Source organism: Thamnophis elegans, chromosome 1, assembly GCF_009769535.1.
Source record: "Thamnophis elegans isolate rThaEle1 chromosome 1, rThaEle1.pri, whole genome shotgun sequence".
Classification (NCBI taxonomy): domain Eukaryota; kingdom Metazoa; phylum Chordata; class Lepidosauria; order Squamata; family Colubridae; genus Thamnophis; species Thamnophis elegans.
Window position 1 is genome coordinate 147150500 of NC_045541.1, and position 144179 is coordinate 147294678.

General features: G+C 37.9%; 2 protein-coding genes across 6 annotated transcripts; both read left to right on the forward strand.

Moving 5' to 3' along the window:
* Positions 1 to 1404: 1404 nt before the first annotated feature.
* On the forward strand, positions 1405 to 64722 carry PPP2R5C (protein phosphatase 2 regulatory subunit B'gamma). Of its 5 annotated transcripts, XM_032234384.1 has the most exons (16): positions 1407 to 1791; positions 3477 to 3542; positions 13010 to 13169; positions 32507 to 32706; positions 34794 to 34904; positions 37211 to 37303; positions 37390 to 37520; positions 42580 to 42639; positions 45944 to 46052; positions 49072 to 49125; positions 50406 to 50576; positions 51422 to 51549; positions 54996 to 55097; positions 56972 to 57044; positions 57698 to 57814; positions 61539 to 64722. In XM_032234384.1, the coding sequence occupies exons 1-16, from the start codon at positions 1759 to 1761 to the stop codon at positions 61668 to 61670; spliced, it is 1740 nt and encodes a 579-aa protein (XP_032090275.1). In that variant the 5' UTR covers positions 1407 to 1758; the 3' UTR covers positions 61671 to 64722. The 5 variants fall into 5 exon arrangements, with proteins under 5 accessions (XP_032090292.1, XP_032090275.1, XP_032090284.1 ...); XM_032234401.1 differs by lacking the exon at positions 57698 to 57814 and having other exon boundaries at positions 1405 to 1791; XM_032234393.1 differs by lacking the exon at positions 37211 to 37303.
* A 10495-nt stretch (positions 64723 to 75217) lies between these two features.
* Positions 75218 to 141110, forward strand: DYNC1H1 (dynein cytoplasmic 1 heavy chain 1). The gene is given in 79 exon segments (XM_032234430.1): positions 75218 to 75580; positions 79946 to 80033; positions 81546 to 81719; positions 82154 to 82176; positions 82179 to 82408; positions 83114 to 83300; positions 83462 to 83733; positions 85401 to 85628; positions 86013 to 87089; positions 87811 to 87990; positions 89222 to 89371; positions 90482 to 90628; positions 90756 to 90896; positions 91142 to 91318; positions 91572 to 91682; positions 91983 to 92102; positions 92315 to 92554; positions 92943 to 93098; positions 93288 to 93401; positions 94780 to 94890; positions 94980 to 95189; positions 95362 to 95508; positions 96167 to 96333; positions 97452 to 97625; positions 97818 to 97983; positions 98065 to 98253; positions 98366 to 98560; positions 98687 to 98969; positions 99058 to 99158; positions 100397 to 100556; positions 101298 to 101541; positions 101864 to 102047; positions 102653 to 102865; positions 103011 to 103249; positions 103363 to 103519; positions 105591 to 105818; positions 105933 to 106163; positions 106307 to 106447; positions 107593 to 107826; positions 108428 to 108634; positions 108896 to 109017; positions 109826 to 109991; positions 110093 to 110256; positions 110666 to 110795; positions 111776 to 111909; positions 112197 to 112311; positions 112418 to 112579; positions 112846 to 113060; positions 113145 to 113349; positions 113496 to 113669; positions 113880 to 113999; positions 114088 to 114208; positions 114836 to 115031; positions 115749 to 115866; positions 116551 to 116766; positions 117613 to 117825; positions 118242 to 118369; positions 119665 to 119818; positions 120776 to 120922; positions 121017 to 121167; positions 121991 to 122244; positions 122363 to 122497; positions 122596 to 122690; positions 123176 to 123350; positions 123710 to 123785; positions 125083 to 125243; positions 125599 to 125710; positions 125794 to 125854; positions 125966 to 126089; positions 126573 to 126686; positions 133096 to 133266; positions 133766 to 133983; positions 134094 to 134197; positions 134670 to 134881; positions 135782 to 135935; positions 136919 to 137061; positions 138286 to 138454; positions 140272 to 140399; positions 140507 to 141110. Coding segments are annotated over 79 exon segments (13941 nt in total). The 5' UTR covers positions 75218 to 75321; the 3' UTR covers positions 140636 to 141110.
* The last annotated feature ends 3069 nt before the right edge of the window (positions 141111 to 144179 follow it).

Genomic DNA, 144179 nt, shown 5'->3' on the forward strand with positions numbered 1-144179 from the left:
CGATCTTAAAGGCATCCAGAACTGGGGAAAAACAGTATTTGCTTATGTTGAAATTGGTAAGCAGAATATATGTAATTTTTACTGAATTCCATTAGTGCCAACCTGTTACATGGAAAATTGCAAGAGTCCTGTGATACCTTAAAACATTTACTACACATATCCAGGTAGTCTTCGACTTACAACCACAACTGAGGCCAATGTTTCTGTTATTAGTGAAACATTTGTTAAGTGAGTTTTGCCCCATTTTATGACTTTTCTTGCAACAGTTAAGTGAATCACCAAAGCTGTTAAGTTAGTAACATGGTTGTTAAGTGAATCTAGCTCCCCCATTGACTTTGCTGGTCAGGTCCCAAAAGGTGCTCTTCTAACGCCGGGACATTGCAACCGTCATAAATATGAATCAGCTGCCAAGTGTCTGAATTTTGGTCATGTGACCATAGGAATGTTGCAATGGTCATAAGTATGAAAATCAGTCATAAATCAGTTTTTTCAATCCCATTGTAACTTCAAACCGTCACTAAATGAACTGTTATAAATCAAGAAGTACCTGTAATCCGATTAGATGATTACATGCAGATTGCAAGCCAGAGGACCAGCTGTTGGGTAACAATCAAATATACCCATAAATTGTATTTTCCACATATTTCCTGCTGCAGCATCCTCCTGTAAAGTATAAGTGTCTGTTTTCAAGGACTACTGTACCCGGGCCAGGGCTTCACAACAAAATTAAGGTTTTTAAAATCATTTTTAAAAACCTAACGAATTTCTCTTCGGGTAAATTTCCCAGACTCCACAGGCAGATATGGCAGGCAGTGAAAGAGAAGCATTTACATCCACATCCCAGTTTCATAAGTACTGTTTTTTGGAAGCTAAGATGCCTTTTTATTTTGCTCTGAGAAAGAAGGGAGAGAAAGAAGTCTGGAAGGACAATGCAGGAAAATGCTCAGAAATGAGGGGACAATTCATAGTAAGGACAATTAACCAGTGGAAACAGCTTTGCCTTCAGAAGTTGTAGGTGCTTCATCACTGGAGGTTTTTAAGAAAAAACTGGACAGCCACCTATCTGAAATTGTACAAGGTCTCCTGCTTGAGCAGGGGGTTGGGATAGAAGACCTCCCAGGTCCTTTTCAGCTCTATTCTGACTAAGAGCGGGAATCCGGCCGACCGGCAACCACTCGCCTCACGCTGGAAACCAAACGTCAACGTCAGTATTTAAACCACGCCCTCCAGAAGTGGTGGGGTGCGGGTGAGGCGGGGAGAAAGGTGTGAGTGGGAGGAGGAAAAAGAACGTTAGAGCCACGTGACGCGGTCAAGCCAATGGAGAGGCAGCCTGCTAGCCCCGCCGTGAAGCAGGCAGGCTAAGAGGACTCTTGGCGGCGGCTACATTCTCCTCCTCCTCCTCTTCCTCCTCCTCTTTCTGCCAGCGCTCCCGGTAGTCGGAGCAGGGGGCGGGGGGAGAGAGAGAGGGAGAGAGAGACGAGTTCCGCGCGGGGTCTGAAGGAGGGAGCCAGCCAGCCAGCTAGCAAGCAAGTGCGGGAGGCGGGCGGGAAGGCGAGCCGGCTGGCTGGCTGGCCGGCCAGCCGGAGGAGTAGAAACAGCTGAAGAAGAAGGGAGAAGGGGAAGGGGAAGGAAAGAAGGCAGAGGCAACGGGGCCGGCACCACTGCCACCATCACGCCTCCTCCTCCTCAGCTACCGTCCTTCCCGGGAGGCTGCGACTCCTCGGCCTGGCGGGCCCCCAGACATCCAATCGGTCGGCCATGCCGAATAAAAACAAGAAGGAGAAGAGTCAGGTCAGGCCCGAGAGAGGCAGCGTCGGCCGCGGAGTAGTCCCAGGCAGGAACAGGCCCTGGGGCTGGGGGGGGGAGGGGGCTGGGGGTTTCTATCTAACTGGTTGGGTGGAGGCAGACTGGTGGGCCTGGGGAGCTTGGGGAGGGGGCGCCCGAAGTGAGGGCTGCAATGCTTGCTCTGTCTGTGTGTGTGTATGTGTGTGTATGTCCCGATTTACTGGAAATTGGGCGAGGTTTGAAAAGGTTTGACACTCCCCTGCACATGAGTGGAAGGTATTACTTGGAAAGGAGTCCTTCCCATCTGTAGTACTTTATAGGGCACTATTCATGTTATGCATATACTCACACACACGAATTTCTTGTGTAAACTCACCGCCCCCCCCCATTCCAGACTTGATTGGAATGAGTGGGGGGAGCACGAAGCACGTGTTTGTACCCCGAGGGAGAATGTCTTGCATTTTAGAAAGGAAAAGCCTTAGCACCTCATAAGCTTTAAATCTGACAGTCCTTTTAACCCCAAGACTCTTTGCTGCAACAAACACTAACACGGCTGCCAAGTTTTTTTGCAAGTGTTGTTTTGGGATGGTTTCTGGATGTCCTAAGTGTTCACTGACCAAAGAGGATGGGCTTATTTTGGAAAGTGACTTAAACTATAAATGCTTAGATTGGGGGGGGGGGTGGTGTTCTTGCAACAGACTGGCAAACTGGAAAGTGTGGAAAGCACTAACAAAGGTTGATGTAGGGAAATCAGTCTTGTTATAATAATAAACTCACTTCAAGATTCACTTGTTATTTTTCGGTTTCATTTTGGCTTGTTTATGAAAGTGTCATTAAGCAAGATTTAAGGTGCTGTTTTCCTACTGGAGCAGTGTGCAAGTATCATTCTATCGAGGCAGTGGTGCAATCCTATACTTGTATACTTTGGAATAAACTTTATTGCTTAGTGAGGCTCATTAATTCAAGTATGCATACCAACAGGCTGTATATGTATTATACACATGTATATGCATACTTTGTCTGCTAACTGGCAAATAAAAATCTGGTATCCTATTATTTATTATTGAGTGAAACAGGGAGGTTCTCTTGTTAATTAACCCTATAGTGTTGAATTCTATGGTAGCATCTCCATATATGCTCATAAATGCAAATGTTTATTACATGTATTTTATTACTTTTATTAGAGTACTTTATATGCAACAGGGCCTTAACTGGTTTCCTACAATTCTACTTGCCCTTATAAATATCAAGAATAAATATATAGGAAAATTTGTCTTTTGGCTGAGGGCCTAGGGTTCTTGTTGGCACTTGCATTCTGAAGTGTTTTAAATACACATATATGAGTTCAACTCATCATTTGGTATAACTTTTTAAATCCTACACGTGGAAGCTCCTTGGTAGGATACCTGAACTCATGTGACCTTTCCATATTACAAATTTAATTAGGCCTAACAGAACTTACTCTCTTAGACCTAAGAGAACTAGTCTACTGCCTTTGCTTTTTTTAAACGATTTCATGTTTTATATCAATGAACAGTGGTTTCAAAACTCTAGTGCTTGTTTAAAAGTAAATGCAGGCCACATATTCTGTTTGATGTAATGCCCATTTTTAAAGTTTACTAAATAATGACTTTCTAAACAAAATTATATTCTAAGTGCGCTTGAAATTTTCTTATCTCTATCAATTTTAGGAACCTCCAAAAGCAGGCAAAAGTGGCAAAAGCAGCAAAGATGTACAAGATAATCTGGATATTGAGGTGAGTTTTTAAATACTGGAAAAGTATGCTATATTCTATAAGATTTGAAAGATTTACAAGTCTTTTCTTTTGTGACATCTCAATCTGAAGTATCTGAGTAACTTTAAACCATTTCTCACATTTCCTTAATCTAATATATGGATTCTAGGAATGATTATATTGGTTTACTTAATTGAAAGAATTATTACAATAATATACTATAAGTGTTTTATAAGTTTAAGAAAAATTACTGTATAAAAGCCAAGTTTATTATTTAATGATGTATTGACAGATATATTCATGCCCACCCCTATTCCAAAGCAGCTTTTCTGCTTCAGATTCAAGTGCTATGCATACCTAGGAGGATGAACACCATACATAAGTTTCTTCTCAGTGTTTTCCTTTGTTAAGTTTTCTTGCATTAAATATCTCTGTGGGTTTGATAATATTTTCCCTGTTGTTCTACAACTCATATAGAAAAATATTCTCTTTTGCTGGGGAGAGTAGAACTAAGAAGATAGAAGCATATACAGAGATCCTATTGAATGTATATTTAGATTAGCTTCCATAGCTGCAATTCTTAAATTCTTAAAAAAACCACAGAATGGTTAAGAATTGTACGTCATTTAGTATTGCAGGGCATTGTACATGCTGAATTGTGAGAAGCTGATAAAGTGATGGTTTAACATTCTAACACAAGCATTTTAAACATGGTGCATATTTTATCTTTTGTAAAAGTACAGTAGAACCTCTGTTCACGAATGCGACCAAATCGGGTTCCAACCAAAAAATTCACAATTTCCCCTTCTGCGTAAATTTTTTTGTAAATGCCAAATTTCCAAAATTAGGTTCAGGTAATAACCAAATTGGTTTGTGACCAAAATTATGGAGTGAGTTATGGTCATGACTAGAGGTTCTACTGTACATTGTACATATGTATATGGGAATACTAATGCTCAGTTTGAAATTAAAGTTCTATGAAAATAGAGAACTTGTATATTCAAATGCAGCATGCAGATAGATAGATAGATAGATAGATAGATAGATAGATAGATAGATAGATAGATAGATAGATAGATACATAGATACATAGATACATAGATACATAGATATATAGATAGATGGATGATTGATAGGGAGGGAGGGAGGGAGGAAGAGAGGGTGGAGGGATATAATGGGGGAGGGGAAGAGGGAGAGGGTGTGTGGGGGAGAGAGAGAGAGATGAGTGAAGAATAATAGAATTAATTGAATGTATGCATAGATGTGCTTCAGACAGTAGAACTAATTGGGGTAATGATAGGAGAGCTTCTGCTGGATCCAACAAAGGGGTCATTTACTGTATTGTGGGAACCTTGTGATCAGTCAGAAGCATTTGGGAAGCAATAAAGGCACAGCCCAGAAGTTGTCAACAGGTATAACAAAGGTACCTTCATTGAATCCAAAATTCTTGCCTGCTTCATATCTAAATGCCACACATTTCTAACTGCAAGCAATATTTTATAGTTGTTCACTAGAAGTTATAATTAGAGATACTGTAGGTTGTAGTATATAAGAATTGTTATTACCAGCAGTGTCATTTAATTTGTTCAGCCTTTTTTTTAAAAAAAAACATGTAATTCAGGGGTCCTCAAAAATTCCAGGGAGGCATCACAGGCAATTTAGAATACGGTTGTTTTTTTAAACTCATCAAGGTCATACAGGCTTATCTCTTTCACTGGGCAACCTGGAGCACACTTACGTAGGTAAGCTGTTTTCGCCCTCCCTAGGTTTCAGGAAAGCCTCTGGAGCCTGGGGAGAGTGAAAACAGGCCCAACAGCCCAACCTGCAGTTCGGGAACGAACTTCCGGTTGGGCCTGTTTTTCGCCCTCTATAGGTTCCAGAGGCTTTCCTGAAGCATGGGGAGGGCGAAAAAGGCTTCCCCCGCCCTCCAGAAGGCCGAAAATCAGCTGGCCGGCTCACACATGCGCGCCAGAACTGAGGACTGCTGTGCTGGCAAATATGGCTCTGCATGCCACCTGTGAAACACATGCCATAAGTTCACCATCAGGGCAATAGGAGTTCAGTTGTTCCATGATCCATTTAACTTGCCCCCAGTGCTGCCACCAACATCTCTCTACAGTCTCTATTTTATATAAAAAGTCTCCCTTGACTCCTTGTGATTATATGGATATAATCACAAGGAGTATATTCAAGGAATATATATAGTTTTTCATAGATCAGTATGAAAAAAGAGTTTGGCAACTCCCCGGGATCCCTTTTTCTAATTTCCCTATCGTTTAGATCTCTGAGATCTCCTCAGGTGTTCCATTCAATTACTAACCCGGGGCTGATCCTGCTTAGTTTCTTCAGAATCAGCTTAAAAGTAACCGGGTGCTATTATGTGCTATACTTCTGCCTTGTTAATTTTGTCTAATTTTTGTAAATGCAATCTGAAACTTTCCTGCCTGAAAATGTACTAGTATATGTTATTTTCTTCCAAATGTTAGTTAAAAAAATGCCAGATTGTAAAGTCTAAAGATTGTCCGCAAATCAAAGGACAGAAAAAACAAGTAATAGTAACTTACACATATTTTATTTATAATATCTATATAAATGATCACTGTTTCAATTTACATATCACTTTCTAAAAATATTTGTGCACTAGTGAAGTAAACTATTTCAGACATCATGCACAGTTATATAAACATTAAAATGTGAGGTGTCTAAGACCAAAAGAAAAGTAGATTTAATAGCCAAACTTGCAACTCAATTGGGTGGTGGGACAAGGGTTGAAACTACATATGATGACGTGTAATCCCAATAGTAGTAAACCTGGTATCATCTTCATTTTCTCAACAGTATCTAATAAAACATAATACAAGGCATCATATATGATGGTTTCTAATACTTAGTCAGCACTAATCAAGTAAGGGTGAATTGGGTTAAACATCTATAATACACTATTTTGTCAGATGCGATACAGGACTGCAATTTTTGGTAGCAGTTCAGCAGCTACCTCTGCCCTGGTTTCAGGAAAATTTCTGCGTGCTTCATGAAGTGAGGATTGTCATCACATTCTTTTTTGCATACTCTGATATCTAAAGCTAAATGTTCCTGTTATAATGGATACTGTTTTATTTTATTTAGCATGGTAGTCTCTTAAAACTAGTATATTTTGGGGGAGTTTTGATAAACTTTTAGAAATATAGGTTAACTTCCTTTTTCTCTGCAACTATTATTGTGTCATAAACGTGGATCTCCATATAGCACCATTTATTGCCTTGCTTTGGACTAATTGAGATCATTTTACCATTTTGGCACTTGTGCACAAGCACTGACTTCAACTGCTCCATTTCTTCTTTGTCTCGTCCAAAGAAAATCTTGTGTTTCTCTGATGTGAATTGACCCATTCCAAGCCTTTTACTTTATTTATTTATTTATTTATTTATTTATTTATTTATTTATTTATTTATTTATTTATTTATTTATTTGTTTGTCTTGTATGCCGCCCACTCCCGGAGGACTCCGGGCGGCTCACAAAAGACAAGGGAAAGGGGGGAATGAGACAAAGACAACATATTAAAAACAAAACCAGCATTCACAATTTCCGTGGAGGTAGATGCTTCTCAGCTCCCTCCAGCCTGCTGGAACAGCCAGGACTTGGTGGCTTTGCGGAAGGCCGGGAGGGTAGTAAGGGTCCGGATCGCAACATGGAGCTCGTTCCAGAGGGCCGGAGCTGCAACAGAGAAGGCCCTCCCCCGGGGAGTCGCCAGCCGACATTGGCTGGCAGATGGAATCCGGAGGAGACCCAACCTGTGCGATCTAATTGGTCTGAGGGAGGTAATCGGCAGGAGGCGGTCTCTCAGGTACCCAGAATGCCAATGTTCAGCCATTACATTTTTGCTCTGACAGCATCAAGCTTGCTTTGGGTCATATCCTGATATTCCACAGACTAAGAACATATATACCTTGGCAGATCTATCTTTTCTTTTGCCTGTGGATATATCAACAGGTGGACATCTTTTCAGCCAGGCAGCTACCTGGAAATTCTAGATGCCCAATATTAGCTTACACAAAATATAAAAAGTGCTATTTTTTTCTGGCATAGCTGAGAAATTACTTAGGTCTTTTTCTCTGCAATCTTACTTCTCTTGCAGTAGATTTATTAAGAAGATGCTAGTAATAAGGAAGAGATTAATTCATACATAAGATGTGAATGCCTAATTATTTATGATAGATTACTTTACATAATGTGCCTTTGCAAAATACTTTCACATCCAAACTGCCAAAGACGCCATTGAGCTCTTGTGCAGAATGAAGAATATTGGCAGACTTCATATTTGGGAGATATTTAGCATTTACAATAAAGCATTTAATGTAGGGTTCTATAGGTTACATCTGGAGATGTTATCTGCATTCTGGCATTTGCAAGCATTAAACCATAAACTTCTGCCTTATAATTGCCATATTTTACATATGCATTAGACAAGATCCTAAAAATCTAATATTACATTAATCATTTTTTTTTATTTCCTTTTCCAGACAAGCAAAGGAGAAAGAAATTTGTGATCATGTACTAAGACTTCAATATTAGAATTGGAATTTCTATTAACATGGATATTAGTATGACATTATGTCAGGGATAAATTATGATAGGGAAATAGTTTTCATCTGGAGTTTCAGGTTGCCTCCTGCAGCATCTAGCAGGGACTGCAAATTACAAATCTGAATATTTAAATTGTTCATAACTTACAGTATAGTTATCTAGCTTGTTCTTAAAATCCTCCAGTGATGGAGAACCCACAACCTCCCTAGAGAGATTGTTCCTCTGTAGTACAGATCTTATAGAAAATGTTTTACTCACATTTCAACAAATTATCATCATACTCCCTGAAATTCTACCCCCATACTGAATAGCAATCTGAGAACAGAACAAAAAACTCTGTTTTTCTTCTATTTCCACAATATTGTTTTATATGTTCAGAGAAAAATTCTGCCCTTTCTCTGTACTGTATTCAAAATAATTCAGCAATCCTGTGGTAGAGAAAACAAAGTTTTTACATTTATATTCTGGTTGCTATTTTTTTGAGGATACTTATTAAATTACTTTTTAGCTCCTGTAATCTCTTACTATTCAAGAGCTGATAGATGTTTATTTTTGAAGAACTTTTATTCACACCATCTCCAGTTCATTTTGAAGTAATATAATGTATGTTTCATACAGGATAATATTACTTCTGGTGTTTGTCTAGGCTGATATGGCAAACATACCTTTTTTTTCTGGAAAGCTTTGGTTAACTAGGAAATATTTAAAATTGTGAATATTTTTACCATATTTTATATGCTCTGAACCAGCATACATTTCACTTTTTATACTGAAATGCTTTTTCAACTCTTTTATCCATATTTATAGCATTACTTTATTCAATTATTTAGTGTAAGTGTATTTTTTCACAACAAATTGGTCAGAGTTAAGTGTGGTATAAAATTATAACATGATTATTTATTTTGTCCAACTTAATTAGTAATCAGGTCTTTTTTAATGTTGATTATCAAGAATGGGGAAAAAGTGTTATCTTCAAGTCCGGGGCGGAAGTTTATATTTTAAATAATCCCTTCTATTAAAACTATGTTTTTGCAGAATACTATGCAGAATACTATGTAATGTTTTCCATTATGAAAGAAGTGGTGGGGAGGGATTGAATTTTCTGAAACCAGTGTTGTGATCTTTAATTTGCATTATTTCCTGGGCAGCATATATCAGTTTTGACCTTGATAGAGGCAGAGTTGCACCTTTTTCTTATTTTTTTATAAATAATTTCTCATTGTTATTCTCCAAATTATTCAATATTTGGAATCTTGTCTATTAATTTTTTAAATTTAGTAACTAGCACAGTTGAGAAGACAATTAGATCAGGGCCATCTTGGAATCTTCACTTTTGCTAAAATGAAGCTGACTTTCCCCCCCTTATTTTTGCTACCAAGTTCTTACACGTTTCACCCAATTCAAATCCAGAATTGAAATTATGACCTTGTGTATTCAAAAATAGAGGGGTTATTGTTTCTTCATCCCAGAATGCAAGAAGAAAATTGCAAATATTATTACAACTTACTACATCTTTAACATGTCAAAGCAGTAGCAATGCCTAGCCATCCTTGGCTGATGTCAAGAATATGAAAAGGGTCAGATCTAGTCAGAACCTGGGTGAGAGACTACCAGAGATTTTCAGAATAAGCTATAGATTAAAGTAGGATATGTGAAAAGAAAATCTGAAATAAGGAAATGGTAAAAAAAAAAACCCAACCCTTCTATATTGTTGCAAAAAATGCTGTTCCTGGAATTCAAACTTGATTTGAAAAGAGATTTTATTGACTGTTTATTCTAAAATACTATGGCTATGTGTAATTTCTTGTATCATCTTAGTACTGTTTTTAATAATGTTCACTGTCCATTGTAGAAGTTTTCTCAAGATTCTCATGATACCCTTCTTTTGGATGTACATTACATATTGGCAGCTAACCATGAAGTGTATTTGAAAAATATACTATGTTAAATAATGGTACAGTTTTTGTGAGCATTAAGTGTTTCTGTACATGCTGTTTTGGAAGCCTTTTGTGATATTTTAGGAGACTATAATACAAGGTGAAAAGTTGCTTTTTTTTTGCTTTTTGAGTGTTTGATGGTAGATTTATAGGAGTAATGAATGATTATTCAAACCAATCTTGTATAATGAAAACAAATGATCAAGAATGTAGAATCTTGACTAAGATGAGTTCAAATTCATCATTGTCATATTTGCTTTGGTATAGTTACATTTTTGTATCCATAGTTGTGAGTTTAATTCCACAGTTATGGAAATTAATATTTTAAAGAATTAGACTGAATGATCAGGACCTGTAATTTATTTCTTATAAATAAACACACATCCTCAGTCTTTAAATTAGAATTTAAGTAGTGATAAACTTAAGTATCTCTAAGTAGTTTATCCCTATTAAATTTAAGTTATAAGGTGTTTGGCATGGGTTTAAGTTATAAACCCATGCCAAACACCTTTCCTCAAATGGCTGAAGATTAGGAAAAAAGAAATACTTTGGGGAATAAATAATTTTTCTCAGAATTTTCCTCAAAGTATTCCTTTCTTGAGCACATATAAAAAGTCAACTTTGAAACACCCCGTTTCCCTGAAAATAAGACCTCCCTGTATAATAAGCCCAATCGGGCTTTTGAGCGCATGTGCTAAAATAACCCCTGAAAATAAATCCTTCCCGAAAATATTGCAACAGCAGCCATGATGTGGCCATGCTCACTGCCTCCTGCACCTCAAAATAAGACCTCCCCGAAAATAAGGCCAAGCACTTATTTTGGGCATCAAAAGAAAATAAGACCCTGTCTTACTTCAGGGAAACACGGGTAATAATATTATTTCAGTACTTTGCTCTATAGTTTGCAATAATATTGCATATAAAATTAGAAAAATTCCCATTTTCAAATATAAAATTCATTGTTTACACAACAATTATAAACAGTTGTATATGCCAGAATTTAATATATTGTAAATCTAGTTTCCTCCATTGGAGGTTATTCAGTTTTTATGACCAGAGGATATCTAGGTTTATTGTGAAAATAAAGTCATAGTTTTGAAATAGGTACCCTAATGCAGGGATCCCTATCTTCTTTGAATCACTGGTGCTTTTGAGAATGTGTTCTGGGCATTCTCCCAAAAAGTTCACCTTGGAAGATAAGTTGATTTGATTTAAAGAGAATATGAAACAAAAAATTAAATCAAAAGGCAGAGATGAAATCTGAATGATAAAATAGAAACTTATGGTTTGTGATCTCCATAACATTTTGTTCAAGGCTTAAGGATAATACTAAGAATAAAGATGATTCTAGAGCTGGTTAACAGCAAGACACGGCACAAATTTCAGCACTTATGACTTACTAATGAAAAAGTAACATATATATAGAAAGAAAAATTGTTCAATTTAAATAGCACATTGAAAGGCTTCCATGAAAGTTAACACTTTTAAAATACATTTTTCCAAGGAACCCATGAAGGCAAAAGAGCTTTCATTTTTGAAAGCTTTGAAGCATTTTATTTCTAATATGAGGATGGGTAACAGTAACCATCCCTGTATTAGAAATAAAGGCTTGAATATGATTATTATCATGAATTTCAAGATAGCCGAAAAAAATATTATTCTCGCTGGAAATGGAGTGTATGTGTTATTGACTTAATGCTATAAGATATGTAGCTCAGGGTTAAACTCTGGGGTCATTGGTGCTATTTGAACTTGGTGGCTTTCTTGCAGATGTTTTGTTATCAACTAGGTCAGTGATGGCAAACCTATGGCACGCGTGCCACAGATGGCATGCAAAGCCATTTGTCAGATGAGTTCACCCTTGTTTAAAGCCATTTTTCGCCCTCCCCGCCTGGTTAGGGCGAAAAGAGCCTCCCCCCCCCCCCCGGAGGTCCTCCGGAGGCTTCATGATCTTCCCTGAAGCCTCTGGAGCGCAAAAAAACGGCCCTACGGGCAAACCAGAAGTTCAGGAATGGACTTCCGGTTTGCTCGGAGGGTCGTTTTGACTGCTCACTAGGCTTCAGGGAAGCCTCCTGAAGGTCCCTGAAGCCTTTGGAGAGCTCAAAACGACCCTCCGAGCAAACTGGAAGTGGCTTCCCCACTTATGGCTCATAAGCCAAAAAAAGGTTCGCCATCACTGATTAGGTAATATCAGTGCTACTCATGATGTTACCTAGTTTGGTAATGAAACAGCTTCAAGAAAACAATCAAGCTCAGAACACCAAGAATCCCAGAGCTATAAGGTTTATTTCTATACAAAAAGCTTGGGAAAATTGAATCTTGTTGGAATTTTGCATGAGGAGCAAACCAAGTTCTTGTAGCTTCTGTGCAACCATAATTTTCATCTTCCTCTAAAGTTGTAACTTTTTTTGAAACCGTAAACCAGCTACTATAGATATTAAACACTTCCAGTAACTTTAGTTACTTTGCCTGTTTTTAAAAAAATATGAATAAAAGAGAAAAAGAAATCAAAATATATTAAAAGCCGTTTGCACAAATTTAATCTCCAAAATTGTGTGATGGTTTATTTTGTAATCCTGAATAGAGAAAACTTAAAGAAAACCAAACATAGGATCAGTATAAAAAATACTTCTTTTCTAAAGAAAAATGAACAGTAGACATCATCATCTTTCTCAAGAACTTTTATCTTGTGGATTTTGACGATAATATGGCATTTGTTCATTTACATCAAAGTTTCCTAACTCTGCTTCCTATCACTGTGTGCCATTTCCTTTTAGGCTTGGGCACAAAAGCCAGCTGGGTGATCTTGGGCCAGTCTCTCTTTCTCTCATCTCTAGGAAGATGGCAAACCACTTCTGAAAAACATTGTTAACAACATTAAGTGAAGTTTGCATCAATAAAATCTGTTGCTGCCTAATTAACATTCTTTTTAAGAAGTCTCATGATGTTTTGCTTTTTAAAAACAGGTCTCGTGCAAAAAATCGAATACTGTATCACCTGCAACACAGTTATCTAAAATCAAAGTAACTTCTACACAAGCTACAGCAAAGAAAGAAAAACGGCAGAGTTCTTCAAAATTTAGTATTACGAGTAATAGAGAACTACAAAAACTGCCAGCTTTAAAAGGTATTTGTACTTTTTCACACAAATCATATGCAGGTGGAGATCCCAATGGATTGGGATCACAGTTAATTCAGCCTGTGAGATATTAATTTATTGTGGATTATTTTTTCCTTAGTTTTCTTTTTTTCATTTTGATTTCTTATTTGTGTTATGTTTATATATCTATTTTTCATTACTTCTCTAATGTTTTTTACTTGTTTACCACTCAGCATCACTTTGGCATAAGGGGCAGACATAAAAATTGAAATAAGTAAATGTTGGTTGTAAAATGGCAATATAATGTATTATTGTGGATTCCTTTAAGTTTTATAGCAGAGCTTCTGACCTTTTTCCTTCAAAGATCAGATCTTCACACTGCATCACAGAGCATTAACCAAGTTGTTCATAAACTAAGGAAGTATAGCAAGATTATTGCTTTAGGGCAGAAGCAGCAGAGTATGGTCCAAAATTCATATAACCTTATGCTGTGATAATGTCCAGAAAAAAATAGCTGAGAATTTATGCTGATCAAGGGGTTAGATTTAAAGTAACAAATTCATACAAGCAATTTAGTCTGAGGCTGTAGAATTTTAAAGCATAATATATGCAGATGTTGAACTTGAGACCAGAATGTATGATCACACTTTTGATATGGAGAACACCTATGAATGCATTTTTGATTGACTGCCATCAAATTGTTTTAATAGGAATATTGTAGAATATGCAAAACTCTCAAATTTCCAAAAATTCTTACCTAGAGGAAAGCATTTGCTATATCGATATCTATGAATAATTTTATGACTATGAATTACAAAATTAAAATTTCTTGAAGTTTTAATTTTACATTTCTAAAAAGCATGTTCTCTTTCTGCACAGCATCTTATTTTAAATAAGCTAAAAATTGATTCTGTAATTCTTCAGAAAAAGAGGCACTGCTCTTCCATGAAGCGGCCAGGTTTTTAAACATAAGACTAGCAGTAAATAAACAGGACATAACACTTGACTAGAAATAGCATAGGTTCTAATGATATTATAACCTATTTTTTAATTAATTATTTTAGAAAGGCTTGACGGTACATGCTAAGAGACTTGTCACTTACAATTTCATGCACAGAATTATGCTTTTTGAATCTCTTTACTATGCTGACATAATGCAAATACACAGATGCCATTATTAGGAGTAAAAAGCTTTTATATATTGGGCTGATAATCATGGGATCCTTCCAAACAATGAGAAAAAGAGAATTAAATAAGATCTAGTGAAGGCAGTTTGTGTAGTTTGTAAGGCATTAATTTCTACAACATGCCAAAGTGGAAAGCAAACATTTGATAATGCATTATAGTAATTGTCTGATTTCTAAATTACTAAGATAAAATCTGGATTTCTTTATTTTTCATATACTTGTAATAATGAGATCTTATCTTGAATGAACCTAAAGTGCTGTAATATTTACTTGCTTTGTGAGATACCTTCTATACCAGTACTATACATTGCAAGTTCCCTTTTTGACAAGGCACCAGCAAATTCCATTGTAAGTTACACCAAACTTTATTCAGGTCAACTTTTGCTGCTCACACAAGAATTCCCCTGCTTGCTTTTCCCTATGTCATACAGTATGTTCATAACTGCTTTTGTGATTTTGAAAGTGGACATCATCATATTACTGATATAATGACTGAACTGTGGTGCTGCTTCTTGATCACGATAAACTTCAGTGTGCTGTCTAATGTGTATTTATTTATAAAATATATTCACCCTTGTCATATTTGCTCACTAAAAATCATCATGGTTTCTGGGTATGATTGTTGATTTTCCTTTAAAAAAAAACAAGCTTTGATCAGAAAATTAAAAATGGGAGAAGAAAGTAAAACAACTTCATAGGAACAGTGAGGTAATCACAATGTATCATTATTCTACAGTGTGTTTTCTCTGTATAAGTTTAATACTTTCAAATTTTGTGCTTGTTCAGTTAAAATAAAAAATAGGTTTGATTTCTCGCCTGAGGCTGTAATTAATATTATCTTGTGAGATAATATTGGTCTGTTGAAGCTAAAAACAGTTTTCATTTCTTCATGTTTCAGTAATGCTTGACAAGTGACATGTGGCCTTTAGGTTTAATGATATAACATGAATATCTTAGATAGTTTATCTGAAAGAGATAGAGAACAGTGAATAACAAAGGAAGAAAATGTATGGAAAATATTTTTATAAATATTTATTGTTTATTTTGCAAAAATCCTAGATCTGGATTATCATTAACCTTACTCTGTTTTGGAAAATGGGCACAGAGAATGTAATTTGCTCAAAGTTACACCATCTTAGCAATATTAAGTCTTAAATGCTATCCATTAGACTGTATGTATTGGGATTTTATAGAATGTATTACATGATAAATGCAGATGTCCTACATTTATTTCAAAACCTGAATTATAGTCATATAACTTTTCTCCAGTCCAGTTGTAAAAACAAAATATTCATATTTAAATGAAATGAACTGGAGAAACTTTCTTCTAATTGCTAGTATTTTAGACAATCCAAAAATGTACTATGCATTTTTTTCATACAGTCTGATGGAATTGCTGCCATTTAACACCAATTTTGCATGTTACATAATGAACATATATCTCCTACAATATAAACCCTTATTAAATCATTTTTAATGTTTTAATTATTAGAGTCTGTTTTAGGACTGATTTTGCCTTAAAAAATAAAGATAATCACCTGGCTCTAAAATGTATGTTATATATCCTTCAAAGTCCAGCTCACTTTTGTTTCAATTCAGGACTTGAAAATTGGATGCACCTTTCATAGAGGTCAATTTTAAGGTAGGCAGCCATTAAATTGTGCCTCATGGACATGAGCCCGTATGTTGATTTTAACTCTGTATTTTAGCCTTTTTAAGTATAGGCTAACAACAGTGTTGAGCTGAGTTATCTGTTGTGTTTTGATTCGAATGGCTGCATGTGACATGCAAATGACTGATAGCCTATTTAATTTTTTAGAAAGCCAGCATTGCATGTGCATCAACTCTCTTTTTAATCTGGATGAAAAAACTAATTGGGAAGTGGTAGAGACAAAATGGATATGCACATTCTAAATTTTGACAAAATGTTCAGTGTACATGATACTGAGATGCTGAGTTTCTTATTTCTATGTGCCTTCTTAGAGTTTTATTATTGCTCAGTTATATGCTATTATCTGGAAGAATATATAAAACTTGAACCACATTCCAAAAAACTTCTAATTTGACAATTTGTGTGTGTGTGTTGTACATTTTTGGTTCTGTGTGGCTTTTGAAACTACTACTATCTTGACAGTACTAGCTTTGCTTGGTTATGTTTTTAAACAGTGAACTCTCTTTAAGAGTCATTGGTATTTTATTTCACTTCAGAAGTTTGATAAACAACTAAATTTAATTTGCAATGTAGCATACTTAGGAAGATAACTCATATTTACTATAAATTGTTTACTAGAAAATAAACTGAAATATAAGGGATATTATTTTAAGTTGCTGTCCATTTTCAAGAAGCCTAAGCATAATTTAATTTTTGACCACTGAAAGGCAGATAATGGTTGGATTTTTATATCATGCTATGCTGTAATAGTGCTAGGGCTTAGCATAATGTGGTTTCAATGTGTGACCCAGATTGCTATAGTTTATTCAATAAACTGTGATTCAAAAATCTGTCTTAACACCGATAGGTAATGTTAAATTTAAGTTACAGCATTCGTTTTCATTACTCAGATTGTATGAAGTTCCATGTGGTTTGGTTTTAGAAAAAAAATGTCCTATAATGTGCAACTCCTACACTGTAGAAACATTTGGACCACATATCTTGACCAGGGCAATAGATGCAGTTTACATGGACTTCAGTAAAGGCTTTGATTCAGTGGTACATGACAAACTACTATTGAAACTAAGTTCTTACGGCATCTCCGGATCCCTGCACAAGTGGATAGCCACGTTCTTGTCCAACAGACAACAAATAGTCAAAATAGGGAGGGCCCAATCAAATCCAGCACCAGTTAACAGTGGTGTCTCCCACCAAATACAAGTTGGGCACAAACAATCTTGTAGATGACACTCACTTTTTCAGGGACCTAGGAATACTAATCTCAAATTATCTAAACCCCAGAGCTCATTGAAACATCATTGCCAAAAAGGCATTAAGAGTTGTTAACTTAATCTTGCAAAGTTTCTTCTCTGTTAACATTGTATTGCTAACTAGGGCATACAAAACCTTTGCCAAACCAATTCTTGAATACAGCTCATCCACCTGGAATCCACACTGTATATCGGACATTAACACAATTGAGCAGGTCCAGAGGTATTTCATGAGAAGAGTGCTCCACTCCTCTATTCACAATAGAATCCCTTATGCCACCAGGCTTGAAATTCTGGGCTTGGACAATCTGGAACTGCGCCACCTGTGGTCCGATCTAAGCATAGCACACAAAATTGTCTGCTACAACATCTTACCTGTCAACAACAATAATACACGGGCAAACAAACTCAAGCTACACACTCAAGGTAAATTACTCCAAACTCGATTGCAGAAAATACGACTTCAGCAACAATGGTCAATGCCTGGAATAATCTACCCAACTCTGTTGTTACAGCCTCAAACCCTCACAGCTTCAACCTCAAACTGTCTACCGTGGACCTCACTCCATTCCTAAGAGGTCCGTAAAGGGGGGGGTGCATAAGCGCACGAGTGTGCCTACCATCCCTGTCTTACTGTCCCCATTTATCTGTACTTACTTCCTTTGTTTTATGTTTATACCTGTACCTCCTATCTTGTACATGCTTGACAAACAAATAAATAAAATAAATAAGAATGCATATCTTGAATGTAATTAGTTTTACACATTTTTAACCTCATTATGGTTATAAACTTCCTTGCTTCGAAAAAGTAATGTAATGCAAGCCAGGACACTAGCTCTCTTAGCTAGTCCCATAGCTAGGAGAGCCTTTACACAATTTCACACTGCATCCTTTCTAAAGGGGCTGTGTGTAATCACTCATGCCCTGGTCATCTCTTGATTGGATTGCTGTAACACGCTGTATGTGGGGCTATCCTTGAAGAATATTTCGAAGCTACAACACATACAGAACACACTGATATGGATAGTTCTTGAGGCTCCTAAGGTGGCAAATGTAACATCCTTGTTGCTCAAGTTGCACTAGTTGCCAGGTGGCCTATCCCACTCACAACAAGAGAATAGGCTTTTCATGGATCTCATCTGTCAAGTAATTTCGACTGGTGGAATCCAGGATAAGAGCCTTTTCTGTTGTGCTTTCCACCCTTTAGAATATTCTGCTACCAGGATGAGGTGAAATCTAGACCCATGCTCTTGGTCTTCCAGAAGAGGGCAGTGCCAGGGTAAGCATGGCAAATGACAGGGGGTGGGGGTGGGAGGAAGGTTTGCTCTGGAAACCTTCCCTGCTATTTCGGCTCATCTGGCTGTGGTTATATCCTTCTGATATATTCAGGAATGATTTGTCAAGATTTACTATCTTCTGGCATCTCCCTTAGTGTTTTTCTTTGGTATCTGTCCTGCAAATTTTAAATTGTCAATGCACAAATTAATGGCAATATATGTTTAACTGCTGTTACTTTGACTTGCTTATTTACCTCATATCAAGGGAGGGAGAGAGAAAAAAACCCAGTTTCCTTCATCTGAAGGCAGTAGCAAAAAGTAAAGAAAGGTGAAGTAAAATTGTAAACAGTCGCAGTCATGTGATTTTCAGTTAGCAACCACTTTGTTGAACAACCAAGTTGCCAGACACAATTGTGATGGCTGAGGAAGATTACTCATACAGTCTGATTTGCACATTTTGAAAATGATTTTAAAAACTGCTTCAGAATGCAAGTGAATGCAGTATTTCTCTGCTATTTACAGATAGTCATGCAAGCGACCAATGCTTGCGCTCCTGCGTGGCCCAGTTCCAAACGGAACCATGTACTACCAAATATGTAATCTAGAGGTATGATAGGTAAACAAAATATTACCTCAGGCTAATAACATTGTGAGCAGCTTTGCAGTAATACTTATAACAATCTTATTTTCTCAATCATATACATACTATCTTATCCATCTGCCCATATTCAGGAAAAGAGAGCCCATTTGTACATAAATTATTTTTTCTTCTGCTCTCTTTTTAAATTCTGTTTCCTGAGATTTGCATTATTAAAGAAAAAAAAATCTCAAATTCAGTTAATGAATTGAGTCTTAGTTGCTTTTAAATGCTTGAGTATACTAGTCAACTGTAAAATCAATTGCTCTGTAATAGATAAACAGAAGACCAACAGCAGAAAGGCAAATGTGATAAAGAAACAGAATATTTTTTTCTCCATGTCCAGAAAAAAAATCAGATAAAGGTTTCTGCAAGCAAACTTCATGTGCTCTCCATGCCATAATTGTTTTTTAAAGATGTATGGATAAATTCAATGTAACTGTTGCTTTCAGACTTTTCAAAGAAATTTACATATGTATCATATGTGTATTTTGGAGATGGCAGAAAAATTACATTTTCTCTGAACAGGGTTATAGAAAATTGTGTAAAGCCCTAAAAGTATAGGCATAGTGTTTGTATATTTGATGTAAGTTCATTAGAGAGGAAAGAGAAATGTTGACTATTTATGTCAAATGCAACTAAAGTATGAACATATTAATCTTTTGAATGCATAATAATTCTTTTTCATTCCTACTATACTTAAATATATTTATCATGTTATGCTGCTATACTCTGCCTTTTTTACTAGTATTCTGAAAGAGTGGTTTAGATTTTAATTTACTAATGATGAATAGAAGTAAGCACAAGCTGACAATATACATGCTGAATGCACAGTGACAGTCACACAGAAAGCTCTTTTCATTTGCGGCTTTCTAGAGTCATTTTAAGTTAATGTAGATAGCCAATCAGGTTTCTCATCTCTGCTGACATCACTAACTAGCCAGTTCCCTCCAGCTGCAGAGAGCTTCAGTTTCTTTTTTTTTTTAAACTAAAATGGAGGCTGGTTTCTTGCCTTAAGGAGTACACCGCTTTCTCTGCTGAAGCCTAAATGTTGACATGTAATAAAGCTGGCAACAGAATGGTGGTAGAAGCAGCCAATTCAAATGGGCCGTTCCAGCCTGTGGCCCTTTTACATATTCGAGGTAAGTTATTTGTGTTTGAATGAATTGTAACCTTCTGTGACTAGCTATTGTGATTCTCGGGTAAGGAAAGCAGGAAGTCTTTTGTGGAAGAATCCATTTTTGTTTTGATGCAGATTTATTAAAGTTGCAAAATTAGATAGCAGGTTTATACTTTATTTTTAAGCGATTGAACAATTGGGTGAGCTGCTTGCAATGTTAAACAGGTTTTACTGCTTTCGACCCTGGTGCTCCCCTCCCCTCTTTCAAGCTATGCTGATGTCAAAGGATGTGAAGTCACTATCCCAGAAAGCTGTTTGTGAGGAGTGGATGAAAGAGAAGCCAGCACTCTTTAAGTTACATTACAGATTTTCCAGAAAATTGCAGTTTTTTAGGACACAAATAAACCATAACATGCATAATAAAAATGATTTTTGTGCGTGCAATGACACTTTCTTTATAACCAGTAATAGAGTTGTCAAAGTGCTGAAAGACACTATCCATTACATTTATAAAAGATATGTAAAATACATCCAAAGAAATCTGTTATTTGTGCAATTTGTCATTGATGGTGATTTTGCGTTCCTGTCTATTATGCTGATTAGTAAAGGATGTGGATACATGTTGCTATTTTGGAATCTTAGCTACAGAATGCTTAATGTGGCAGAGAGTTACTAAATTTTCTTGGAATTATTTCCCATTTATTCCATTTAAAATACTTACGAGACTGGTGGTAACTTTTGAAGATATGAGACATTATAATAATAGTTCTCTGTTATAAATATATACACTTACAGCATTGTTTATACATTATACTTTGAATTGATTAGAAAAATGTTGTAATTACAGACTGCTACATTTTTGTTCCTTATATTTTTGATGTATTCTGAAAAGGGAAGCTTTTAAAATGTTGGATATAAGGCTTATACTGTGGAGTTTTCAAGAAGTAAATTTACAATTTGAGTTCTGGATATTTTGATCCTATATTAAATTTTCTGTGCTCATAATATGGAATGCAAAGGCAGTAATATTTCTGAAGCTCTGATCTTCAGAGTTTAGTTTTTATAATTCATTTTCATGGAAGAATATATGTGATACTACTGAAGAAAAGTAGTTATTTATGGTTACTTATTAACAAAGTTAATTCCAAATTTTAATGTGATAGATATTTTTAAAAAGCTTTGATGTAGGATTTTTATTTTAAAATCTATTTAAAAGCTATACAGTATAAAACATTTTTCTAGAAGATAAAGTGAATGTTTGTGCCCCTTTCCTAATAAGTTTCAAATACTTAATTTGAATTTCTTTCATAAACCTATTCACTTAATTCTAAAACCACTAAAATACGTACATGTTATAATATGATTCTACAATTGTAGTTAGCTTACTAAATAATTTTCAATATGTAGAATAGAATTATTGTTGCTGAACAAGTAGACCCACCCTCTTCTACCTGCAGCACAGGGTATGACCTCAGATTCTACTCTTTAGTGAGTTTGGGAAGATAGGATGGCTACATAACAATCAGAGGGAGCATGGGCACTGCTTGTAGGTAACACTTTGCAGCAAGTGAATACAATTGGATTTCATCCACAGGTTGAAGTTACCAAAATTCCGATGATATGAGATTAAAAAGATGATCAAATTGTTGCCCAAGGAAAAGGCTTCATTTTTATTACCCAAGAATATGCAACTGCAGAGAAATTACTTTCTTTAAAGCAAATAAGCTAAAAATTTAGGTATTAGAAATATGGTTTGTTGACTCAAAAAAACTTTATTATTTCCTGTTTCTATCGTACCATGTATTATGTAAATAAAATGTTTAACATAGGAAAATATCTTGTTACAAGGTTGTAACTTGTCACTAACAATTTTGTTCTGTAGTAACAGAATGTTTAACAGACGGATAAAAACATATTAAAAAATAAGGAATCTTGTAGAATTTTGTGAATTGCTTGAAATGAGTGCCTTACAATGGTATGTTTTAAGATTGGTAACTTTAGAAACAAATCTGCTCTGGATCTATTCTAGATAAATCCAATCCTCGTGTAGATTTTCAGTTTGTGTATGGGGATAGAGGGAGAAAACAAAATAATTGAAAATGCTGTTCTTTTAGGAGATAAACTTCACTGGTACATTTTGTATGATTTCTCCTGTTGTTTCTGCCATATTACGATAATATAAGTAATGTCTACTGCTAATTAAGATTAATGGGATTTAATATATTACAAGGATACTTTGGTTATACGCAGATAGGCATAGTTTAGAGAGCTATCAAGCCACTATTGTTATTGCTTGAAAGAAGGAGGAAAAGCTTTGCTCCTACACTTCCTACTTTGGGGGGAAAAGTCCTGTAAAAGAAATGTTTATTCACTCTGGGGAAAAAAAAGTACTTATTATTAGGCTGGCATTTAAAGTAGACTTGGCGTAATTCTAGCTACTGAGAATCAAGCTGCTTTCATATTCAATGTAGTTTTTTTTAATTCTTCCTCATCAAATGTTTATTTTTTATTCCAGAAAAGCTTTTTCGTGATTGATTTCAAGTTCACTAAGATTATCTTTTTATTTTATATAAAATTCAGTACATTCAGACTCCATACACAAACTATTCATAAGTATTCCTATGCTTAATGTTTCTGATTTCTGTCAAGCTGTGTCTGTCCTATGCCTCTTTCCATTCCAAAGTAACACAACTTTTAAAAAAAATATTTTTGAAAGAATGGAACTATATAAAATAAATACAAAAATAAGCATCTGAAATCCATAGTTGACAATAGGTTATATTAGAAAAAATACAAATGTCACAAAAAAAGGTACAGATTATCAAGTTTCTTAGAATGCCTCATGAAATAAAAGAGTATTGGTAGCTTTATCTCTGTGTAGAGTAAGACACACTGGAAGTAAAATGCATGCAAGATACACAGACACACATAGTCACATTCAACAATTGAAATGTAAACACATAGTTCAAATGTATCTTTAACAAGATTAATGAAGATTACTATATGTGTAAGAATACTGGGAAAAATACCTTATTCCTAGTTGCACAGAGGATTGATATCAGTTAAACTACTGGTCATTTATCAGTTTGTGGTAACTTCGGCTGTAGAATAGTCTGTTATCAATGAGCTTGCTGAACTATATTGAGAAGGAGTTTCATAAGCAATGTATATGATGTAATATTAATTGGGGAGTAAAGATGAAATTGCGTCCTTACAGTGAATGGCAGTTTAAAAGTGAAAGACTATGTTACATAAAAAGCATTAACCTGACATTGGAAAACAAGGGATTTAAGTATTGCTTAAATGCTTCTAAAATTGTTATAGGATGTTAAAATTTATTTACTGTAAATTACAATTTGGTGTTTTTATAAAATATTGTACAATACAAGAATTCTTAATAGATTCAATTTTTGGTTTAAATATCAGGTGTTAAGTTCCATGCGTGTTTTAATAAAACAATTTATCATGCGCTTTTGAAAATGTCTATTATGAAATGGGAAATAAATCATCTTTAGGTGGTCAGTTTTTATTAGGTATACTAGTTTTTGTATATGTTCAAGTAAGGAGTGAGTAGTGCAAGAGTGAAATTTGCTAACAAAACCTATTTACATAGGATGGTACATTCAGAAAGTAATTGCAAACAGTTTGCACTGCAGTTAAAGATGTTCCATTAATTTTGAGAGAGAGAGGAAAGGAGGTGGTAGATGGTTTTGGTTGTGTACGTGTTTGGCCTTGGCCAGAAAATCATTACCTTGTAGGATGCTTAAAAAAGATCATACATATTCTCTCTCTCTCCCTCCCTCCTGTTCATGATAACCAAGAAAAAATTAAGACAGATATCATTCGATGATTGATCATTAGGCCAATTCTTTTGAAGGTAGGATAGTAAAGTGGCAACAAGTGCAGCTCACAGAACAGAGATATGACATAGGCATACCAAGACCAGTTGAAGCTTCCAGGTGACCTTCAAGGGCAGAGCTATGTAGAGTGCATTGTAGTAGTCAAGTCATTAAGTGACCTCCAGAATCTTATCTATCTAGAACTTCCTCAATATAGGAGAGGGTGCAGCTGGTGTACAAGATGAAACTGGCCACCGCTGACCTCTGCTCATTGAGCAGAACTGTTAGTTCAGTAAGACACCTAGATAATGCTCTACTCTTGAATGCGGAAGTTGTAAAGGATTAAAGATGGAATATCCCAAATATGGGTGGCTCAAACACCCATAAGCTACTCACTCAGTCTTAGGAAAACTAAGTCGGAGAAGAGTCCTGCCCATCTACACCCTCTTACAGGCTTAAGGTATTGAGACAGAAAACTTCATGGTCTCACACTCTCTCCCCCTATTCTTTCAGGCAATTGATAATATTAATTTTAAAGATTATTGCTAAAATATATTTTCTTGGGCTTTTTAGATTTTTCTTTAGACTTATGTTTTTTTAAACTATTTTTATAACTTGGTTTGTGCCCTAATAAGTAGGTTAAGAAGAAAGAAAAGGAAATAATAATAGAAAGGGGATGAATAAATAACTGTTACAAGTAGAATGCTATTTAATTATAGATGAGATGAGTACTAGATGTATATATCGAAAGATAAATAGTAATCTTGTTCAAATAGGGAGGCAAACAGTTCAGGGATTTAAGGAAAGGTACTGTATGAGGGGGGGAATATTTTTCAACAATGCACAAATAAATTTAAAAGACAGATATGAAACTAAGAAAAGACCAGGAAAGGAAATATTTTAATTAGCAAATGAAAGCCAATGTAGCAGTAATTTTAATATTTATTATACTGTTGTAGGGAAGAACCATGATTTTTAATGGACGATTATTACTTATTATTAGCATATAGCATTGTTACAGAAGTCAGGAGACCAAAATGCTATTGAAAAGTAGTAGTTTGGCTTGCCTAGGCACCAGTTCTGTTGTAGGACATGCTTGTATGGTTCCCAAGGTGCACCGCAGGAGGGCAACCTGGCTTTGCACCAGAGGGAAAGAAAAGTGGCTCTTCCTGCAGCGTCATGCAAGACCCCTCTCTTCCCACAGCTGCCTCATAAATAGGAAGGGTCAGAGTCATCAGGAATCTGATTGCCTGCACAGAGCACCATTTACCTCCCTACTGAAGTGGTACCTAATTATCTACTTACATAGAACATGCTTTTAAACTATTAGGTAGACAGAAGCTGAGGCGGGTGACAGGAGCTCACCTGCCACATAGCCCTAGGGCTCGAACCACCAGAGCTGAGACCTTCTTCAGCAGCATTAAGCCACTAAGCCACCATGCCTCTTTTAATGGGAAATGGCAAAAATAATCAAAGATATAAGGCTGATGCATGAGAATAAAAGAAAGAAGGATACGTGGGGGTTTAATAATCTTGCTGTATTATGAAAGGATTATATTTTAAAAGTTCGCGGGCCTTGAAGGATCACAATAATTATAAAATCAAACTAATCTGTGAATAAAATAATACAAGGCATTTCAAAATGCATGTTCAATAGAGTATATTTTGAGGCAAAAAGTTGTGATATAATTTAGAATATGCAGGCTATCCTGAAATCATTGGTGTGATATTATGTAAAATTCCAGAGAAACATTCATTGCACTATGATTTGATAAGATAGTTTAATGAAAAGTAATGTCCCCAATATTATAAATTGCCAACATACAGCAATACAGATGCACTTAAAGTTTCAGCATCTGCTCTTTCACTTCAGTTGGGAAGTTGCTATGAGAAAAAGTAAATCCAGGTAATGAAAAAAGCTTTTTTCAAAGACTTTGATGTTTTCTTTATTAAAGCAATTTGATTTATTTTAAGAAATAAAATATATTGAGATAGTTTTCATTCATTTCCCATGGTATGCAGCTTTTGTAGAACAGAGTTCCACCCCTCGAATCATATTGTTAGAAGATTCCACCTATGCCATTAAATCCAACTCATGTGCAAGAATGGAAATTGAAATAATGTCAACAGGTAGTTGCTCAGTTTTTGTTTAAATACATTTGGTTAACAGGAGCTCACTAATACCCTTAGTAATTGGTTGAACTGTCAAACTATTCTTATTGTAAGGAATATTAACCTAGTATCTAACTGTTTGTAACTTCAGACTTCTTTGCCATAAGCTCTAAGATGATAGAAAACAGATCTTTATGGTATCCTTTCGGGTATTTGGGGAAAAAGTGCAGTCTAATAGTCATAAATAATCAGAAATAAAAAAAATATTCCCAGTTTAATTTCTGCTTGCAAGATTGTTTTGCATTCCTTATCAGACTCTTTTTAATAATAATGTTATTAAATATTCTAGTTAAACAGATGAAAATGAGATAATGAAAGATCCCTTTTGAACAGAGACTGCGTCTATGTGGTTGAGGACTAACTGAAGCAATGGAATGTGTGAGCATCTATGCAGATGCTCACTAAGAATTATTGTTTCCATTGCTTACTAAAAATTCTGGTGGTTCTGACTTGTTTTATCTTAAGTTGTTATTATCAGATCAGTCTGATTGTATTTCTTTGACTACAACTAAGTAATATTCTATAGCAGAATTCCCCAACCTTTCTGGGTTTGCAGATTGACAGCTGGGGAGAAGGGGGGAATAGTTTTGCGCAAAGAGTGGGCAAGCGTACGCATGTACACAGCTCCATTTGCGCAAGCAACAAGCACATGTGCCTGCAAATGGAACATGTGTCCATGTGCTCACCTGCTATTCGCACAAGTAGGGATGCACACCCTCACCACTTCAGGTGGCCCGGTTTTAAACAGCTTACAGCCTGATAGTGGACTGGGGGTTGGGGACCCCTGTTTTACAGTTTGCACATTATGCGGTAGTATCTCTTCTAATCTTTCTTGGATATTTTTGAACTACAAATTATTTTCTTGTTTATCCTAATTAATTGTGATTTTATTGTTTTATTTATTGCTCAATGACTGAATAAAAATTGATTGATTGATTGACAGACAGATAAAAACTAATATAGACTACAAAAAATAAAAATAATTAAAAATAGAAAATGCACGGAAAAAACCAAAAATATAGAAATAAAAATTAGCCGTGGTGGCGCAGTGGTTAGAATACAATATTGCAGGCTAATTCTGCTAATTCAGCAATTCGATTTTGTTTAATTTATTAATTCATGTAAGGAATTAAATTGTCCAGAGGAGAGGAGAGCCAATTTGGTGTAGCAGTTAAAGGATCTTGATAGAAACTGGGAGACTGAGTTTTCCTTGTCTTAGTCACAAAGCCAGCTGGATGGTTTTCGGCCATTCATTTTCTCAGCCCTAGCTAGGAGGCAATGGCAAACCACTTCCAAAATCTTGCCAAGAAATCTGCAGGCACTTGTCCAGGCAACATTTGGACTCTTCCAAATAAACAACTGAACAGTATTTTCCCAACATTTTTATTTTATTATTAAATAATGAAGGATTAAGAGGCTTTCTTGGGAGTAAAGTCAATGCTGATAAATGTCATAGTTTCCTACATATCGACTTTTCATTTAAAATTAATAATAAAAGTTAGATGTTATACAGAGCTTCCTTTATAAAAAGTTATATACTCTCAACATTGCTGTGACTTTGTTAATAAAAATTCATAATTCTATGAGATTCCTGTTTTCTCAACTGTCTTCAATAAATTGTGGATAATTTCCAAAAGGTGTTTAATTTTAATTTAGTGTGCCTGTTCTTTATCTGAAAGTAAGTTAAGGTGGATACTGTTAACAATTGTTAAATGCCAATTATTCTTAACCATGTATTGAAACTTGATATTCAGTTCCCAACAATATATGTTCCAATCATTTGGATTTTTAATTCATATGGCAGTATGCTTTTGAGGTATATGTTTGTGGTATAGGTTTCATATTCTGATCGGAATAGAAGTTGGTGTCCACAATTCCAAGGTAGTGGCCTAAAGTGGAAGTTGAAAAAATATCTTAGGAAGAAGATAATGAAAAATCACTTCCACAATATTGGCAATAAACCACATGACTGCAGTTACTTGGAGCTGAACTTAACTTATTGGAATCTTTATTTTTCACTTTTTGCTACACATACAATTCTTTTAAAAGACAGTGTTGGCTGTTTTTTAGTGATTAATCTGCAATCCTTATTTAAAATACCGTGTTTCCCCCAAAAAAAGACAAGGTCTTATTTTATTTTGATCCCCGAAATAAGTGTTTGGCCTTATTTTTGGGAAGGTCTTATTATTTTGAGGTGCAGGAGCAGTGAGCATGGTCACCATGGCTGCTGCTGTGTTGCAATATTTTCGGGGAGGGCTTATTTTAGCACATGTGCTCAAAAGTTGGATTGGACTTATTATCCGTGGAGGTCTTGTTTTCAGGGAAACAGGGTAGGACAATAAGGATTATTCAATATCATTTACACAGAATTTCATGCAACTGGGGAACCCAGAGTGGGATGGAGCGCATTAAATGGCTCATGTTATCTGCTGTCGCTGGGGCGGAGGGGGTGGTGGGTGGTTTTATTATATTATACTATATTAATTTATTTGTTTCTTTTTATTAGTTTTATTGTTTCAAATGTGGTTTTATATTCTGTAAGCTGCCTTGAGTTGCCATGAGTGAATAGGCGGCTATATAAATTCAATAAATAAATAATCTCTTACAATTCTTCGAAGAATAGTAAACATTTATTCAATTTCCATCAATCAATCTGATGTAGGAAGACTATCATCAGTTGTATTTTGATTGTGTATGCTCAGGAATACAATGATTATTCACACTCTCAATAAATAGTCATAGGGGATGGGTGGCAAAGCAGTCAAACATATGAAAGAAGCATGACAAAACAGCCTTTTTGTAGGTGTGGTATGATATCAACTTAGCAATAAAGGAGAAATTTCCTGACAGAGCAATTAATCAGTGGAACAACTTGCCTCCAGAAGTTGTAAATGCTCCAATTCTCAAAGTTTTAAAGAAGAGATTAGATAACAATTTGTCTGAAGTGGTATAGGGTTTCCTACCTAAGCAGGGGGTTGGACTAGAAGAACTCCAAGGTCCCTTCCAACTATGTTATTCTGTTCATCACTTATATAATTGAAAGGGTAGGATTGATGACACAATGTATATTTTTATCATCCTAGCGAAAGCAGTAAGTCCTGAAATCACTGCTGAGTAGTCATTTTTTTTCTACCCATTTTGCCGTCCTTTTAGTAATACAGTTGTTTAAATAAAACATTTATTTGTGGAGTGATGTTTTTAGTTAATATTAAATTAGACCATCTTGTATACAGATGCTATACCATATAGGTTATTCTGGGATTGGGCTCAACATAAATTATATTCATAATAGACAGCCAAAAGCACAATAACAAAGCATAATGTATGATACAGTAAATCTGATCTACTAATAATTTTCCATGATCATGTTTTATTATTATAATTGAAGATGTTGCTCTAATATTTCCTTAAACTGAACGTGCAAACTCAATTTTAGCAATTTATGTTACAAGAATAATATTTGCATTAAACAGTGTTTGGAAAGATGTGAAGAACACTCTTTAATTTCATTTTAAATTACTGTAAAATAAAGTTGATAATTTTGTCTAAACCTAGGTTATTTGATCAAAATATATTGAATAAAATCATGACGGGTTCACACAATAAGCTAGGTTAAATCAAATCAACAATACAATTTAAAATGATGTGTTAACACTAGTTTCTCTTTATATTTAAGGATCTCAGAGCAAGCCAGTTGTCATAAGAATGGTATTCTGTTCATAAATAGCTATCATTTAGCACCTTCTCTGTGATTACTAAACTCTTTGCTAATCACTGGTCTCCTAGTAACAATGACGAAAGCAGCAACTGAATTTCACTTAGCATTGTATCTCTACTTGTCTGTGCTCCTATGTTAAGTTAGTCTCGGACATGTTAAACCACATCAAATATCTAAAATCTGAACATACAATAACAAACCCTTTTAAGGTAATGTTTAATTGACTTTTAAATGTTTAATCATTTAACATTAATCTTAAAGTCATCAGTTACCCACTATAGTTTTGTCTTCTATTTATGCTTGAAGCCATCAGCATAGGAAGTATATTTCCTGCAATTTTAGAAAATATGTTCTTTCAAATCTTTTCATTTTAAGCATACAAAGCAGAATAGAATCTTCATGTTTACTTCTTATTAATATATTCTTATACAATAATTATCTCTAATGACTTACTTAAAGTCCTATTCATGACTTTATTTAAAAGTAATGTAAGGGTGTATTGTAAAAGGTATTTTTACTTATTGGAATAAATTAGTAAATTGCATTTGTAGATTACAAATTCAAATCGATGATGTAATTTCTATAAATGTCAGTGGTATAAAAATATTTTCCTACCTTAAAAAAAAGAAATGGATCAAAGGGCTTAGGAAAAGCCTTTGAGGAAATGTTGGCAAATGTATTAGTGGTATTTTTTTTCTGATCTCCTTTCAAAAAAATAATGTTTATACAACCTATCCTTGTAGTTCCAAGATGCATTAGGAATACTGCCTTAAGGCTAGACAAAGGATTGGTTTCCATGAATGCCAGAGCCTTGTACTTGTCAGCTCTGGCCAGCTCAGAGGCCTGGAGCTGTCATTCGGGGGAGAAGACTGGGCCAGCTGCCAGACTCACCGTCCCACCTACACAAATTGAATAAGTTCATGCTAACAATCCATGATTAATTGTCGGGTGGTTTCACTCTGGGTCACAAGGTGATGGGTGTGTGGGGTGCGACTTATCTTAATTACCAATGTAGCTATAAAAGGTGGTGGGAAGCACAGGGTGGCAGCTCTGACAATGTATTCATTGCCTTATGCTTTGTTGGTCAGTTGGTGCGAAGAAAGAATACAAACTGCATTTACAAACCGTTTTTGTGTTTGGCTGATTTTATTAACCCTTCGGAACCTGACAGTATTATCTCATTAATTTCTGGTTAACATTTTTTCCCTTTGGTTGTAGTCTGAATGGTTCTCAAAGACAATTTTAAATCAACTTGGCTTAACAAAATTTTAGATTCCAATTTTTATCAAATGGGCATGTAACATCATCTTATCATTCCTCCATTCTAATTCTGAAATTTATCAGGCCTTAATGATAGCCAGGTTAAATGCACTACTCTCCATACTCCCTTGGGGGCTTTTTAAAAACATCCCTCTACATCAACGCCTATTACCACGTAGGAACAACTCCATCGAGCCTGTGAACCATATATTCTTTTGTAGTTCTTTTTTTACAGAGAATGTCAGGTGACATTTTTATTCTAAATAAATACTTGCCAGAGACTACAATGAATTGTTTCTTCTTCTTCCTCCTCCTCTTTTTCTTATTCCTTTTCTTCTTCTTTCTCCTTCCTCCTCCTGATACTTTGATACTTTAGCTTCAAGTCTGAGTGATGTATGGCAATTAACAGCAAGTCCATTTTTCTCCCATGGATATAACAGATCATCATGGCTGAGATCTTCTGTAATATTGCCACAGCATTTTGCTGCTGGTTTCAGTGAAAGACCTAACATTTTATTAGGGGGGAACATGATAGCAGTATTCTAGTATTTGAGAGGCTGCCACAAAGGGGGTTGTGTGTGTTTCAGTTTATTTTCCAAAGCACCAGACAGTAAGACAAGAAACGGGTGAATCTAATCAAGGAAAGAAACAATTAAGGAGAAACTTCTTAACAGTGAGAACAATTAACCAGTGGAACAGCTTGCCTTCAAAAGTTGTGGGTGCTTATTCATTGGAGGTTTTTAGGAGACTGGACAATCACTTGCCTGAAATGGTATAGGATCTCCTGTTTGAGACAGAGGCTGGACTGGAAGACCTTCTGATCGATTTATATTGTTTTGCTAACTCTGTGTTGAATACAGTCCCTTCTGAGGGAACTTTCACATGCTGAGTTTTGACAGATACACATAAAACAGACAATGCACTTTATGGATATGATAGTGTTCTATGTGATGGGTATAACAAATATCAACTTAAAAGAATTTTAAATTGGGTGGGCATCAAATTTCAGGTTAGGTGATGTATACCATAAATGATGAATATTTCATCTATTACTAAATACCAGTTGGAATTAGAGGAATAAACCCAGGGAAAGAGGATTATGGTGTATATTTATAAGCATTAAACAAAGTGTCAACAGTTGAATGAGTTTGTCTTCAGTAAATCTTGTTATATTCACTATAATGCAAAGATTTACAAGCAAAATAGTATAACAATTTTAAAAATATTTTCAGATGTCCCCCTCGCTGAGCAAGAAAAGCTTTTTATCCAGAAACTACGACAATGTTGTGTCCTTTTCGACTTCGTTTCTGATCCACTAAGTGACCTGAAGTGGAAAGAAGTAAAGCGAGCAGCTTTAAGTGAAATGGTAGAGTACATCACGCATAATCGCAATGTAATTACTGAGCCCATTTATCCAGAAGTAGTACATATGGTAAGTTGTTTAAAATTAAATATACAATTTTTAAAACCCTTCCTTTTGACTTATTCTGCTAAACAGATTTCTCATATGTAACAATAACAGAAGAGGCTTGGCTTTTGGAAGCATATAGTATTGTACAATCAGATACGTACTAAATAATTAACTTCTAATAACAGTTTAGGTTCAGTTATTATTCAGAAGAGTGGGCTGTTTGTTTTGGTCCTATAGATCCTATTCTTAATTTTATTAGAATTTGCATGGTTCAAAGATATGTTCTAAATTTATCACAAATGCAAAATGAGTGTTTAAGCTTAACATTCATCCTGCTCTTCTTCAACTGCAGTAGTATATTAGGAGAAATTAAGGTTGGGAGACTTGCTTGCAACATAAATAAATAAATAACATATGCATTTATTGAAAGGACTTTTAGAATGCAGCCTTAAAACTAGCATAGTGGCATTGAGGTCCCACTTCAAATTGCTCTCAGCCCAATTCAGTGATAAAGAACAACATTTTAGATGGTCGTTTTTTCTTTTTTGAAAAAATCATTGCAATTCAATTTGTGAAGAGACACTGCAACTTCTCTCTGAATAACATACAAGTAGGCCTAAATGGGAGGAAATGATGACCAAAAGATTGAGCCCAGGTGGCTCAGTGGTTAGAGTGCAGTACTGCAGGCTACTTCAGCTGACTGCTAGCTGCAGTTTGGCAGTTCAAATCTCACCGGCTCAAGGTTGACTCAGTCTTCCATCCTTCCAAGGTCAGTAAAATGAGGACCCAGATTGTTGGGACAATATGCTGACTCTGTAAACCACTTAGAGAGGGCTGTAAAAGCACTATGAAGTGGTATAGAAATCTAAGTGCTATTGCTATTGCTATCCCAATCTTTGAAAACGGATCCTTGAATTTCACTTGTCTCCAATAGCAGTCTGACAGATTATTTTGAATAATTTCTGAACAGTTTTCATAGGCGATCTCACGCAGGGCACTTTTAAAGAACCTGTGTATTACAACCATAAATTATTTTGATATCAATGTAGACAGGTGCTCTTTGTCTGGGAAGTGGTGAGGTACTAACTAGAGCTAGCAGAGAAAGGTTTTCATACTACCAGTGCTTGGGCACATTGGATTCAAAACAATTCTCCATCTTCCAGACTGTTCTTAAATGGACAACATAGTTCAATTCAACCTAAATTATATATCGAGAATAAGCAACCTGCAAACCACATACTGCATTGAGCTTCTAGTTAATGCCTCCTAGAGATCTACTGTCACATTGCCAAAATTTAGCGATGATGTGACTTTTCTTTGGAGGGTATGACCCTGGAACAAAAAAATGGAATCCATTCATTCAAACATTAAACTCAGAAGAGCTTCAAGATGCTCACTTTCCACAGTTGGTGCAGAGTAGAAAACCATTACTAAGCCACTGATACACTGCAGTTCAAAACTTTGTAAATTTTATTAGGAGGATGATCTAGGGATAATTTTGAAGATTATGGATCTTCATCTGCCATTTTTATGTAATTATTACCTACAAATTCATATTAAAATGAGATTTTAACCAAGGAGTTTCCATACTACAGCTTTCTTATACCTATAGCTTAGGATGAAGTGCTGCTCTCAATAAGTGCTGTTCTGATGAGCACAAGAATAATTCTTAATATGATTAACTTTAGGGGAGAAACATTTTGTGCAAGAAAATTTGAAACAGATTGTTAACAAAATCTTTCAATTTTTTTTTAGCAAATCGATGTAGCTGCCCAGCTCACAAAACATGACTCTGGGTGGTGTACAAATAATGTATCACTTTATATGATAAATTATACTTTTCTTCTAGTTAACTCTGTTCTAAATTGACATTTCAATTTCATTTTTTCTAAATTGACATTTTCCTCATTAAGATTCTGGGTTGTTTATCCCCCTTCCTTAATAAATTAGAATTTTCTGAGAAACTTCTTAAAAGGAAAGTTTCTGTAATAGAGGAGAAACTATCATATATTTGTATTTGCTTAGTTTTTAAAAATATTTATGCAAGAACATATTTTTAAGAATTGGGTTTTTTTAAAATACTTTTGCTTAATCAGGTGTGATTTTAGTTTGCAGTTAACATGTTTCGCACACTACCCCCTTCATCCAATCCAACGGGAGCAGAATTTGACCCAGAGGAAGATGAACCAACTTTAGAAGCTGCCTGGCCTCACTTACAGGTAGAACTGAAATACATACTTTCATCTAATCAGGAATGGCAAATTAATCCAAACTATGGAATGAACATGTAAATCTAGATATTGATTTTTTTTCCCATCTGGTTGGGTCTAAAGTCTGCATATTAATGTATACTAGTGCTGCTGTTTCATTATGCAGTTAGATTAATGTTTAAATAAGTAACATATTAGCATGTTTTAATGCAATGTATAATCTTAATAAAATTATATTTTTGAGATTTAAAATTTAAACATAGGTAAGATTTGTGGCACCTGTGGTTCACTGAACAGAAGGTATAAATGCAATTGTAAACATTCATATAATTTTAAGTAAAATTGTATTTTGGGTTTCACGTCAAAACCATTGATCCGCTGTAAGACTCCATGATTAAAAGGTCAACCTTTTTTCTCTTCCCATCTCATAATTACTTTTCCCTTTAGACAAATTTTCCTAGACTGGCATCTTCCAGATTTGTTGAAATTACAGTTTCCAAAGGTTTTTAATTTAATAATGAATACCTTTTCTAGCTCTGAATTCTGGAATTTGTAATCCCAGTATCTGGCAAGTGTCAGGTAGACTTAAGTCTTTGGTGCAGCAAAGTAGTACCATGTTTCCCCGAAAATACAAGAGGGTCTTATATTTCTTTGACCCACCAAATATGGTCTTGGCCTTATTAAAGGGGAGGACTTATTGTTTTTGGATTGCCGGGTGGCTGTTCCCTTGCGACTGGGCTCCCGAAGACCCGGGCAAAACCTCAGGGTCGAATGGCTGCTTTGCGTTGTCGCAGCAGCAACACAGCAGCCATGAGGTGGCCACGCTCGCGAGCAGCCTCCCAGCAACCAGGCACAGTGCTGCTGACCAATCTTGCTGTACCCGGAAGGCACTAAACAATGCGAGCGCCTGTTCACCACCCTCCACCTCCTGCGGCTCGGCACCTTCAGAATACCCCTAAGTGAGTGGATGGGGCTCTGCATGGCTGGAGAGGGGAGTTGCGTGAGCGGCTTTTCTGCTCGCGCGACTCGCAGACTCACGATGCCCTTGGCTAACTGCAGAGCCAGGGCATCTCCGCTGCTGGCGCCACCCGCCGCTTGGGGTTTTTTTGCGGCTTTCAAAGCAACCCTTCCCCCTTCAATCTGGGCACAGCGCTGCTGACCGACCTAGCGGTATCCCAAAAGCACCAAGCAACACAAGTGCCTTTGCCCCCCCCCCACCTCGTTCCTGAGGCTTGGCGCCTTCGGGATACCGCTAGGTCGGCGAACGGTGCTCTGCCTGGCCAGAGTGGGGTTTGTCCAGGGGGCTTATTTTCGGGGGTGGGCTTATATTTTTGCCCATGCGAAAAATGTGGCAAGGCATTAGTTTCAGGACAGGTCGTATTTTGGGGGAAACACGGTAAATTCACACTAACTATAGTAGCGATTAAATTTTTATATAAAATACATTAGGAAATCCATCTAGCTTTTATTTATATATAATTTTTTGTCTCACATATTTGTTAAAACAATTCCAGCACATCCCAGATACATGTATTGACCCTAGTTAAACCTCTGTTGGAGAATGTACATTTTTGCATTCATTTGCCAACATTTTATCTACATTCAGAATAGTCACTGCATGTTAATTGGCTCAGAATGCAAACATTGTGAAATCAATATAGTAAATATTTATTGGGAAATGCTCAATTTGTTATGAACAACTTCCTGCCAAGCCTGCGTAAAATGAATGATTCAAGATGATTTATGGTCTAAAGGAAAACGAAACAGAAGAACATAGAAAGCTGAAGGAATTGTACGTACAGGTAGTCCTCAACTTATGACCACAATTGAGCCCAAAATTTATGTTGCTAAGTAAGAAAATGTTAAGTAAGTTTTGGTCCATTTTATGACTTTTCTTGCCACATTTGTCAAGTGAATCACTGTAGTTTTTAAATTAGTAACATGGTTGTTAAGTGATTCTGGCTTCTCCATTGACTTTGCTTATCAGAAAGTCACAAAAGGGGATCACATAAGTCCGGGACACTGCAACCATTATAAATGTGAGTCAGTTGTTAAGCATTTGAATGTAAATCACATGACCATGAGAATGCTGTAATGGTCATAAGTGTGAAAATGGTCGTAAGTCACTTTTTTCAATGCCGTTGTAACTTCAAATAGTGACTAAATGAACTGTTATAAGTCGAGGACTACCTGTTGATATGATTTTGGGTCTTTCTTGAAAAGTGTTTAAAACTTAGTATTGTCTTAACAGCTTTTCAAAATTCAAGTTGATTTATGTTGTAAAACTAATTTTTATTTTTGTGGATCTTTTTCAGCTTGTATATGAATTTTTCTTAAGGTTTTTAGAATCTCCAGATTTCCAACCTAATATAGCTAAGAAATATATTGATCAGAAGTTTGTATTGCAGGTGAGGTTAAAAAAGAATATATCTTCAAACTTTAAGTTCCATTTAATTTGAAATGGATTAAGCAAATAAATATTCATCTTTTGCAGCTTTTAGAGCTTTTTGACAGTGAGGATCCTCGTGAAAGAGATTTTCTTAAGACTACTCTGCATAGAATATATGGAAAATTCTTAGGCCTAAGAGCTTACATCAGGAAGCAAATTAACAACATATTTTATAGGTATGTCTATATTCTGTGCTGATGCTCAGTAATAGGTAAAGTATTTTAATCATATTACAACTTTTTTGATAGAAAGCAAAAATGTTCTTAAAATCAAAACAAGCTAAAATTCATTAAATGTCTGGTCAATCCCATAGCTAGTAATCTAATTTTCTTTCTGAAAGGCACGCCAAAGCATTTTTTATTTATTTAAAATTGGAGTTCCATGACTTTTAACAATACTGTATTACCGCATTTTGGTATGTGAATTAATAGCAGGATATTTTTATGTACAGAAGATATGTACAGTGTATTGCAGAGCACTTTAAAAATAGTTGTTCATTCAAAGATGTAGAACCACTATATTTTATCATTTTTCTTTTGTACATTTTCCTTGTTGCCAAAGTTTTCCCAAAAGAGAACTTATGGCAGAACACTTTTAAAAAGTAGTACCAGCTGTGCCACAGCTTTTGCCAATCATCTATAAAAGACAGAAATACCAGCTGCAGATAGAAGAGATAGAAATGGAAATAATAGTGAAAAAGTATTATCTGTGTGAGCCAGCTTTTGTCTATGTACCAAAGACAAAAGTAAAGATTTCTACTGAAAGAAGGAATGTCAGTTGTAATTATGACAATAATGCTTGAATGTACAATATCATCCCATCAACGTCCCTTGTTTGAAAAAATTTTAAACTGAAATGGGATATACAAATGATTTAATTATTTATAAGGGTTACATTCTAGTTTTCAACTAAAGATAATAATCACATTATAATTAGGAGGTTAGGTTCTGGAAAGCTAATGCTTCAATTATAAGATTTGATTAGGATAAAGATAAATCTTTTCAGGCTTTTACTTTGTAATGGCCTTAACTATCTGTCTGGTTCCAGTGTCTTCAAATGAGTCCTCTAGTATTTAAAAAGCTGCAGAAACAAGAGAAAAATTGACTAAACGTAAAATTTTATCACACAAAAATTGTTGGGCCCTATTTGCAAATTATTAATACACTTTAACTCAGAAACCAAACAAATTAAAAATTGTATTATTAAATCAATGCAGAATGTAAATGTTGTAATAGTATGCAACAATGAGACTTTCAATGGAAGAACATGAAAATTAAATCAAATATCATAGAGAAAACTAATATGTTTTATCATTGATATATTGCTCCAATTCTGATTATTAAAGTAAACCATTTTCTAACAAATATAATGATCAGTTCAGATTATTCTTCCATCTTTGGCAACAATGTTCTAGCAATTCTAGAAAATTATATATACTAGAATGAAACAAAATTTAGAAGTTATATTTCTTTTTCAACCTGCAATATTAAATTTTTCCCATATATTGCCACAAAATATTTTGACTTTTAAAGCTAACTACTGATTTTTTTATAACTAACCAATGCAACTCTGAAAAGATTTAATAGCCATCATTAAATAAAATAGCCTTTGGTATATGACAAAAAAATTAATTCCATAATTTTAAAAAATCTTAAGTGAAATAGTAATTCTTGTAGTAAAATTTGCCACAGATATATATCAGCATGTTACCACAAATGTTTCCATAAAGAAAACACTATTTATGCAGCAATAATAGAAAAAACTACTTAGGTTTCAATTTGTAAAAAAAAAATCTCTTCTTTGATATATACAGTTTAGATCTTAACTTTTCATGAAAGAATTAAAATTGTTCAAAATAATGAGAGGACTCAAGATGACAGAATAGATCAAGAAAAATTAAAAAATAACTATATTCAGCAACTCAAAGCATACTTATATATATTAAAAATAAAAATGGAAATAAAAATAAGAAACATTGCCATAGCCATACAAATAAAGAAAGAAACCTAAAAGACAAAAGCAATGTAATAAAGCCTCCAAAAAATGACTTGTGGACAAGATGAATTTACAGTATGTTAATTACATTTCATTTTCTCTTTCCCACTGAGTTGCTGAAAAACTGTAATTGAATTGTTTATTTAAAAATGGGAAAAAAATGTTATTTAAATCTTCTAGTGCAGTGATGGCTAAACTTTTTCTCCTCGCGTGCTGAAATCGTACACACGTGACCACACCCGCCTATGCATGTGCGCATGACCCGCATCCTCCGTACTCTCCCCGCAGTCCCCCATGCATGCTCACAACCCCCCGTGCCCCATTTTGGGCCAGCAGGTCTCCCTGAAGCCTTCTGGGACCAAAAACAGGCCATAGATGGACGCCGCACTCCCACCACCCCCTGTGCATGCATGTGTGACTCCCTGCCCCCATGTATTCTCACATGATGCCCTTGTGCATGCAGGCACGTCTCCTGCATCCATGGCAGAGACTCGAAAATCATCTGGCTGGTGAGAGGCATACGCGCATGCACGTTGGAGCTGAGCTGGGTGATGGCTCGCATGGCCATAGAGAAGGCTCCACATGTGCCATAGGTTCGCCATCACAGTTCTAGTGAATCTTGATGTTTTGGGAGGAAATATGCCTCAAAGTGGGGGGGGGGGGAACCCTCTTCCTTCTATTTTGCCTGTCAAGGAAGAATTATCTCCATCAGCATAAGTTAACTCCTAGTTTGTGGCTGTTACAAGGCTAGTTCCTGAGAAACTTGCTCTCTGCTGATAGATTATTATTTATGTGGTTCACATGCAGCTGTTAACTCCAGAGCTTCCATTAAATGAAGAGAGCCAAGATAGTTATCAAACATTGAACTATACTTTTAATGCAGTCAATAAGCAGAAGTTATAGTAGATCTGCTAAGCAATGATATACTCCAACAAAAGTTAATTCTCAGTTAAAAGGAAATGAAAAAGCTTCAGAAAAATTTGAATTGAATTTCATGAAAACAGACTTTACAAAAATTCAAAAAAATACATTCTGGCACACTAAAGTGAGCTTTTACAGATTCAAGACCACTTATGGAGGAAGAAGCTCAGAGTTTTCTATCTTCATTATATTGCTGATGAGAAGCTTCTTGTAGACATTGCTGAGAACCATCTCAGTGAATCAATTCCAAATCTCTTGAAATTAATGCAATATGCTAGGTTTCATGAAGATTTCAACCTTATCATGTCCAATTGTAATAAAGATATTTAGGAGGATCTTAATATCCTGCAGCTCTCTAGAAAATCAAAACTGCTGGAATATACAAGTAAAAGCCTAATGATCTTCCCTGATTTGCCTTCCAAAATAGTTAGCAAATATAAAGAATTTAATCAAATTTGTGAGACCGCACAACAATGTTTTCTTTATCTATGGTTTGTTGTGGGTTTTTTTTGCTTGCCTTTATTAGAAACGAATCTGAATGTAATTGCCAAATATTTAAAGATAAGGGTTGAAGTGCATTCTCATGCCAAAATGCAATAATAGACCTCCCAATATGTAAGTTTCAAACTCTCCCTCTCCCCGCAATGTATTTTAAAGAACATATTTTTGGGAATATAAGACACACCTTTTTCCCTCAAAAAAGAGGCTGAAAATCTGGATGCATCTTACACACTGAATATAGCATTTTTTTCCCCTCCCGAAACCCCACCCCTTCATCAAAATGGCCGTGCATAGCTTGCAGGAAGCTTCAGAGAGTTCCTGGGGCCTGGGGAAGGCAAAAATGAGCAAAAAATTGGCTTTTTTTTTTTTTTGCTAAATTCCTCCCCCCCCCCCCCCCGAGCACTCTATAAGCTTCCTACTGCCCTTTTTTGACAAAAATGGGCCTGTTTTTGCAAAGAATGGGTTGTTTTTTGCTCATTTGAGGGGGGCTGGAACACTCTACAAGCCTCCTAAGTGCTATTCACGCCCTTTTTTGGGGGGGGGGAAACGGGCCTGTTTTTGCAAAAAACAGGCCGTTTTTGGGAGGTTTGCAGAGTGCAAAACCTTTTTTTTTTAAAAAATTGCCTCTTCAAAACCTTGGTGCATCTTATACTCCGAAAAATATGATAATCAGTTCAACAGCAACAGCCAAGAGCGGTTAAATGTGTCTCCAGTGATTGTAGTTTTGAAGGGTTATTTTTCCCCTTTTTAGGAATTAAAATTGTATGTGAGATTGCTAGAAGCCTTACTTACCTTAAATCATTGACCCAAATGTCTGCTTCTAGACCTATATGCAAAAAAAACCCAATGGTAGCAGCTATAAAATAGATCCAAACATAAAATAGTATCTCTGTTTTCTCTGTTTTTCAGTTATTCTTTAAAAAAATGTGATACAGGTACTCCTCTTTTATTAACATTTTTATTAGATTATAGAATAAAATACAAAGATAAAATACAAAAACATAAAAGCAAATATTAGGACACATGGGGATGAAAAGGAGGAAGAAAAGTGAGGGGGAAGGGAGAAAAGCTTTGACTTCCTACTCCCTCTGTTGTAGTAGAATAAAGCATTAACATCAAACCTCAACTTTTTACTTTTTACATAAACTAGCCATGTCTATAACAACAAATCAATCTAATCAGTAAAACACCAAATAAAAGTTTCATTCCCCCCCCACCTCAAACACAAAATTCAGAAGCGATCTCCATTTAGTCTTCAACTTACAACCATTCAACAGCACTGAAAAAAGTGACTTAAAACAGTTTTTGACACGACCATTGCAGCATCCCATGGTCATGTGATCAAAATTCAGATGCTTGGCAACTGACTCATATTTATGACAGTTACATTGTCCCAGGGGTCATGTGATAACTTTTGCAACCTTCTGACAAGCAAAGTCAATGGGGAAGCTAGAATCGCTTAACAACCTTAACTACAGTGATTCTTCTCCTACTTAACTGTGGAAAGAAAGGCCATAAAATGGGGCAAAACTCATTTAACAAATGTCACACTTAACAGAGAAATGTTGGATTCAGTTGTGGTTGTAAGTTGAGGACTACCTGTCTCAGCCAGCCAAATATACAGCTATTTATGCTATGTCTGCATTTAGAACATGCTTTACTTTTGCAGAGGGTGAGTAACAATAAAAATTCTGAAGCTACCAATATGCACAATATGGTTTTAAATTGATGAAAGTAAGTTATGTTTGTGCCTTTTATCCAACTAAGCATATTGTTGAATACATTGCACCATTGATGATAATGAATTTGTTTTCTCAGGTTTATTTATGAGACAGAACATCACAATGGCATAGCAGAATTACTGGAAATATTGGGAAGGTAAATTGCTTAATAGTTATACTTCATAATCAATACTGCTGCTGTAACTTAAATGGGTTCTGGGTTTTATAAATTGGATCTTGGACTGAATTGAATTGAATTGAATTGAATTGATTTTATTTGTAGGCCGCCCTTTTCCCTGAGGGGACTCAGGGCGGCTCACAGAAAACCAGGAAGGGGGGAATACAGCACTAAGACGACAACACATAATAAAATAATAAGCAACATGCATACAACATTCGGGCGGGGTAATGGTCCTTATCCCCAGGCCTGACGGGTGAGCCAGTTCTTCAAGGCCGTGCGGAAGGCCTGGACGGTGGAGAGGGTACGAATCTCTACGGGGAGCTCGTTCCAAAGGGTCGGGGCCGCTGCTGAGAAGGCCCTCCTCCTTGTGGTTGCCAGCCGACATTGGCTGGCCGATGGAATGCGGAGGAGGCCTAACCTATGAGATCTTATAGGTCGCAGGGAGGTAATTGGCAGAAGGCGGTCTCTCAAGTATCCAGATCCACTGCCATGTAGGGCTTTATGGGTGATCAATAGCACCTTGAAGCGCATCCGGAGATCGACAGGTAGCCAGCGCAGCTCGCGGAGGATAGGTGTAATGCGGGTGAATCGGGGTGCACCCGCGATCACTCGCGCGGCTGCGTTCTGCACTAGCTGAAGTCGCCGGATGCTCCTCAAGGGCAGCCCCATGTAGAGCACGTTGCAGTATTCCAGCCTAGAAATCACGAGGGCCCGAGTGACTGTTGTGAGAGCCTCCCGGTTCAGGTAGGGTCGCAACTGGCGCACCAGGCGTACCTGGGCGAATGCCCCCCTGGTCACAGCCGCTATATGATGGTCGAATGACAGCTGTGAGTCCAGGAGGACTCCCAAGTTGCGAACCCTCTCTGAGGGGTGTAAAATTTGACCCCCCAGCCTGAGTGTTGGATTAATGGCCAAATTTTTGGGAGGAAAACACAACAGCCACTCGGTCTTTTCTGGGTTGAGCACAAGCTTGTTAATCCTCATCCAGTCCATGACGGCTTCAAGCCCCCGGTCCATTACGTCAACCGCTTCATTGATTTGGCACGGGGCGGACAGATACAATTGAGTATCGTCCGCGTATTGATGGTATCTAATCCCGTGCCTACGGATGATCTCTCCCAGCGGTTTCATGTAAATGTTAAATAGTAGGGGGGATAAGACCGAACCCTGCGGCACCCCATATTTCAGGGGCCTTGGGGACGATCTCTGCCCTCCCACTAACACCGACTGCGACCTGTCCGAGAGGTAGGAGGAGAACCACCGTAACACGGTGCCTCCCACTCCCACCTCCCGCAGTCTTCGCAGAAGGATACCATGGTCGATGGTATCGAAAGCCGCTGAAAGGTCAAGGAGGACCAGGATGGAGGGGTGCCCTTCATCTCTGGCTCTCCAAAGATCATCCATCAATGCGACCAAGGCGGTTTCAGTGCTGTAACCGGGTCTGAAGCCTGACTGGAAGGGGTCTAGGTAGTCTGCTTCCTCCAAGGACCGTTGGAGCTGGAAGGCCACCACCTTCTCAACAACCTTCCCCAGAAAGGGGAGGTTGGAGACCGGGCGGTAGTTGTTAAGGACAGCTGGATCTAGGGATGGCTTCTTCAGGAGGGGTCTCACCACCGCCGCCTTCAGTGCGGCGGGGAAGTTCCCCTCCCGAAGAGAGGCGGTTACAACCGCCTGGATCCAGCCTCGTGTCACCTCACTGCAGTTAGAAACCAGCCATGAGGGACACGGATCCAGGGCACAGGTGGAGGAACTCACAGCTCTCATGGCCTTGTCCACATCCCCGGGGGTAACCTCCTGAAACTCAACCCAGAGCTGTTGAACTTGGTCCCCCTGGGTCTCGGCTGGAACTGCGGGTGTGGAGTCCAAGTCCGTCCGAAACCGAGCAATTTTGTCCGCTAAGAATTGGGCATATTCTTCAGCTCTGCCCTGCAAGGGTTCCCCCGCCTCCCTTTTGTTCAATAGGGAGCGGGTTATCCTAAACAGGGCGGCTGGGCGGGACTCAGCGGATGCGACCAGGGAGGCTATGTGTGATCTTTTAGCTGCCCTAAGTGCCCTAGTATATTCCCTGGTGCAGGTGGTTACCATTGCTCGGTTCGATGCGGACTTGTCGGACCTCCAACGGTGCTCTAGGCATCTCCTCCGGCGCTTCATCTCCCGGAGTTCCTCGGTGAACCAAGGGGGTCTCCGGGATCCGCCGCCTCGGAGGGGCCGCAGTGGCGCAATCCGGTCGAGGGCCTCTGACGCTGCCGAGTGCCACGCAGCAGCCAGGGTTTCTGCCGGACTGTGGGCGAAAGTATCAGGAATAACCCCAAGCTCTGTCTGGAACCTTACTGGCTCCATAAGACGCCTGGGGCGGAACCACCTGGTCGGTTCCTCCTCCCTACAGTGGGGGTTTGGCCTCCGGAAGTCGAGCCTCAGTAGGTAATGGTCTGACCACGACAGGGGTATGGTGTCACTCCCCCTCAGACCAAGATCACACATCCACTGCTCCGAGAGAAATACGAGGTCAAGCGTGTGTCCCGCTGAATGGGTTGGGCCTCGGATTACTTGAGTCAAGCCCATGGCTGTCATGGAAGCCATGAACTCCTGCGCCCCATCAGAGTTTTCACCGAGCGACGGCAAATTAAAGTCCCCCAGGACCATCAACCTAGGGAACTCAATTGCCAGCTCGGCTACTGACTCGAGGAGCGAGGGGAGGGCTGCTGCAACGCTGTTGGGAGGCAGGTACGTTAGCAGCAAACCCACTTGACCCTTGAGGTCCAACTTTAACAGCAAAGACTCACACCCGACAATCTCCGGAGCAGGGACCCTACGAGGAACTAGCGACTCCCGGATAACAACGGCCACACCCCCACCCCTTCCCTGGGCTCTCGGCTGATGTAGCACCTGAAATCCTTCTGGGCACAGTTCTACAAGGGGGACTCCTCCCTCTGGGCCCAGCCAGGTCTCAGTAATACATGCCAGGTCTGCCCTCTCGTCTAAAACAAAACAAAACAATAAACATTTTGCATAGCTTCTGTCAGTTATAACTGAAAAAGTCTCACTGGAATTGGAGTAGCAAAATGGGGTAGTGCTTTACCATTACAGAAATCTGGGAAATAATTCCTAAATTATCGTCTATTTGTATTTGTAAGCTATTTAAGAAGTCTATCAAAAACATTTGAATGAAAGTACATCTTAAAGCTAATGGAAGAATATGTTTTCCTTTTTTAAAAAATGAAATTGAAATGCAGCAATGCGATAGATTTTCTCATTCCTAAACACTTTTTTTCTTCTTCAGTATAATCAATGGATTTGCCTTACCACTAAAAGAAGAGCACAAAATTTTCCTTCTCAAGGTATTACTACCTTTGCACAAAGTAAAATCACTCAGTGTCTATCATCCACAGGTAAATATTTTGATGTGTACTTGTTATTTTCATATTATTCATAAATTACATAACTGTACATTTTAAGTAGGAAACTATGAGATAAAGAAAATGATTTTTAATCCTGAAAACGTATGTTTTCTTACTTTTTTTATTTACTTAATGGTTAAATTGCTTTGTTTAAGTTGAAGATTTTTTAATTTCAAACATTTTAGGCTTTCTCAAGAAAACAGCTAAAATAGAATAATATGCACTTCTTGGATAAGTAGTAAAATGCTTCTTTGTGGGTATTTGTTTGAGTATTTTCTCTGTCCTTAGTCCTTAAAAATAAATTAGAAGAGTGGTGCAGTGATCTAGAGGTGAAGATGCTTGACTCCCACTTGGAATGTTAAGAGTTCAATCTTAGGCAGTGACAGATGTTTCTGAATTAGGGCTCAAGAGAAAGTATCTGCTGCAAACTCCACATAGATGTCAGGAAGAGCATCTGGCCAGTAAACAGTCAACTCAGTTCAGTCACCCTGACTCCAGCCCGATAAAAAGGATTACAGGATCGTAAAACAAAAAATATCTGCAGTAACTGGCATGGCATTTTTCTAACAAGAAGCAAAGTGATGTGCATTTTTCTACAGACACAGTTTCATGTTCTAATGATTACTTGTAGAATATAATTAATATTGTAACCTTCAGTAGTGTTTCATATAGCTTCATTTATTTGAATAATGTAGGTTACTACTGCTTCATTGGGGAACACACCTCACTTGAAGTGATAGAAGTACATTATGTGATTATAAAGAAATATGCTTCATCTAGTGGAGTACAGAAATCAAAATCTTTGCATGTTAGTAGCTACAACTTGGTGGGAGTAGAGTGTGGAGTCTAGTGTAGAAATTCAGGTAAGATTAATGCCCCAAATTGATCCGTTGCTAGTAAGAACATAATTAACAGTACTAATTAATGAACAGTATTATATTTATTTATATAACAATAGAGAAAGAAATTGAAATAAATGCCTAGTATTTTTTGAAATAATTTTATTCTCTACCTGTGGATTATGTGAGTTCAGACTGGCATGGAAAGTAGCCATATATATTATTTCCACTTCAGCATTTTTAGATTTGCTCTACCTGTGTTCTAAGATTTTTGTGTGATCTCCTGTTTTGTATGAATGTGCATTGAAATATAATATAATATCTCATAGTCTGATGAAATAGATAAGCATAATAATAGAAGACTCAGAAAGGTACTTTGCATGTGAAAACTAAATTTCTCAATTCAAGCTTTAATTGTCACAGTTAGTGCAACATTGAAATGTCTAGAACAGTGATGGCGAACCTTTTTCTTACATCATACCACAAATGTGCGCTATTGTGCACGCACAAGTACCCATACCAATTCAATCCTCACCCACCCACCTGAACATGCATGCACAACCCCTCTCCCGCGCATGCATGAACGACCTTCCCCAGGCTCCAGAGGCTTTCCTGAAACCTGGGGAGGGCAAAAACACTCCTTGGAGGCCCCCCGGAAGCCAGAAATGAATCGTTTCCAAACTTCCTGCTGGCCCATTGGGGCCATTTTTCACCCTTCCTAAAGCCTGGGGAGGGTGAAAAACAGCCCCAACAAGCCAACTGGAAGTTTGACAACAAACTTTTGGTTGGTCAATTGGGCCTGTTTTTCGCCCTCCCCAGCCTCTGGAAGCTTTCCTGAAGCCTAGGGAAGGCGAAAATGGCCTCCCCCGGCTCTTTGGAAGGCCGAAAAACAGCTGGCTGGAGCATGTATGCCCTCCGGAGCTGATGGCTGGCATGCCAGCAAATATGGCTCCACGTGCCACCTGTGGCACGTGTGTCATAGGTTTGGCATCATGGATCTAGAACCTGGAATATTAAATGAATTATATTGTTGTGGTCTGAAGTATACAAACTACTTCATCATATTCAGCCAACTATTTATATATGGGGGTACATATATATTACTTTCAGGATTAATCTGAATTTTAAGTACTAAGCTACACTCACGATCCCCAAAAAAGAGGGTGCCATGGCAAATAATGTAGTGGCATCACTACATGAGTAGAAGAAAGTTTATTACTCGACTCATTATCTGGGGCCTCAAAAATATTTCTTTGGAGAAATCTATGCAGTTACGGTACCTGTTATTTGTACATGGCATTGGTTTTTGAATACTAAGTCGTTATTTTTTATTTTTCCCAGGCATTTTTAAGAACAATTAATTATTTGTGGTTTTAAATTTTTCTCCACTGGTGATTTTACTTTTATTTTTTAGATACAGGTGAAACTCAAAAAATTAGAATATCGTGCAAAAGTTCATTTATTTCAGTAATGCAACTTAAAAGGTGAAACTAATATATGAGATAAGACTCATTACATGCAAAGCAAGATAGTTTAAGCTGTGATTTGTCATAATTGTGATGATTATGGCATACAGCTCATGAAAACCCCAAATCCACCATCTCAGAAACTTAGAATATTACATGCAATCAGTAAAAAAAGGATTGCATGAAGGCCGCTATTGAAGCATCCTGGTCTTCCACCTCAGCAGTGCCACAGGCTGATAGCTTCCATGCCACACTGCATTGAGGCAGTAATTTCTGCAAAAGGGGCCCAAACCAAGTACTGAGTATATATGAGTCCTTATACTTTTCAGAGTTCCGATATTGTTCTATGTACAATCCTTGTTTTATTGATTGCATGTAATATTCTAATTTTCTGAGATGGTGGATTTGGGGTTTTCATGAGCTATACGCCATAATCATCACAATTATGACAAATCACGGCTTGAACTATCTTGCTTTGCATGTAATGAGTCTTATTTCATGTATTAGTTTCACCTTTTAAGTTGCATTACTGAAATAAATGAACTTTTGCACGATATTCTAATTTTTTGAGATGATATTTTTTCTTTTGTGGTCTTTTGAGTTTGAAATTCAGTTTTATTTATTTACCCTAGATAAACATTCAATATTAATATGTTAGATTTTTATTGAACCCCATCTTAATAACATTTTCTTCTCTCAATTTAGCTGGCTTACTGCGTAGTTCAGTTTTTAGAAAAGGACAGCACACTTACTGAGCCAGTAAGTCTAGTTTTTCTTCTTCCTTATATTATCTAATTAGTTAAACAGCATAATTTAAAAATTGTGATCTTATTACTTAGGCATCTGCAACAGCTAACTTGCACAGTGCACTAGTCATATCTTATGTTCACAATGGTACAGCTTGAACAATTTAAACAGAAAGACAATGTGCCTTTAAAATTATTTAAAATTGATTTACAGTTAGTTTACAGAATAATATCTGTATATATAGTTCTGGTTTTAATCTACTACTATAAAAGTAGTCACATTAATTAGCAAACATATAGATACACATATTTCATTTTAAAATTTCTTTTTCTGGATTGCATTGTTTTAGAAGAAAATAGAAATAATAAAAGACATCAAAATAATAAAAGAAATGTTATTGTTTAATAATTCATTCCCACTTGTACTTTACCTTTATATCATGAACATTTTAAATATAAATGTTTTAATTTCTTATTAAGCCTTGAAGCTCTAAATAGCAACATAACCTAAATCAGCAATAATCCTTTATTCTTTGGTTTTGTTGTTTATGTTTCTACATGGAAGTTTTATTATTATGGGTTTTTACCTCATTGTTGAGCCAGTTTTATCTAATGGTTAAGATACTAGACTAAAAATAACAAGACCATGCATTTTAGTCCTGCCTTAAGCATGAAAGCTGGCTGGGTGACCTTGGGACAGTAACTCTCCCACTCACAGTTTTGTTGTGGAAAAAATAGGAGGAAGATGGAATATTATATATGTTCGCCACCATAAATTATTTGTAAATATAATAAAGGCAGAATACAAATAAATATACATAGAAATAAGTTATGTTTATACAGGCAATAAGCCATTGAGTATTACTTGAATTGTTAGTTATTATTAATTAATTACTGGTTTTAAATACTGTACTATTTGGTGATTTAGAAAAGAATTAATAAAAGACATTTTAATGTCCAGAAGCCCCAATCACTATGCTATTTTTCTCTTAACTGACTTGGGTTTATTTGCTACACATACACAAAAAAGTTCTAAATAAGAAAATAATAATTTCTCACTTGAATAAACAGTACTCTTTCTTTGAGATCACTGTTTGTGAAAATTTCAAAACTTTGTTCAGTCATGTTTGCTGAAGTCAATATTTCAAGCTAACTCGGTCAAAAGATCAAAAGTTTCCTTGTAATGCCCACTGATTATAAGAATATGTATTATATATGGCATTAATGATATATAAGTGTAATATTTGAGGCAAGCAAATAGAAACTTAGATATTTGCATATTTTATTTTTCAGGTGGTGATGGCGCTACTCAAATACTGGCCAAAGACTCACAGTCCAAAAGAAGTTATGTTTTTAAATGAATTAGAAGAAATTTTAGATGTTATTGAACCAACTGAATTTGTGAAGGTTATGGAACCTCTTTTCAGGCAGCTAGCAAAGTGCGTCTCGAGTCCACACTTTCAGGTTGGTCATTTTAATTCTGTGGGGTTTTTAAAAAAAATTAACATGGCATGCCAATAGTCAGTTATTAGTCACTTCGAATTACAGGCAGTCTTTAATGATCACTTGTTCAGTGTCCATTTGAACTTGCAACAGTGCTGGATGAGTCATCGTTACAACTGGTCCTTGATGTTCTGGGTGGTGTAGCAGGCCTGCAGTCACATGTTTATGATCTGTGTGCTCAGCAACCAGTTCAGATTTCTGGCCAGAACAGCATCTTGCAGGCAAAGGCTCATGATGTGTGATATTTCTAGCCGGCTTCCCACAAATAAAGACAATGGGGAAACTGGCAGGAAGTCTGAGTTCATGGTCACTTAAGGCTTTGCTTAAAGCAGATAACTGAAGATTGCTGGAACTACTGTCACTAAGTGGCATGTTCACATGAAAATATGCTTTATGACTACAACACTTAGCGACAGAAATACTGATCCCAATTGTTAACTGAGAACTACCTGTATGCTTTGTAAATATATTGCAATGCAGCATGCTGCAGCTTTTCCAAGACAAACTCATGGCAGAAAATGCATTAGATCTGATGCTATAAGTTGTGAAGACCTTTTCTGTGATATTAGCAAAGGGATGCGTTCTTACATTTCTATGAGCTTTAGATAGTTGAGTAGTGGCAGTTCTAGCAGATACCAATCACATACCACCATCTATACAATAGACATTGCATGCAGAGAACAGATGAACTGCTAGAAATAGTTCAAATAAGATCAAAGCACAATTGCATCATCAAAAAGAGAATATAGTAGAAATTCTGTGGTTTGTATAAGTTGCTAAATGGCTAACTATCTCATGTACCTTAGGTGGCAGAACGAGCACTATACTACTGGAATAATGAATATATTATGAGCTTAATCAGTGACAATGCAGCTAAGATTTTACCTATCATGTTTCCATCCTTGTATCGAAATTCAAAGACTCACTGGAACAAGTAAGAATCTTTCTGTTTTATATTTCTTGATACATAAAATCTAACAGCTCAGTTGGAAGACTTTTTATAAATTATGATAGTGTTTGCCTAGTGCCCTTGAATTTCCCATGAATATAAAGAACATGACGCTATTCCTTCAGTGCAATCAGTGAAACTATATGTTGCATCTTATAAGGGACTGAGCAAATGTGCAGAACCTTCCATGTGAAATTCGTTCTGAATTTTCAGCTCACCTTCTTCAAGAGCTGACAAATTAAAACAGACAGATTAACAGAGTTGGAAAGGACCTTGTAGGTCATCTAGACCAACCCCCTACCCAAGTTTGACATTGGCACAACATACAAAAGGCTTAAGTATCAGATTAACATGAGAGCATTTCTACACCACTATCTGCCAAATGCTCAATATACAGGGGTAATACAAATGCGTGCTTGTACATCCTGCTCCCCAGATCCACTATTTTAAAAATGTTATATTTATTAATTTTATTTATGGGTTTATAGGCCATTCCATCAATCAGCTCTGCCGTACAATCCCTCAAATCAATAATTTGTCTTACAGTATAACAAAGGGATTATTTTTTGGTGGATAATAGGTTATGTGGCTAAGAAAGTGGGTAGAACTTTCAGCCATAAAAGAATGTTTTATGTAGAAGAGAGGAAATAAAATTAGTTTCTTCTATAAGCTTCAAATAAATTAAAAATTGCCTATAGGGTAAAACCAAGGATGCTGAATAAATCTACCATTAAAAAATACAAAGTAAGTAAGCAGTGTAATTATTACAGGTTTGCTTTTGAGTCTGTATGAGATTATTTGAACAAAATAATTTAATTTCTCTTAAATGATTGTAGTCTGACTTTTATATTTTTCAATGTCAGTTCCTAAATTGCTATATTAGTTTGATATATGAGTTGATGAAGCAACCTAATTATTTGCCCCCAAATATGTTTATAATGGAATATAGACTTTTAGATTGTATAGTTGTGTTCATTGGGAATTTTTATCATGAAATATTTGTAATATATATTTCAGTTAGGTATGTTTACATTGTCAGGATAATCATGTTACACTACAGCTACTTGTTTGGGGATGAATATATCTTTTCTGCAAAAGTTGCTGTGTGGAATTTGCTTTATGCAAAATTATGCCAGACTTCAATTCTTAAACTTATCTGCATATTAATATGGAGTAGAAATAGGAGTTTGATTTACTAATAAAAAGTAATAGTTGGTTTTGTTCTCTGTGATCCACACCAATAGATTCTGTGTCTGCTCAAACCACCATTTGAACTTCCCAGAGTTTGAACTTCTTGTGGTAGATTCATCTTCCTGTCCAAATCCATAGAGTAATCATACTTCACATTAATCTTTTCAATTCTTTTTTGTTAAGACATAAGACAAATATGTATCATACAGTTTTTTTCATACAGTGGATATAAAAAAATCTAAAGACCCCTGTTAAAATGTTTTTTTGCGATGTAAAAAAAATGAGACCAAGATAAATCACCACCAAATTTTTTTCTACATTTAATATAACATGTAAGCTGTGCAATTCAATTGAAAAACAAACTGAAATCTTTTAGTGAGGAAAATAATAATAAAAACATACAACAATTATGGCAAAATTGATCTCATCAAATCATAACACATGCTTTTGTCAGACTTGATTTAAGTTTTCCCAAAATGTAACCAGGCTTGGATGTTTTTCTTTGTAAGGAGATGTTTCCGTCTTGCCACCCTACCCCACAGCCCAGACATACAAAGAATATGGGAGATTGTTGTCACATATAGTACACAACCAATACTTGCCAGAAATTCCTGTAGCTACTTTAACGTTGTTGTAGGCCTCTTGGCAGTCTCTCAGACCAGCCTTCTTCTTTTTTCATCAATTATGGAGGGACATGCAGTTCTTGGTAATATCTCTGTTACATATTTTCTCCACTTGTTCATGTCTGTTTTTACTGTGTCCCTGGAAATCTTTTTGTACCCTTCTGACTAACACCTTCCCTCTGATGTTTTGTAAAGTCATTGAAGACTCTGGCTTTTGTACATCTTCTATGTTATACTAAAGATGTTTTGATCCTCATACTTGATATATTCCTCATATGAGAGCCAGTTTAGTAATTAGTTAAAGGCACTGAAATAGCAGACTACAAGTTCTAGTCCTGCCTTAAACACAATAGCCAACTGAATGTCTTTGGACCAGTCATTTCCTTTCAGCCCTTGAAAGATGGCATACTATTTCCAAAAAAGATTTGCCAGGAAAATGTCATGGACTTGTCTATTTATATGGGAGTAGTCAAGCCTGACTGAAAGAGAGACATCCAGAAAAAGCTCCCTCATCTGCTGTTCCTTTTATTAAAAATGAAAAATGCCAGTTTGATTTTTGTTTCATTAATAATTTTTCTAATGGTGATTGCTGAATACTATTTCTGTGAATATGGTAGTTCTATGTTTTCTGGTATGTTAGACAAATTTTTATGAAATTATTCATATTATTTTTCTTTTTCCTTGCTATTTACCACTTGGAATTTATCTCGAATTTATCCTAGAAAACATTTTATCATCCAGATGAATAAGTGAGCTCTGTATCACATGTTCAGACCCATCTCTTTTTATCTTTTATAGCAAGCTAGTTCTTGTCAGAATTTTCTTACAAAGTCAATCTCAAAATTCCATTTGATTTAGATAATTATTTGACCATCCTTCTTTCCATTCTCAGTCATTATTTTAGATCATCACTCCACATCCTGAACGTCCTTCAAGGGTTTGCTTTTAACTTTTAAGAGATTTCAGCAAGTTTCATGTCATTCTTTTGTTATAGGGAAGCAGACAAAAGGTTACTCTTGCCTCTTTAGATTAGTCATACTTATCATCATGATGACATAATGAGGCATATTGGATATAAGAATCTCTGCTCTGAAAGGGAGATAGAATTTGAAAAAGCATTTTTTTTCCATCTATAAATCTCTGGGCCACTTCCCATATTCAGGGATGCAGCTTACTATTCCCCCACTGGTGTGAATTTCAGAGACCATGATGATGAAGAACTAGTTACTGACCTGAATTGTGGTTCTTCAAGTGGTCTTCTGTGAATTCACACAGCCTACTATCCATCCCTGTTAGGTGCTGTGCATCACTGGTTCTGAGGATATCTCCACAGCAACTAACAGAATCAGCAGAAACCATTCCCAGTGCATATGTAGTGGGCAAGATGGCAGTTTCCTGCCAAACATTCTAACTCTGGGATATGTTCAACTGCACAGATGCAGAACACATTGGTGTGTGTTCACAGAATTCGTAAGTATTATATTCCTCATTGAATCTTTAGTTTCTGTGTGCCGCTTTTAGCTAATGGAAACATCCATTTGCTTTGGGGCTTTTTGTGACTATATGCACTGCAAAGCCTGAATCTGTTTTACATCATTTTCTTTTTTTACTTTATAGGACAATACATGGCTTGATTTACAATGCTCTGAAACTTTTCATGGAAATGAACCAAAAATTGTTTGATGACTGCACTCAGCAATTTAAAGCAGAAAAACTTAAGTGAGTTTCTTCTTAATGTATTCTCACCTTTATTTACCATTCTTAAGACCTGTGAAAACCTCCTGCTGTGCTTGTTATAAATTTTGTATTGCATTTTTGTAGATGTACCGTGTTTTCTCGAAAATAAAAGAGGGTCTTCTTTTCTTTCAACCCCTGAAATAAGCACTTAGCCTTATTTTCAGGGAGATCTTACTATTTTTGAGGTGCAGGAGGCAGAGAACGTGGTCACCTCATGGCTATTGCTGTGTTGCATAATTTTCAGGGAGGGCTTATTTTAGCGCATGCGCTCAAAAGCCCAATTGGGCTTATTATCCAGGGAGGTCTTATTTTGGAGAAAACAGGGTAGGTAGTCCTCAATGTATGACCACACTTGAACCCCAAATTTCTGTTGCCAAGGGAGACAGTTGTTAAGTGAGTTTTGCCTGGTTTTATGACTTAACTTGCCATAATTGTTAAGTGAATCACTGCAGTTGTTAAATTAGTAAGTGATCTGGCTTCTCCTTTGACTTTGCTTGTCGGAAGTTTACAAAAGGTGATCACATTACCCTGAGACACTGCAACCATCATAAATATGAGTTATTTGACAAGCATCTAAATTTTGATCATATGACCATAGGGATGCTACAAAGTTCATAAGTGTGAAAAACGATCATGTTGCTTTTTCAATGCCATTGTAACTTTGAACGGTCATTAAATGAACTGCTGTAAGTCAAGGATTATCTGTATATACTATTTACTCAATGGTAAGTGAAACCAGTCTTGATTCAAAATGGAATGGCTTTTGAGACGAAATTCTTAAGAAAAGAATTTTAATTAACTGTCAATGTCAACTTTACCTATCCTTGCCTGTTTTAAATCAGAGTCACTCTGTGAGGACATAGATGGCCCCTAAATATCAAATAAATAAACAAATAAATAAAAGTCTGAGATTCTTTTTCTCATTAAATTCCAAAATACAAAATTGTGAGAAAATATCTCATCTGTCACCAGGATTGCCAGGATTCCAGTTTGTCAAACAATCTCATTTCATCCATGCTTTCCCATATTAAAAGTAATAGTAAAACAAGCAATCAGTTTGCAAAAAGTATTACTTATCTTGGCTTCCAAGTTAAAACATCTTTGGAGAATAAAATTCAAATAATTTCTTATGCTATATGAATAAAGAATAGAGTAGTAATTCTTCAGAATCATCAATGAAAATTTTGAGCATATTCAGAAAGAATTAGAATGAAATGATAAACATTTAATTACTTAAAATATTTATACTTAAATATTATTTATATATATATTTATTCATTAAGCAATATATTCATAATTGAATATATTGCTTATGACTAAACAAAGTTTTGCTTGAAAGATATAGCCAATGGCTTCATTCTGATATTCATTCATTAACAGTTTTTGTTCAAATGTAAAGTAAAGAGGAATTTAAAAATATTAAACTTGTCAAAGAATGTCTTTTACAAATTCAATTTAATATGAATTGTTATATTTTATTCATTTTGCCTGCCCATACATGGTTCATACTTTAAGTTATAAAAAATGTGGGCAGTGGAGAGAAAATAACAAATCAGCAGTTGTATAGCTGATTATAACAATGGTCTCTCCCTCTGTTCCCCCCCCCCCCCCGGTGTGTGTGTGTGTTTAAATCTCTGCTTCCTGCCCTTTTTCCTCTTGGATTATTGTTTATCCATAATTCTAATATTTATTGTCCCCTCACTATAAAGGAGTTTGTTCTATTTATAATGTATGCAACATTTCAAAAACAATAAATGTGAAAAGTTCCTGTATTTCCTATCATTTTCGTGTTAATTTAATTCCTTTATGTTCATTAAGCATTGCATAGTATGTGTGAATGTCCTTTTCTCCCCTAGGGAAAAGCTAAAAATGAAGGAACGGGAAGAAGCTTGGGTCAAAATAGAAAATCTAGCCAAATCAAATCCTCAGGTAAGGCACTCTGAGGATGAATATTTTAATTTAGATCTCACTGGAAGAATAAAGGTTGCCAAAGTAACATTTATTTACTCTTTTTTGTAGGAATGTAGCTTTATATTTATATCCTTTAATGACTTCCATTGACCATAGGAACCATACGATAGCCTAGAATCCCTCTCCCTCCCCCCCAAAAAACCAAATTCATAAAAAAACAGATTTTGCCATTCTTGCTCTGTAGCATCTGGAATTCAGAATATCATTTGATCCTAGCTGCACATAGAATAAATCTATAGTCATAGCAATTCTTAGTTATTTTCCACTATTTCTTTATTGCCCTAATTAGTAATGACCAACAAGATCATTTTCCATTATGAAGTAACCTTTAAAGCCATCGAAGTTAATGGCCATGACAATATCTCTAATAATGAAATTCCATAAATAAAATGCTCTTTGAATTTCTTCCTTTTAATCTCCCTGAAGCTTTGTCAAATCTCTTGCTTATAAAAAAATCAAGTTACATTTTATTTCTGATTTGTTCATCCAAAGGTGGACTGATGTTAACATTTCTGGCAATGAAGTACCTGAATTGTTGTAGCTTCTAACAATTTTAAGGATCTGAGATTTGCTATAAAAAAAATCTGACATAACTTTTTGTATTTGGTTAGTACTCAGTATATAGTGACACCTCTCTAGTGAGCAGTCCTGTTGCAATGGAAACAGATGGGCCTTTTATTGAAGACTTGCAGGTGCTGACAAAGGGAGTGAAGGAAGAAGCTTGTCTGGTAAGCATATGCAGGTAGTCCTCCAGTTAAGATAGCATTTAGAGCTGGAATTTCTGCAGCTAAGCAATGCACTTGGAAAGTGTGACATCACCTGACCACTTCACTTAGCTATGGCAATTCCTGTATTATTACCATCATTAAAGGAGGGCTATGGGTCATTCAGTGAATACCTCTCTGCAGCTTCCTACTGACTTCCAAGAACCAAAGTCAGTGGAAAAGCCAGCAGGAAGTTGCAAGTCTTAGGTAGTTTGCAAGAAGGCTAGCAAGCAAGTAAGTGGCTGCTGCTGGGTAGGAAAGGGTGAGCAAGTGGTGGGGGAGGTGTGGTGAGAGTACAGCAGGGGCTTGAATGGCTATTGCCAGGTGGGAGAAGATGCAAAGTGAAAGGAGCAGTGGGCATGGGGTAGCTGCTGCTGGATGTGTGCAGGTGGTGGAGGGAGGTGAGACACGCATGCTGGGCTTGTGGTGGCTGCTGCTGGATGTGCAAGTATAGCAGGGAGGTGCAGCATGAGCTCAGCAACACTCGGGATGCTGCTATCGGATAGGGGAGGCTTACTGGTGCATGAGGGTGCATGAGTAACTGGGGAGGGTGACCAAGTGACCAGGGAAGTGTAGTGGAAGTGTGGTAAAGCTCAGGGAGGATGCATGGGTGGGGGAGATTTACCCATGCAACTTGCGACATTCCCTGCCAGTTTTCCTCCTGACTTTGCATGTGGGGAGGACTGCAGGGAAAGTCGCAAGTCGTGATCAGGTGACTACTGGATGCTGCAATTGTTATAAGTGCAAACTGGTTGCCATGTGCCCGGCTCATGCTCAGGTGACTATAAAGGTGCTTAGATGGCTGGAACCTTAGAATCAGTCATAATTACCGCTCTTTCAACACCATTGTAACTTTGAGCAGTGACTAAATCAGCAGTTGTTAACTGAGGACTACCTGTAGAGAGAGAGAGAGAAAGAAATAGCTTACTTTTTCCAAATTTGATTCAACTATTTAATCGTGAATTGTACAATTCGTCTCTGAAATTGCAAGAAATTGAAATTAGCAGAATAATTTTAGTAATTTTTAAATTATCACTCCATTTGCTTGTTAGCAGAATGGTTTTAATACATGCTAAATTTGGTCCCACTTTTGTATTTGAATTGAATAATTGTATATTTATGCTATAGCTTATAAACTAACATACTACTTCTAATTAGTTTTACCCAAGATCATAAAGAAGAAAAGATAGAAAACAACATCATAATAACTGAACTTTTCATTCTTTTGCACAAAGTACTAAAATAAATGCTTCTAATGGGTATAGCATTAAAGGCTTGCAAACAACAAACAAAAAAACAGTCAAGAATTCCAGGCCTGGGACTTTGGTAATGTTCATGTTTCTTAAAATGCTTAAGAGGCCAAAAAAAAAAAAAAAGGTTAAAAAATATACCCATAACTACTGAAACATTACTGTCAAAATGTGTATATGGGGCTATTGAATAAATCATTATTTTAAAGCACTTCAAAACTCTGTTTTGTTTTTCACTTAATGACTGATTGTAAATGTGATATCTGAATAGGTGGTTTGATTTTCTCAGGAGGCAGGGCGTGTCATTAGGTTTTGTGCTTTGTCAGCACAAGTAATGATGTGCTACCCATTTTTCACCATGCTTATTGATTGTTCGAAAACAGAAGAGTTAAGGAGCATGTAACTGAAAACACATTCTTAAAATATGGTTTTTAATGCTATAAAACTTTATAAGTCTTATTGGAGTGCAGTGCTTTATAACAGTATTTATTGAAGAATATTAAATATTAAAGAGCCATGTGGTGCAGTGGTTATAATGCAGTACTGCAGACTACTGCTGCCAGCTGCCGGCAGTTTGATTCTCACTGGCTCAAGGTTGGCTTAGCCTTCCATACTTCCACGGTCAGTAAAATATGCTGACTCTTTAAACCGCTTAGAGAGGGCTGTAAAGCACTGTGAAGCAGTATATAAGTCTAAGTGCTATTGCTATTTAAATATTTATTTATTTATTTACCATTTGGTAAATGGTAAATAAAATTTGTGAGTTCAACTTAATACAAGTGGTTCATCGACAAAAGGGCGAACGACAAAAGCGCGCCCGACTAAAACGTGGTGACAAAACTGCGAGTTCTAAAGCGCTCCGATGAATGAGCGCTGAATTGCGCCGACAACAGTGCAGCAACAGAAGCACGCTGTAAACCTCAACCTAACCCTAAACCTAAACCTAAACGTAACGCTAACCCTAAACCTAACCCTTACCTTAACTTAAATTGACGCACTGTTGTAAATCGCCCTTCTGTTGCCACGCTATTGTTGCCGCGTTGACGTCGTGGTTTTGTCATGCGCGCTTTTGTCGGGTCACGAATACAAGCTACACTTGTATGTAGCCAACAAACTGAATACCAGTGCAGAGCATGAGAATAAAGATTAAGTACATGAGAGAAGAAACAGGTGCTTTTAGTCTCTGTTGCTTGGGCACCTTGGCTCAAATAGTTCCTATTGAGAGGATCTGATAAAGTATCTATTACCACTTACATTATGAGACCTTGAATTTGCACTCCCCTGCCCTCTTCATTAATTTCATGTATTTTGTGGCTATCATAAGAGACCAGGAAAAGACCCAGCTGACAGATATAGCAAATGCCTCCATCCTAAACCTGAATGGCTTATACCATGTTGTGACCAAATATTACACAATTCTGGCCACAATATTTCTCACTATAGTCCTGCTAGATGTACCAGAGTCATTAGGGGCATCCATTACCTCTCAAAGGTTATTGTCATCTACATTATACTAGGTTCATACAATTAGTCCTTGCTTAGCAACCACAGTTGTGCCAGCAACCTGGGTATAAACTAAATGATAGTCTATAATTGTATAATAACAGTGTAAATGTACCCTGAGGACTTACGTTCAAATGGTATAGATTCCTGGTCAATATAACCACTGCTTCATTGAGAAAGGCTTTAAGATCCCTTTGTTTGCAGACCATGCCTTCCATATATCTTGATAAGAGATTTTGTAAACTGCCTGTTGGACATCACCTCTATCCAAGGACATCCATAATGATAATGATAATATCATTTAAATGATAATCTCATTTAAAATTACTGAGAGCAGGTGAATTCAAGGGAAAATTGAACTATCAAATTCAACTATCTTCTTGCACTAATGTTTCCAACTGTCAGCAACCAAGTTGTCAAAACTTAGAAATAAATATTTAAATTCGTAATTGTATCTTTGGCTTTGTTTTGTTGTAACCATTTTATATCTAATATTCTTATTAAATAGTCTTTGTATTTTACTGTTATTTTAGTGTATTTTATGACACACTGTATATTATGATCTGTGGTTACAACAATAAGCTTACTTACTCTATATGAAATCGATAGAGCAAATAAACTTTGTACTGAATGACTTCCTGGAGCATCGGAAACAAACAGAAACAATTTCAGGGGAATGCCATTGAACGGTATGGCAAAATCCAAAAATGACAGATCAGGTGTTTTTATTCTACTGAAATCTGCTTTCTTTTAATGCTTTTTCAGTCTTGTTTAATGTTTGATTTTAACTTTTTATGTTTTAACTGTAAGCTACCCAGAGTTACCCTATGGTATGGTGGGCATCCCATAAATTTTATTAATAAATAAATAAAAACCAGGCACTTTTTGGTGTAAGAAATCTCTGTTTTCTTTAAACATTGCTTTTTTTATTTCAGGTACTGACTGAGCAAAAAAGGGAACGTCCTATAGTACGACGCAAGTCTGAATTGCCTCAGGATATCTATACCATGAAAGCCTTGGAGACTCATTGCCGAGCTGAGGATCTACTATCACATGATGGGCATTAGACTAGTCAAGTGATATCTTATTTGGAGAAAAACAATTTTTTTCTGGACTCTGTTCCGCAGTAGAGAACTTACCTTTTTTTGTGCCATACTGATCAGTTACACACAAGTCAAAGCTTTTGTTCAACCCCATTCTGTTAGGCAATAATTTCAATACAGTGTAAGCAGCTCAAGATAAGTAGTTCAAACAATGGTGAATTACCTAATTCTGTAATCAGAAGCTTGAGTTGATTAGTATTAAAGACATTTTCTTGGTGCTGTTGGCATAGTACCAACCAGTGGGAAGCATGCATTTTCTCCAGTTATTGTTGAAAGGAGAGCAAATTATCAAGCACTGCTGCTGAGCAACCATTCAGATATTTCAGGCCTCTTCAAACATAATTATTTGTTTGTATATTAATAGCAGCTCTCTATAGAAAAAGGCATGAAACAATAATGTCTATCATGTTTCATATCCGTACATGTGCTAATAAATTTAAATTGGTTGCAGTTTCAGGTTTTTCCCCATAATATCCATGGTCATACAATGAAATGCATGTGTGACAATTACACAGGAGTCCCATGTTTTTTCCTATTTTGATCAGCTTATAACGAGGATAAGATGAAGTGACCTTGCATGGCTTTTCTTATGTAAGTCCACTGAAATAATGAAGGTTGCACAAGACCAGTGCCAGATGAACGGAGCCTATTTTCTTTCTCTCTTTCCTCTCTCCATCTCTGCCTGCCATTAGTACCATGGCAATGGTCACATTTCTCAATTCATATATAACTATTGAGCATTTTATAAATCGGGGGAGAAAAATACCTGAAGAGGGGAAAAAATGCATTACTGCCTTGATATATTCTGGCAGTTTGGAAAGTTATTAATTCTTTATTACAGAATGGTAATTTTCATGACAATCTTAATCACGTCTAATTTCTAGAGAAATGGTTAAATCCAAATTTGGTTCCAGATAGAAGACACTTTTGGTTGAGTACTTTGTATGGATTGAAGCCATATTTTCTGGTCCGTTAGCATGAAGTACAAAATATTTTGGAACTGAGCTGGTAAAGAAGTTGTGCTCCTAAAAATAAAAATATGTCTGCCTTGGCTAAAAGTAAATAGCATTTTTAAAGTAATTGCATATATTTTTTGGTTTCAGAATTATTTTTTATCAAAATGACTTTCCCGTTTTTATTTCTTTTTTTTTAAAGTTTTTAGTGTATGGAATATGTTACCTGCTAAGAATTGTTATAGACATCAGGACATAGATTATTTTGGATACATTTCTCTGGATGTTATTGTTTAGAGAGATGCATCTTAGAAAATTTAGCATAGACAAACTCCCTCAAATGGCATTCCAGCATTTTCAGATACATGTTTTAAAAGCTGAGAAGTTAACTATAGTAATTCTGCTGTCAGTATATATTTTGATGAAATAAGTGTCGAGAACATGCACACCTCAAGAAAAAAAGAAAATCCATCTGCATTACTGTTGATCTTCAAATGCTGCTATGTATTCCAAAACATTGCTTGCATGTTGAGTTTTCTTTTATCTCTTCTAGATGGGAAAGCACAAATAAATTTTCAAAAAAATGTATTGTGCTTTGTCTTTAATATTTGATTGCTCTAAGGGTAGCCAGTATTTTAGACTTTAGTAACTCAAGGGCAGTTTCAGACCAATTTGATTTAGAATTAGTAATTTTTTTTTCTTATCTCTACCACTTATAAAATTTGCAATTTCTTTAAAATAGTTATTTTAACTAATATATCTTGATCCATAATAAATACTTTACAAAGCAGGCATTTTGGGACCAGGGCCCTGGTTGATTTCAAATATGAAAAGTCCAAAAGTATATAGTGAAAATTAAAAATAGATCATATCAGGTGAGAATGATGGGAATTCGTGATAAGAAAAAACTGAATATAAATACCACTCCAAGCTTCAAACAAAATAGCTATTTTTTGTGAAAATAATACCTGTTAAACTTGAAAATAAATAATATGCTTTGCCATAATGAAATACAAATAATTAAAAGCAGTTTAAATATATCTTCTCCGTTTTGATGAGGGGAAGGGTGCTTTTATAATTGCATAAAGCAATGTCTGTATGTATTTTGATATGCCATTGTTTGAACTTCCCATCTTTAGCTGATAATTTATCGAATATTTTCTTTATAATTTGGCTGTTCAGTAGGTTCATGAAAGAGGGTTTTGAGAAGAAGCAGTCTAATTTTAACTTGGGGAATGGGGGATTGAGAAAATATTGTATATCAATGTTTGGTTGACTGTGTAACGCTCAGCATATAAGATCTTTCACTGTCTAAATTTTACTTTTGCTCTTTACTGAAGATAAACATTCACCAAAAACCAACTATTCTGGAGCAGGTAGCATTATTGCCATCCCAATTTGTTCTAGAAATATCAGGCTAGTTCACAAACTTGCCTAAGCAATACTAAGATTTAGTAGTATTCATTTGTTTGGCTTCCTTCTTATCACCATGTTATGCTCTATACAAGTTATGTATTAAATTATTGTTAAAACAAATTCATCCCAAATAAAGTGTACAAATAAAAAAACAGTTTTGGTGATTGTTACTCTTCATAAAGTTCAGTGTTACCTATCTTCCCATGTTCTCCAGAACCTTATGCCTGTACATCAGGAATGTCAAAAGAATATTACAAGTGTCTTCTTTTGTGTGGCTTTAGTATGGCTTCATTTTAATATTGTACATACATTGTACTTTGTTTTATTGTAATGAGTAATAAAAATGTAGACTTCATATTTTGTACAGAATGGTCCTATGTACAGAATAAAACATTCCTAGAAACAGCAAAAAATAATAATAGGTAAGTGGCACAATTTTTCTTTATACCTGTATCTTTATGCTTTAGTGGAATGCTATGTTAATGTACCAACATATTTTTAATATTTTGTAATTTGGATTTTTTTTGTTCCGACATTGTTTATGGAAAAACTTCATACACCTGCCATTTAATATGCTCTTTTATCTAGTTTTTAAATTCTACAAATGGTGTATTCTATGGATTAAATAAAGAAGAAATGGAATTTTACCTGCTCATCATAACACTGCTTTTAGCCCTAATATAGAACATTGTAAAGTGAATGTGGATTACATAAGCATCTAAGAAATACTGAGCAAACATCCAATTTTATAGAATATCCACTCAAATTTCCATATGTTCTTACAGCAGTGGACAAATCTGTACAGGTGGTAGCCATAAGAAAATTATTATTATTCTTAGAAAGCAATAAAATATAAACAACAAACTACACTCCTTACTAGCACTGATGATGTTACCTAGTTTGGGTAACAAAACGTCTACAAGAAAACAAGCAAGTCAGAGAGCATAAAGGACCCCTCATTTCAACCCCGAGCTACAAATGCACTCCTTTATTAGAATATTATTCTTACCCACCCTTTCCCCATAATAAAGCAAATTAGACAACTTTCCAGATAACTTTCTATCCAGTTTCTCCTATAGCCCCAATATTCCCTGGGGGAAAAAATACTACAATGGTTATCCTGATCCCACTGAATTGATCCTCTGATAATTTTGGAAGTTGAGGAAATTTGTTGTATCCACTAACAGAAAAATTCTGACCGGCATCCTGTCTGATTAATAGTGCTTATCACCATGTAAGCCCTATAAACCATTGTCTGAAAAATATGGAATGCATTTTTCTCCAGTTAACCTCAAGATAGATGACATAAATTTTCCTGTCCGGATTTCAGGCATATCTGAAGAGACAACGTTAAATAGAGAATATTGATTGCTACCTAATGCAATTTTTATTCTTGCCTTTCTCAAATTGTCTGAGGGTTACAGTGTTCATAGCAGTTCAGTATTTTTGTATAAACATGATGTTTATATACTTTTGTTTAAAATATGATCTGTCTTCCACTTCCCAAAACTAGTTAAAGAGAACCAAACAAGTCAAAAATATACACAGCACCACTGTATCTTGAGGACATCAAATTGTAAAAAAAAACTAGTAATAAACCAGTATTCAAATAAATTGACAATTTTTTTGTCATATAATATACTTAAGAGACCAAAAATGGCCATCTGTGTTAATGTCTGCAGTGATATAGAATATGTATGAAACTTCAGTAATGCAGCGCTTCCATAAAATAGTATATTTTTTTAATTACCATGTTTTGAAGTCTTAAGACTTAGCATATTCCAGAAATTTTAGAAAACCTAATGTGGGTTATGGGGTCATGGATACTATTTTATGAAACTATTGCACACATCAAAACTTCAGTTTTTCCCCTGTCTTCATATAAAATAGAGGATAGAAAGTATCTTCATAACTGCCTTTATAGTCTGTCTTCCTCGGTTAAGAGGAAATGCATAATGAGTTATACCCTCCAGCTTTTGAAATACAGCATCACTTAATTTTTCCATTCCTATCTTCCCCTCCCACCCAAACACAACAGGTTGTCAAGGCTCTAGATTATCTTTACAGAAGAAAGCTGCAGTATCTATGGAATGGAAAATAAATAAATACTTGTCCTCTGCCTGAGTGAAGTGCCATTATATGTAACCAATGACCTGAATAGCAAGTGAATTCTCAGGACATTTATTGTCATCAATTTGTGCATTTCAGGATAGCAGCATGTTTTTATTGCATGATTATACTACACAAAAGGGTTGGGGGGGAGGGAGGTAAATATTTGTAAAAGTCTTTTTTTTTTTCAAAATTTTCAATAAAAAAAACAAAAGGCTTATACAGTGACATCTTGGTGCTCAACTGCTTTGAAACTCATCAAATTTGGCACTCGACACATTTTGATGTGAAAATTTTGTCCCTGTACTCATTGTTTATTTGGTGCTCAACATATAAGCTAGAATTTGTCAGTGTTGGCTGCCTTGTGACTACATTATTCCTTATAGGAAAAAATCGCTTGGTATTCACCATTTTTGATACTCATCATGTCTCAGAACCAATTAAAGATAAGTACCATTGTATGTATGCTTATTAAACTGATACAAATTATTACATTACTTTAAAAGATTATCTAAACTAGGGATGTCAAACTGGATTTCTTCGAGAGCCGGATCAGCATTGTTCTCTGCGGGCAAGGGGGGAGGGGCAGGGCAGACACCTCCTGCAGCACCCTGTCAGCCAAAACAGTGTCATTCAGGCCAAAAACGGTGCCGTTCAGGCCAAAAATGGGCTGCAGCGGGACACACATGGCCCCTCTATGCCCCATTTTGGCTGCCAGAGGCACCGTGGGCCAATCCTTCACTATTTCCAGGCTGGCCCCACGGGCTGGATCCAACCCACAAGCCTTGGGTTTGACACCTCATGAACAAGATGGGCCAGTGTCCTACAAAAGTGACTGTATTAGAGTCATATGAAAGAAAAAGTATAAAAACCAATTTCACAGTGGAGAGTTTCCAACTACTGCAATTGTCCAATTGCAAAATTTTGATGGCATAGAACTAAGTTTTAATTTTTAAATGCAAATCAGTTTGGTTACAACTGTTGAAAGTCAAATGGTACTCTAGCTTGTAACATACATGAAAAAAACCTATTTGAAAATATTTTCTATGAATTAAAGTGCCTTTCTGAAATCCAGTCTAAACTATTAGGAACAATCTATGTACTTTTTCATATAGTGAGCTTATGCTACTGTTTTTCCACATAATATTTTATTAAACTTGCATGCTGCCTGACTCCCAACAACTTATGGCTAATATTGAAACATTTTCAACAATTTAAAAAATATTAATAGCAAGTGTGATAAAAGTAAGGTCTCATTCACCAAAAGTTCGGTAAAAATTCAGGACCTCACAATTATAAATATGTACAATATTTAAATAACAAAACAGTTCATGTATTCATATTAATAAAATGAAGATGGGGGGATCCCTTTTCTTATAAGGGCATATATTCAAAGAAAATCTAAAGCAAGGGTAGGCAGAACACCTGGATTTAGTATATCTTGTACAGTAATTTATAAATTGACAAGGTTTTTTGACGTCTGCTTGTTTACCAATGATAGCAACAGAATAAATCATAGGATAAATTAGATTGCTAATATCAGTATTAAGGAAACTTGAGAAAAAGCCAATACAGGTAATCCTTAACAACCACAATTGAGCCCAAAATCTGTTAATTGAGACATTTAAGTGAATTTTGCCCCATTTTACAATCTTGCTTGCCTCAGTTGTTAAGTGAATCACTGCAGTGATCAAGTTAGTAACCCAGTTGTTAAATGAACTTGTCTTCCCCATTGACGTTTTTTGTCAGGAGGTCGCAAAAGGGGGTCACATGATCTTGGAACACAGCAACTGCCATAAGTATGAACCAGTTGCCAAGCATCACAATTTTGATCAGGCAACCTTAGGGTTGTTGCAATGTTTGTAACTGAAAAGTGGTCATAAGTCAGTTTTTTCAGTGCTGCTGTAACTTTGAATGGTCAATAAATGAACTGATGCACAAATTGAGAACTACCTGTAGTGGTTTTTGGTGTGACCATTAATTTTTTCTTCAAACTCAAGCTGGTGGATTTTAAAATAGTGATTTTAGAATAGTGATGTGTTTGTTCGTATAGATTCTACAGATCTGATGTTTACTCACTCCTGATTTATGGAAAAAATGAAAATCTTTTTGTTTTAATTTATTTTTTGGGTTTAGTGGCGGAGATTAATGGTTCTGGAGTACTTTTATCTGCCTTTCCCAGAAATGCCATCTGAGGCATGTTGGGAGATCATTGCAACTGTGAGCCTATTCCAAGTCATCTAGAGCCCAACTCAGAAGCATGGTCACCATTTGGTGTTCCCTTTGTCATGATTGGATCACCCCCTTCATTTCTATGGGATTCTCTAGCAACACCACTCACTGCAGGGGGCTTAGACCCATTACATTGGTCTGCTCCCAGCAACTGATAGATCTAGGCTGTATTTTTAAGGCTATCCTTGAATAGTATTAGAAATACTGTATGTTAGCATTGCTACCATTAAAAATAACTTAAGTCCCATTAGTCTTTGAATGTGATCTCATGGTGGGAATGACAGAATGAAGAATCTGCCAGGTTGGCTTCAAATTGTAGTCAGGCATAATAAGGGAAAGATTCAGGGGGATAAGAAGATGGAGTAGCCATAAAATGGGAACAATGTAACCAAATCATTAGTTCTCCTCAGTTGGAGATGAAGAGATAAGTGGAAAGTCAATTATTTCTTCATTTTCTGATCCCAATTTGACTAACATTATTTTGGCTTTGGTTTTTTGTCCTTGTTTTAATTAAAAATGAAATCCATTTTAAAAATTGAAAATTATATTTTTAAAAAAGTGTTTCCATTGTGAAGGAATACTGGTCAACAGTCAACTTGGTGACTTAGTGTGTCATGTAAATAAGCTCAAAATATTCTCCTTTTGGGAATAAGTATAATTTGGACATTCTGTGTAATTATCCTGGCATTTAGAAAGAATTCTGGAATTTAGAAAGAATTCCCTGTCATTTACTTGTAAGAGGTCCCCCAACTTCTATGCAGCTTTCATAGTCCCAATTTCATTCAAAAATACATAGCTCAATTATATAGCTATATTCTTACTTTATGCTAAGCTATTTTTCATAGTTTACTGAATACAGGAGGAAGCCTGATTAACTCTCCGGTTGCTGAGGCCCCTTGAGAACGTCTGGGCCCAGCTGCTGAAGGGGGTATTTACCCCCCCTCTTTCCATCTGGGATGAGTTTTTCTTTTTGTTAAACTTTGGTTTTAATTACTAAGAGGGTTGCTGCTGTTTGTGCATACGCGGGACTCGGATGGCTGCCTGGCTTCTTGTCCCTTAGAAGCCAGTGCTAAAGACTAAAGATATCTAGAGCCTCCGGAGTCCATTCGGACTACCAACGGAGCCCCCTGGAAGGATTTGGTCCCGGGTTTTTCACAAGGCTCAGCATTCCATCGGTGAGGATTAACTTGCTGAAGACCATTGGGAGTTGTGGTTGGGGTGGTTGGGGTGATTGGCTGCGTTTACCATCTCGTAGCCCCCCCCCCCTCGGACATCCCCCTCCCGTCCTATCCTGCTGACTCTGCTGCCAGCTGCCTGTCCACTCCTGGGGTCCCTGGGCCGCTTGCTTGTTGGCTAGGGGACTGAACGGAGGACGGAAGACGGAGCCCTGAATAGGACGTTTCGATCTGAGGAGGAAGAAGGTCTGGACGCCCCTCCCTCTCCCCCAGCCTTGGCCCATTTACCATCGCAGCTGCCTCAATCATTATTCCTTTGTTACTGTTTATTAGGAATATTGGGAACAACAGATGATGGCAGCAGTAGGGACAAGGTTTGGGTATCAAGAAAACCATCGCTTTCCTCCCCTCCATCCTGAGCAGCTGGGGCCAGCTTCAGATCTTGGCCCACCGGACTATGGACATTATATAACCCTAGGAAATAGATTTTCTCCTATGTGGTCCGCTGACTTTCTTCGGGACTTTAAAGGGAATAAGACTGAACAATCCTTGCTTATAAACATCAGGCATTTTTGCCTTCCCTTTATTACACACGATTGCCTTGTATACTATCGAACTTTGACCTTCCAGCTGTGGACTTTTCTTTGGGGCATAGAAGAAGGAGAAGAGTGGAGCCCCCCATTAGGGTGTGACCCCCCCCTCAGGAGAGGGTGGATTATTACGTTGGACTACTACGAACTAATACTATCTTGGACCTGCGCAACCCTATTATTTTCTAATTTTAACTGGTATGTTGAGTGCATGGGATTGTCTGGTTGTATGAATGATCTCACTTTTAATTTATTTAGCTGTATTTGTGTTTTAATTCTATTAGTGAGGACTGCTTGTGTGAGAGTTTGAGTATGAATGATTCGGAGGACCTGGCGGGTCATATGGGGGCCATTGGGGTGGTTGGGGGGGCTATATCCACGGGAGAGGGTCGGAGCATTGCGGTCATAACAGGGAGAGGCAGATATGGCGGGGACTTAGGGCAGGCCATCATTGGGGAAGGAGGGTTCGCTATATTACAGAGATCCCTCCTTCCGGCCCTAGGAGTCCCACTCCAAGGTCAGATGGCGCGAGTGATCAGGACCCTGGTCTCAGGCTGCTGTCGCTAAATGCCAGGTCTGTGGTTCATAAGGCCCCCCTCATCCGGGACTTGATAATTGATGAGGGCGCAGACCTGGCATGTATTACTGAAACATGGCTGGGCACGGAGGGAGGAGTCCCCCTCGTAGAGATGTGCCCAGATGGATTTCAGGTGCTGCATCAGCCGAGGGCCCAGGGAAGGGGTGGCGGTGTGGCTATAGTAGCCCGGGAGTCTTTAGTACCTCGTAGGATCCCTGCTCCGGAGCTTGTCGGGTGTGAGTCCCTACTGGTGAAGCTGGACCTCAAGGGTCAAGTGGGTTTGTTGCTTACGTACCTGCCTCCCAACTGCGTTGCAACAGCCTCTCCTCTCTTCTCGAGTCAGTAGCCGAGCTGGCGGTTGAGTTCCCTAGACTTATGGTGCTGGGGGATTTCAACCTGCCTTCGCTCGGTGAACGCTCTGATGGAGCGCAGGAGTTCATGGCTTCCATGACAGCCATGGGCTTGACTCAGGTAATTCGAGGCCCACCCACTCAGCGGGTCCACACGCTCGACCTCGTATTCCTCTCGGAGCAGTGGAGTTATGACCTTGGTCTGAGGGGTAATGAGATCATACCCCTGTCGTGGTCAGACCACTGCCTACTGAGGCTAGACTTCCGGAGGCCAACCCCCACCGTAGGGAGGAGGACCGACCAGATGGTTCCGCCCCAAGCGACTGATGGACCCTGTTAGGTTCCAGACGGAGCTTGGGTTATTCCAGATACTCTCGCCCACAGTTCGGTGGAGACCCTTGTCGCTGCCTGGCACTCGGCAGCTTCAGGGTCTCTAAACCGGATTGCGCCACTACGGCCCCTCCGGGTCAGCGGCCCCCGGAGGCCTCCTTGGTTCACCGAGGAGCTCCGGGAGATAAAGCGCCGGAGGAGACGCCTAGAGCACTTGTGGAGATCAGACAGGTCCGAATTGAACCGGGCACAGTGTAACAGCATGCACCAAGGAGTATACTCGAGCTTTAAGATCGGCAAAAAGAACACACATTGCCTCCTTGTAGCGTCCGCCGAGTCCCACCCAGCCGCCCTGTTTAGGATAACCCGCTCCCTCCTAAATAGGAGGGAGACGGGGGACCCCTTACAGGGTAGGCTGAGGAGTATGTTCAGTTCTTGGCGACAAAGTTGCCCGGTTTCGAGCGGACCTGGACTCCACTCTTGCAGAGCCAGCTGAGACACAGGGGAAAGACTTGGCAACCATCTCTGGGTTGAGTTTCAGGAAGTTGCCTCTGTGATGTGGACAAGGCTATGCGGCTGTGAGTACCTCCACTTGTGTACTGGACCCGTGTCCCTCCTGGCTGGTTGCCACAGCAGTGAGGTGACACGAGGCTGGATCCAGCGGTTGTTGTTGCATCTTCTCTTCGGGGAGGGGCACTTCCCCACCGAGCTTAAGCAGCGGTGGTGAGACCCCTTCTGGAAGAAACCGGCTTTGGATCCAGCTATTCTTAATACTACCGTCCATCTCCAACCTTCCCTTTGTGGGAAGGTTGTTGAGAAAGTGGTTGCTCTCCAGCTTCAGCTTACCTTGGAGGAAGCCAACTATCTTGACCCCTTCCAGTCCGGCTTCAGACCAGGTTACAGCACAGAAACCGCTTTGGTCGCATTGACCGATGATCTCTGGAGAGCTAGGGATGGAGGCTTTGCGTCCATCCTAGTTCTCCTTGACCTCTCAGCGGCTTTCGATACCATCGACCATGGTATCCTTCTGCGACGACTGCGGGAGGTGGGAGTGGGCGGCACTGTCTTGCAGTGGTTCTCCTCCTACCTCTCGGACAGTGTCGCAGTCGGTGTTGGTGGGTGGGCAGAGATCGTCCCCGAGGCCCCTAACATATGGGGTGCCACAGGGGTCGGTCTTGTCCCCCCTCCTATTTAACATATACATGAAACCGCTGGGCGAGATCATTCGGAGGCACGGGATAAAGTATCACCAATATGCGGACGATACACAATTGTATCTGTCCGCCCCGTGCCAACTCAATGAAGCGTGGACGTGATGAACCAGGGTCTGGAAGCTGTTAAAGACTGGATGAGAGCAACAAACTGGTGCTCAAAGCCCAGACAGACCGAGTGCTGTTGTGTTTCCTCCCAATAATTTGACCACCGTACCATCATCAGGCTGGGGGGACAAAACTTATACCCCTCAGATAGGGTCCGCAACTTGGGAGTCCTCCTGGATCCACAGCTGAGTTTTGATCACCATCTATCAGCTGTGACCAGGGGGGCATTTGCCCAGGTTCGCCTGGGCGCCAGTTGCGGCCCTACCTGAATCGGGAGGCTCTCACGACAGTCACTCGAGCCCTTTTGATCTCTAAGCTGGAATACTGCAATGTGCTCTACATGGGGCTGCCCTTGAGAGCACCCGGAGACTTCAGCTAGTACAGAACGCGGCCGCGCGAGTGATCGTGGGCGCACCTCGGTTCGCCCACATAACACCTATCCTCCGCGAGCTGCGCTGGCTGCCTGTGGATCTCCGGGTGCAATTCAAGGTCTTACTTACCACCCATAAAGCGCTCCATGGTAGTGGATCTGACTATCTGAGAGACCGCCTTCTGCCAATAACTCCCTGCGTCCCATCAGATCGCATAGAGCGGGCCTCCTCCGTATTCCATCCGCCAGTCAGTGCCGACTGGCGACCACCCGGAGGAGAGCCTTCTCAGTTGCTGCTCCGACGCTATGGAACAATCTCCCCGTGGAGATTCGTACCCTGACCACAGTCCAGGCCTTCCGTACAGCACTCAAGATCTGGCTAGCCCGTCAGGCCTGGGGATAAATTTATTGCCCCTCCCGAATGCTGAGTGAATGTTGTGTTTTAGTACTTTTTAGTTATCTCACATTTTTTTTTCTCTGTAATTTGTCTTTCACCCCCTTTCCCTTACTATTGTAAGCCGCCCTGAGTCCCCTCAGGGAAAAGGGCGGCCTATAAATGCTAAATAAATACGAAAATACGAAAAAAAAAATAAGCCATAATTGGCTGGAGTCACACATGTAAAGTAAGAAGGAAATCAATCCTAGCTCAGCACAATGAACAAACCTAGATTTTGTTATTTATAAACCAAAGTTTACAACTTGCATTACTGGATTGGTCCAACAAATAGCGGTTTATAGTATTTAGAAAACAATTTTCATTTTGCATAATGCTGTATAAAAGGCCACTGAGAAGTTCCCAAATTATGTTCCCAGGTATGCATCAAATGTCACAAATAATTGCTATAAGTTCATTCAGAAATAAGTCTCATCTAAATCAGTGGTTAATAACTACTTGACAGTTGCCAGAATACAGTATCTGGTCCTCTTCCAGCTATTCTGCAATTCAGGAAGAGGCTGAAGCAGCAAGAAAATAAAGGTTTCTCCACATGTAGCAAAGAGTTCCAAAACTGTTCCTAGCTTGTTAACCTTCACTCCGATATCGAGCAGTTGCTATGAATTCTGGGGCCAGTGGTTTGAAGTAGTCCCTTCATTTTTATCAAGATCTCTCAAGGAACACTGCATAAAGATTAGTTCTGTGCTTGGATCACACATCTGTCCCAACCTTAGTGATGCAATTACACTTTCCAGAATCCATTAAGGGTTAGCCCTTGTTTTAACCTTTTCAGCATAAGCCTGTGAATGAACCTAAGGAACTTACTGTGAGATCTGAGTTTGGCTGCAGTTAAAGCTAACGTTAGAGCTGCTTGATCTACAGGGGCTGTTTCTTCCTCGACTCAGAGGAAAGTCCAGAATATAAAAGAAACAGTCGCGGCATAAATACAAACTGAAGCGATTCACACGCTCCTAGAACTAAAATGCAGAGTGAAAATCTAGCTTATTAAGCATTTTGCGATCTTTCCGTTAGCATGGTCGTATTATGGCATCGGAAACAAACTAAACAATGCCTTGGGGAGAATTGATTAGGATTTTACAAATCCAATTACGATTCACGTCTTTGGATGAAAGAGAAGGACTAGGGGAGACATAATAGCAGTGTTCCGATATCCCAGGGGTTGCCACAAATAAGAGGGAGTCAAGCTATTTTCCAAAGCACCTGAGGGCAGGACAAGAAGCAATGGGTGGAAACTAATCAAGGAGAGAAGCAACTTAGAACTGAGATAAATTTCCTGACAGTTAGAACAATTAATCAGTGGAACAGCTTGCCTCCAGAAGTTGTGAATGCCCCACACTGGAAGTCTTTAAGATGTTGCATAGCCATTTGTCTGAATGGTATAGGGTTTCCTGCCTAAGCAGGGGGATGGACTAGAAGATCTCCAAAGTCCCTTCCAACTCTGTTATTCTATTCCAGAGGTCTTCAAGTTTGAAGACCTCTGTTCTATTCTAGACTCGCTCGCCGAGGACTCCATCGAACTTTGCCGCAGAGAAAGCCTGTTCTTCCGAGCCGCATAATTCCCGACTACACTTCCCAGGATCCTCCGGGGAGGGGCTGTCGCGAGGAAGGCGTCGTTAAAGAACGGCGTCGTGGACGAGGCGGGGCTCAGTGCGAAGTTTCAGAACTCCGCGGCAGGGAAGCTCCGGAGCGCTTTTGTAAGGGCGGCTCCGTCCATCTCGACAGCCGGGAAGCCCATCAGCCATGTCCGATTCGGGCGGCGGCGGTGGCGGGGAGGACGGCGGCCTGGAAGCGGGCAGCTCGGCGGTGCAAAATGTGGCGGACGTGTCTGTGCTGCAGAAGCACCTGCGCAAGCTGGTGCCGCTTCTGCTGGAAGACGGCGGGGAGGCCCCGGCCGCCCTGGAAGCGGCGCTGGAGGAGAAGGGCGCCGTGGAACAGATGCGGAAGTTCCTCTCGGACCCGCAAGTCCACGCAGTGCTGGTGGAGCGCTCCACCCTTAAGGGTGAGTCACCCGCGGCGGGGCGCCCGCGCTTGCCGCCCCCGGGGCTGCGCTCGGATGGGGCTGCCGAAGGAATTGGCTGGGAGCGGAGGAAAAAGCGGAGAGCGGGTCTCGCCCAGCGGTTAAGCCGCAGCTGCGCAGGGTGGAAAGGATGGAGAGGGTGTGGCCGGCAGGCAGGCAGGCGGCTGTCAAAATGGCGGCCCGGCTTCTTTGCTCCTTTGTCTGCACCATCGGCCGGGGAATATCTCCCTCCGCCCGTAGGACTCGATGACAGCAGTCCCTTCCCTTGAGAGGGTCGTGTTGCTTGCTCCCTTTAGCTGTGGCCGCCCGGCTTTTTGCAGCCCTCACCCATTAGCTCTAGAATAGAAGAAGCCCCTCTGGAAAGAGTCCCTCTGCCTCTCCCTCTAACTCCTGCCCCGGCCTTGAAAGACTGGCGAAAGGGTGTGTTGTGCGTGTGTCCTTCGTTTATCTCGCTTCGATCTGGCGAATGCTGGCGGTAATTGAATCTTTGCCACGGCCCTAAAGGATGATGCCCAGCTGACAATAATAAACACGGCTGGCCGAATCGGCCATGTTCGTTTTATCAATACTGTAAAATCAGGTTTCATCTTTGGAACGCCAGATCCTAAGAAGCTGATTTGCCCACCCGATTATTTTCGCCTCCCAGTGTGGAAGTATTTGCTCAAAATCCATGTCTTCCTTCTATGACTCCTTGTAAAGCTTCATAGGTTGAAGCAGATTCTGTTGCCTGAAAAATTGGGGCATAACCATCTGGGAGAGTTCCTTTGATTCACCAAAGCGATCTGCCCCATCACATACTATCACTTTTAGGTGTGTCCAAAGGATATAACAGTTTGATCAGTGGATGAGTAAATAAGATACAAGAGAAAATGGACAATAGTACCTATTTTGGAATGAGCTTTTAATAAACCATTCAGGATTATAGCAATAATATAGCAATAGCAGTTAGACTTATATACCGCTTCATAGGGCTTTCAGCCCTCTCTAAGCGGTTTACAGAGTCAGCATATCGCCCCCACAGTCTGGGTCCTCATTTCACCCACCTCGGAAGGATGGAAGGCTGAGTCAACCTTGAGCCAGTGAGATTAGAACCGCTGAACTGCAGATAACAGTCAGCTGAAGTGGCCTGCAGTACTGCACCTAACCACTGCGCCACCTCGGCCTCTTATACTGGCCTTAAGTGAGAATGGTGTCATCAGATAGCTAGGAAACCAAACAATCAGATTTCCTTTGTCAATCTAATATGCTAGAATCAGTCATTGACCTGTTCCACCTTAACACTTCTTTAACTGTTGAGTTGAAATATCTGTATTTTGCACAATAACCTCTATTACATATTGTTGATGTGCCTTTTCATTGTAAAATATTTAACAAGATTAAGAAATGTTTGGAAAAACATACTAATATTTTACATTTCCTAATAAATACAAAAAGGTTCTCAGGATGGGACACCAATAAGGCCCCTACAGCATATTGCAGTGCATATGCACAGCAGTTTATATATCTCATAGCTTACAGATAAGTGTCTTGTAATTAAAAGTATATTCTTATAGCATAAAGGCAAACTTTCTGTAAGTAAAATTCAGTTTCTTTGTCCAAATAATTATTGGTTTTATAAAGATTAGAAACAAATATAAATCTAAAATCACACATTATGAAGGCTTGGTTCAAAAGGTAAATTTTACCTTTCTAAAATGAAAATATTAATGGCCAATACAATTACTAATTGATTAAATTTGATAACTTGGGGGTGATAAGAAAAAATATCCAAATATCTGCAATTTCTTTAGGCAGATTTAGAAGTCATTCAGGAGACTTCTAAAAGGAGACAGTTCCTACGTAAAATCAGAAGTAATCATTTGTAATATTTAAAATATTGATAGGTATTGTTGAAATTTCCGAAAGTAGGTTTAGAATGTTTTTGCTTTATATAAAACACTACTCCAGTACTAAGTACTGCAGTAAACACATGCTTTCTTCTAAATGTTCTTTGTGGTTGAAGAATTGTACAATTGTTTATAAGCATTTTCTATTCAATTCATGTACTGTTAATTCTCCAGACACTTCTAAATTAGTGGTAGGATTCATTTTGTGACTAAGTATTTTTGAAAGGTATGGGTGCTTTCCAATTGAATGGTAGATTTTTTATGGTCTTTTCTTTTATGAATAAAACAATTTTCATAAAGTTACTATAGACTTTGTAAATAGATTTACAGATTTTGTTGGAACTATCTTGTGGATTACATTTTAAGTCATGGTAATAATGAGGCAATAACTTCATTATTTGCCTGATTAAATCACCATTCTTATTTCCAAATGAACCTGTAATGAAAAGTAAGGAATTTTTAGCTTTCGGTCCTTTTTGATAATCTGGAAAGAGCCTTTTTTAAAAATGTGTTGTACAATAATTGCTAGTAGTATCACTTAAATGAGATCAACTAGTAGTAAATGACAATCAAAATAGTGCATTTTAAAGCATTTTAATTCTGTTCATTATGCCACTGACAAATAGCTATACCAAAAGTCTAGACTGCTTTTTTGTAATTTAATAGATCTTTTGAAAATACTTCAGAATGTTAAGAATCATATCATGCAAATCTCTTAAGCTTATCAAGCAAATCTAAATTGTATGTCCCAAATTACTGACTTGAGATGTAATACAATTTTGTAAAGTTTAAGCTGCAAGTTCTGGTGTTAATTCACAGTATTTTATTTTCAACGAGCAGTCATGGTAGCTAACAATATTTTAAAGGTATTACATCATTAAACCTGAAATATTTTGTCAGTGCTTAGATAATTAGGCCAATCATGAAACCCATAGTAGTAATTTTCTTCGTCTGGAAGCAATATAGGAAAAAGGTCTTCTCGTGTAACCCAGATAGATTCAATTCTGATAAAAGCATTTTAATGTCCACAGAGGTTCATAATAGGACATGGTTTCTCAGATAATCAGACTTAAACCATTTGGGGTGTTGACCACATCTTAAATTATGACCAGTAAGCAATTGGTATGCAGTGCAGATATTTCACCACAGTAGAGACTCATGTAATCCTTATTACAATAGTTAAACCAGTCTCAGCCTTTTGCAGTAATTACAGTTTCTGAGACTTTTCAGGAGTAATCTGATAATCAATATGGGATATTTCTCATCTGAATGACACTAAATGTTTTTTTTTTTTTAGTATTTTTATTTTATTTTTTAGTAAATTTCATCATTTATTTATTTCATTAAAAATAAAAACTTGATTTAGAATAAGGTATAAAGCAGAAATAATAACAAATTATATTGGAGCACTTTAAAAAACAGTCTGTTTTTAGACACAAAGTATGTTGATTTCTGACAAAAAGTTGTGCATAAAAATTTGAGCAGAACAATGGAGCATCTTTATACTCCCTGGAAAGGCTATGTCCCTGATCTTACATCTTCCAGGAATTGGGGTTTTTTCCCCTTTCTGAAACACAAACATCTAGTAAACCTTGCTAAAAGTATTTTAGCTTTTTAATAAACAATAAGTACATTTGTCAATTATGTCAACTGAGTCCTTGATACTATGAGAAATGCTGAAGTTCACTTAAGTATTTTGTCTCTAGAGATGTATTGTTCAAGCTCATTGCTTTTTCTTTCCATTCTCCATTTGGGTGTGTCTCCCAGAGAGCACGTCACTGTGCTGCATTGCAGTGGTGTCATTACTATAGCATTGTCAGCTAAGAAATTGTTAATCGAGTCTCATTTTCCTTAAGCTATGAGGTTTTCCTGTATAAAGAATCCTCTAATATTTGAGAGAATTATAGCTTCTATCAAGTGTAAATGTTATTTGTATTGAATCTTGACAAATTAGAATTCCGCAGAAAGCTCTTTATTTGTAAACTATAAACGGGCATAGTTCAAATTCAAAAACGTTTAGTGAAAAGACAATTTATGTAAAATAGTATAAATAACAGCAATAAGCAATTCTAATTTTTAGGAATCTTCATTTCTGGAGCCCCCCCCCCCCCCCCCCGGCCAACTTCCCAATCTCTTTAGCACTTTCCTGGCTTTTATGCTTTTCTGAATTTAAGCCTGTACAAAGCAAGAAAAATATTAGTCTTCAGTTTTGAAGAGATTGTATGACCCCAAGTTTGAGGTTTTTAATTACTAAAACATGCTTGCTTTCTGTATATGAGGTAATGGAAAGTGTTGTTTTGTGCAGCCAGTGTTTAATGATCTCTTTTAAACAATCACATGACTTCCTGTATTTTTCTAATGTTTCCCTTTGTTTGTTTTTTTTTCTTTTTCATGTATCAAAATAAAAAAAAATGTATTTGTGGAGAAACTGATGCTAGTAAGGTTTCTTAATTCTTTGCAGAGGATGTTGGTGATGAAGGAGAGGAAGAAAAAGAATTTATTTCTTATGGAATAAGCACTGATATTCATTATGGTATAAAATCAAACAGGTCAGTCAAGATACTCCCTGTAAATATGCTGGTCAGTATGAAGTCTTGTGCCTTTAAATATGTCTAATATACATGCCTACCTGAAAATGACAGATCCATATTCAGTGCAGATTATAAATTAAAGGGAATTAAATTAAAAAGACAGAATTTCTGTTAGTGCATTAGAAGACAAATTAGAAAGCGGGATTATTCTACTCCTCTCTCCTTTGAAGAGTGAACTTTACAGGTTGGTTGTACTCTCAAATTTAGATTTTTCATGCCAGTATTGAAGTTAGATGATTCTATGAAGCATATCCCACTTTCTGACACAAAAATATTGAAAAGGCCAATCATGACATATGTCATATGAGTAATGATCTTAATTTCCCATAAGGCCTGAATTGAAAGATCTGGATAAGTATCCTGCAATCAGAAACTACATTTATTAGGCTTTTTTTTTGTTCCAAGGTTGTAAGGAATTATATAGTCACTGGAAATAGGGTCAGGATGCTCAATCCCCTCCTTTTTTTAATGGGAATCAATTGCTTAGTAAAACTGTTAAGCACATCAAAAGCTTACATAATTATTCAAGGGTTTATTTTTCTCAAAAATTGAAAATTCTAATAATTGATGCTAAATTATGCTATTATTTTAGGTTGCAGCATATACATGGCGGTTTGGCAGTTCGCATTGGGAAAGCTTTCATGTCTAATCCTGGTTTAAATACTCTTTTAATAGTTTAATTTTTGTGGTCAGACTACCAGAAAATACTATGGTACTAGGCTAAATGGGAAGTCAAAACCTCCCCAGAAGAAGGCAATCTCAAATCATTTCTATATTATGGACAAGAAAACTGCATGAATCTGTTCATGGAAATCAGTAGTGTTGAGCATGGTTTCAAGGATAAGTTACTTCTCATCAGGCAAATTGCTGTTATTAGACATGGGGCCTTTCAAATAATTTGGTAGGATTTTGTTTCGGTTTTGTTGAATACAACTTGCTTGTAAGCTGGGCAGCCATATAAATTAGATGATTGACTGACTGACTGAGACAGACAGACAATATAAAATAGGTTCTGTGATACTACAAAAATATTTAACCAATGTTTAGGTTTTAATAACATATTTATTTAGTATTGTTATTAGCTAGTTGAGTACATGTTTGAAGTGGAAATAAGATACAAACTTAACAAAAATTAAAACTGCCTAGGACCGTGAGGGTGAACCTGTGGCATGCATGCGGAAGTGGCATGCAGAGCCATCTCTCCAGGCACGCCAGCCATCACCCGTTGCTCTTCTGGGTTCTGGCATGCACGCACCGGGAAGCTGAGTTTCTGGTTTGTGGTGTGCGCATGCGCACCCACCAGCTGGTCTTCACGCGTGCATGTGTGCCAGACCCTGGAACACCAGGTGACCAGCGCACATGCACACTGTGCTGAAAAGGTTCACCAACACTGGCCTAGAACTTGAATGTCTTCATGTTAAACTGAGTAAATGCTCACTAATTTTTTATTTTTATTTTTGTAATCTATAGTTTGGCTTTCATTAAGCGGGCACCAGTAATTGATGCAGACAAGCCTGTGTCATCCCAGCTCAGAGTTCTCACTCTCAGCGAAGATTCTCCCTATGAAACTTTGCATTCCTTCATTAGCAATGCTGTTGCTCCGTTCTTCAAGTCCTACATCAGAGAATCTGGCAAGGCAGACAGGTAACTACTCTAGTTGGTACAATTTGTATTTCTGATATGGACAAGTGAATTAGAAAAGAAGAAGAAAAATGGGAAGATACATGGAAAATTATTGAGTCAAGATCTTAACTGTTAGAAGACATTTAAAGAGGGTGTTTAAAAAAAAAAGAAAAAGATTGAAGCTTCTTTCAAGCTGTATTTGATGCTGCTCCCATGGCTCCTTATAGGAAAGAGGCAACTTTCTGAAATGTGTCATTCCCTGTGAAAACATAGTAACAGCAGTTAATTGTGTGGCACATCTCATTCTTTTATCAAGTTTATTTTATATTGTAGTGATATCTTAATATCTTGTTTGTGTTGGTGGGCAACATATTCTGGATTGCATGCATATGTATTGTAAATGTCTTAATTACATATGTAGATTTTATTTAGCCTGTTTTTGTATTTCTCCTAAGGGATGGGGATAAAATGGCTCCCTCAGTGAGAAAAAAATTGCAGAACTTGAAATGGGACTTCTGCATTTGCAGCAGAATATTGAAATACCAGAGATTAGTTTACCAATTCATCCAATTATCACTAATGTTGCCAAGCAATGCTATGAACGTGGAGAAAAGCCAAAGGTTACAGATTTTGGTGATAAAGTTGAGGACCCAAGTTTTCTCAACCAGCTACAATCTGGAGTTAATCGCTGGATTAGAGAAATCCAAAAGGTAAATTGGAAAATGTATTATTATTTTTATATATGTATAAAAGTATGAAATCACAGTTTCTTTAGCTGTGTTAGTCTTCATACTCACCAACTTTTCCCAAGAATCTAGGATAGCATAATATATTAGTGTAGTTTACACACAAATCCAAGCAGTGTGGCCTTTTATAACTGACAGAAAGTTTGTCAATGTGTATAATTTCTAAATGCTATTTAATATATTTTAATACGGCACCTATTGTTCCAATAGACAGTGGGATCACCATGGCCAATTTATGCTATAATATTTCAGTTTTCAGACCTTGATATATTGTGATCTTATCCTATTCTTTGTTTTCTATTCTACTAAATTCTGCTATTGCCACATTAACTCTCCACACTTTCTAGTTTTCAGCCACAGTTAAATTTAGTGTGTTACCGGCCAAGATTTTATCAGTTTTTATTAATATATCCCACAATATTTTAACCTGCTCATTTTTTACTACTTTTTGAATTCTACCAAATTTTTATTACTTGCATACAATAAGTAAGTAAAGTTTTCTGCTATAATTGCTTTTCTATAGATAGGTTGGTGTTCACAAGTTCATATTGTTCTGTTCGCTGTTTATATATTAAAGAGACAAGCAGAATAAGGAAAAGAAACTCACTACACTTCACATTAAATTATGGCTTAATTCCTTAAATATGTTTCTTCGTTTTATTTTTCTAGGTGACCAAATTAGATAGGGATCCTGCATCAGGTACTGCTTTGCAAGAAATCAGTTTCTGGCTAAATTTGGAACGTGCTCTTTACCGTATTCAGGAGAAGCGTGAAAGCCCTGAAGTTCTGTTAACTTTAGATATTTTGAAACATGGCAAACGTTTTCATGCTACTGTTAGCTTTGATACAGATACAGGTAAGAGTTATCCAGAAGGAGAATTTGGCAGGTGTGTGTGTGTGTGTGTGTGTTTGTGTGTTTGTGTTTATATATATATTTATATATATTTATATTTATATATTTAACTGCTTTAACAGTTAAAAAATTAAATCCATTTTCTTTTCTTTTTTAACACCCAGGTCTGAAACAGGCATTGGAGACAGTTAATGATTATAATCCATTAATGAAAGACTTCCCTCTAAATGATTTGTTGTCTGCAACCGAACTAGATAAAATACGACAGGCATTGGTGGCAATATTCACTCACCTGAGAAAAATCAGAAATACAAAATATCCTATTCAAAGAGCTCTACGCTTAGTGGAAGCCATTTCAAGAGACTTAAGTTCCCAGTTACTCAAAGTATTGGGCACACGAAAACTGATGCATGTTGCCTATGAAGAATTTGAGAAGGTAAGTCTTGCTTAACGTGCTGATATGCTGAGGGAAAAGACCAAACATTGGTACAGAATATTAGCTTCAACTCAGAAGACACAAAGCTTATTTTTTACTGCACAAAAACCATAGCATTGAAGCGATTTACTCATATTGACTGTGTGGTGATTCTGCATAACTATTTTTAAAGATAGCTTTTGTGCAGATTTCAATTTAAAACATTCTGAAATTTTGGAGACATAATCAAACAGCCCTGAAATAGTATTTGTTTCATAATGGCTGATTACTAGTGGTCTCTCTCTGTAAATCAAGAAGCCTGACCTAAATACCAGGAAAGATTCTGGAAAAGATAATCAAGCAACGAATTAGCGAACACCTAGAAGCAAACAAAGTAATAGCCAAAAGCCAACATGGGTTTGTCAAAAACAGATCATGCCAGACTAATCTTATTGCATTCTTTGACAAAGTGACAAAATTAGTGGACCAGAGGAATGCCATCGATATAGTTTACTTGTACTTCAGTAAGGCATTTGATAAGGTAGACCATAACCTACTACTAGATAAAGGAGAAGAATGTAGGTTAGACTCAACGTGTAGTCCTCAATGGAACTGCATCTACATGGAGGGAAGTATGCAGTGGAGTACCCCAAGGCTCCGTTTTAGGCCCAGTACTCTTCAACATCTTCATCAATGATTTGGATGAGGGAATAAATGTGGAACTCATCAAATTTGCAGATGACACCAAGCTGGCAGGAATAGCCAACACTCCAGAAGACAGGCTTAATATACAGAAGGATCTTGACAAACTTGAACATTGGGCACTATGTAATAAAATGAAATTCAATGGTGAAAAGAGTAAGGTTCTACATTTAGGCAAGAAAAATGAAATGCACAGGTACAGTATAGGTGATACCTTGCTCAATAGTAGTAACTGTGAGAGGGATCTTGGAGTTCTAGTGGACAACCATTTAAATATGAGCCAGCAGTGTGCAGCAGCTGTCAAAAAAGCCAACTCAGTTCTAGACTACATAAACAGAGGGATTGAATCAAGATCCCGTGAAGTGTTAATACCACTTTATAATGCCTTAGTAATGCCACACTTGGAATACTGCATTCAGTTTTGGTCACCAGGATGTAAAAAAGATGTGGAGACTCTAGAAAGAGTGCAGAGAAGAGCAACAAAGATGATCAGGGGACTGGAGACTAAAACATATGAAGAACGGTTACAGGAACTGGGTATGTCTAGTTTAATAAAAAGAAGGATTAGGCGAGACATGATAGCAGTATTCCAATATCTCAGGGGTTGCCACAAAGAAGAGGGAGTCAAACTATTCTCCAGGGCACCTGACAGTAGAACAAGAAGCAATGAGTGGAAACTAATCAAGGAGAAAAGCAACTTAGAATTGAGGAGAAATTTCCTGACAGAACAATTAATCAGTGGAACAACTTGCCTCCAGAAGTTTTGAATGCCACAACACTGGAAGTCTTTAAGAAGATGTTGGATAGCCATTTTTCTGAAATGGTATAGAGTTTTCTACCTAGGCAGGGGTTGGACTAGAAGATTTCCAAGGTCCCTTCCAACTCTGCTATTGTATTAAGATGGATTTTAAGTAAACTATGTAGTGCATAATAAACTAAAAAAAATTACAGGATATATTCATTTCCTTTATTCAATATTATTTCAGGTCATGGTTGCATGCTTTGAAGTCTTCCAATCTTGGGATGATGAGTATGAGAAACTTCAGGTCCTACTAAGAGACATTGTGAAAAGAAAGCGAGAAGAGAATCTGAAGATGGTATGGCGTATCAATCCTGCCCACAGAAAGCTGCAGGCTCGTCTTGATCAAATGAGGAAGTTTCGGAGACAGCATGAACAACTAAGAGCAGTCATTGTCAGAGTCCTACGGCCTCAGGTAATACATATTGCCATTTTTGTTAAAATATTGATAGGTTTTCCAAATCTTAAGCATGCATTTAATCTTGCAGGTGTTTGTTTCATAGGCTTCTAATGAAGGCTCTTTTTAATTGAAAAGGGATAAGTCAGCTTCATAAAAAATTGTTTGAATGACAAAAAAATCCTCCCATAATTGGCAAGTGGGGATAATTATTGCAAAGTAAAATAGATGGTGAAAACTCATAGCAAGCATGCTGGCATCTTGAGTTTAAGTGAACAGGTCATGGCTGTTTTTTAGAAACCTTGTTGAATATTAAGACCCATTTTTTATTTGAGTGTTAGAAGCCTACTTTTCTGAATACTGAATGATAACTATCCTATTAACTGCTATGACTTTAAATAGGTTACCGCTGTGGCCCAGCAAAATCAGGGAGATGTGCCTGAGCCTCAAGATATGAAAGTAGCAGAAGTGTTGTTTGACGCCGCTGATGCTAATGCAATTGAGGAAGTAAATCTTGCTTATGAGAACGTGAAAGAAGTAGATGGCTTGGATGTTTCCAAAGAAGGTACAGAAGCCTGGGAAGCTGCAATGAAACGATACGATGAAAGAATTGATAGAGTTGAAACCCGCATTACTGCTCGCCTCAGGGATCAGCTTGGCACAGCCAAGAATGCCAATGAAATGTTCAGAATCTTCTCCAGATTTAATGCTCTGTTTGTTCGGCCACATATTAGAGGTGCCATCCGTGAATACCAAACACAGTTAATCCAACGTGTGAAAGACGACATAGAATCACTTCATGACAAATTCAAAGTTCAGTATCCTCAAAGTCAAGCTTGCAAAATGAGTCATGTTCGAGATTTGCCTCCTGTCGCAGGGTCTATCATCTGGGCTAAACAGATTGACAGGCAACTTACGGCTTACATGAAGCGTGTTGAAGATGTTCTTGGGAAGGGCTGGGAAAACCATGTAGAAGGACAGAAGCTAAAGCAAGATGGAGACAGCTTCCGTATGAAGCTCAACACTCAAGAAATATTTGATGATTGGGCTCGGAAGGTTCAGCAGCGAAACCTTGGTGTCTCTGGGCGCATTTTTACCATTGAGAGCACTCGCGTAAGAGGCAGAACAGGAAATGTCCTCAAGCTAAAGGTTAACTTCCTTCCAGAAATAATTACACTATCCAAAGAAGTCCGTAACCTCAAGTGGCTTGGATTTCGAGTTCCTCTTGCAATAGTCAACAAAGCTCATCAAGCCAATCAGCTCTATCCTTTCGCCATCTCTTTGATTGAGAGTGTTCGCACATACGAACGTACTTGTGAAAAAGTAGAAGAACGAAATACCATTTCTCTCTTGGTTGCGGGTCTTAAAAAAGAAGTGCAGGCTTTGATTGCAGAGGGCATTGCACTGGTATGGGAATCTTACAAACTGGATCCTTACGTTCAGCGATTGGCAGAGACGGTTTTCAACTTCCAGGAAAAGGTTAGTTTATTGTCAGACTTGTTTCAAGTTTGGGGCTTTAAATGGATGAGTGACCCAGTAATGTTTCAGTGAGAGCATTGCATATTTTAAAAAATCTCACTACATCTTCTGTTTCTGCAGGCATTTCTCTAGACATCAAAGTAATAGACGTATCAATTCCTAAATATACTAAAATATCTAGGTGACTTAGCAGTTACAATTTATGCTACTCACACACACACACACACACACACCCTTTTCTAGTATTTTCCTGCAAATGCAGGATCCACTTTTCGGATTAACCAAGTATTATCATGGAAGCCTGGCATCATGAGCTAGGAGGGGCCCAAAATCATCCAGGCAGCTTTCATACCTAAGGTGGAACTAGAATCACAGAATCTTAGTTTACCCTGGTGCCTTAACCACTAGATCAAACTAGCTCTGTAAATTATGATGATGATGTTATACATACAGTTGACTCTTGGCGATTTTATAGGCCAGATCTCTGCGCACCTTCTGATCTTTCACTATGTTTTTGAGTTTTCCTCTACTCTGGCTGGTGTCAGCTTTCATAGTGTCTGGCCACCGTGTTCTCTGACAGCCTGGTTTCCTTTTACCACTTACACTTGCAAACATAATTGCTTTGCCCAATGACTATAAAGTTAATTGTTATGTAATTACATTTCCAAAGTTTGGGAGAGAAGAATTGTTAAGTACTAAAGGCTTATTTTCTATCTTCTAGGTGGATGACCTGCTTATCATTGAAGAGAAAATAGACCTGGAAGTCAGATCCTTGGAAACATGCATGTATGATCACAAAACATTCTCTGAAATTTTAAACAGAGTTCAGAAGGCTGTGGATGATCTGAATCTTCATTCATATTCCAATTTGCCAATCTGGGTGAATAAGTTAGATATGGAGGTAAGCTTCACTGACTGTATTTCTTCCTAAACTCTCTGGCTTATATCTTGGGGAAAAACATGAATAGGTGGTTAAATCCATAGTTCTCTTTCTTTCCTTTCTATTCTAAATTCCAAGTTGATACACTTGCCTGAAAATAGTCCTCACTGTATTTCTGCAAACATACATAATAGTACAATGCTATTTAGGCTAAAATCTTTTTAAAATTTGATCTATTTGCTTATGATTGATAAAAATACTATTTTTATCAGTTTTTTTGTTCAGATGACAACATGAATAAATGCACATTGAAGAATGACTAAATGTTCTATGAGATAAAAGACAATAAGAATTGAACAAACAACTGGTTCTAGAAATTGTTTTTCTTTGGTTATTAAGCACACTGCTAAAATGTTAAGCTACGTGATCCAATATAGCAGTGGCAAGGATATATTTTGTTGGTCGTGAATTCTTTTGATTTTACTTTGGCACCTTTTCTAAACTGTTCAGACTTATTCAAATCATATTAAGGGCAACATTTTAAAATGTCAAATTTTAGTCAGTAACTCACAAATAATGTTTGGAAATATCATTCTTAACCATATTTTACTTTAAAATTTAAAGGGATTTTAAGTTCTCCAAATTTTTCAGTGACACAGTTTTCATGTAATATTCAGTCTTATTGATACTTGTTTTATGTTAAAGTAGTCCCACTTAATGGTCACAATTGAAACTGGTGATTTAATCAAGCATCAGTCATTAAGTGAGATTTCATGTCACTACACAGACTTATGACCTCACTAGGTGTTAAGCAAGATACTATGTGTCTATGAATTGCAGTTTTACTGTCAGCTTCTCCATTCACTTTGCTTCTTGAAGCAGGGTGTGAAGCACACAAATGACAGTCACATAACTATGGGACATTGCAACTGTCATAAACATCCACTGGTTGCAAAGCACCCAAATCTTGATCACAGACCATGGAGATGCTGCAGTGGTTGTAAATGTGAGGACTGGCTATAGAATTACTTTTTCTGTACCATCATAACTTCTAACAATTGCTAAAAATGGCAGTCGCAGATCTAAGTCATTATTACTCCATGTATTATGTGAACTGTGTCTAACTAGTCCTTCTTTTGCATATTCTGTAGCCTTTCAGTGGAACCATTGGCAAACAAATTTCATTTAAAATATGAATAAAAATAAACAATGCTGTCAAGTAATACAATTGTTGAACATATTTGCATCCTAGATTGAGAGAATACTAGGAGTTCGCCTGCAAGCTGGGTTGAGAGCATGGACACAAGTACTTCTTGGTCAAGCTGATGACAAAGCTGAAGTAGATATGGATACAGATGCTCCACAAGTCAGTCATAAACCAGGTGGAGAGCCCAAAATCAAAGTAAGTGAAGTTTTAACTTTAAACTATATCTGTGCAGTTTGAATACTATTATCCGTTGAAGAACACCAGTAGTGATTCTGTTGAAGTTTATTCATATTTGCACAAATGCAGTAAATATAATTTTTCAGAGAAGCTATCTTCCAGAGTTTTACTAGAAAATTTTTAGCTTGTGAGTGTCATATTGGCAATTTATTTAAAGTTTGGGGATAAGAGAAAAGTGGGATTCTGCATTCTACTATGACTAGTCAATAGCTAAAGATTTCAATCTGGTTTCCAGCATATGAATTATGTTAATTTCTTTTCATGTTCCTCATATTTATTCCCTTGTTTTTATCTCACTAAATTTGACTTTTCTATTGGAATGTCAAAAAATAAGATAAATGTATGTAAGTTTCATAGTCAAAAGGGACAGGCCTCTGTCCTAAAGTCTTTTTTCATGTGAATATTTATGATTATGAAAGAATAGAATAAAGTGGTGGGATAAGTAAAAACACGTTGACTGTGGTGCTTAGGCTTTGCAAATATTAAACAGTTAATGAAATAATTTCATAGAATAGGTCAGTTTTAGATACAGTAATACAGTAATACCGTATTTTTCGGAGTATAAGATGCATTGGAGTATAAGACGCACCTTAATTTTGGGGGAGGAAATCAGGAAAAAAACATTTCTACCTCTTTCCCAGCAGCATCTATCAATATTCATCTGGCTAACATCTTTGCTGCCTCAGTCGGAACCTGATTCCCGAAGCTGCCTGGGGAACTGCGGCGAGGGGACTCTACAGCCCAAAAACGCTTTCATTGAAAAGGCTTTCATTGCAGTTCCCCAGGCAGCTTCGGGAATCAGGCGCCATGCAAAAGTGAGGATTCTCGCCGCATGGGACCCCCTGAAAATGTAACATGTGGAGCGGGTGGGTGGAGCTACATTTGGAGTATGACGCACCCAGATTTTCATCCTCTTTTGGGGGTTAAAAAGGTGCGTCTTATACTCTAAAAAATACAGTCTATCTGGCCAACGTAGTCTATCAACTATAACATTGGAAGGTTTTTAAAATGAATACTATGTCTTTTATTTAGTATAGGAAAACTAAACATGGCTTTATACTTTTATAGAATGTTGTACATGAACTACGAATAACCAATCAGGTGATCTATTTGAATCCACCAATTGAAGACTGCAGATACAAACTCTTCCAAGAATTGTTTGCTTGGAAGACAATAATACTCTCACTGCCTAGAATCCAAAGTCAGAGATACCAGGTAAAACATAGCACACGCCCACACACATACTTTTGACTCAAAGAATTCTTGAGACATTCAAGAATTTTGGTGAAATTGCTAATTGTTTTATTTTTTTAAAAATGTATTTAACTCTGGATTTGATTAGGTTGGTGTTCACTATGAGTTATCAGAAGAAGAAAAGTTTTATCGTAATGCTTTGACACGGATGCCAGATGGTCCTTCAGCTCTGGAAGAAGCTTATTCTGCTGTCAAGGGGATTGTAACAGAGGTGGAGCAGTATGTTAAGGTAGGATTGTAGTTTGTTTCTTGGGGGTTCATTTTGAGATAATGTATCAGTATTCTGTGTGATTGATTATTTATTGCTGAATGTTCTGCCTTTACTCTCCTACCATGTACATTAATTTTATAAGTTGGAGAATTTGTATTTTTTGAAGGAATTTAAATTCATAAAAGTAGTTTTCAATTTGTTCAGAAATGATGACGTCTTTCTTAAAATTGCTTATGTTTTCTTTCTGTGTGCTTGGTTTATAGGTTTGGCTGCAGTACCAGTGTTTATGGGACATGCAAGCTGAAAATATCTATAACCGACTTGGAGAAGATTTAAACAAGTGGCAAGCACTGTTGGTTCAAATCAGAAAAGCCAGAGGAACCTTTGACAATGCCGAAACTAGGAAGGAATTTGGGCCTGTTATCATAGATTATGGAAAGGTAAACATTTCAAAACATGCTATTGAGTAATATTGTTAATTTGTTAATTTAGTACCTATTCAGATGGTAAAGCAAATTTCAAAAGTAAAAACCATAAATATTGCTCATTTTTTAAGTTACTTTCCCTTAACATGCAAAAAAAATTAAAAGAATGAGAATGAATGAGGAAATGTAATACAAATATAAAAGTAGGTATTTGTGTTACAGAGATAGAATGGTATCAAATAAAAGTATCATTATCTTCATTGTGTAGGTTCAATCCAAAGTGAACTTAAAGTATGACTCCTGGCATAAAGAAGTTCTCAGCAAATTTGGTCAAATGCTGGGCCAAAACATGACAGAATTCCATTCTCAGATTTCCAAGGTAAGAATAGTCTATAGTAAATGTGATGGTCATTTATTATATTAAGTTACCCTAAACAAAAACAAAAAAGAGGTAAACTAATTGATCCTATCTAATATTATAATTATAGGTAGGATGAAAGAGTTGTCTTTTTCCATAGTTTTTATTGATTTAGGAATTTTGCGCGGGGAGGTGGGGACATTAGTAACAGTGGCATCTCCTTTCTGACCTATCCATTTTTAGACCAGGCTTCACTGTTGTAAGTTGTTCTGATGTTTCCTGATATAATTATAGTTTAGTGCTTTATTCCATTTCTTGTAGTCCCGTCAAGAATTGGAGCAACATTCAGTGGATACAGCTAGCACATCTGATGCTGTCACATTTATCACATATGTGCAGTCACTGAAACGCAAAATCAAGCAGTTTGAGAAACAAGTTGAGGTAAGCTTGTTTGGCTTTTTTTTTTTTAATGTTTTGAAAAGATACATCCTGATTATAAATTCTTGGTCAATTTTAGAATTTAAAAAAACAAACACCTCATCAACTAATAAAATGATTATGTTCTTCATATTATAGTAGCAGCTGCTAATTTAAAATTCCAGCTTGGGTATCTTTTGATCTTACCATATGTCTTTTTTTTTCTGACCCTATAGCTATACCGTAATGGCCAACGCTTGCTTGAGAAGCAGAGATTCCAGTTTCCTTCATCCTGGTTGTATATTGACAACATTGAAGGAGAATGGGGTGCTTTTAATGATATTATGCGACGGAAGGATTCTGCCATTCAGCAACAAGTAGCAAACTTGCAGATGAAGATTGTTCAAGAAGATCGAGCTGTAGAAACCCGCACAGTGGACTTATTGACAGACTGGGAGAAAACAAAGCCTGTAACAGTAAGTTTCCATTAATTCAACCAGTTCTTTTTTATCTTTTAGCTTAAATTTGCATTTGGAGATCTATTTTATTATTTTCACTCCATATATTTGCATGGCTTCAATATTGTTTTGCTGACTCTCCTTGATGATACCAGAAACCTATAATTAATTTTGATGCTCTGGATGAACACAATGATTGAAACAATAGACCTAATACAATGTATACCTGAAAAGTATACATTGTTTCAAATACACACCAAGTTCCCTGGGTAGAATTACACAATACTTAATCGTAGCAGCTGTAAGGCTAAAATATGATAAGTGCCAGTGTCAAATTATGTAATAGTGACTTCTAAAGTAACATATTTTAAATTTTATATTAAAATTTCATAACTTCCTTCTTAAGGGCAACCTACGTCCAGAGGAGGCTCTCCAAGCACTTACCATCTATGAAGGAAAATTTGGAAGATTGAAAGATGACCGGGAAAAATGCGCCAAGGCCAAAGAAGCCCTGGAGCTTACTGATACAGGACTTCTCAGCGGCAGTGAAGAACGTGTCCAAGTAAGCAAAATCACAGTTTGAATTCCAAGAATTGTTACATGAATGTTTTATAGTTATGAGATTCAAATTAGAAACATTCTACACATACATCCTGCTATAATTACAGTGACTCTTCAGAAATCATATACTTTATCACTGAAACTATACCTATTTTAATGTATTGATGTTTTTAACTTTTTTTCATCACAGGTTGCTTTAGAAGAGCTACAGGACCTTAAAGGAGTCTGGTCTGAACTTTCAAAAGTTTGGGAACAGATTGATCAAATGAAGGAACAACCTTGGGTTTCTGTACAACCCAGAAAGGTATTACTTCAGCTATTCATGAGAATGCAGAAATGGGGGCAGAGGGCATCATCCATTCTTAAATATATAATATATCTTCTTTTATATTATCCCTGCCTCTTACAATGTAGAAATTTAAAACCCTTTTTTTAGATGTGTGGGAAAACATTCATTAGAACAAATATCAAATCTCTTAATAAAAAAGCCTAGGAACTTTAGTATGCCTGTTAAGAGTCCACAAGGATAAATCACTGAACTTCAATCACTTTTCTTCTATTATTTAACCATATTAGAAACTAAGAATCTTTGGAGATAACCTACTGATGACTGATACTGCATGTCTCCATACTAGTTTCTTTTAAGTTCCTACTTCCATCAAAATTGACTTTTTCAGTATAGCATTATACATACTTAATATGAATATTAGTTGGGAAGGGTATTTGAACATTGCACCCATTTTTGGTGTGACACCCTTCGATTAATTTTTACTACATTGTTTATTGCATATTATTTTATTTTTAATACTTGCATTACGACAAACTGTTCTGATCACTGAATGAAATGTGGCATATCCATGTCAAAATAATGTTTAAACAAGCACAGGCTGGGGCCAGGACATTGATTGGTATGGTTTTGTTTGATGTGTTGATACTATTTTTAGGGTCCTTGACACAGTTTCTTTTGAATTGAATTGCTGTAGTTTGATTGTGTTCACCTATCTTCACAGAGTTGTATGGGCAGTAGAGTGGTTATAGTAATTTGTTGAATGAAGTTAAATAAAACAAACAAAAAATAGAAGTGACACTATTGCCAGAGGGGAAAAAGTGGTTTTAAAAATATGAAGAGCTGCTTTATGAAATGAAACATATTACAGTGATCTAGATTTTCTTTCATTATTTTACTATTACATATATTATATGAGCATTATTTTGATATCACCTCTGTTTTATTGGTTTGTATCTTAGATAAGACGTCAGCTCCTTCTTTTCAAAAAGATTGGAACTGGATGATTTGAGTTAACTTTAACTCCGGGGGCAAAAGCCAGATGCAATTTTAGAGGCTCTTTGAGCTACAACTTTAGTGTACCCTTAGTTTTGCAATGTCCCCTAAGACTTCAGAGTAGATTTGGAAAATTGGTTTGGTATATCTACTTTCTATCACTTTGACAATACTAGATAGCAATCATGTAAGTAGGGTTAGAATGAAGCCCAAATAAGGCTTAAGAAATTTTACAGGGAATTAATATGATCATTTATATTTGAAAACCAGGTATACTGCTGGTTAGCATCACAGATAAAGATTCCTTTAGTTTAAAATATGTTAATAAGTATGTAATGAAGCATGGATTCATAGACTTCAAGATTTGCATTTTTTTTCTAAATTGTTCTTGTTTCCACAGCTTCGCCAAAGTTTAGATGGCTTACTAAACCAGCTGAAAAATTTTCCTGCTCGGCTACGTCAGTATGCATCCTATGAATATGTTCAGAGACTTCTGAAGGGTTACATGAAGGTAAGGTTGCTTTTGAAAACTACTTCAATGTAGCAGTATGTTGATTTTAAAAGAAAGATTTTATGCCTTTTTTCCCTTTTTTCTTCCAGATAAATATGTTGGTAATTGAGCTGAAATCAGAAGCTCTTAAGGATCGTCACTGGAAACAATTGATGAAAAGGCTACATGTCAATTGGGTGGTTTCTGAACTAACGCTGGGGCAGATTTGGGATGTTGATTTGCAAAGGAATGAATTGATTGTGAAGGATGTGCTACTTGTGGCACAAGGAGAGATGGCACTGGAAGAATTCTTGAAACAGGTAGCAATTCATTTTTAATTTCTATACCATTTCATAGATTTTCAGTGTATATTCTGATGATTTTAACAAAAATATGAATTAATTGTATTTTGTATCAGGGTTTTGTAAAGATGTTTTATAGTCTTTACTACCCTAAGCTCTAGGTCTCATTGTTGCTTCCTTTTGTTTAAAGATACGTGAAGTATGGAATACCTATGAGTTGGACTTGGTCAACTATCAAAACAAATGCCGTTTGATTCGTGGTTGGGATGACCTCTTCAACAAGGTCAAGGAGCACATCAACAGTGTATCTGCAATGAAGCTTTCGCCATACTACAAGGTAATGACTAGCTATATTTATTTTATCTTCTCCATATCGCAGTATTTTTGAACAGTAAATGTTAAACCATGCTTCAATTTATTCTTGAAAAAGTTTACAAATATAAAAGTTTACAAATATACAAATGTGCAAGCTTCTATACAAAACTATCTATAAATTATGATCATTGGCAGAATATCCAGAGGTCCCAATAGCAGAAAAATATGGCAGCTAGGCTATTCACAGTGAATGACAGACAATTGTTTGCAATCACAGTTCATAGCTTGAATAGTTTTATTGCCCAGATAGCTGAATATCTCCTTGTGTCACTATTCTGCCTGTTTTTTTAAAGATCTCTAAGAGAAACATCATCATTTGCAGAGCCTGTTTAATAAAATGTAGCAAAAACTCTGCATATTTTGAGAAACAAATAAATTACATTGGCCATTTACCATTCTAATTTCAGGCTTGAAATGCAATTTTTAAAAGTTTTAACATTTGTTTATTATATTTTATTGTATATCACATTATGATCTTTATGGAGATACAATCAATACTTTTACTGAATAAATATAATTGTTTTATTTATTGTGACTCATAAATTAATAGATGCCTTAATTAGTAGTTTCAGCCCATTGTGAATTTGTTTCATTAATTGAAGCTTATTATTTATTTCTAGGTATTTGAAGAAGATGCCCTTAGCTGGGAAGACAAACTGAATCGAATTATGGCACTGTTTGATGTCTGGATTGATGTCCAGAGGCGATGGGTTTACTTGGAAGGCATCTTCACGGGTAGTGCTGATATCAAACATCTGCTGCCAGTTGAAACTCAGAGGTTCCAAAGGTAATGGCCTGCCCCCAGTTTTGGATGTAAACATGAGAACGTTAATGTTGTGTTTAGTTTTAAAGTTTTTATGGAACAATTCAATAGTAGTAATTTTATCACCATTGCAACGATCGCTACATAGTTCCCTGTAAAGTCTACTTGGAAACTGGAAATGTTACAAAATGGTTCATGGTGTTGGCTATATATATATACATACATACATACATACATGCATGCATGCATGCATGCATGCACGCACGCACGCACACACACACACACATACGCACACATACGCACACATACACATATTTATATTTTGCTGGTATTGCCGAACCTGAATTAGCTACCAATAGGTTTCTGTGTTGAAAATGCTGATTTTGAGCTATAAAATGCAAAAATGGTTTGATACCTAGATATTTGTAAAACTGTATTCTCATCGTCCTATATAATTCTGTTCTTCTATGGAATTATCACTGAGGAGGCTACTGGTTGTTCCCAGTGTCTATGATGTTTTGATTATGTTTTAAATTCTATAGACCAGCCTCTCCTTAGATCAGTTGTTAGTATTCCATCAGATTTATGTAACAATGGCTAGACCTCATTTACCAAAAAGTCATTCAGTGACTATCTGAATTTATGATGAAAATAAGAGATTTATGACTCATCTGATCCCAATTCAGGCATTTGGCAACCAGTGTACATTTATGATGGTTGAAGTATCTCTGGGTCATGTGATCAAAAATTGTGACCTTCAGAACGGCTTCACCATGCAAAATCAATGGGGAAGCCTGCAGGAAATTGCAAATTGTGGTCATGTGCCATCACAATTAATGACCCCAACCAGAACTGAGGTAGATAGTGCAGTCAGTTAACATCACATTTATTGATCACACCACTTAAGTTGACAATCCCTATTGCAGTTGGTAAGAACTGACTGCATTTTTAGATCCAATTATTTTAATTTTGGTTTATTCACTGTATATGACTTAATTTATATTACATCATGATGATCACTTGTTAACGGTTCTGAGTCTTGGCAGATTCAATTCAGCTTCAGCAGTATAAAAATATAAGTAAATAAAGTGGAAGATATTATATGTCTTGTGCATCAGCATTCTCTCCTCTTGGCTTTTCAGCATCAGCACAGAATTTCTGGCTCTGATGAAAAAGGTATCAAAGTCTCCCTTGGTGATGGATGTTCTGAATATTCAGGGGGTACAGAGATCTCTGGAAAGATTAGCAGACTTGCTTGGAAAGATCCAAAAAGCTTTGGGAGAATACCTGGAGAGAGAGAGGGCTTCTTTCCCTCGGTAAGCAGTTTAGTTCAGAATTAATTGTTCATCTACATAAATGTGAATGACTTCTAAATTCAATAAGCAATAGTTTAAGTTTTTCTTTTGCTTTGATTGATCAATTTGCAAAGAAAAATCACAGCTGGTTTTGGTCTGAGCTTCATTGTTTTGATGTGTGGATCTATTGAAACACTGAACTTTATTTTTAAGGTTCTATTTTGTTGGAGATGAAGATTTGCTTGAAATCATTGGAAACAGCAAAAATGTAGCGAAACTGCAGAAACATTTCAAGAAGATGTTTGCTGGTGTGTCAAGCATTATCCTCAATGAAGACAGCTCTATTGTTCTGGGAATATCATCACGTGAGGGAGAAGAGGTATAAATGTGTTTTCTGGAACTGATGGCATAAAACATTTTTCTCTTAAAGCCAATAACAAGCTTACAATTCTGTTTCCAGGTGATATTCAAAACTCCTGTGTCAATCACTGAGCATCCCAAGATCAATGAATGGCTCACACTTGTTGAAAAAGAAATGAGGGTAACACTTGCCAAACTTCTTGCTGAGTCTGAAACAGAAATTGAGATCTTCGGCAAAGGAACTTCAATTGATCCAGCTACTTACATCTCATGGATTGACAAGTATCAGGTATTTATTTATTTATTTTTACTTTCAGCATTATAATAAGATAAAATGCTTTGAGAGAAAGGAAGCCAAAATAACCGATAACACTTAAGACATTTTTTTTTTAATTCTCTAGGCCCAACTCGTTGTCCTTTCAGCTCAGATTGCCTGGTCAGAAAATGTGGAGTCTGCTTTGAACAGCATGGGGGGAGGTGGTGATAGTTCCCCTCTGCAATCTGTGCTAACCAATGTCGAAGCGACACTTACTGTGCTTGCTGATTCTGTACTGATGGAGCAGCCTCCTCTCCGCAGAAGAAAACTGGAACATCTGGTAAGTTATCATCTTAACTAATTGCCTCTTAGCCAGACATTCATGTTACTTTACATATGCATTTCATGATCTAATAACGTTTCAATTATGTGCACATGCTAAGATTGATTATTGCTTTTTCAAAAGATCACCGAATTGGTTCACCAAAGAGATGTTACAAGATCATTGGTCAAGAGCAAAATTGACAACTCCAAATCATTTGATTGGTTGAGCCAGATGAGGTTCTACTTTGATCCTAAACAAACTGACGTACTGCAGCAACTATCCATTCAGATGGCTAATGCCAAATTCAACTATGGCTTTGAGTACCTTGGAGTCCAAGATAAACTGGTGCAGACTCCTCTCACTGATCGTTGTTACCTGACAATGACACAAGCTTTGGAGGCCAGACTGGGAGGATCTCCATTTGGTAAGTTGTTGCTCATACATTATTTTTCTGTCAAGATTATGCTGTTATTCTAGAGCAGAAGTAATCTACCTCTTTTATATCTGAACAGGACCTGCTGGAACTGGTAAAACAGAATCTGTTAAAGCTCTTGGACATCAGCTTGGACGATTTGTTCTTGTTTTCAACTGTGATGAAACATTTGATTTCCAGGTATAGCATTTTTATCTATAATTAGATTATTTTAGAAAAAAATTGAGTTTTATCTCTATGTCAAAAGTGCTAGGTATTTTTGCATAAATCTAGCAATACTATAATGTTAGGGTTAGAGTTAGGGTTAATGATAGGCTAACTGTAAAGCCTTCACTGATTAAAATTAATTGAGTCATGTCTTCACAATTTCAAATCTTGATAATTCAAAAATTAAATTCAACATAACCCAGAAAATAAAATGAATTCCAAACAACATAATTCCTATTTTTAAGTCACGTGGATTGTTGGAAAGGAACAACAATCCCAGCCAGTTTTATTTGTTCATTTTTTGATTTACAGATAGACATCATTTGATCAGTGACCATTCTAAGGTATGATGGTGCTGTGAACAAATGGTGGTTATGACTGGTCCTCAGAGTTCCAGCTTCCCCAGCACACCTGTAATCATATGATCATAATCTGAATACTTAGCAACCTGTTCACACTTATGACTGGTTACCAAGCACCCTAAAATCATTTTCAAAGGGCGGGATACATGGGAGAAGAGAAACCATATAGGCTTGATTTAGTCCAGCTCTCTTCCCATTCCAAACTGCAAGAAGGCATCAACTGAACTGTGCACCAAACCTTAAGAATAGCTCTAATAGCTCTCTTTGAAATCCAGCAGGGTCTACCAAGCACCATGACTATATCACTGCCTCCCTGTGTCAAGGAACAGCATTGGAACACTCCAGGGTGATCAGAAATTAATCAGTCCATCACAAAATTATGGCAATATCTCTTAATTTCCGAGCACCGTGATCAGGCCCCTGATGACTTGGGTCAGATCCATACCTGTCATGGTGGCCATGAACAGCCACCTTTATTAAATTCTTGAAAGAGCAAGTTGAAGTCCCTCAGGACCATAATCCTGGAGAACACCACCCACAATCAAGTCACAGAGGAGGGAGGAAAAATGCAGTAGAACAGGGAGGCTGGTACAATAGCTACAATTCCAACTGTACTCTGGAATCCAAATTAATAAACAGGATCTTGCATCCAATTATCTATTATGAGCCTAAATTTTGGTGCTAGGGAAGCTCCTGTATATGTCTATAATATTTAATGAAAGACTCGGGCTATTTAGCGATTTTGCCTTTTAAAAATCACGAGGAAAATTCTTGATTTTACAGGTGATGATTTACATCTAATATCTTACCCTTTTCAATTTCATATATGCATGTTTTTTTTCTCTTTAGGCAATGGGCCGCATCTTTGTGGGCCTCTGTCAAGTAGGTGCATGGGGCTGCTTTGATGAGTTCAACAGACTTGAAGAGCGAATGCTTTCTGCTGTTTCTCAGCAAGTCCAGTGCATACAGGAAGCCTTACGAGAACACTCAAATCCAAACTATGACAAATGTATGTATTTTTAAAAGAAAAGCTATTTTTTGCACTGCTTTAGAAGTTTTTCAAGTATATAGTTTCTGTATTTCAATACTGTTATTATTTTATGAAATATAATTACATTTTTTGAAACACTACACTTAATATTTTTAATCTATTGGTTCATAATATAATATAGCAATATCAGTGGTGGGATTCAAAAAATTTTACTACGAGTTCTGTGGGCTTGGTGGGCGTGGTGTGGCTTGGTGGGCGTGGCAGGGGAAGGATACTGTAAAATCGCCATTTCCACCCCACTCCAGGAGTGGTAAAAGCTTCATTCCCTCCCCACTCCAGGGGAAGGTTAATACAAAATCCCCATTTCCTCCCGATCAGCTGGGACTCGGGAGGAGGAAAATAGATGGGGGTAGGGCCAGTCAGAGGTGGTATTTACTGGTTCTCCGAACTACTCAAAATTTCTGCTACCAGTTCTCCAGAACTGGTCAGAACCTGCTGAATGCCGCCTCTGAGCAATATATGTATTAATGAAACTTTTGTGTTTTTAACTGTTTTATATGGATTGTTGTGAGCTGTCCAGAGTCATTGTAGGAGCTATTCAGCCATAGAAGTCATGAAAATAAAATTAAAAATATATAAAATATACTATATACATACACATACCAGTAGTCTTCTCCAGCCTTTCTGGATTCCTTTTCTGTCAGTTGTTGAAAAATGGAGAGGTGAAAAGTGTACTTACTGGTAGATGCTTGCTTTCAGCTGCTGTCCCCATTACCTGTGAATTGCTGAACAAACAAGTGAAAGTGAGCCCAGATATGGCAATCTTCATCACAATGAACCCTGGCTATGCTGGTCGATCAAATCTTCCAGACAACTTGAAGAAACTTTTCCGTAGTTTGGCCATGACAAAGCCTGATCGTCAACTGATTGCTCAGGTTATGTTGTACTCCCAAGGATTTCGGACAGCTGAAGTGCTTGCCAACAAGATTGTCCCCTTCTTTAAGTAAGTATCATTGTTAGCAGTGGGTTGTAGGATGATTTATTCTTGGATTACTGTTAAATCAGATGCTGGCATTACTGTAGTTGCCATTCATATTTTATTATATGTAGATCAAAATGCATGAAGAAGTAGCTCAATACTGCTAATTAATTGCCTACATTGCTATGTATTTTCTAGAGACAGATGAAAGTATCTGAACTACTTAATAAACTAGCTGAAACATTGTGAAGTAATGTTCTAGAATGTCATAATAATGTGTCTTCATCTCTAAAGCCAATGTTTTTATTTAAACATAGTGGTGAGAGTGACATCTTTATATTCTTAGGCTCTGTGATGAGCAGCTCTCTTCTCAAAGCCATTATGATTTCGGCTTGAGAGCTTTGAAAAGTGTACTGATCAGTGCTGGCAATGTGAAAAGAGAAAGGATTCAGAGAATAAAACGAGAGAAGGAAGAGCGTGGTGAAGTTGTTGATGAAGGAGAAATTGCTGAAAATTTACCAGAACAGGAGGTATGCCCTACACTTTACATGAAGTGGTTAATGCACTCTACAGTTATGTAAGACACTGATCCTTAAGTGCAAAAACATACAAGGATTTTGAATTGGATTGCAATCAATATTCAGTGCAAGTGTGCATAACATTTCAGGTTCAATTCATTTTGAATTCAAAACACAAGATTGGAGTGCAAAACAACTGTTATGTGTTTGAGGCTTCGTTTTGAGCTTTATACATTTCAGATACAAAGTAGCTGGCCTGTGTTTGAAAATTCCCAAAATGGTTAGAAGAGCCCATTATTGTTTTCCACTTGAAACAGATCCCATTTTTACATACGCTACTATTTGTAGCCTTAATGCCCTGGACTACTATAAACATTAAATTAATCAGTTAATAACAGTCACAGTAATTTGTTTAAACAAAAATGCACCTGGACCAACCACCACACAAATAGTATTTGACAGTATCTCAAGTTATCTTTAAAAAAAAACCAAGGAAAATATACGTAATGTCCAGTTTAAACTTCAGTATAGTAACTCTATTATATCCAGTCTTTGAACCCTGCACTGTTAAATAACTTTGCTTCTTAGTTTGTCTAATAAATGTTTTTCCCATGTAGATTCTGATCCAGAGTGTCTGTGAAACTATGGTACCCAAACTGGTTGCAGAAGATATACCACTGCTTTTCAGTCTCTTGTCAGACGTGTTCCCTGGCATTCAGTATCACCGAGGAGAAATGACTGCACTGAGAGAAGAACTTAAGAAAGTCTGTCAGGAAATGTACCTCACGTATGGTGATGGAGAAGATATTGGTAGCATGTGGGTGGAAAAGGTATGGCTTTGCAACTGCTATTGACAACATAATATGAAATCCTATGAGATTTGCTGTAAATAGTCCTCTAAAAATTTAAACAAGATTATTGTAACCATTGTCATTCTAGATTAAAGATCTTCCCACATTCTACTCCTTTTTATAGGTTCTTCAGCTATATCAAATTACCCAGATCAACCATGGCTTGATGATGGTTGGTCCTTCTGGAAGTGGAAAGAGCATGGCTTGGAGAGTACTTCTGAAAGCTCTGGAGAGACTAGAAGGGGTGGAAGGTGTTGCACATATAATTGATCCGAAAGCTATCAGCAAAGACCATCTCTATGGTACTTTGGATCCCAACACCAGAGAGTGGACAGATGGGTTGTTTACCCATGTCTTGAGAAAGTAAGTGTGAAATATATAAGATGTGGTGAAAGTAAATTGGAAGATTTCCAGAGAAGGTGTTTAAACTGATTGAACGTTTGCCTAACTTTGCACTACATTCTTATCTTATTTAGAATTATAGATAATGTGAGAGGGGAACTACAAAAACGACAGTGGATTATCTTTGATGGAGATGTTGATCCCGAGTGGGTTGAAAATTTGAATTCTGTCCTGGATGACAACAAGTTGCTGACATTACCAAATGGGGAACGTCTCAGTCTTCCACCAAATGTAAGCCTATCCACAGTAAATTCATATTTAAAGTGGTATTTCCATGTGATTTAATGTCGCTAAATGTGGGGAACAGAGTATCAGAATATTGACTCAGTTCTCACACAGCAGCATGCTGATATATTCTGCTCAGAAAAAATAATCAAAGGTGAAAGCCATTCTGAATTTCAAATATCAAAATGCAAAAAAGGGTAACTTCACAGTTGCCCAACTCATGGGAAAGCATCATTGATAAGTTAATTAAAAAGAGAAAAGGAATCGAATGAACCACTCAAATCATAAGATGCTACTGGTCTGCTGCAATTTGCCTTTTTATCATTCAACTACAACTTAATGTCGATAAAGCTAGATTTATGAATACAAGCTGTATGATAAATGAGGGAAATCCATACTATTTCCCAATTTATATGCTGATAGTCCTTGCTTAATGATAATTTGAATGATCATTAATTATTATAATTAATATAATCAATGATCATTTGACCATTTGAAATAGCAATGGCATTGAACGAAGGGACTTTGAACCCATGCCCAAAGTTACAGCTATTGTGCTTCCACAGGCACATGATTGTGGTCTGGGCACTTGGCAAACCCGTTTGCACTTAAAATTGTTTGCCAAGCATCCCGCGATCATATAATTGCCATTTGTAATCTTTCCTGTCGGCTTCTCCAGAAAGTCAGTAGGGAAACTGGCAGGGAAGATCTCAAACCACTGCCAATAGGAATCTCCCTGGTTTATGGAGGCTGGTTGTCAAGGGTCCATGCCAAAATCCAAGCAGTATTTTGGCACAGAGCGTTCGCAGCACAGGGCATTCACAGTCAGCCCTCAAAGACAAGAGGATTCCCCCTGGTTTCTGGGGGTTGGCTGAATAAAAGTTGAAAAATCGAGATAGGATTTTCTTCCACGAAGGATTTACAGTCTTGGAGCAGGGAGGCAGTGCTGTAAGGTAAAGAAGGAGGCCTTGGTGGTGGCAGAGGCCCTGGGAGACCTGGTACAGGCTGTGCACAAGTATTTACCTACTCAAGCTAAATTGCTTCTTGAATTTTGAGAGAGAAATTTTAGATTATGACACTTGCATCTGACCTGCACCATGCCTCCCAGGGTCTTCCCTGAGGCATTCCACGCACCTTACCTGGGACTCATGAAATCACTTAACAACCAGAACTAGAGGTGTTGCTATTGCAGTTGTTGAGCAAAGAGATTGTGTGATGTCCTACTTAATGATCACTTCACTCAGTGACCAAGATTCTGGTCCCAGTTGTGGTCCTTAAGCGCAAGGCTTACCTGTAGAGATTATGGCACAAGTAATTGCACAGATTTAATCAGTACACATATATCAAAATCAAGAAAAATTTTAATCTCAAATTCCTGCTTAAACCCTTTACCTACAGAAATGAACAAGGCTCTTGAAAGAGGCATTCCTGTTGCTTCTTTTACCTGGGTTTCTGTAGAAATTTCAGCCAGTTAATTCTGAGGCTGTGGGAAGATATTAAATCTCACTGTTTCCTGTCTACACAGAGAGGCTTAGGCAGTGTCTAGCATATACAGTATATCACAGAAGTGAGTACACCCCCTCACATTTTGTAAATATTTAAGTATATCTTTTCCTGTGACAACATTGAAGAAATGACACTTGGCTACAATGTAAAGTAGTGAGTATACAGCTTGTATAACTGTAAATGTGCTGTCCCCTCAAAATAACGCAACACACAGCCATTAATCTCTAAACTGCTGGCAACAAAAGTGAGTATATCTGTTCCTTGTGAATATTTAGATTCTGTGTCCAGGGTGAGTCTGTATTCAGAATGTCTATAGACATTAGTCCTTCTAGCCTGGAGTACTGTCCATGCAACTTGGCTTCCCAATATCTTTTAAAAAAAGCTCTCCCACTGAGTTTGCTGCAGTAGCTTTCAACTGCCCATGCCAGGAAATTCTTTCTCTGATGCTTTGCTTTTTGCTTACCTTAAACTCGAAAGGAGAAGGGTAGTTGAAGAAGGCTGTTTTGAACAGAAACCATAAAGAAGTCTGGTTTAAATGATTTCAGAAACCACCCTTTTGTTTTTTCCATAGGTGCGCATCATGTTTGAAGTTCAAGATTTGAAATATGCCACTCTAGCCACAGTGTCACGATGCGGCATGGTTTGGTTCAGTGAAGATGTTTTAAGTACTGACATGATTTTCAACAATTTCTTGGCCCGACTGAGAAGTATTCCTCTGGATGAAGGTGAAGAAGAAGCTCAGCGCAGGAGAAAGGGAAAAGAAGATGAAAGTGAAGAAACAGCATCTCCAATGCTGCAGGTAAACCTAGGGGGGGGTCTAGATTTCCCCGCTTCACTACACAATAATTGTTTAGCTCTGTTTTCCGGTATGGTAACTTCTAGCTGTAATGTTACTGAAATGGTTTGTTGACAGATTCAAAGAGATGCAGCTACAATTATGCAGCCCTACTTCACATCTAATGGATTGGTGACAAAGGCACTTGAACATGCTTTTAAATTGGAGCACATTATGGACCTCACCCGACTACGATGTCTTGGTTCTCTCTTTTCCATGCTTCACCAAGCGTGCCGCAATGTAGCACAGTATAATGCCAACCACCCAGATTTTCCAATGCAAATAGATCAGCTAGAACGCTACATCCAGGTAAGTCTTGTCTCACCGAAAGACTATAATCCTGAGGCAATAAAATTACCAGGCTTTTTAAACTCTTGGTGCTGATTTCCATGTGTTTCTTAAGTACAATCCTGTTTCCTCACATCAACACTGATGATTGACTGTCATTTCAGAGATACCTAGTGTATGCAATCCTGTGGTCGTTCTCGGGAGACAGCCGTCTGAAAATGAGAGCAGAGCTAGGTGAATATATCAGAAGAATTACAACAGTGCCCCTGCCTAGCGCACCAAATATACCCATAATTGATTACGAGGTAAAGACAATAGTATTCTTACAGTACTTAAAAAAAAAAACCATCAACTTACTGTGACTGCTGTCTAATTGCAATGCTTGGAAAAAATGTAATCAGTACCGCAAATACAGGTAGTCCTCAACCTATGACCATTTGTTCAGCAACCATTTGAAGTTAAGACTGTGCTCAATGAATAGTGATTTATGACCAATTATTGGATCCCTCACATTCTCATATACCCTTGCCACCCATCCTTCACACAGCCTCCTCAAACTGCAATGTGCCTCCCATGCATTCCCACAGACCCTCCTTTTCATTCACCCTCTCACAAATCACCCTTCACATATCTCCCCCACATCATCAAGCACACTCCCCAATCTCCACTTGTCACACAGCCCTGCACTTTCTCCCTGAATTATGTTGTGCCTCTCCCACACCTCCTTGCGTATCTCCCCAGCCCTCCCCTATTCCCCTCCCATGTTCCCTCTCCCATTCAGCAGCAGCCACTTAATCTGCTTTCAGCAAGGGAGTCACAGCTTCCTGTCAGTTTCTTTACAAACATTGGTTGTAAAGAAGTCAGCAGGAAGTTGCTTCACCTAATGATTGTGGAATTTGATTAATGACAGCAACTGGGACTGCTGTCAGTTCCAGAAATGCTTTACAACCATATCACTTAGGAATTCCAATTCCTGTTGCTATTGTAAGTCGAGGACTATTTGTACGGTATTACAAGTAGTTCCAAAGGCCTAGCAACAGTGTACAAAATATTAATTTACCATGCACACCTCTATCTTTTGAGATCATGCGCTTAATGAAATTACGTTTTGATACTAATTAGAGTATCAAAAACACATTCCTGGATTTGTTGCTTAAGCACTATAAAATGGTATATGAGAGTAAGTAAGCATTCTAAAGAAAAATATATTTCGTTGGTCATTTTGGGTCTATCTTGATGACATGTCCTCTACACAGACAATAATGCCTTCTCAGAACTAGGAGGAGTCCAAGTACATTTTATGTGGAATCATTTTAAAAGCCTTTTCAATTTGTTGACAATTTATTGGGGACATTTCTTAATTTTTGAACAGTTAAAAGTTCTACTTAGAGTTAAAATCTTTGGCTGCAACAAATGCAGAAAGTAGCAGATTCTATTTTCCTTTGTATAGGTCTCCATCACTGGTGAATGGATGCCTTGGCAGTCAAAGGTCCCACAGATCGAAGTTGAGACTCACAAAGTTGCAGCTCCTGATGTTGTTGTGCCAACACTTGACACTGTCCGCCATGAAGCATTGCTGTATACTTGGCTTGCAGAGCACAAACCACTGGTACTCTGTGGCCCACCAGGATCTGGAAAGACCATGACTCTTTTTAGTGCACTCAGGGCTTTGCCTGACATGGAGGTATTTCCCCATTCTGAATGTTTGAAAATATTTTAGTGAGTTACTCTTCCTTCTAGCAGAACAGGAGAAATATAATTCTTTAATTACAAAGTAGTAGTTCCAGTAGCAATTGAGAACTTGTTCCAGAGCTCCATTCACTTCATTCCAGAAAATTGGATGCCCTTGATTATCTCAATAGATAGATTTTGAGATGTACTGATCATTAGTCACTTAAGATTTTAAAGTAAAACCGGCACCCTGAATGAGAATCAACAAGAGGAAATATTGCTGATTCAAGTCTGTTAAGACCTGTTCTACATGCCCAGTTAACACAATATAACTGTTGGTTGTAATTATAATAGCCGAATCATCTTCAAAGGACATTATAAGCCAATGCAGAATACCGCAACAGTATGAATTAATGTGGCTTTGTTATACATAAAATCGATACTGGAACCCATATTTTTCAAGAACCAGACTTTTAAAACATAGCTTAAAATGTTGATTTGGGAATAGTCAACCATCAACAGATTGCAGCGTTTTTTAAAATGTTATGCAGGTGAAGGATGTTTTTGGTTCTTATTTTTATTTCCTGTTTTCAAGATTGTTTTTGCCTTTCCAGGTGGTTGGCTTGAATTTCTCCAGTGCTACCACTCCAGAACTTCTCCTGAAAACATTTGATCACTATTGTGAGTACAGGCGTACACCTAATGGTGTGGTACTAGCTCCGGTTCAGCTGGGAAAATGGCTGGTACTCTTCTGTGATGAAATCAACCTGCCAGATATGGATAAATATGGCACACAGAGGGTCATATCCTTTATCAGACAGGTAAGTATTAATAAGTGAAAAAAAAATATCTTTTTTGTGTATCAGGATTAAATTGCAAAACAAAAGGCAATGTATGGAGTCAAAGCAAAAATAGAAAGGTGCGAAGAAAAGGTGTAAATGTTTTACTAAAAGATTTATTTAAAAACTCTCTTGTCTCCATTTTTTCTGCCTTTCTCTATGCTTTGCATATAATGTGTTTCCCAAAAGGGAAGAGCGTGATATGTCCATCTCTTTTCTAACCAAGACTCTTAACTTCATCAGATGGTAGAGCATGGAGGTTTCTACCGTACAGCAGACCAGACTTGGGTGAAATTGGAACGAATTCAGTTTGTTGGTGCCTGCAATCCACCTACAGATCCTGGAAGAAAGCCTCTTTCACATAGGTAATATGCCTATAATACAATATGGATGTTCATGCCAACTTAGTCTGATGGGGTTTGTATGAAACACAACAGTTTTAAACAATGTGCATTTTAAAGGCACTGAACAGGAGGAGTCAATAGCAAATCTAACATCCTCCAAATGCTTTCTTCCACAATCAAGTTTTTAGTTCTCTATGTAATATTACAGTACCTGTGTCCTGTTAGTGCAATATAATACTGCATTCCTGTAGTTTGGACCCTGGAATGATATTTTCATTGGAAAGTCTACTCATAAATAGAAAGAAATGATGAAATATCTTATCCTGCATGATTCTCAGAACCTTCTGTGAAACAATTCATTGTGGCGTATACTTGTCAATTCTTAGAGTCCAGGGGTGTCAAATTGGTGGCTCATGGGCTGGATGCGTCACACGCAGGCCATACCCACCCTAGCTCTGCGAATGGGGAAAAGTCACAAAATGTCATGTGATGGCAAGGTGACACCACAAGTTGGACCCCCGTGATGTAGTCAGTCTACATTTTTTGTGTATTTGTGCCTTGAAGTCTGTCTTGATGCCTGGTGCCTGCTTGTACAAGTTCCTGAAGTTTTCTTGGCAAGATTTCAGAAGTGGTTTGCCATTGCCTCCTTCCTTGGGCTGAGAAAGAGTGACTGCCCCAAGGTCATCCAACTGGCTTTGTGCCTAAGGCAGGACTAGAACTCACGATCTCTTGCTTTCTAGTCTGACTGACTACAGCAAATTGGCTCTCTAGTCTAATAAAATACTATTAGATAGTTTTCCTAAGTTAAGCCCTTTGAATATCTTTTCAGATTCTTGCGCCATGTTCCTGTTGTATATGTGGACTACCCTGGACCAGCTTCACTCACTCAGATTTATGGTACTTTCAATCGTGCTATGTTGAGACTTATTCCATCTCTCCGTACATATGCAGAGCCCCTCACTGCTGCAATGGTTGAGTTCTACACAATGTCACAGGTAACAAGGCTGAAGGTTTTTCATAGATTTTAATTAAGTGATTAAGCGGTTGGAAGAGAAATACTACTAAGCACTCATCATATATTTTTTTCCCCACACAGGAAAGGTTTACTCAAGATACTCAGCCACACTATATCTATTCACCTCGTGAAATGACTCGGTGGGTGCGAGGTATCTTTGAAGCTCTGAGACCTCTGGAAACATTGCCTGTTGAAGGACTCATTCGAATTTGGGCACATGAAGCCTTGCGTCTGTTCCAGGATAGGTAAATCTTAGGGATGCAAAGTTATACACTTGTTTTATTTTTATTTGCCAGTATTAGAGTTAAGACTCAATAAGACTTACTGAGATTGTAGCAAATAAATATTCTGTACTAGACTTCTGTTTAAAATAATTCCCCCTTTTTAAAATTATAGGCATGTTGTAGATGAATCCCCTAAGAACTGTCCAGAAAGGATAAAATCTAAACATTTTCTAGGAAATGTATGCTGTCAAAACCTCTCCTTTTTAAAGATTTTTCTAGAATCTTTCCTGCACGATAGTTGGGGGGAGACAATTGTGAGGATTGCCTCCAGACTTCTTCTTCTCAGAGCTCTATTATGCTGTTATTTCCCTACTTTTATCCTGGTTTAAATCATGTCTGCTTCCTCTCTCAATCTTCTGTGTTTATCCAGGCTTGTGGAAGATGAGGAGAGACGATGGACTGATGAAAATATTGATATGGTTGCTCTGAAACACTTCCCCAATATAGACAAGGAGAAAGCCATGTGCAGGCCCATTCTCTACAGCAATTGGCTTTCAAAGGTGAGAGAAAAACTTAGCTTCTCTGTGGTTGAGTTGCACAATGTTCAGTTTATGACATGGTGATATCTTAGGGCATGGAGAATCTTCACTGTCAATAGGTATTTTCAACAAAACACAATTGGGTATACTTAAAAGATGTAAAATTACCATTTTCTGTATCTGCTATTGATACAGAAGATTAAAATTCTGTATGGAATTTTTTTTACTTATTAAGTTAGTCAAAAAAGGATAATAACTACAGTTAATCCATTCTGTTCTGGTTGAGGCCACTGGAAAAGCAAAAGCCAGAACTTTATATCTCCCTGGACATCCGAAGCAGTAAAAAAGAAGTCTGTTCTCCTTAACAGATACATGCCATGTAAACTTGATTTAGTCAGCTTATTTGGTGAACAGCTTATAAAGATCATTGAAGGCAACCCGTTTAGTTTTACTCTGGTATGTTGGTTTGAATATTAGTTGACCAGTTTTACTATGAAATGTTTGCAAAACCCAGCCTGTGTAGCTGAACATGATTCTTGACACTCATGTTAAAATGTAAATTTAATTTAAGTCACTACTTCATTCTTATATCCTTGAGGGAAAAAGTTAACCTAAATGAAAATATGGGTCGAGATTTTATTTTATATTAAAGTGGTTTCATCTTTTTCTGTTTATAGAATGAATAAATTATAATTTTTTTTTAGGATTGTTCAGAATTTCAATGCTAATTTTTATTATTTCCATTTATTTTGCATCAGTACTTTTCTTGCAGCATCATGATTTGGAAATAAACGCTACATTACTACCAGCTTTGTTTATTTTGGGGGAAAGGTCAAGACAGTGAATGCTTAATATGAAACAGTTTTTAATGGGGAATCAAGCACCTTCATGTATGAACATTTTATGCATCTTAAGATACTAACCTAAGCATAGTCAGATTCAGCATTTATGTATATGTGTGTACATACAAAAATACCACTATTTGTTCTATTTTTTGTTAGGACTATATCCCAGTTGATCAAGAGGAGTTAAGAGATTATGTAAAAGCAAGATTGAAAGTTTTCTATGAAGAAGAACTCGATGTGCCGCTTGTTTTATTCAATGAAGTGTTAGATCATGTGCTACGAATTGATAGGTATGTATATTACTAAGAAAAATGTACATTAGTAACTTAATCTAATTTTCATTTTAAGAAGGAATGCTATTTAATGATTTCTTGGATAACTGCATACCAGAGATGAATCTCCAATACTGTTATCTTAGTAATGGGGAAAGGTTTATAAAATACAGTAAGACTATAATTGCGTGTGTGTTCATCTGTAGGAAAATTCCATTGAATGGAATGAATAAATATTTCCAACAAAGGGAAATGGGTTATACTGGTAGCCTGCATTACATTCACTAAATGAAGTATCTTTTCAGGATCTTCCGCCAACCTCAGGGACACTTACTTCTCATTGGTGTCAGTGGAGCAGGAAAAACAACTCTGTCTCGATTTGTAGCATGGATGAATGGTCTAAGTGTCTACCAAATTAAGGTTATTACAGCCAATCTTTCAAATAGTAAAACTAAAAGCATTTTATGTTATTTTGCTTTTATGGACTACATAAAAACAAAAACTGACCCACAATTGTGATTCACAGGTACATAGAAAGTACACTGGTGAAGATTTTGATGAAGATCTAAGAACGGTATTAAGACGGTCTGGCTGCAAGAATGAGAAAATTGCCTTCATAATGGATGAATCAAATGTACTTGATTCTGGATTTCTGGAGAGAATGAACACACTTCTGGCCAATGGAGAGGTAACTTAATGAAAAGCTTAGGGAAAAGCTGGATCTAGATTTCTGTATTTTAAAAATGAAAGAAGCCTTTGTCCCATCAGTTACCATGATTAGTTGAAATTTAATCTCTGAGCTGAAGACCAGCCAGTCAGCGGTAAAACAGTTGTATAACTGTATGTATTTGTGTTGCCAGAAACTTGGTATTCTCTCTCTCTCTTGGCATTAAGCCCTTCTCTTAAGAGTTTCCAGAATCAATTAGATTTCTAATGTGCATTTTCTCAATATAGGTCCCTGGACTGTTTGAAGGAGACGAATATGCCACACTTATGACTCAGTGTAAGGAAGGAGCCCAAAAAGAAGGCTTAATGTTGGATTCACATGAAGAACTTTATAAATGGTTCACTAGTCAAGTGATCCGAAATCTCCATGTAGTCTTTACCATGAATCCATCTTCAGAAGGGTTGAAAGATAGAGCAGCTACATCTCCAGCTCTCTTCAATAGGTACCGCACCATTAATATATTATGAATGAATAATTTTCATTCATTTGTTTCAAAAGGTGGTAATATTGTCTTACCTTGTTTTAGGTGTGTTTTGAACTGGTTTGGAGACTGGTCCACTGAGGCGCTTTATCAAGTTGGTAAAGAATTCACTAGCAAAATGGATCTTGAGAAACCAAATTACATTGTGCCTGATTATATGCCAGTTGTCTATGACAAACTGCCACAGCCTCCATCACACAGAGAAGCTATTGTAAACAGCTGCGTGTTTGTTCATCAGACACTTCATCAGGTAGGTTCAGCTTTTCATTTTGATACGCCTTTTTGTGCTCTTATCGGGCAATAGGGTGCAATCCTAGAAGACAATATTGCATTTGGGTTTTGTGGATGAAATTTTAAAAACCTACTGATTGGTATCAACATTTTATTTGATGGCAGGCTAACGCTCGACTAGCAAAACGAGGTGGCAGAACAATGGCCATCACTCCTCGTCATTATTTGGACTTCATCAACCATTATGCAAATTTATTCAATGAAAAGAGAAGTGAACTAGAAGAGCAGCAGATGCATTTGAATGTCGGACTCAGGAAAATCAAGGAAACTGTGGACCAGGTAGAAACCTAAATGAAGGAGAAGTTGGGGGGGGGGGAGAATTCCTAGAGCAGAGATCCTCAAACTTGGCAACTTTAAGACTGGGAATTCTGGGAGTTGAAGTCCACAAGTCTTAAAGTTACCAAGTTTGAAGACCCCTGCCCTAGAAGTTATTACAGCACTTTTCATTAATGCATGTTGACCTTATTGAGAATATCTTACCTATTCCAGGTAGAAGAACTGCGCCGTGACTTAAGAATAAAAAGCCAGGAGCTTGAAGTGAAGAATGCAGCAGCTAATGATAAATTGAAAAAGATGGTAAAAGATCAACAAGAAGCAGAGAAGAAAAAGGTGAGGACTGTGATTGGTTTAATAACATGAAAATGACTACTGTGTGAGTGGTTGAGATTCTAATAACACTCTGTATGACTTTCCATAGGTTATGAGCCAAGAAATTCAAGAACAGCTACACAAACAGCAAGAGGGCATTGCAGATAAGCAAATGAGTGTGAAAGAGGATCTGGATAAAGTAGAGCCTGCAGTTATTGAGGCCCAGAATGGTAGGCAGATATAATGAAAGAGGGGAGTGAGCAATTATATATCAGCTTGCATCTGCAGCATGCTCTGCTATCTGCTATTCAATGAACTCTCTCAATGATAGCTTGGTTTTGGTATATCATCGCTCCCAGAAATTTAATAGGAGTAAAGAAAACAATATTACACTCTAAGCTTTGAGATAATAATTGGAACAAATAGTAATCATGTTCTCCTCTGACTGCACACAAAGAAATAATTGCACAGCTTTTCAGAATACCTGCTCATTTTGCCACTTAAGCTATTGTAGCTATTGATGGCTTTATTATGAGTTAAAAATACAAAATATTAGATTTTAACATGACTTTAAAAAAGAAGATGGCTACAGTGAAAGCTACTAGACCATTAGATGGTTCATGGTAGCTGATGGTATATCTGAAAAGTGATTCCCCCCCCCCCATGCTTTAAGAGCACTACTAGTGCTAATAAAAAATCTTACTGATTTTGCCCATAAATTGTTTAAATTAAAATTAATTTGTATGTTTGTGTGTGTAAAATCAAAATAGTTCAAATCATCTCTGAATTTGCTTTTTGCTGTTTTCTCTTAAATCATTTTCTTTCATGATTGGCTGATTGGGTTTCTTCCTGCTTAGCTGTTAAATCAATAAAGAAGCAACATCTGGTGGAGGTCCGTTCTATGGCAAACCCACCTGCGGCAGTGAAGCTGGCACTAGAATCGATCTGTCTGCTTTTGGGTGAAAGTACAACTGATTGGAAACAGATACGTTCCATCATAATGAGGGAAAACTTCATCCCAACCATTGTAAACTTTTCTGCTGAGGAGATCAGGTGAATAATTTGGAAATGTATTTTAGCTGCTTCTGGGATCGGAATGAAATTGTTCACAGAGACTTCTGAAAGATGACCATATTACAGAAACAAAATACGAGGAACTGATTTTTGCTTCATATATGTAAATAAATATTTTGGGGGAGAAAGAGTCATTTCTTTACCTTACCTCTTTCTTGCCCTCCATCTCTAACCTGTATCTGGTTGAGGAAGGCTGCTTGAGGTCTGTGAGACCAATTAAAATGAAGACTGTTGTTTAGAGCAGTCCAATATTATTACAACAGTGACAAAATTGCAGTCTTTGAACTAAATTTCATTCTAATAAAGGAGAATTTTATTCTCCATTCCCATCAGCAGCCTGAAGTGTATGTTGCATGCTCAGTGCTTTTTTCCATCCCTTAAATAGCGGTGAGCTCTATAAAGAGACAGCATCTTATTGAAGTAAGAACCATGGCCAATCCACCTCCTGCAGTAAAACTGGCTTTAGAATCAATCTGTCTCTTATTGGGTGAGGAGACAAGTGACTGGAAAAAGATCAGGCCACTTATTCTCAGAGATAATTTCATCAGCAGCATTATCAACTTCAATATTGAAGATATAAGGTATTTGTAGTTTTAGCTCTACTTAATGTGGTGATGGTGATAGTCTCACAATTGGAATGTGTATATTGAATGAATATTTGCCTGTATAGTTCTTTAAATTCTTTTGCTCTTCTAGTGATGCCATCCGAGAGAAGATGAAGAAGAACTATTTATCAAACCCAAGCTACAATTATGAAATTGTGAACAGAGCTTCTCTGGCTTGTGGACCTATGGTAAAATGGGCTATTGCACAGGTAAGTAATCTGTTTGGAAGGATGGTATTTTCAAAATAAAGAGATATAAATGGGGGCTGCAGAGGGTTTTTTCATTCCTGCAAGCTGATGAAGCAGTAAGTGGAAAGCAAAATGCTTTGTAGAAAAAGCTGTTTTGGATTTTTTTTTTAAAAAGGAAACAAATGAAAATGTTAGGACCAAAAGAAAGAAAAATGCTAAAATAAATGGAAAACAGTACCAAGCAGGTTTTTTCAAGTATTTGTAGGACAGAAAGGGAAAAACCATTTCTGTTCTGTTCTATTTTCTTCTATTCATTTCAGTTTTTTATAGTCTGATTTAGTGCTGAAGTACATCTATCTTTCTTAAGCATTCCTACTGTCAAAACCAAAGAGTGTAGCTGCAGACTTGGATTTGGGGGGGGGGGATTTTCTCCTCCTATTTGTCCTTCCCACAAAAATCCATAGCTCCGCATACATCTTCAAAATCTGAGGTTACCCCCTACTGGAGTTGGTGGGTTTCTATGGGAGAGAAAGAATTCCCCCCTTTCAGTTTCACAAACAAAAAATATTTCTTCAGTGAAATTAATCCATTGGATTTCATTTTAGCAACTTTCTCACATCAGACTATTGGCATGAGGGTTTATGGAAGACTGTAAAATCCCAAATTGTGTGAAATTGAGTGCCTGGTCTTTTTTTTTTCTTCTAGTTGAACTATGCTGACATGTTGAAGCGAGTAGAGCCCCTGAGGAATGAGCTGCAGAAACTTGAAGATGATGCCAAAGACAACCAGCAGAAGGCCAATGAAGTTGAGCAGATGATTAGAGACCTGGAGACCAGCATTGCTCGTTACAAGGAGGAGTATGCTGTTCTGATTTCTGAAGCTCAGGCTATTAAGGCAGATCTAGCCGCTGTGGAAGCAAAGGTGAGACTGCCACTTTTTGTTAAATGTTTGTTAATTTTTGTTGAGCTTTGATTAGACCAAAGTTACTTTTCTTGTGAGCACCGAATTCCATTTTAAATTACCACTGAATCTTAGACGCTTGTTTTCACTGTTGTGTCAGTATAGGTAGCCCACACTTAACATTCATTCAGCAACCATTCAGTATTAATGACAATGCTGAACAAAATGACTTCAAAGGTGCTCAATGTTTTGGCCCCAATTAAAATCAGGTTGCAGTGTCCCACAAACATGTGATCACTATTTATGTGATCTTCCCTGTCAGCTTCCCACAAGCAAATTCAATGGGTTGGGTAAGTTTCCCCACACCCCTTGCTTTTCTTCTCTCACACGCATTATGTCCTCCTTTCCCTCCTTTTCTTGCATACACCACACCTCATCTCCAACATTCATACCTCTCCGCAGCACTGCCCTTCCCCCAATCTGTATATGGTCTGCACCAAGCCTCCCAGCCCCTCCCCCCTTACCTTTGCAATCCCGCATTTCTTCACTGGGACTTAACAGCCTACACATTTCAGCTACTGATCGGAGGGCTCTTTGAAAAATAGAGAATTAATGGGAAAATGTAATATTGATGCTAATCGCAGTTTATGATATGTTGCAGAACTTTTTTCAGCTATGATTAAAATTTCTTAAGAGTTTTCCTGGAGCTCTATTCTTTGCTCTTGTTTTCTCTTCCCCCCCCCCCCCCCAATTTTCCACTGATATTGTGTTAGGGCCAAGTTTTTAATAATAGTGTTTGCCCTGAAATGACATCAAAATTTTTGAATTTGGTTTTTTGTTTGAATATATTCATTGCTTCACTTCCAGGTAAATCGTAGCACGGCTCTTTTGAAGAGCTTGTCCGCTGAACGTGAAAGATGGGAGAAAACAAGTGAAACCTTCAAGAATCAGATGTCCACAATTGCAGGAGACTGTTTGCTCTCAGGAGCATTTATTGCTTACGCTGGTTATTTTGACCAGCAGATGCGGCAAAACCTGTTCACAACATGGTCCCATCACTTGCAACAGGCAAATATTCAGGTAAAAAAAAATCCATGGATCATAAAATCATTCACCACCATTTATTACCAATAGTTGAGTCACTTATTATGTGGCATGATACGCCAACAGTTTGGAGCTTGGATTGCTAGTTGCGTATCCTTGTTCCTTGATATATAGTAGCCTTAGTATTTACAGCTGAACAGCCTGAATCATTTGAAATATGTTTCTCCAATACTCACCCATTTTGATTAAAGATATGCATGCTTGAACCCAAATTGCAATCAATGGATAAAGGGTATTGCTGAAAGATTAACAATATTTTATGAGAGTAAAACAAATGACAGGGCAGCATAATTCAGTAGTAGTAGAAAAGGAGTAAATACATTTATTAACCCACAGAGCTTTGTCAATTCTTGGCTTCTCTTGAGAAAACTGTAAAAATGTTCATTTTACAGTTCCGTACAGATATTGCTAGAACAGAATACTTGTCGAATGCAGATGAACGTCTTCGCTGGCAAGCAAGTTCTCTCCCTGCAGATGACTTGTGCACAGAAAATGCAATTATGCTCAAGAGATTTAACAGGTACTTTACTTTTCGTCAGAGAAATTTTCATCCAGTTCAGAAAAATAGTATTTTAACACTTAGCAATAGCAATAGCAGTTAGACTTATATACCGCTTCATAGGGCTTTCAGCCCTCTCTAAGTGGTTTACAGAGAGTCAGCATATTGCCCCCAACAATCTGGGTCCTCATTTTACCCACCTCGGAAGGATGGAAGGCTGAGTCAACCCTGAGCCGGTGAGATTTGAACCGCTGAACTGCTGATCTAGCAGTAGCCTGCAGTGCTGCATTTAACCACTGCGCCACCTCGGCTCGACTTGTGGTAATTATTCCTGCCTAAACCTTTGTTCCTGTGATTTTATGATTTTTAGCTATTTCTAAGAGAAACATTAATTTTGCTATACTCCTAGGACACAATTGCTGGTAAATTTTTGGATGACAACTTCTTTTCATCTTATGTAAGAGATACTTAGATGGCATATTTTTCCTTAGTAAAACCAGTGTCACTGGTTTATTAAAACAGTGATATAGCTATGCATTTTTGGAACATATTTATCTGGGAATGACTTTCTTTCATGATATATGAAATAAGATATATAAATGTATTATTCCCACTGCTATTCTTAGGGTAAAATATTCTTACAATTATTAACTATTCATTATTAGCCATACTACATCAGAAGATTCTGGAAATGCCACAGAATCAGAATATTTATACAACATTCTCAGCTATGCCTTCCCATATGATTTAATGGTTTCAAAAAAAAGTTCAAAATAAGATATCAATCAGTTGAAGCATTGTTTAAGAATAATTGCAAAATGTCTAAGATACGTTGAAGATTTATAAGAAGATGGGCAAAAATTATGTTAACTATTAGGTATGTGAAGATTGTGTTCTAACAGATTAGACATAACATAGTTTAAAATGGAATTTTCAAATATATATATTACATGCTTTGAATAAATATTCACTATTTCTGCTCAAAAACTCCCGAGTGGCAGTCAAACAGTTTAACTGTAGTAAAGCTGTTAGAAGAACAAAATTCAATAGAATAGCAGATTAAATAGAAATTTGGAAGCTCAAAAAATAAAATGTAAAGGCAACAGAATTATTTTTTGATGTAAATAATGAATGAAGCGTTCAGTTTTCAGCATATATCATGAATTCTAATCATCAATTTAGTACCGTAGCAATGGCATTGAAAAAATATCTAATACAAGAGTGTTAAACTACCTTTTTAAAAATTATTCCAGTGAATATATGAGTAAAATATCTTTCTGGTAGCTTCCTTAAAAACTTAATAAATTACATTTTAGGTATCCCTTAATTATTGATCCTTCGGGCCAAGCTACAGAATTCATCATGAATGAATACAAGGACCGTAAAATAACTCGTACTAGCTTTTTGGACGATGCATTCAGAAAGAATTTGGAAAGTGCCCTGCGATTTGGTAATCCTTTGCTTGTCCAGGTTTGTTGCTGTTGCATGTTTTTACCTTCTAAAACTAAGGAGAGTTCACATAATTTTTACTTTTATTAAAACTAACAGCACTTATCTCTAATTCAAATGTAGAAAAAATGCAAGTACAATTGGTAGTATGGAACCCATGTAATATTGTAAAGAACAAGATCTGGAGTTGTCTGAATACCTCATGAAACCACTGAATTAAAAACATTTAGCAACCAGCGCTAATAATAATAAATCGACAAGAATATCCCCTTTTGTCCTAGGCCACATTACTTCTGAACTTACCTAAAACTGATATCTTAAAATTCATGCTGTTTCTTGTAATTGGTAAGCAAAAATTAGGTTGTAGAATAAATATATCTTACACTAGTTTCCATCCGTGAACAGTTATTGAAATTATCACATTAAAAAATGTAAACAGTTCTGAACAAAAATGTTAGGGTTCTCAAACCATAAAATGTTGGTTGCAGTGTTGTGACCAGAATCCCTCCCCTTATATTCACACATGTTACGAACAACAAGCCCACTACAAAAGAGGCATGGCTTGGACCATGATGTCACAACCTTCATCACAACTGTTTTCCTTTCCACGTTTTGAAGACAGTATATTTAGATCTATATTTTTAAAAGATTCAACTTATTCAAATGCTAGAAAAAAAAGATGAGCCTGAATTTAAGACACTTAACCTATCTAAATGGAAGACAGGATAAGAAAAACAATCTTCATTAATTTATTGTCACCAAATCTGAGTAAATTATTTTGGAAAAAACCTAGTTTTCTTCAAAGCAAATAGAATATCTGAAGAAAAACTAAGTAATCCTTGACATATATTTGGGCCTAGAATTTTGGTCATTAAGTAGTGCAGTCATTAAGCAAGTCATAGCTTTCTTTCGGAAACTAGTTTAAGAGGATGTCTACTTGATTCCATGTATGCCTGATCACTTTGTCATCTTGTCTAGGATGTGGAAAGCTATGACCCTGTTCTGAATCCTGTGCTGAACCGTGAAGTCCGTAGAACTGGTGGTCGAGTTCTTATCACTTTGGGAGATCAAGATATTGATTTATCACCATCGTTTGTAATATTCCTCTCCACCAGAGACCCAACAGTAAGTAATAAACTTGTTTTACAAGGCCAGTAGTTGATGACAGTGGTTAGGAGCGGCTCTTTAAAGGTTACATTGAACTGTTTGTGTTTTATAGGTTGAGTTTCCACCAGATCTCTGTTCTCGTGTGACATTTGTCAACTTCACAGTAACTCGTAGCAGCTTACAGAGTCAATGCCTGAATGAAGTACTGAAAGCTGAAAGACCAGATGTGGATGAGAAACGTTCTGATCTTCTCAAACTTCAAGGTATAGTCACTGAAAAATTGAATCCGGAACCTTTTTTAGCACCTAGAGAGTGACAGAAAGAAAGGAATAGAATTTTATTTCTATTCTGTAGCAGGATCAATTTTATTAGCAAACAATTGATCATTATAATTCTGCAAAATTGAGATTCAGTTCTATTGAATATGGCTACCAGAATACAACTCAGATTCTTAGGTTTTTTAAAACTAATTAAGAAGATTATGAGAACAGATCTCATTCTCTCATTGTTTTTTTTTTTTTAAGCAATCATTTTCCTGGACAACTTCCATAACTAAAAAAAAACCTTCATTATTAACATCTATTTACACAAATACCTTATGCTTCTAAAAAAATTTAATTTACTTAGGCAGGATACTTAAAATTTCTTTGTGTTGATTAAAAATTCTTGTAAGATCAACTCAGAGTTCAAGTTAAATAGAATCCAAAATATATGTATGCATGTTATTTTGTATGCTTTTCTCACTATCCCAAATGATTCTGGGCAGTACATAAACTTAATAAATATAGGAATTTCACGGCAATTGTCAGCTCAGACTCTTAAATTATTCTCATCTCTATTAAAAAGTGAAACTCATTAGTATTGTTTTGCTCAGAGGTCTTCAAACTTGGCAACTTTAAGACTTGTGGACTTCAACTCCCAGAATTCTGCTGGCTGGAGAATTCTGGGAGTTGAAGTCCACAAGTCTTAAAGTTGCCAAATTTGAAGACCTCTGGTTTTGCTGTTGCTTTGTGCCCTGTCTATTAAAAGGTAAGCAGGTCAGAATGTGATTCAAGTTTTGTTTAAGGGCCTCTGTTTTTCTTCAAGGTGAATTCCAGCTGCGTTTGCGGCAGCTAGAAAAATCTCTTCTCCAAGCCCTCAATGAAGTAAAAGGACGTATCTTAGATGATGATACCATCATAACCACTTTGGAGAACTTAAAGAGAGAGGCAGCTGAGGTTACTAGAAAAGTGGAAGAAACAGATATTGTCATGCAAGAAGTGGAAACAGTGTCTCAGCAATACCTCCCACTTTCCACTGCATGCAGCAGTATTTACTTCACAATGGAGTCATTGAAGCAGGTACAATGCTTTAGATTTCTCTTTGCCAGATTTCTTTTTTTTAAATACTGCAAGATGCCATTTCCATTCAAGTTAACGTTGTTTTTAACACTCTTCTTCCATTTTAATTCTACCTTAGATACACTTCCTGTATCAGTATTCTCTTCAATTTTTCCTGGATATCTATCATAATGTCCTGTATGAGAACCCAAACTTGAAGGGAATTACAGACCACACCCAACGTCTTTCTATTATCACAAAAGATCTGTTCCAGGTTAAGTAAAAGCATTTTGTACTTCAAAACACTTTAGACATTTTTTCCCTGTTCACAAACTTTCTACAAAGCTGATCTTCCTAATTTTGTATTTCTAGGTGGCATTCAATAGAGTTGCTCGTGGCATGCTACACCAGGATCACATAACCTTTGCAATGCTGTTGGCTAGAATAAAACTGAAAGGCACTTTAGGGTAAGCAAATTCACATTAAACAGGCCAGTATTGAAGAGTGAAGTATTTCCAAAATTTAAGAATTGCAGGAATTTCATGAAAAGCAAAACAAAAAGCATTCTGAAAATCAGACTAAAGTTGTATCCAGAAGTAGCATTTATAGATTTAAAGTTAATTCGTGTGACCTAAGATGACAGTGGGACACAGGGAATTCCATATCTCTGTTCAAATCAATACAAATAATGTCAGAAAGGCCAATTTAGATATGCTGTAAAAAACCATGAATGAAAAGCATGGTTTAACCTTTACCTAAATCTCTTGCAAAAGATTGTCAATTTTAAACTGCTATGCATACTAACAGATATACACACTTAAGCAAAATTAATGATTTTCCCTGATTTCTTGTATATATCAGTAATCCAAAGAATTATACTTAGGGAATAGTTAGGTTTCTTTATCTTTGAGAGAATTGTTCTCAGTGTGATTTTCTTCTGTTTCAATTGAAGGGAGCCTACATATGATGCAGAATTCCAGCATTTCCTAAGAGGGAAAGAAATTGTACTCACCAATACGGTTCTCCCCAAAATTAGTGGCCTGATGTTAGAACAGGTGGAAGCTATGATGAGACTAAGCTTTCTTTCTTCATTTAAGGACCTTGTTTCTAAAATCAAATCTGATGATGTAAGATTTCTTTTTAATATAAAAACTATTGAATTTTAAAGTGACTCATTAATGCAAATAAGAACATTTCATTTTCTTTAAATCATTGTGTATATATGCAGCTTATAGCCAACTTCATTTCATACACATTGTTATCAATATGTGAGTTGGATAGCTTATGCTGACTGAGCTGTATATTAATCAGAAAGTATATCACTATGTATAGAAACATGTTCTTCTCACACAGGGAACATGTTCTTTAGGGAAACATGATATCCTTGATCTGTCTTCATGTGAAGAAACTCATTGGTCTTAGATCTAATACAAGATTCTTATATATTGCTCAGAAATAATAATTTTTAACTGTATTTGACCTATAGCAATTCTGCATTTGGCTGGAAAGCAGTTCACCCGAGCAGACTGTACCCCATCTTTGGACAGAAGACAAAACTACAAGTAAGTTCATATATTTCTTCCATCTCCGTTTTGCTTTGTTAAATGTTTGTGGAACACTCACCAGAAGAAATTGCATGAAGAAGTCAAACATATGTTTTCTGGAAAAAGATAATAACAAATTAATTTGCAAAAAAATAGTTTGTGAAATTGTTGATTCTGAATACTGAAAAATAGTCCTTTAAAATAGTATATTAGTATTATATCAGCAAGTAATGATTTTGAAGGTGACATAAGGGGTCCCTTGTAAATAGGAAATATATAATTCAGGACCATTCTGACTTACTAATAGCCTACAATAAAGCTGTTATCAATAGAAAGGGAGAAGTGTTGTCTTTATAATGTCAGTGCGCTTAAGAGTGCATTCTGATAAAAAATGGAGTAAACATAGATTGTTAGCCCATGGATTTTGGAATTGGTGAATTTCTGACTGACTGGAAGAATATTTTCCTTAGAGGAATCAGTGTGCAGAGTTGGTGTTCGGATTCGTCTGTCATTCAAGGGCTGGTCGGCTTAGAAAAACATTAGCTGGCTCACAGGGTGTATTTGGTCTCCTTCTGTGAGGGCATCAATTTGTATTACCTGCTGGTTAGAACTGGCACAGAGCTGGTGCTAGTGCTTGGAATATCACTCCTAAAGAAATTGCTCTACCCTTGGGTAATAGATAACATCAAGGATAACTCACCATCCAGATCATCATGTGGGACTGTTGCATACAGTCACATACTGGCACAGGGTTCTTTTTCCTTTTTTCCCCACTGGAATTTACAAAAGTATAATCCCACTTGCCCCAAGGTGATTTCTAAAGGATCATTTTGTCTTATGGCTATATAATACACATAGACACAAAGTATCATTTAGAATGATAGGAGGAATGAACAAATACAATTGCTAGAAAGGGTCCTGCATTTGATCGCTTTATATCCAATTATCATAGAGATGATCTTTTTAGTCTTCATACTATAGAACCTACGTGAAATGTATCGTGTTAGAGCAGCGCTAGACAATGTTTTCAGAATCGGAGGCTGTCATGTAGTTTCATGGTTTTCTAGAAAGCTGAGGAGACCTCATAGTGAATAGCAGTCCTATGTTTTTGGACCTGGATTTCTTACGGAATGTCATCTCTCCCTAAACAGTCTGTGGAGGGGAGTAAAGCAGTTTTATTCCTACACCTCCTTATTTACTTGGAGAGAAAGAAACAGAAATCTATTGGCCATATTGCCATCATCTTAGTCTTGAGTTGCCTGGAAAAATCCAAGTAAAACATGAAAGTTTTATTTTTCCTTTTTCTATATCTCAGCACCAATTGGACAAGCCATTCACCGCTTGCTTTTGATCCAAGCTTTCCGCCCTGATCGCTTATTGGCCATGGCACATCAGTTTGTTTCCACAAATCTTGGAGAAAATTTTATGTCCATTATGGAGCAGCCTTTGGACCTGACACACATCGTAGATACTGAGGCAAGTAAACATTTTAATTACACACACACACACACACGCACACGCACCTTGGTCCCCAGAATCACAGAATGATGCAGATGATGCTTTAAAGTCTGCTATTAAAGTAAACGTTGCTTTGAATGCTGATTTTTAAAAAAATTTATTAAATGGCAAGGGATCTAACTCATTCTGTCTACCTAAAATGCTTTTAGCTTTATGAAATTGAAATTGTGGTCCTTTTCTGGCACTTTTGACATTTTAGAGTTGAGATTTTCTCAGTATTAGAAAAACTGAAAACTTCTTAGCAAACCTTGAAACTTCCTGTGAAGCAAACATACCTGATTTTTCCCTTTTCTTTCCTATGCTTGGATTTTAGGTGAAGCCTAACACACCTGTCTTGATGTGTTCTGTACCTGGCTATGATGCTAGTGGACATGTTGAAGACCTTGCTGCAGAGCAAAATACACAGATCACCTCTATTGCTATTGGTAACATTTTCATATATTTTGTCATACCAAATGCTGCGGAAGACTGGTATACATTTCTAAACATGGTAATGTTGTCCTTCTAGGTTCTGCTGAAGGATTTAACCAAGCTGATAAAGCAATCAATACAGCTGTGAAGTCAGGCAGGTGAGTTCTTCTTAATGGTATGATTTGCAATTTATCAATTTGGCATCCGTATGATAGAGACTTCTAAAGCATTGATCTCTTTGGGGTTTTTTTTTTAAAATATTTTTTCAGATGGGTCATGTTGAAGAATGTCCACTTGGCACCTGGATGGCTGATGCAACTGGAAAAGAAGCTGCATTCCCTTCAACCTCATGCATGCTTTAGATTGTTCCTTACAATGGAGATAAATCCAAAAGTAAGCAATCAGAGTAAAAAAAAAAATAACCATCACATTTATTTTCTAAATTCTGCTATTGTAAAAGAGGTTTATCCTCATCTTGTGAGGTTCCTATCCTGTCATGCATAATTCATTTTCTCTTTATTAAATGAGATAAATTAGTACTTCTTTGTGTGTGCAAAAAGTGTCTTAATATGGAACCAACCCCAAAATACTATGTTCACTTCTTTAGATGTTTTTGTTGTCCAATTCATATTAGATCTTGATCTCCCATCCAGTTATGTGATTTTTATTTCTGTTAGTTATTCCATGCTAAAGTGATAAATTAAAAGTTCAGCACAACGGAATCAGTTTGTCCAGCAGTACAAGTTTGGGATCAAAGAGCACTTCCCCAAACAAGGGATTATTAAAAGTGCTCCATGGTCATTACTCGTGACATTGACAATTATATAAATCTGATTAATACATTTCTCACATTTGGATAATGTCTTTTGTGCTCAGGTGCCAGTCAACTTGCTACGTGCTGGAAGAATTTTTGTATTTGAACCACCACCTGGTGTAAAGGCCAATATGCTGAGAACCTTTAGCAGCATCCCTGTGTCTAGAATGTGCAAGGTAAGTTTTTAAACTAATTACTCAAAATTTCACTAATATGGTTTTACTATAAAGTGCTAGTGAATGAATTCATTAAGAAGCTTTGTCTGAGCTTTACTCGGTACCTGTTGCTGATCTTGCAACAATTTCCATTTGCTTCATAGATAAAAATGCCACAGCCACTTTATATTCTAACCAGTAAAGGACTGTTTTTAAGTTTGGAGAAATAACAAAAGTAAAGGAAATGCCATTTGTTCATTTAACACATGACTTGACTTTTGTGTTAGTATCCTCTTCTAAAAGCCCTTTCTTCATGTAAATTAGTTTATACGTCAAGTAACTGAAAATAAAATACAGCAAGTAAGGAAAAGGGTTGTTCTCCTGTGTGCTGCTTCGGGAATCCAATCATGGGTTAACTTAGCCTTCTAGCCTTGAGACTGAGTATGCAAATTTCAAAGTCACGCCTCCTCTGACTGGACTTCCGTTTCCTTTCAGTTCTATTACTCAGTCCAAAGCCTACGAGACTTATTTTCAACTCTCTCTTGATTAATTGCTAATTTTTCAAGGTTAATGCTGGATTTACTTGGTTTCCACTGTGGATTTCTTGCTGGATTGGAGGTAAGGCGGCAGATTTCTGCCAGCCGATTCCTCCCTCGCTATTTCCCTTGAAGGGATATCGGATTGCTACAGCTGGAGTGGGGCGTTCTCCGCCTGCCCTCCCTTAACTTCAGCGCGCAAGGAAGCTGAGTCTCCCAGCGCTGCCCTCCACGCCGGATAGCACCCGCCTGCGAGCGCGGTCAGATCCGAGCCTGTGGCTTGTCGGAGCGGGTCTTCCCCTCCTCCCCGCCTCCCTCCTTTGTGCCCTCGCTGGAGCGGCTGCCGGAGGATTACATGGATCGGCTGTTTGGGAATTTCCCCTGCGGTTGCTTTGAATTTCGCGCCTTTGATGCCGGTTGCCTTATTTGGAAGCGTTTTTCACGCATGCGCAGTAATGCCTGGGATGAGAAGGCAGAATTTCTCCGCGCGCTTGAGTTTGCGCACTGCTTTCCGCCCCTCCCTTTTCCCTCACTCGAGTTTGCTGACTCAGGAAGGAGGTCGCTTCTCTTGGTCTCTGCTTCCACGTGGCGTTCTTGGCGAGTGCTTTCAATTGCATTCCTTTGTTTCGCTGATTGAGCTCTTTCAGATTCATATCATGGCTGATCAATCGGTAGTGCAAGGTACTGTCGGGCCAGTTTCTGAGCCCCGCTCCCCTGGCGAGGGGGGGGCCAGCCCTGGGCCTAGTAGGGCCGCGACCAGGGCCTCTACTAGCAGGCCTCGAGCCTCATCTACTGTTCGGGATAAGTCGCACAAGCGCAAAGACAAAGCCAAGGTTCCCCCCAAGGCATCTGGGGCTCCCATTTGTTCCCCTCCGGTTCTGGTTCAGCAACCTGTGTCTCCGGTGAGGGTCGTTGAGCAGGGTTGGTCCCCTGATATTCAGCTTCCCCAGGGCCCTATTCCTGAGGTAGGGGTTTTCGGGCCTCGATCCCCCCCAATTATTTCGGAGGCTAGTGGGGCTTCTCTTCGTTCACCTCCACGCGCTGGGCCTTCTGCCACGTTCACCCCCACAGCTGCAGGCCTCAGGCCTCTGGAGGGCCAGGATTTGGGCCTTCCTGCTGATTTTTACAGCATGATCTCAGAGGCTATTTCCAGAGGGGTGGATGCGGAATTAGCGCGTAGATCCCAGGTCTCCAGGCCTACTCTGGCCTACTCAGGCCTGGCTCCCCAAGCAGTACAAGGGGATTATTCCATTCTGCAAACTGATCCTCCTTCCCCTTTACACTCTGTGTTTAGCACACAATCTCCCTTAGTGGAGGAAGGTGAAATCCAGGATAGGGAACTCTCTGGTGACGAGGGCTTTCCTGTGGACCAGCCTCCGGCCCCTGGGCTCTTCAGGCACACTCTTTTCAAATCCCTGCTGTACAAGGCCAAGACTACCGCCCACATGGGGGAGGCAATTTCTGCAGAAAGTGCTGCTGTGGGCCTGGATGCCACCGAGCGGCTCTTTGCTGAGCAGGTGGCTCTGCAAGATTTTATTCCATCCCCTAAGCTTTTTCTTGATTTAATCCAAAAGCAGTGGGATGAGCCGACCGCAGTTAAGCCCCCTGGGTCTGGTGATAGGAAGCTTTTCACATCTTCTCCAGAGTTGGAGACTCTCCTCCAGTTTCCCACAGTGGATGCTCCCATCGCTGCTCTTGCTTCACCGGCGTTAATGCCTTCTGAAATTTCGGAAGGATTGAAGGCCGAGGACCGCAAGGCCGAATCGGTCATTCGCAAAACTCATCAGGCAGCAGCGTGGGCCTTGCGCTCAGCTACTGCAGCTTCTTTCTTTAATAGGACTTCCTTAGTTTGGCTGAGACAACTACAGGAAAGGCTGGACCCGGAGGAACTGCGCCTCCATCAGGATGTCACCAAGCTGATAGCGGCCCTAGAGTTTTCTGCTGATGCCACCCTTAGCGCGGCAAAATTTGCATCCCGAGCTGTGGTTTCCAATGTGGCTTCTCGCCGTTTGCTCTGGCTCCGCCACTGGCAAGCTGATATCAAATCTAAGTGGCGTCTAGCATCCACGCCCTTTAAGGGCGGGGCCTTGTTTGGTTCAGTGCTGGATCCCATTCTCATTGAGACTCGGGACAAACGTAAGGTGCTTCCCTCCACAAGTGCCCGTGTGACCAGAAGACCACAGCCTTATAGTAGACGGCAGCCCTTTCGGTCTGGGGACTCGGGGTTTACTTCCGCCCCCTATGTCCCCAGCTATACCAGGGGGTTCTCCCAGGCACAGGATCGTGGCCAGGACCGAGCTGGGGCCAGAGACAGGGGGCGCCAGCAGAGTCAGGCGCAGAGTAGACGGTCATTCCGAGGAGCGGGCAACCGATCCTTTCGCAGATACCGCTGACTTGCAGGAGGTAGGGCCCATAGGAGGACGTCTCTTGGCCTTCGCCCACCAATGGGCGGAGCTCACGTCAGACGCCTGGGCCCTTCAAGTAGTGAGTTTGGGTCTCACGCTAGAATTTCTATCCATCCCCCCGAGAAGGTTCATCAGGTGCCCTGTGCCCAGGTGCCCGTCAAAGCGGCGCCTTATGGACACCGAGATATTTCATCTTCTCACCATCAGGGCCATAGAACAAGTTCCCAAAGGGCAGGGAGGCCTAGGGTTTTATTCCATCTTGTTCCTAGTACCAAAGAACTCCGGGGGATGGAGGGCAATCCTAGATTTGAAACAGCTCAATCAGTATATCAAATACCAAAAGTTCAAAATGCACTCTCTAAAGAGCATATTGGCTTCCATCCGCCAAGGCGACATGATGACTTCCATAGACATCAAAGAAGCGTACCTCCATGTGCCCATTCATCCGGCACATCGGAAGTTCCTGCGGTTTCACTTCAACGGCCGTCATTATCAATACCGGGCCTTGCCATTCGGCCTCTCCTCGGCCCCGCGCACGTTCACCAAACTTCTGGCAGTATTGGCAGCCTCTCTTCGTTCAATTCCAATACGCATCAATTGTTATTTGGACGACGTGTTGGTGCTGTCGTCCTCTCCAGATCAGGCCCTCCGAGACCTACAGGTCACGATGGACGCATTGCGAAACCATGGATTTGTCCTCAATCTGCCCAAGAGCCATCTGCGCCCAACCACGTCCCTCCTTCATCTGGGAACCACCATCAACTCGATGTCGTACGAGGTTTTCCTGTCCCCGGAAAGGAGGCAGAGCATATACCACCTGGCGCATCATGTGCTATCTCATCGCCGAGTACCGCTTCTGTCGCTGTCCAAACTGCTAGGGAAGATGATCTCCTGCATCGGCACGGTGCCCTGGGCCAGGTTCCATGCGCGTCCTCTCCAGTGGTTCCTGCTGCCCTTCCAAAGAGCGCATACCAGTCACTCCCACATCAAGGTGCAGCTCCCGGGCAAGGCCAGGCGGTCCCTGCATTGGTGGATGTCGTCCAGGCTCCTCCGGGGATGTCCATTCAAGGAGCTGGACCGCGTTCAAGTTACAACGGACGCCAGCTTATTCGGATGGGGGGCCCATACCCTGGACAGGGTGGCCCAAGGTCGATGGTCGGATCAGGAGCTGGCGAACAGCATAAACTGGCTGGAGTTGCGGGCCATCCGTCTGGCTCTCCTGGAGTTTCGGGACATTGTATCTCATCGCCATGTGTTAATCTTGACCGACAATGTGGCCTCCAAGGCTCACATCAACCGCCAAGGGGGAACGCAGTCCAGAGCTCTGATGCTGGAAGCGGAAAGGTTGTTCCATTGGGCGGAGCCCAGACTCTCATCGATTCGGGCGGAGCACATCTCGGGCGAAGCCAACATTCAGGCAGACTGGCTGAGCAGAGCGACTGTGGATCAGGGGGAGTGGCAGCTCCACCCCATTCTCTTCCAGGAACTCTCTCGCCGCTTCGGCCTGCCCGAGGTGGATCTGTTCGCTCATCCGCACAACGCACAACTTCCCCGGTTTTACTCCCGATACCAGACTCCGGGGGCGGAGGGAGTAGACGCTCTACGCAGCCGTTGGCCGGCCGGCCTTCTTTATGCCTTTCCTCCTCTCCCGATCCTTCCGTCGGTCATTCAGAAGATCTTGGCAGAACAGGCGGAAGTGCTGCTGGTCGCTCCAATGTGGCCCAGACGTCCCTGGTACGCAGACCTCGTCCATCTGTCCGTTTCGCGTCCTTGGAGGATTCCGGACGACAAGATTCAGCTCCACCAAGGGGCTCTCCGGCACCCGGGCCCTCAGCTGTTGCAGTTAGCCGTGTGGCACGTGAGCGGGAGATGCTAGCGGCCCTCCACTATTCGGACGAAGTCATTTCTACAATTCAAGCGGCCCGTCGCCCGTCGACTACCCGTATTTACGAGGCTACCTGGCAGGCCTTCTGCCGGTGGTGCCGGCGCACCGGGGTCGATCCCATCAAGGCCTCGGTGCCCCAAGTTCTGGATTTCTTGCAGTCCGGCCTCAACAAGGGGTTGGCACCAAACACGCTTCGCCGTCAGGTCACAGCCTTGTCGACGGTGGTCGGGGGTGGCCAAGGCCGCTCCTTATCTCAGCACTCGCGAGTTCGAACCTTCCTTAAGGGTGCTTCCAACTTACGACCGCCGACGGTACATCGTTATCCCACGTGGGATTTGACCTTGGTTCTCAGGGCCCTAACAGCTGCCCCCTTTGAGCCTCTACATTCCATCAGCCTCCACTTGTTGACACTCAAGACGGCCTTCCTGGTGGCCATAACATCGGCCAGGAGGGTGTCGGAGCTAGCAGCCCTTTCTGTTCGTGCGGATCTTTGCATCTTCCACCCGAACAAGGTAGTGCTTCGTTTGGATCCGACCTTTCTTCCAAAGATAAACTCATTGTTTCACAGAACTCAAGAACTTGTCCTGCCGGACTTTTGTCCTCACCCGTCTCATCCGCAGGAACGTCAGTGGCACCATCTGGATGTTCGCAGAGCTCTTCGTCGCTATGTGAAGCGCACGGCGTCATTCCGAAGATCGGAGGCTCTGTTCGTCTCCTTCCAGCCATCTTCAATGGGACAGAGGGTGTCCTCCCACACCATCGGCCGATGGTTGAAAGCTTGCATTGCGTTGGCGTATGACACCCACTCCAGACCGGTTCCAAGGCGAATCACTCCTCATTCCACCAGGAGTGCGGCCACCACAGCGGCCTGGGCGACGCAAGCGTCTGTAGAAGAGATTTGCAGGGCGGCCACTTGGGCATCCCCCTCGCCTTTTATTCGCCACTACAAGATTGATGTCTTCGCCTCGGCTGAGGCGTCCTTTGGGCGGAGAGTGTTGCAAAGGGTCCTTCCGTCTGCGGAGGAGCCTGACCAGCCTAGCTCCCGCCCTGGGAGTTCATTGCTTTGATATATCCCATGATTGGATTCCCGAAGCAGCACACAGGAGAATGACCGTTGTCTTACCTGAACGGTCCTTCTATGGGTGCTGCGAAGGGAATCCAAACCCGCCCGCAGCTTCGGCTGGTCAGGGCTCCGTTTTGATTGTGACTCTGTGACTTGTTACTGACTGGACTTGACTCTGTAGTGCCGGATGACTTGCGGCTTGTTTGAGGATTGACATAATGCTCCTTCGGTGGACTTCGTAAAGAACTGAAAGGAAACGGAAGTCCAGTCAGAGGAGGCGTGACTTTGAAATTTGCATACTCAGTCTCAAGGCTAGAAGGCTAAGTTAACCCATGATTGGATTCCCTTCGCAGCACCCATAGAAGGACCGTTCAGGTAAGACAACGGTCAATTCTTTCATCTGAAATAAAAGATGTAGAATTTGAAAATATACTTAATCTCAAATGAAGTCTTACTGTGTTCTGTTAATTAGGTTGCTCTTTTTTTTCCATTGAACTCAAAATAAAAATGGTTTTTCCATTGGTTTTTCTCCTTCCTATAGTCACCAAACGAGCGTGCACGTCTCTATTTCCTTCTTGCATGGTTCCATGCTATTATTCAAGAGCGTCTGCGATATGCTCCTCTTGGCTGGTCGAAAAAATACGAATTTGGAGAATCTGATTTAAGATCTGCCTGCGATACAGTAGATACGTGGCTTGATGATACAGCAAAGGTAAGTGAATTCCCATCTTATTCCTTTGCATGAAATAATTAGAAAAATTCTACTTCTTAAAAAGGACAAATCAATAATTATAAGTTAGCCAAATGACATGAACAGTTTTTTGTTCAAGCAGCGGAAGGAAGTATACATCATTCCTATATTGCACTTAACATCACCCATATCCATTGGATTTGATTGAAACTGATAGCCAAAGGCTTTTGTTTATATAATTAATATATAGACCCACCGACCCCCATTTTGGCAGTAAGGTACTTAAGGATCAAGCAAAATAACAGCAAACCGGTAAAAATAATTTTTTACCATAACCAAGCTAAGGTAGCCCAAATGTCATTAACATCCAGATGCTCTGCTGAGACCATCCCTTATTTCAGGAGACAAAATCTTCTAGTGAAAGGTCAGCAGTATTTTATTAAACTAGCTCTTGTTAATACCACTGCCCCTGTAGCTGTGTTAGCTGTTCCTTTGATCACAAAGATGTCTCCAATGTCAGGGTCGTCAGAACATCTCACCTGACAAAATTCCGTGGTCTGCCCTGAAGACACTGATGGCTCAATCAATTTATGGTGGCCGCATTGATAATGAATTTGACCAGCGGTTATTGAACACTTTCCTGGAGCGACTTTTCACCACACGAAGCTTCGACAGTGAATTCAAATTGACTTCCAAAGTTGATGGGAATAAAGCTATTCAGATGCCAGATGGAATCCGGTATTAACATTTTCTTTCTAAAACTAAGCATGGGTTAAATTTGAGTTACCGCATGTATTCCTTGTAGTTATGACTATCTTGGTCACTATCTGGCATTGTTGATTTGACAGACGTGAAGAATTTGTACAGTGGGTGGAATTGCTGCCAGATACACAAACACCCTCCTGGCTTGGATTACCAAACAATGCTGAGAAAGTTCTTCTCACCACACAGGGTAAACATCTTGCTTCATCTTTATAAGTGATAAGGCTGACATACATAAAACAATTTTCTGCATGTTGAAATAACAGAATAAGAAACATCCTGGTCTTTTTTAAAACAATCACGTATAATGATGTACATTTGTAAGCCGCTTCAATGCGGTATGTATGTTGAAAATTTGGACATAAAATGGGAAATCAAACAGGGAATGAATTCTGAAAATCAAGATAATAGCAAATTCGGCCTATGAAAAGTTTAAATCTGCAAATCTCATTAGAAAATGCATGGCCCAATACAAACAGTGTATGGTAAAACAGCTGAAGAGTTTTGCAGTTTGCATTTTAAAAAACTAAATTATGCATTCATTAAACCGAATTAGTAATAATTAAGACATAATAGAAACACATACGTTAAAGATCTCTCTAAAAATTTTAAGCATTTCACTGTGACAAAGGAGCAATAGTACTTTGTCTTCTTCCTTTTAGGGATTGATATGATCAGTAAAATGCTGAAAATGCAGATGTTGGAGGATGAAGATGATTTAGCCTATGCAGAGACAGAGAAGAAAGCACGAACGGATTCTACATCCGACGGTCGTCCTTCCTGGATGAGAACACTGCACACTACGGCTTCCAACTGGCTCCATCTCATCCCACAAACTCTGAATCATCTAAAACGAACTGTGGACAATATTAAGGTAAGAGCTCATTATTTATTTTATTGCAATGTTATTCTTTGGAGGATTGTACGAAAGTTTCATTTTAAGAATGGAACTTCATAAAACATTCCATTTGGAAGACAAAACTGCTTTTTCTCAGCATGAAATGGACTATTTTAAATTTGAGCCTTTCAAGAACAATTTTTTTTGCGCAACTGTACTGTAAAAGAACTGGAAGCAATATATAGAAACGCAGGGTGATTCTCCTTGCAGGAAAGCTTTAATCTACTTTGCACGTTTCCCCCTATTTAAGCAAATTAGAGGAGTTATTTATTTACAGATATCCTCTTCTATACTACAAGAAAACAGAAGAGTCAGAGATAATAGTGCCATTTTTTAAAAAAAGAACTGTTAAAATTACCTTCCAAAAGAGTTTTACATTTAAGAAACCTCTCATTACATTTGCCAGGCTCCTCTCAGTAATAAAAAAATCATCTTTTCAAATTATGTTCAAAGAAAAATCTAAACTACACAACAATTAATAAAAATTAAACTATAAACAGTCCATGAAAATAAAAATGCTTTTTAAAAAAAGCTGGGAGGAGGGGGAGAGAACAACCCAAAAAATTACATTATACTTATAGACACTGGTTTATAAAAAGTATCCTATAATCCTGAAATATAATCAGGTACAAATATTATTTTAAAATATCGTAAAATGTACAACAAAAAACATTCTTTGATTGTTAAAAAATGGTGCATTTTCCAGAACAAATAAGGTACACGTTTCCAAAAACCAAAGATTTAGTCCCAAATAATTAAATGTTCATGAGTCTTATTATCAAAGCTAATATATATTATATTATATATTAATTATGTATGTTATATAATGTTATGTTATTATATATAAAATCTCTTATTTTTCTTTCTCAAACCAAGGATCCATTATTCAGATTCTTCGAAAGAGAAGTGAAAATGGGAGCAAAACTCCTTCAGGATGTTCGCCAAGATCTTGCAGATGTAGTTCAAGTGTGTGAAGGAAAGAAGAAACAGACCAATTATCTTCGGATGCTGATTAATGAATTGGTAAAAGGTAGGCTTTTCCAAATCTTGTACATTAAAAAAGCACAGTCCTGTTAATTATGAAAGGTCTATAAAAGCTTATTTTACACTGGGGGGTAGATTAACCCAAATTCTTGGTGTGTTTTTTTTTTTTAGTTATGAAACTAAACAAGATGATTTTTATATATTGTGATGTGATAATTTATGATCTGATAAAAGACAGGAAAAAGCCCTGAAAATTATACATACAACTGCAACAAAGTGGACCAAATTGTTCAAAAGTCTTCCTTGCTTCTTTATCAACATTTCATTTTATTACATCTTTACAAACAACATGATGGCAATCTAGTGTATGTTCTTCCTTTCCCTCCTGCACAGTGATGTTTTTTGGCCATCACCCCAAATTTTGATAGCTTCCAAATACAGGGATATAGTTGAGAATATATGCATTCTCAATCTATGCTAATATTGCAATGACTTTCAGCCAAAAATGCGGCAATAATAGAAAAAGTCCAAGCATATAAATGCTTACAGCATAATATTTGTAACCAACCTTCTTCAAAGAAATTAATTCTACATTTTGAAAAGAACTTTTACTTTATAAGAGATCATTATTCAGAGGTTATTTATAATATCACATTCCACAAGCTCATTATAAAACTTAGTTACTGGTTTATATGCCACTGTTAATTATTCTAAGATGTCTAATGATTGTGACACTTGGTATGAAGTCCATTGTTCTGATTTTTAGCAAATGTTTTTTATTGCAAGATTTTCCCGTAATGTGATCTTCTCTTTGGGCAAAATGGTTTCTGTAATCCAATATTTTCTGCACCATAAGCAGTTCTCCCTACAAACAACAATATCAGACTTACTAGGCCTTCAGTTGGATCAAAGTGTAGATTTAAAGTTAAGTTGAAAGAGGAGCTGAATACAAGTTGTAGGGTAGCTGCCTCTGAATTTGAAATTCTGGTCTTTCTGTTTACAAAAAACACACTTTTTTTTTTCTTTTAGGTATATTGCCTCATAGCTGGTCTCACTATACAGTGCCTGCTGGCATGACAGTCATACAGTGGGTGTCTGACTTCAGTGAACGAATCAAACAGCTGCAAAATATCTCGCAGGCCGCAGCTTCAGGTGGTGCAAAGGAACTAAAGGTAGATTGGAATTAATTTTCTGTTAAGTGCAGTACTGTTCATCCCAAAATGCTACAAAGGGATAAAACATATCCGTTTGAATGTAGTTTTACTATTGGAGCGAGTGCATTTAGTTCAGTGGTGGGTTCTGAATCCCGTTGCAACCGATATGCTGCAATGGGGCTGGGCGTCCACCATGTGCACGTGCATGCATACCCATCATCCGTGATGCTCCAGCTGCTCGGCGGAGCGTCGCACAGGTGCCGTATGCTCCATGTGTGTGCGCAAATGGCCCGTTTGGGTAAAATACAGGCAAGGATGGCGGGCAGGCGGGTGGGCCCTCTGGAGCACTGTACCGGAACAGTACCTGGTGCTCCCAGCAGGCGCCGGTATGCCCGAACCAAGGAGTACCAGCCATAACCCACCACTGATTTAGTCCTTGATAGAAAGCTTGAATGAAAGACAGGAAATAAAAAATGTAAGAATCCTTTAAAATGTGCTACTGTAAAAGACTATGACAACAGATCTCCCAATTCTAGCTTCAATTTCTGAAATGCATATATCCTTAGAAGCACAGGGCAAACAATCAAACTTAAGCAAAATGCCCTTGAGTTGGGAAGGACACCCCATCAATTGCATATATAGCCAAAACCATTATTTTTTTCAATCCTAAAAACAGTTCTGATCACTATGTCAAAACACTATGTTTTTAGAAATTGTGCTGCTTTAAACTGAAAAAAATTATATGTTTCAAATTTAGGTTCCACTCCTCTCACTAAGTAACTCTTGAGTGGTTTACAGATAAAAGTATAAAAACTATGTAAACACATAATGCATACCAAATTCAGTAACCTGGGAGCCAAGAAAAAGATGAGTTAAACATTTAAAGGTGGCAGGAGTGTCTTCAGGCCACTAAGCACCCCCAGGATTGCATGCCTCTCTTTGAGTTGGTACCTCACTTCTGGGGGAAGATGTTCCATGGAGAGGGGGAGGCCGCAACGGCAGAGAAGGCTAACTAACCAATTAGATTAATGGAACATTTTAAAAAATCCCAGCAAATCTTGATTCTGGCCTAGGATTCCTATGAAGGGGATAATAAAATTTGGCAAGTGCTCTAAAAAATTAAAGATGGAAATTGGGGTGTTTAAAAATGTGAGAAAAAAATTCTCATTAAAATTGCCTATCAGTATTGATTTCATCCGACGACATTCATCACGTTAACCTACTTACATGTTTGTCCTACAGAACATCCACGTCTGCCTGGGAGGCCTGTTTGTACCCGAGGCCTACATTACTGCTACAAGGCAATATGTAGCTCAAGCTAACAGCTGGTCCCTGGAAGAACTCTGCCTGGAAGTCAATGTAACCACCACTCAGAATGCCGTATTGGATGCCTGCAGTTTTGGCGTAACTGGTTAGTTGCCCCCGGCTTTTTGTTTGCTTGTTTCTCCAGTTAGGAAAAAGCAAACTTGTTAACTTTCTCTTGTTAAGCTGCATGTGCCTTATGTTGGTGACTGGTTGCAAGGAATATTGAAAGAGGAAAACAGCCTTAGTGCCAAGTGGCTGCTAAAAAATCATTTTCTCTTTAGAAGCTTCCTGAGCAATTGGTCCAAACTAAGGCACCAGGCTCAAAAGGGAAGCCTGTGAGTTCTAGTTCTGCCTTAGCCAGGAAAGCCAGCTGGATGACCTTGGGCCAGTCACTCAGTTACAGAGTTGTTTTGGGGGGCAAATGGAAGAAGGAGGTGTGTTGGATATGCTCACTGCCTTAAGTTGTTTGTAAAAATAATAAAGGTAGGATCCAAATAAATAAAGAGAAATGACTATCTGCCAACCATGGATGTTTTCAGTAGGTATAATTTTGGAAAGCAACATTTTAAAATACCACAATTTATTAAAATGTATGTTGACAGCTTCAAGAAGGAAGTTGGCACAACACTGAAAAGAGAAACCTTGCAGGGAATATTTCATATGAAATTGGAGAATATGCTGCCATGACTGAACTGATTATATCCATAATAGCCAAATTTAAATAGCAATGGCTCCCTTATATAGAATACATTGTACAGCAAGACAAATTAGACATTTGGAATATGGTTTATAGGGCTTAAACCGAAACCAGCAATGATCTTTATCATTTAGTAAAACTTTGGCCATCAATTGGAGATACATAAGGAAGAGAAGAGCCAGAGAGGCTTCATAATGCTCTTAATATATATTTGGTAGCTTTATTTTGTTCTATCAGGTTTTTGTTTATATTTCACTATTACAGTATTTTTTTTTTAGAAAAGACAGATCAACTACCATAGGGATATCCGGGCAGAGGACCCTTACACATTTTAAAATGTGACCATTACAAGCTGAGAATTTGAGAATCTGTGTATCCAAACGCAGGTAGTCCTCAACTTATAGCCACAATTGAGCCCCGAATTTCTGTTGCTAAGTGAAACATTTTAAAGTGAATTTTGCCCCCCTTTACAACCTTGCTTCCCATAATTGATAAGTGAATCACTGCAGATGTTAAGTTAGTAACACAGTTGTTACGTGAATTTGGCTGCCCCACTGACTCGTCAGAAGGTCACAAAAGGTGATCACATGACCCTGAGACACTGCAATTGTCGTAAATGTGAACCAGTTGCCAAGCATCCAAACTTTGTTCACATAGCCATGGGAAGGCTGCAATGGTTGTAAGTATGAAAACAGTTATAAGTCAGGTTTTTTAGTGCCACTGTAACTTTGAATGGTCACTTAATGAGTTGTAAGTTAAGGACTACCTGTAATCAAAGGGCCAGACTGAGAGCGATGCGGAACCAAATTAACAGTGGAACTCACTGGGTGTCTGTGGGTTAGTCACCACCTCTTGGTATAAAGTATCTTGCAAGATGTTTGTTAATGTAGAATGTGAAGATAATGAATGAAAACCGTGCATTGAACTCATTTGAGAAACTGAATAAATATATGAAAGCTATTGCATGTTTTTTTCAGTCAATACATTTCAACCACTTTAAATTGGACAAGGTGAAATTGAAATGAAAATTGCTGCTGTAAAGCATTCTGATGAAGTGCTTCTAATGTCATTCTTTGATGTTGGATTACTTCCTTCCGTTTGTTGAAATGAATATGTAACCTATATATTAACCACACACTCATTGATGAAGTGGTAAATTTGAACATTGCAGAGTTTTAGTGTCCTTCTGTGCCATTTCAAATAGCATTTTCCTACTTCCTTTGTAGGACTGAAACTTCAAGGAGCCACTTGTAATAACAACAAGTTGTCACTTTCCAATTCTATTTCAACCGTACTGCCCATAACTCAACTTCGCTGGATTAAACAGACAAATGCTGATAAAAAGTCTAATGTGGTAAGAAAAGGGGCCCTTTCACTCATGCTTTTCAGCTAGGCATGCTATGTTTTTATTCTCCTTGTGTATTTCCATCTTTCTAACCAACTTCTGAACTTATTCTACAGGTGACCCTGCCTGTTTATCTAAATTTTACTCGGGCTGATCTGATCTTCACGGTTGACTTTGAAATTGCTACCAAGGAAGATCCTCGTAGCTTCTATGAGCGTGGTGTGGCTGTCCTGTGCACTGAGTAAAATGGTTCTATATTAATGTTGAATTAATAATTAAATGCAACTTTACAGCATCACTTCTAGTTTGTACTTTCTTGAACAGATCAATTGTAAATGAACAGCTAAGATAACAGTAATTAATGACATTCTGTAATGCAAGGAGGCATTCAAACCTGGGTTGATTTCATATACTAAACAGGAAGGAAGAAATCACATAACAGAACCTTTTACTCAGTTCTGTTTCTTGCCTACACCTAGGTTGAGCTTCAGAGAAAAAATCCTGCGCTGCTTTTATATTTTATGTATTAAACTTCATTAATCTAAGATATTCATTCATTGCCATTTGTTGTTACGCTCCAGTAGAAGTTTTACATTCATGTAATAAATGTATAACAAAATCTAGGAGTAATAGGGCAAATATAAGACTTGGAACATAACTTTCTCCATTGGTCCATCTAATCTTGATTTTTCTCTTCCAATAAAAGCCAGCATTACTTTACAGGTTATATTATTCAAGTTATACTTGATTCTGGGGGTACCTAGAAACAAGTTGCTTGTAATAAAAGCTTCTTTTGACTAAAAATGGCTTATTGGGTTTATGTACTGTCCATTAGATTGCAAGGAACTTTTTTTCTCTCATTTGTTTCTTGCCTACTGCTTGCATTTCTCTTACAATCACATATCCTTTCTCTCCTTTACATAGTTCCCACTCATTATAGGTACCATTCAAAAAATGTGTTTCAACTTTAAAGTAGCTGCTGCTTCCTCTGATTTTTCAAACTTAAGAGCAAGATAAAATAAGCAGTGGTCTAGTATTTGGGGAACAGTGCAGTGGCTTAGTGGTTAAGACACTGTGATTGGCAGCCCAGGTTCAAGACCCAAGCACCATGTGGTGCGGTGAGCTCCCATTCTTGCCCCAGCTCCTGCTAGCTTAGCAGTTCAAAAGTATGCAAATACAAATAGATAAATAGGTACCACTTCTGTAGGAAAGTATCAACACTTTGTGATGTCATGTTGGCCACATACAGAAATGTCTTTGGGCAACACCTGGTCAATGGTCTTGAAATGGAGATGACCACCGCCCCCTATAGTCAGCAGTGCAGTAAAATCCGCAGAGAGGCCTAGTATTTGGAGCACTATTGTCCTTTGTCTAGAAATAGTACCTGACCAGGTGTCTAATCAGCCTGTTTTTAAAACCGTTGAGAGATAGAGAACTCAAATATCCCATTGGCAGATATGAAAGGTTACTTTCTTATATTTAATGAATATTAGTTAGCTGCAATTTACAACTTTTTAAGCTTCATATAGCCTGTCCATCTTTTTGTTCAATCATCTTTCACCTCTTACCTAAGAATTCTGTGACTGAGAGATGATTTTGGAGTATCTCTCCTTTGTCAGATATGTTATTTACTCAGAGTAACTATGTATATCTGATTTACATCAAGAAGGAAGAGCACACAAAGGGTCAGGTCCCCCTTGATTCATTCATAATAAAAGTTCCTCTTCCTCAGCCTCCAAATATGAGTGAGATAAAAGACAGAAATATTTCTTATATTGACCCGATTGGAAGGCATTCTTTCAGAAGAATTACTTGAAGATTAAAAAACAAGACGGGTTACACAAATCTAATAAATAAAAAATACTTGAACATGTACATTTCTACCTTATTTATTTGTGCCACCAGTGAGCCCTTTGCAGTGGGAATATTCAGCAACATAAAATACCTGTTAATCATGGCCAAATTCAGGTATACTAAATTAAGCTATTTGTCACCTCAAATCACCCGCAACCTCTTTCTTAACTTTTCTCCAGATTCTGGAGCAGGTCGCCTTTGCTTCTTGTTGCCGTTTAGCTCTTCACATAATTTGTAGTCAGAATCAACCAACATGGACTGCAATGTATCTTCAGAAGTTGACATTTCAGAATTTGGAGTTGCAAACCAGGGCGGTTCTGATTCTGAAGTCTGAAGCAGTTCAGAAGAATTTTGTGGCAGATGGTATTTCCTTGCCTGTCCCTCTATGATGGGGTCACTCAGAGAAACCACTGCTGAGTCATCAAAATCCAAGTCACAGTCTGAGTTGCTTGAGAGGTCTTCTTCGTCTCCATCGTAAGGATCCACAAACTAAAGCAACAATTGTTACTGCATATTTTTAATAGCAGGAGTGTTTTTAAGTTCTGCATGCAAAATATAAACATATAACTTGGACCCCAGTGGTATGAAAAGAAACCCTTTTCTCTTTTATCTATCTCTCTTTTATCTATCAATTGGGCATCTTACCTCTACATCAGTATCAGAGTCAGATCCAGTGCTGGAGTCAACAGAACACTTTTGCTGTGAAAGGGAGAGGCAAAAGGGAATGGGAAATTTTATTTACTTTAAAAGCATGAATCTCCTTTCCTAATCATAGTTCTCACCACAAAAGGTGATAATAGTATTGCTAAAGTTCCTGTCTGCTGTCCCTCAATCATTGCTAAGATCCAAAAGCACATTAAATTTTGCTTAAATCTGAACAAAAAAAACCAACATACCCGGGGGAGGGGATGTCATATGGTACTTCATCTACAAATTACCCTGGTTAGATTCACAAAGTGATGAGAGGACCTCTATATTTATTTATTCAAGAAATAAATGATGCACCATTCCCATGTATCGTGCTCAACTTAAGCTTTCAGGAGGGATATTTTAGGGATATTCAAGTCAAGTTTAATATTTAAGGACTTTACAGACATGTCCAGATAGTCTCCCTGGCCATAAGAATAAAGTGGATTTTTCCCTCAGTTTTTGGAGTCCACAGAAGTCTCTCGTCCATGCAATAAGCAGCTTCAGCCTTGTTTAGCTTCTAAGAAGGCCATTGAGTTGGCCTTGAAGAGTATGAGTTTATTGACTCATGGAGGCTAGGCAACACCAGCATGTTATAAAAGTAGCAACAGAGCTTGATATTGCACAAATACCCTAGACCAGGAGTCCCCAACCGTGGCAACTTTAAGCCTGGGGGACTTCAATTCCCAGAATTCCTCAACCAGCTTTGCTGCTTTCACCTGCCCTCCTCTACATTTGCAGATGGTCCCATGGCAGCTGCTTCATGCAAGCCTCACATTTGTGGATCTGTAGACATTTTACCAATTCACTTCAAGCCAAGAATAATACGGGTGGCATAAATCAGTTTTTAACGGGGGTTTTTGAAACCCAGCATTTTAAAATGATTTTACCGTGTATCTGTAAGCTAGTCGTTCTATATCAGCAGATTTTTTCTCTGCATTCACTAAATCACAGGACACTATTGAGAAAGAATAGGGAAAAAATGGTTAGGAAAATACACTCCTTGATCTAATGGTTAATATTTTCCTCTTGTTATTCTGTAATCCCAGTTATAACTGATGAGCACCAAGCTATGGAATAAGAGTTTTCTCTGCTGCCATCTAATGATGATCTGGAGATCTGCAGCTCATGTATACATAAAGATATGTATGCATTTGACATATACTATACATACATACCATACAGAAGTACTTACTTGCCACTATTTAACCTAAAGCCTAAAACAACAGTACCCTCCCATAAGGCATA

Bases quoted from the DNA above. Each gene is read 5' to 3' on its own strand.
- PPP2R5C (XM_032234384.1), top strand. From the start codon at position 1,759: ATGCCGAATAAAAACAAGAAGGAGAAGAGTCAG. The intron at 32,707-34,793 runs GTAAGTTGTTTA...GTGTGATTTTAG, and splicing joins ATCCAGAAGTAGTACATATG to TTTGCAGTTAACATGTTTCG. The intron at 57,815-61,538 runs GTAAGCATATGC...TTTTTATTTCAG, and splicing joins TGAAGGAAGAAGCTTGTCTG to GTACTGACTGAGCAAAAAAG.